Consider the following 142227-nt stretch of genomic DNA (forward strand, 5'->3'; position numbering starts at 1 on the left):
CTCTCTCTCTCTCTCTCTCTCTCTCTCTCTCTCTCTCTCTCTCTCTCTCTCTCTCTCTCTCTCTCTCTCTCTCTCTCTCTCTCTCTCTCTCTCTCTCTCTCTCTCTCTCTCTCTCTCTCTCTCTCTCTCTCTCTCTCTCTCTCTCTCTCTCTCTCTCTCTCTCTCTCTCTCTCTCTCTCTCTCTCTCTCTCTCTCTCTCTCTCTCTCTCTCTCTCTCTCTCTCTCTCTCTCTCTCTCTCTCTCTCTCTCTCTCTCTCTCTCTCTCTCTCTCTCTCTCTCTCTCTCTCTCTCTCTCTCTCTCTCTCTCTCTCTCTCTCTCTCTCTCTCTCTCTCTCTCTCTCTCTCTCTCTCTCTCTCTTAACAGTTTAAAGTGCGAAGCTACGATACAACGTAGGCATTGCATTTATTACGTACCTTTATGATGCATCTTTCTTTCTTTATGTCGTATTAGATTTTTGTTTGCGCTGAATATTATGCACGAAACTAGGAGATGCGTACATTTTACCAGAGTTTAGTGTAATCAGAAATACGTAATGTATAGTCGACTACAGAATGATGCTCCACTTTTCACAGGCAATTATTTGCCTCATAGGCGGCGGAACGGGGAGGGCACCGGGGCACCGTGCCCCCTTTGATTTCGGCATTTTAACATTAGCCCTATGGGCGTTGCATGGAAAGAATGGGATCAAAAGTCGGCAGTGCCCCCCCCCCCCCCACCTAATTGAAGGTGTTCCGCCGCTATCGATTTGCCTGGAGTGGTAGGCTGTGCCGCATCACACGGGCTGAGTTCACAAATTATAGCTTTGTCCCAATGCTCACAATCGACACGCTTAATTGCGTGATAAACGGCACAACTTAGCGCTCCGGTCAACTGATAGCTTCTGAGGAGTGGAACATCATTCTGTAGTCGACTATACCTAAACGGGCGAAGTAAAGGCATGGGTAATGCAGTAATCCTTAGCTTGACTGAATGAAGATAAATATTCCTAAAGCCGCAATAAAATAGCAAAATGAATTAGTGCGCACCTAGAGAAATTAGTACCTATGCCCTGCAATTATCCAATGCAGTGCAATATTCCACCAAAACTGATCCTTCACATATGTCGTTTACATATGACCAGTAGCGGCGGAACACCTTCAATTAAGGGGGGCACTGCCGACTTTTGGTCCCATTCTTTCCATGCAACGCCCATAGGGCTAATGTTAAAATGCCAAAATCAAAGGGAGGCACGGTGCCCCGGTGCCCTCCCCGTTCCGCCGCCTATGCATATCACAACCGTTTAACTGGGTTACATGGGCAAGTAAATACGGAGATCAGGAATGGATTTTCCTGTTCGCTCACCATTGTGCTCCGTTTGTAAAGCGCGTTTACTCTGCTCATGTAATCCCATTCATTGTTACGGCCTCTCCATCGAGTCTCACTGTCTGTGGCGGGACACCACCCTCAGGAAGCAGCAGTCCGGCCGGGGCGAGACGATGGTAGTGTTCGTATCGAGCGGCAGCGGCGGTGGGGTCGTGCCTGGGCGCGGCTCCAGTCGCCAGTCACGCAGTACCGCCGCCAGCGCCGCCTTGGCCTCCAGCAGGGCGAACCGCCGCGCCAGGCAGCCGCGCGGGCCGGCCCCGAACGGCCGGTAGGCGGCCGGGTGGCGCCGCTGCCTCTCCTCCAGGAGGAAAACGGTCCGGATCGAACCGGAGCGGCTCCGGATAGACGCGGAGGTCTCTGTGCACGGGCAGCAGCGGCAGCTGGACGATGGTGCCGGCGGGGATGGTGACGTTCGTCCCCGACAGGGTGTACGGCCGGGTGCAGATACGCTCCATGTGGAACAACGACGGGTACATCCGCAGCGTCTCGTCCAGCACCCGGTCCAGGTAGCACAGCTCGGAGACAGCCTCGTAACTCAGTCGGCCGTCGTGGCGCTCCAGCGCGGCGTCGAGCTCCCGCTGAGCCCGCCCCTGGCAGTCGGGAACAGTGGCCAGCGCGCAGGCGGCGAACGTCAGCAGGTTGGCCGTCGTGTCGTACCCGGCCAGGAAGAACAGCAGGCTCTGGGTCACTATGTCATCGGTGGAGAAGCACCGGCGACCGCTCTTGTCCCTGGTCTCGAGCAGCAGCTGCAGAAAGTCGCGCCTGGTCGCCTCAGTGGCCTCACGGTTTCGAATCGTCGCCTCGGTGACTTGACTGAAGAAACGCTTCACCTCGGCATAGGGATCCGGAAGGAGACCAGATATCCACTTCGGCAGGAAAAGTATGCAGAGAGCTCTAAATTTGCCGTATACGCCAGGCTTCTTGAAAAACGCCGAGGCCTGTCTAGTGAGTTCAGTATTCTGATTCTCGAAGGAGTTGGAATCAATGCCGAATGAGCATGATGCGATGTTGTCCATGGTATAGCGACCGAAGGCGTCCTTCATGTTGACAACACCTGCTGAAGTGGTGGTCATCTCCTCGCCAAGAAATCGACTGAGGTTGTCGGCAGTCCTAAGGAAGAGCGGGAACATCGTCTTCAGTTTCCCTGAGGAGAAGGTGGGCGATATTTCGGCCCTCTTCTCTCGCCACTCCCTACCCTGTAAGAACGGAAGCATCCTGGCGAACACGGGACTGAACGTGCGGTTTCTCTTGTCAACGAAGTAGTCGAAGTCCTTCACGGTGATGTCCGAGATCATATCCAGATCGCCGACATATAGCACAGGCTTGTGTAGCTCCATGTAGCCGCAGAATTTAGCATCACCTAACTTCTCGTAGATCCAATTCTCGAAGTCGAAGTAAGTGGCTCCTCCAATCCCCGGCACACCGAATTCGTTACCCCACGGGAGAACAGCACGAGGTCCCGGCACTCCCCGCGATGGCCAGAAGTCAAAGTCCCTGGTCATGAACCACAGCACACATCCGAAGGTCACTGTCAGAGCGCTGATAGTCAGGGGACTGAGAATCCATCCCAGCACGGTACTCAGTACGACGCACAGAGAGCAGAACATCTTCACAGCGCAACGTCTCAACCGTCTGGCTCAGTCATCGCACTGAGCCGGCTTATCTGAACTGCGTCCCATGCAACCGGTCACTACGGACATCGGTAACCGACTCAAAATAAACGGGCACTGCAGAGTGCCGATAGATAAAGAATCATAGTTTGACTTTGGTCACCCGGCTGCGGCAACAATGTAGCGTCACAAGACTTCTGCTCAAGTATTGGCACTTGGCAGATATCCTTTCCTCTCGAAAGTGTATTGGCATTGAGTGCAATCTATTACCGTTGCCAAGATGTTGATAAATGTATCGAGCCCAGTAGCATTTCTAACCAAGACTTGTCCGAAAAAAAGAAAAATTAAGAAATAATACCGGATAATTCTTAACCTTCCAGGCGGTGGGGGAGGCATTTTTTTGCCCCCCCCCCCCTTAGTTTTTTCAATATAGGTATCTCGAGAACCGCTGCGCCGATCGTCACCAAACTTTCAGTACCCTCCTGGGAGCAGCTAGCGCATATGGTGACCAAAATTTTTTTCCAAAGGCTATGATAGGTTGGCCGCTAAATGACGTCAGAGTGACGTCATTTTTGCCATTTTCGACCCAAAAAAAGGTTTCGCGGGAAGAGCTGTCAGGCCTACAGCTTTAGAGATAGGGGAGAGCGGGGTGAGTTGTATCATGTCCAAGTTGTATCAGGGCGAATTGTGCCAAACTTATCCAATAGATAGCGCTCGTGACACGACCAGTCGACGAGGTTTTCCGGGCGCCATCTTTCCCTGTTCTGTCGTGTGGCTGGGTGGACGCGTCTCGAGGTGAGAGCCGATTTTATGTTTTTTTAATGTCATTCTAAAAAAATAAGTTGCAGGAAAATGTGTGTTTTGGGCATTTAGATGTGCACGAATTTGAAAGATCTCCGTAGCGGTGGTGAGGGTAGGTTCTAAGGCTGCGTGAGTGAAAATGGATTTCTCCAGCTGTCCGCTGTTTTTGAGCACGAGGATGTTTTTTCCAAGATGGCGGCGAGGTACATGTTGTATCAGAGCCGGGCGGGGTATGTTGTAACATGTATGTATGTATGTATGTATGGGTATGTTGCTTTTGATCGCGAAAGCTAAGCCCTGGCTCGCGTTTGTAGGTAGCTAGTCAATACTCGTTCCATTTCGGCACAATGTGTTGGCTGCTTTGCTCTTAACGGGTCACTTTTGCGTCTAGTCTGTTGAAGTTTCGTTCGTTTCGACGTTTCGTTCGGATTGACCTAAGTTTGGTCTAATAAAGTGAAGCCTTTGAGCATATACATTGTATTAACCCCATTTCATGTTGTTGTTATGTTCAAAACCAGTAGCAAACACACTCCCTGAAACGTGAAATAGTGATACAAATTATCCCACCATGTGATACAACTCACCCAAGCCATGGGGCAAGTTGTATCAAAAACATTGTTCTATTCGGCAGACCGTAGAAGAAAAACTAGTAGAGGTAGCGGAAAAGTTACTTTGCACAAAAAAGCAGAAGAATGAAGGAAGGAGATAGTATGGAAATAATGAGTTTATCACGGATAGTTACGAGGTTATGGGTCTCGGAGTAAAAACTGATACAACCCACCCCACTCTCCCCTACAGAAAAATGTTTCAGACATAAAAGGTGTGGAATCAAAAGACCTACAAAACTGCTATTTCAGTTTTTCGATTTTTTTTGGATTTTGACCCCCAAAAATAAAAAAAATATTTTTTGAATATAATAGCCAAAAAATCCAAAAAGTTTTTTGAATTAAAAAAAACGGAATATATGTGATAGTCCCTACCACCTTCTATCTACATACCAAATTTGAGATCGATACCTCTTTTTTGGCCAAGTTATAGCGAAAAAAACTGTTCAAAATTGATGACGTCAAATTTTCAAACTCAATTTTTTTTTTTGCAATTCTAGACCTCGTAGAGCAAAACAAAGACCACCATTAGACTCCCCGTGACGAACTGCATCGAATCGATACCCATTTTATGCAAAAATATCAACTTTGAAATTTGACCTTTTTTGACCTGACCTTGACCTGACCTCCACCAGAAAGTGACCTAAACCGTACCTGATGGTCTTATAACCAACACCATTGAGTTGGAAATGAAAAACTGGCACTAAAACATGCATCGCATAACCTTAGTAAAGTTGGGCTCATGTGGTGATCCTTGGTTACCTTTGGTGACCTGACCTGTGACCTGACCTGGTATGAACAGTGACCTCTAATAGCAGCATATGTACTAGACAACTGACGCCTTATCGCTGATTTTCGACAAAATGCGTTTTACTCGGTGTTATAGCGCTTTCCCTAGAAGCCCCGTGAACGGTGAAACATTTTATCTTTGACCTGACCTGTGACGTCATCGGTGACCCCGAGGTCAATGAAATTTGGCTTCCTTCGACAAATTTGACAGGGCTATCGAACGCCGTTTGAGTTTTCCGGATCCGTCCAGTAGTTTCGGAGATACGGGGGGGGGCAAAAAAATGTCCCCCCCCCCACCGCGCGGAAGGTGGCTGGTAGGCCCACCGCCTTCCGGGTTAATCTTTCAAGGTTCCAATCTAGAGTGGTTCCATCCTAAGTCCACTTATCTGCAGGTAGATAGGTATAGGTATAGTGGCAGGAATACCGCTAGACGACTCTCGAGTCTAGAATTTATGGCCGTTCTTGACGAGTCATATTTTTCGTGATGCCGCCAGTTTTACTCGACAGGCTGCGCTTTAACAAAATTTTCGGAAACTGCGCAAAACAGTCGCTTATTTTTGAACGAAAAATGTTAGTTTAGCCATTTGTTACTCTGTAATTAGCGCAATAAGATAAATTTCAAAATTTATTAATGGGTATTGGCGACTTCAATCTTCCTGGCATTGACTGGGCAACTGGTGCATCTCCTTCAGCCACACACTCCTTTGTGGAGACGATCCAGGACTGTTACCTGTTCCAACATGTTACCCAGCCCACACGTTACAGGCCTGGAGAGAGGCCAAGTACTCTGGACTTAGTCTTTACCAATGAGGAGGGTATGGTTCGCAACCTTGAGTATGGCCCTGCCCTGGGTAGAAGTGATCATGTGATCCTTACCTTCACATTGATGTGCTACGCACCTGCGCCATCCTCGCTGCCACGCATGTATTCTCGCACCAACTATCGTTCCCTGACTAATGCGCTTGAATCGTGCAACTGGGCGGTGATGAGGAACATGAGTACTCAAGAAGCTCACACCTTCTTTAGCTCGTCAATCCGTGCAGCCATTGAGTCATGCTCCAGCATCAGAAAGAAGACCTCTGACCATAACATATATATGAACCGCCAAGCCCTCCAACTAAGGAAAAGGAAAAGGCTATTGTGGAGCACTTACTGCCGAAGCCACGATGAACTTGATCACGCCAGGTACGTCAGGTGTCGAAACGACCTGAGGAACATGACCAGAGCCCTCCGGAGACAACATGAGCAAAAGCTGGTACTGTCAATCAAAGATAACCCGAAGTGCTTCTGGCGGTATGCAAATTCACGCCTCAAGACCAAAAACGGCATCGGCGACCTAGAAGACGAGAATGGAGAAACGGTGTCTTCTGATAAGGCAAAAGCTAACGCCATGAACAGATACTTCAGTAGCGTCTTCGTCGAAGAAGCGTCAGACACCATCCCTGTCCTGGAGCGCCCCCATCACGGGCCGCTTCTGGAGGACATCGAAATCTCCCCGCTACGGGTACACACTAAGCTGGCAGCGCTGCGGGCACACAGCTCACCAGGACCCGATGGCCTTCACCCTCGCGTACTAAAGGAGAATGCAGCCGTCCTCTCCCACCCACTGAGCTGGATCTTCAGGAAATCGCTGGACTCCGGGGATGTCCCCCCAGAGTGGAAGATCGGCAACGTGACTCCGATATTCAAGAAAGGAGATCGCCGCCTACCATCCAGCTACAGACCGGTGAGCCTGACATCCGTCTGTTGTAAGGTCCTCGAATCTGTCATCAGGGATGAGCTCCTGCACCATATGTCAGCAAACGGCCTGCTTCACAGAGCTCAGCATGGTTTCCTGGCGAAGCGTTCGTGTAGCTCCCAATTGCTTGAGGCACTGGAAGACTGGACCGCTGCCTTGGAAGACCGAACCCCGGTGGATGTGGTCTACCTAGATTTCGCCAAAGCATTTGACTCGGTGCCGCACAAACGTCTTCTCGAGAAGCTGAGGTCGTATGGTGTCGGAGGTAAACTTCTCACCTGGATACAGACCTTCCTAGTTGGCCGTCGTCAACGGGTGCTGATTCAGGGCTGCAACTCGGAGTGGGCACCTGTCTCCAGCGGTATCCCCCAAGGTTCAGTATTGGGGCCGACGCTGTTCACAATATACGTCAACGACATGCCACTAGAGGTCTCAAGCAATATGAAGATGTTCGCGGATTACACGAAGCTATACAAGCCACTGAAAAATCCATCCGATCGTGGTGCTGGCCTGCAGGGTGATCTGGACGCTCTGGCACGATGGTCCTCAAGGTGGCTGCTGCCGTTCAACGCAGGAAAGTGTAAGGTGATGCACATGGGCTCAAGAAACCCTGCACACGAATACAGGCTGAACGGGACGCCCATCGCTGTGGTAGACGAAGAAAGGGATCTGGGGATCATAATCGACTCTGAGCTGAAGTTTCACTCGCAAACGGCCGCGGCCGTTTCAAAAGCCTCGCAGCTGCTCGCGGTCATCAAGCGATCCTTCGCTCACATCGATGAGACGACCCTATCCTTGCTCTACAAGGCTCTCGTCCGCCCCTTTCTGGAGTTTGGGAACGCCGTCTGGGGACCGTTCAGCAAAGGAGACCAGAAACGCTTAGAAAAGGTCCAGAGACGCGCCACGCGTATGGTGAAATCCATCAAGCACCTTCCCTACCCCGAGCGTCTGGAGCGTCTCCGACTGCCGTCGTTGTTCTACCGCCGCCGCAGGGGAGACATGCTGACGGTCTACCAGCTGTTCCACGGTGGAATCGATGTGCCGCCAACGACCTTCTTCACCAAGAACGAGACCGAGCTGACGAGAGGACACGGGTGGAAGCTGCTCAAACCCCGAGCCGTGACTCTCGCCCGACGAAGCAGCTTCAGCGTCCGCATCATCAACGACTGCCCAGCTAACAATTTGCCGTTGTTACAACGTCGTTTAACCCTCGCCCGCACATGGGGGGGTGGTTGCCACCCCCCCAGGTAGTCTTTCTGCTCTGCACTCAACATTTTTAGAGCTAGAAGGCTGATTTTTCGTATAGCTGCTCCTCTATCCTTTCTTGATGTTCACTGAAAATTTCAAGTTTCTGTGATTTTTGGTTTCGGAGATATGACCTTGTTTTTCAGGTCATGTCATGACCCAAATGGCCAATTCTAAACATCTTGCGCTTGCCATGGGCCTTGTGAGCTTTTGACACCCTGATTTCGGCCGTTTTTGCCAGTCTTACCTCCCACCTATCATGGAACATGTTGTTCGACGATGTACAGGGGTCAAGGTCAGGGTCAAGGTCAACCTAGGTCACCTAAGATAATTGCGTTTTAGGCAAGCTGAATTTACTTTTTGTGAAGTTTTTTGACTGCATTTTTGGTAAAAGCTTCTCAGAGCATGATTTCATGTAATATGGACCCAAAAACAATCGGTGCACACATCAGTATACACACAGACACACACAGACATACAAACACATATAATTGACCTTGACCTAACTTGACCTGAAATGACCTCAGCAGCAAAATTCTGGTCGGGTAGTGTGACAAAGAGGTTCTAGCTGGCTTGGCACCAGAAAACAGCATCGTCATCGGTATTTGATAAGCAGCGCACTTGATATCCAACGGTGACCCAAAACAGCAACATTTTTTAGTTTGACCTGACCTGGAAGGTCAATGACTGACCTGAGAAGGTAAAACTGGGTATCATTGGATTCGTCTCTTCCCAAAGAATCTTTTTGGTCTTTACTGCTAAGCTCTATCTCCAACAGGAACGAAATGGCGCGGGGGGGGGGGGGGTGGCAACCACCCCCCCATGTGCGTTCTAGGATGGGAAAATGGCATGTGCGGGCGAGGGTTAAGCGTTGTCAAATGGTTACCACAACGTTCCGATTTATCGTTGTGACAACGTAATTTTGTAGACTCCAGACAACGGCGTGACAACGTCATCCGACCATGCATTTGAATGTCATCACAACGTTTCTGTAACGTGGCCGTGACGTCCCAAAACCGTTCTTATAACGTCCCGCCAACGTTATGAAATGTTTTCTGTAACGTGCCAACAGCGTTTCTGGAACGCTGTCACCACGTTTCCGCAACGTGACTACAAGGAGTATAGAACGCTTTGGCAACGTCTCTGCGACGTTTTTATCACGTGCGCACCACGTTGTCGCTACTTCGTATTGCCGTCCCTGCGACCCTGAGTAAACGTCCAAACATTTTCGCAACGTCCTCTCAACGTGTTCGCAACATACTCAGAATGTGTTTCCGACGCTCTCTTCCCGTTCTCTAGACTTGTAAAAAAGGCATGTAAGAAGTGTATATTTCAATACATCACACAGGTCAATTTAAAAAAAAAAACGCCGGCGGCGGCATCGGTGATGGGGCATGGGGCCCAGGCAGGGGCGCCCCCATGGGGGCGTGGGACGGAATTGGGTTCTACCGGCTCTGGCGCTAGCCGCTAGCACGCCAGAACTGGTGGAAGTTCACTTCTTCACTAACCCTCGCTGGGAGGATCACTCGGCGGACCGTTAGGCACCGGCTCATTTGCGGCCTCGATGTCCCTAGGCAGCTGGCAGTGCCTGACCAGACGGTCTGCGCATTCCCCGTTCCGGTCGCAGCTTCCGGACAGCCACTTCGCTACCGCATTGCCGACAGTAGGCCTGCCACAAGGCGCGCTGACGAGTTGCAGGACGTCTGCGGGAAGACATGAGGGAAAATCAGACATATTCAATTCATGAAAAAATCACAAAAATACCTGCACTACTTCCCGTAACAGTGCGACAGGCTAGATCAAACATGTCAACACCTTAGAGGCTAGAGCTACAATGAACTATAGCCTAGACCGCACGATATTACAAGGCACAATCTTGCAAATGCTAATCGTAAATGGTACTTTGACTTACCAGTCAAAGCAACAATCGCATCAAACGCAGACAACTGGCGCTATCTTTCATCTTCCAGCTATCTCAATCTCAGCCGCGCCCGCCGCCGGCCCTCACTGCTCGCTCGCGCTGCGTAGACTGCGGCTCGGCCGGCTGGCTCTGAACGCCGGCCGGTGACACTGACGTCACGGCCCCTCAGGCGAGGTCAGGGCGCGGTCCACCGTTCGCCAGAGTAGCGGCCCGCGTGGCTTGCTGGCAGCCGCGGATAACAGCCGCGTTTACATAGGGATAGTTGCAAGCCTCTAGCTCCGCCTGTGATGTTGCAAAACATGCCAATGACGCTTTGCAATTTACACATGTTATATATATATATATATATATATATATATATATATATATATATATATATATATATATATTAGAGAGAGATAGAGAGAAAGCCCATCTTAGCGGTATGGGGCGGGGGAGGTCCCAACTCGACTGCGCCCTTGCAAATGTCAATCAGTAGTATCAACCTACTACCCCGGCCAAACATCAAGTAGCGCCTTTCTAAATAGAGAGAGGTTAACACGTGACTATTTTTGCTAGGCCAAGACCGATTGAAGGACCCTGGTTCGAAGGAAGACCCTTGGTTTGGAGAGGTCATGACCCCCGTCCCCCGCCGGTTTCTACGCCGACGCCTGTAGCAATATGTCAGTGATTGCGAAGAGACGGAAGAGACAAGACAAGAGACGGTCCCACCGACCATCCGATCGGTATCGGGTCAAATCTGGAGTTACCGCTGCACTGAACGTAAAATGGTTGGAGGGAACCTCAAATTGAAAATTATCTAAGCGCCAGCAACGTTGATTGATGACTAGAGTCTGATCAACGATGATTATAGAATCTGAGTAGCGAATTGATTGAAAATGGGCTCAAAAATAAATTTGAAAGGGGGAAATTCCCCCTTCCCTCCCTAGCCGTTCACGCACAATTTGAAAGGGGGAGCGGAATTTTCGAAGGGGGGAAATTCCCCTTTCCCCCTTTAAAAGTTACCCTGAGTACCTTTAATGTCAAGGTTGTGAAAAACCGTTTTAACAACGTGTTGGCGACCACCAGCTGACAACGGGAACAGTCCAAGTGTTAAAACATGTCAACTTTAAAGGGACCCTCCCACCTTCAAAAAAGTTAATGAATTGGCACGAAAGTGATGTCGCTCGGTTCAGAAAGAGCGAAAACGAATATCTACCAAATTTCATCGAAAAATATTCACCGGTTTTCAAGATATTAGACTTTTACTTTTGTTTACTTTTTGGGATCTCCGCTGTTCCTAGCGACTTTATTTGAAAGTGCGGCATTTGTTGCGCGCAAAGCAGCATATACCACCGCGTGCTACCAAACGTTTTAGTAAAAGATTAAAAAATCGTTAGATCTCCGCTGACGTCACAAATTCTAAGGGGGCATACCAATGCACTAGCCCCTTAGAATCCGAAAACTGCAAGTTTGAAATTCCATATCTCCGAATTAAAGCATTTGTCGATTGTGTGAGTGCCCAAACCGGTATTTTCAGGCCATGGCCACCAATTTGGCTATCTCAACTCAAAACTAATGTTAAGGTGGGAGTGTCCCTTTAATGATGAAAACTGAAAATGCGCATTGAAAGTCAAAGGAAATGCATTATATGGTCATATATGTCACCATGCATTATCAAAATATAATATTGCAAGTGCGCGGTTGCTGCAACGTACCAATAAAACGTTGTCACAACGTTTTACCACAACTTTCGGACCAAACCATGGCTTCACAACGTTCAGAACGTTGCTACAACGTAATTAAAACGTAATTTCGCAACTTACCGAAACACGACGTTGTGACAACGTTGTAGTAACGTTTCCTGTTAGCTGGGTGGAACGGTCTACCTGCTGAGGTCGTATCGGCCGAAACACTCTCGACATTCAAGGCACGACTTGACCATCACTGGACCCACCTAATGTATGTCATGCCACAACCTTACGAGTCCTGAATGTCTCTGCAAGTAACTCGGTGAGAACGGGACCTATAGGCCAAGTGGCCTTTTCTATCCCGATGACCTTCAAGGTAAGGTAAGGTAAGGTATAAGAAATTTTGCAGTAGTTTAGAGCATCTTACAGAACCTGCCACGGATCCACAAAATGTAAACAATCAAGATGGCTAGCAATGTGGCGCGGTCGACTGATGCCGAAGCCGCGAATTTAGACTTATTGCAGAATTGGGATGATACTGAGAATCCTCTGGCCCCCTTAGAAGAGAGCCAAAGAGATGCAGTCATCGATCTGTCAGTATATGCACATGACCGACCACTTCCAGAAGAGGTATGTCGCTTTTGATGTTGCGCCATGTTCGCCTACACCGAGAAGGCTTGTGTTATTTTGCACTGCATTTACCGATAAAATGTTATCAAATATTCATAAAAATAATTTATTGCAGGGTATAGGGTAAATATTCAATAGTTTTTGGTTGAAGTTATATAAGTGTGCTAAACATAAATATTTAGTTAGTAGTTATTGAAGTATCCCAGCAGTGTGTGTGACAAGGTTAAAAATGTGTTTAGGCTAAATATGGGCAGTGAAGCTGAATGGTGATTTAATAGCATAATATGACAGATTTTATTAGTCGGTCTTATGACCTTCAGCCAATTATTAACCTATTTAGCCTAAGTATGTAAAAGGTAGTGTTTTGTCGAGGTTATTCAGTTGTGTAGGTAGTGCCAGAAAAAAATTATGAAATTTGCAATGTGCATTTATAGCAGTTCTAGCATCTTGATATGCTCAGAAATCATTAACTAACCATAATAACTCATCACAAACACTAAACTTGCAGAGAATTAATCTAAAACTACAATTTCAAGCTGTGTCATTGTATAGTCAACCACCTTAGCATCTATCAATCTCCATTTACCTAAATGTTTAAGTTAAATTTATATGAGAATGTGTTTTTCAGAAATGCTTATAAGTTATAATTTTGTTTTTGTTTTGCCTTGTTGACACTCAATATTTTCTCTATCAGGCTGCACTGGCTGCAGGCATCAATTAGCTTAACCCTATTAGTGGCAGGGGGGGTTGTTTTCATCCACCCCTCAGGTTTTTCGGGAATATCTCCGAAACCGCTGAAACTACGATGCTGAAATTTTCTGACTTTTCCTAAAACTAAATTGGGCACATTCCCTGAAAATTTCAAGTTCATAACTTTACCAGGGGCGGCTCCAGAACACTGGGAATTGGGGGGTCCTATTCGTGAAGCGAGTCATTTGGGCGAAGATCACGATGCTGCACCAGTTTTACGAACAGTGAATGAAAGGTATCATGTGATAACATATACAGTTATTGTGCATCCTCTTTTGACACGTTTTTGCTATAATAGGCGGATCCGGGCGTTCAAAAAAGGGGGTTATGTTTTACCTCCCAACATAGGTGCCCTGACACCGCCTATGCATGACCAATACAATTGTAGTCGTTCTCTCATAAGAAAATTGTAACATAACAAGACCATTACCACCCTTTTTAGAAACAGTACCAACAAAAACCTTATTTACTATACTTTTTGTGTACCCCCAATCTCAATGATCTGTATCCGCCTATGATTTTTGAAAATGCATATTTTTAGGATCCATGTGAATTCCTGGTTCATTCTCTATCGATCGGCAAAAGTTGCGTTAAGATTGGTTCAGAAACCTGGCCGTGATAAACAGTCTAAAATGTATCTGCAATTTGCCCGTTTTTACCCCCCTCTACCCCCCTATTGACATTTTTTAATTTTTATTTTTTAGAAATGTAGATCACGTTGAGCGAAATCGAATGCCGTTTGAATTTTGAAAATCAGCCCGTTAGATCTTGAGATATCAAGGGGGGGGGGTCGTAAACAGCCCCCCCTGCCACTAATAGGGGTAGCCAGGAGCCTGCCACTAATAGGGTTAAGTACATCAAGCTTGTAGGTTCAGGTATCTCAAAAGGCTTTCAATGGGCATGTTCTCAAATCCTCTTGACAAATGACACTAGCATTCTGAAACTTCAAAACTCAGCTGAGCTGTATTAAAGTGTGTAGTAGGTATTCTCTAAGATTTCAATTTGTGAAGGTAGGGAGCAGATTCTCTTTGATACATTGTTCATTGAATAATACAGCGTACGAGTGATTGTGGTACTGGCGAAACATTACAAAATATAGGCACCATATTTAATATGTCCCAAAATTTGTAGATGTGGGTGGGAAACGACATCCAAATGAAAATCATTTTCCACTCTCACCTCCAGTTTTCAAGCCCAATTTTCCACTCCCAATTCCACCGAGAAGGAGCAATTGCGTGAATGGTTGTTTTGCATCTGTCACAATTGTAGATAGATTAATGTTTTTGATCATTTTCCCACTCTTTTTGGGCCTTACCTGACCGACAATTTTTCACTTTTATCCTTTTTTTGGTCAGCAATTTTCCCCTCTGACACCCTAGCAAAAATATGATTTTGGGACACTGCCATATTAAGCTGTTTTTCAAATGAAGACAAGAAGCTAGTGCGCCGTATTGTTTTCAATTTGGTAAACACACAATACATTTACTCTTTCCATCTACTTTTCAGCTGTCGGTGCCTGAACTGGACGATCCAAGGAGTCCCACCACTTCAGTATCTGAGCCTGATGTGGTCACATCATACCAAGCACCCATTGACTCAACACAACAGGTGGGCACAAAGAGTTCTGATGTCTGCTCAGTGCTCAATGTATGTTACACATGGATGTTTGCAGAGACATGGTAGGAATAATGGTCATTACCAGGATGTTTCAAATGAAAACAAAATATGTGAAACTGCTTAGCATTCTCACCTGGTATTTTTACCTGATAGGGTTCACCAATGAAATGTTTGAATGTAAAGTTCACCAGTATGTGATGTTGGAAATAATTTTCAAATAAGTCTAATGAATTAGTCCAATGTTGTTTCCATGAATATTTTGATGTGTGGTTTATAGTTGATACCCCCAAGTCCAAACTAAAGAAGTAAATGTTATATGTTCAAAAGGTCCTCAACCCAGTCCATCCATTGGTACAGAAGGTCCAACTTGAGTGGCCTATCCAGTAAAGAGCATTTGCTGCATCTTTCCCTTCTCTTGTTGAGTAATGTCTATGTTTAGTATGTAGCTTATGCAAATGAATGTATGTTCAAAAGATATTTACTACTTGATTCTGTCTGGGGTAAATGTGTTTTGTTTGTCTAACATATTTCATGGCTGTGTTGTGACTTGGCACCTATGACTTTTTCTGGCAGTTTTTCCACTGGTTTTCGGAGTTGGAGCATGACATGATCTCTGAGGAGGATTTCATCTACCAGTCGTACACCAAGCAGCTGCAGACATATCAGAAGCAGTGCTCCGACCTTCTCTCCCAGGTGTGTGTGCTGCGCCTTGATAGAATTAACCACTTTGTCTACCAACCAGGGACTGGACAACCAGGCCTGGGATTTTGTGGATCTATTTTTACGTTGTGGGAGGCTTCTTACTATGTGTGTGGCAGTAGATCGTCAGCCGAATGTGACAAATCCCAGAAGCTGTGGAAGTTGCAGATCTTCGCGACTTTCTGAGGATAGTGTCTCTTTTCGACCGACGGTCGTTAAGACGGACTCATTCATTATTCGGGAGGCGTTCCTTGTGACGGCCCCTTTCTCCTCCTAAACACCGTGACCTGGCTATGACCCTGGCGGCTCTGTGTCTCAGGTGGAGACCTCGCTGGAGCAGATGCGTCAGCTCAGTGGTGACTACACCACAGTCAGCACCAAGACCAACTCGCTACACGACGCGTGCGAGGCCCTGCTGGCTGATCAGGTAAGTCATGTATTAATTATTGGTGGACTACACTGAACTGGGAACTCTGCTGGCTGATCTGGAGTCTCTAAATCAGCCTGCAGTCTCTAAAAGTCATTACAGAACAGGCAACTTAAAATTTGCTAGAGCTGATGCATGGTGAAAATCGAATGCAATGGAAAGCTGTCTGTTTTGTGCCATGCTTTTTTTGCTTACGTTTTTTTATCGAATTTATGTTTTTTGTGCCTTTTTTTACTGAAATGCATCAGTTTTCATCTGACGTTCACTGCCTGTCCCAGCCTGATCTGTCGCAGTGTCCCTGACATTTTCCACCACGTCCTGTCCACAGACGAAGCTGAGCCAGCAGGCCGAGCTGATCGACACCAAGCTGTCCTACTTCCTGCAGCTGGACAAGATCACCAAGCGGCTCGACTCGCCGACCTTCTCGGTGACCAGCGAGGCCTTCATCCCGCTGCTGGCCAGGCTGGACGAGTGCATCCAGTACATGGTCACCAATGTAAGTGACGTGACTGGGTGACCACAGGCTGGGCTACTTTTACCGTGGGTAAAGCGGCAATGTAGAGCATCATAGAGTTTATGGCAGGGCTGCGGAGTCGATAGATTTTAGGATGACTCCGACCCCGACTTCAACTTCAAAAATCGACTTCGACTCCGACTCCGACTCCGAACGGTTCTAATAAGATCCATACCATGATGTTGAAGTTCATGATAATGGAGATATTTCAATCTTGCCTGAAACGATCCCTTGTGCGTTCCACTCCAAGGCTTCGCGTTGCAAATATGCATTGAAAATAACATGCAGAATTAAAAAGCAGGTTCTTGGGCATTCACCTTCTTCTGCTTCTTTCGCTGAAAACGTTCGTCCAAAACAGCAAAATGACCTTTTTTCGACAAAATCTTATTTCGAGCGCAGTACCGTCAGTCAAACAGGTGCAGTGCATGACGTTGAGCCGTGCAGCGTTAACTCCGACTCCGACTCCGGGCAGAACTGTCAACTCCGACCAACTCCAACTCCGACTCCGACTCCGCAGCCCTCGTCTATGGTATACGATTGGTTGACGGACGGTGACGTCGATGATGTATGCGCAAATAATTGCGAGTTTGTCTCGAATTAGAGATCTGGCGATAATGAGATATGTTTCTTCTCCTGCTTGGTGGTGGGTATTTCTATGCTTGGCACAGAGCCGGAAAACCTCCTTTAAGTATTTAAAGGAATGTGCGCAGTTCTTCGCTCTCTCATTTGCGTCTTCTTTCCCTTTCCAGCTCCAGTCATCAGCTGACTCCCCTCCCTCCCTCTCCCCGCAGCCGACGTACAAGGACGCGGCGGCGTACCTGGCGCGTCTGCGACACTGCCAGTGGCGCGCGCTGGGCATGATTCGCTCCTACGTGACGGCGAGCCTGGAGCAGGCGGCGGCGGCGGCGGCCGGCCACGGCGCAGCGGCCGCCGCCGCGCCGCCCACCGCCGAGCCGGGCATGGCGCTGGTGTACGGCAAGTTCCGCACGAACGCGGCGCGCGTCAAAACACTGATGGAGGAACTGGAAGACCGCGTGGACGCTCAGCCCGAGTGAGTCGGGGGAGCGATGTGCTGACGCGGCGGGCTGCTGTGACAGCGGCAAGGTCGTATCAAGAAGCCTTTATTCTCGTTTCTTCATTGAGTGAGAAGTGAAGCCATGCTACTAGCTAAACAACAGATAGCTAGCCGCCTCACGAGGATGCAGCTTTACACAATTATTTTTTAAGTTTTTTTTTGTTAATTGTTTGCTTACTGTTCTTGTTCGTATAACTTCTAATTTCAGCAGCTGCTGTCAGCCTATAACCCTGTGCTCTGATTGGTTCTGTGCCCCGTGTGTGACGTCAGGTACCAGCAGCTGTTGGCCGACTGCCACGCCTGCTACTTCCGCCCTGTTTTCTGATTGGTTCTGTTCTGTCTGTGACGTCAGGTACCAGCAGCTGTTGGCCGACTGCCACGCCTGCTATTTCCGCCACCGACACCAGCTGGTATCTCCGGCGGTACAGGCGGGGATCCGACAGCTGGCCGAGCGGCACAAACGCGACCACTGCGCGCTGGTGAGTGGGAATACTGCGCTCTGGTGAGTAGGGGAGCACCGAGCAGACTGCTTTGCTGGGTAGGAGAGGTAGCACTGTGTTCTGGTGGGTTGGAGATGGAGCATTGTGCCTGGTGAGTGAGAGTGAGAACATGTCTGTGCTCTGATGGCAAGTAACTATGTAAGAATGCTGAGCTCTGGTGAGTTAGAGGAGAGCACTTTGCTCTGGTAGGTTCAAGCATAAAACACAGAACTGTTCATAGTTTGGGAGCTCAGTTGAATCGGTCTCTACATCTTCAGTCACTCGTCATTCTTCATCTCATAACAGTTCGTGGGTGACAGCTGTACCGCGCTGCGGACCAGTCTGACCGTGGTGATGACGCTGCTGTTCCTGTTGTTTCCAGTTCCGGAGCGGCTGTGCCTTCCTGGTCCACCTATGCGAGGACGAGTATCAGCTCTTCTTCCAGTTCTTCACAAAGCCCAGCCCGCAAATCAAGTCAGTGCTTAGGGACGTGAGGGGATCACTAATGTCAGAAATAGTTTTCCAGCTGTGCGGCTATTCTCACCTCTGATTATTTTCACTTCCCATCTCCGCGTCAAATTTTAATACTTTCGGTATTCTGATTTCAAGAAACCTTTTCAAAAGCATCTCTCAATTTTTCCTGTGTTCCGAACAGAGATTCGCTTCTTGTGATCATAAGCGTATATAAGCAGAAACCCAGCCAGCCTCTACCTCTGTGTTTGACTGACACAGGCCTCTTATACTGGCACTGTGTCCCTCCCATGTCACTGACACTGCCTCTCCGCCTTCCACGACAGTGAGTCGCTGGAGGGCCTGTGCGCCAACCTGTACGACCTACTGCGACCGCTCATCATCCACATCAACCACCTGGAGACGCTGGCCGAGCTGTGCAGCATCCTCAGCGTCGAGATGCTCGAGGAGCACGTCAGCAACAACCGTACGTCGCCGACGCCTCAGCTGGGCAGAGTGTGATGGTCGATTTTGGGGGCTCAGGACTGACTTTTGTGTTGACTTTCGCTCCATGTTTTTCTTTTTTAAACGCTTTTCCTTTTAAACTTTTAATTTTACGTTGATGCTCATGGTAATGTGAGAACACGTTCAAGGATTATTCACCTTTATCAAAGCTCTCATAATTGTATAAACTTGCATGTTACTTGCATGTTGCATGCAAACTTGCGTGCATGACAGCGTGTCATTTCCCACTGGCACCTACTGGCACCTACTGGCCTACTGCACTACCTACCTACCACCTACTGGCACAGCAGTGGCCTGTGTTTTGGCATATGAAGTAAGCGTCACCCTCTCGTATGCCTCCCCCATACGCACGCTCAGTACATCGTATTCGTCGCTGTTGGCATTCACAAAATTTCGCCCTTTGCCGACCTCCTGGCGCGCGGTGAGGGTCATTTATGTCTCTAAACAATGTCCGGTTGTTATTATGCTAACTTTTGTCCTCCGCTCGTCCCAGCAGTGCCCACATGACTATATATCCGACGCGCCCTCTCCACTCGTTCCAGCAGTGTACCCTCTGTCTGACCCGCCCTCCCCACTCGTTTCAGCCGTGCAGCTGGAGGCGTTCGGCACCACGGTGCGCCAGCTGCTGCAGGACGTGCAGGAGCGGCTGGTGTACCGCAGCCACATCTACATCCGCTCCGACATCCTCAACTTCCGACCGAGCCCCGGCGACCTGGCCTACCCGGAGAAGCTGGTCATGATGCAGAGCATTGCCGAGTCGCTGCAGCGCCAGGACAGTCGCGGATCGATGTCGTCACAGCTGAGCCACACCTCGGCCGGCAGTGAGGCCAACGGACTGCCGCGGTCCCGCACTGGCAGTAAGTGGGCGGATTTTTACAGAGACTGGTGGTGGGTGGTGTCTGTTTTGCTATTGTTTTTTCTGTATTTTCGGTCTGACCGTAAATTGTACGCTACACAATTGGCTCTCTAGTCGTGTTAGGAACTAGGATGCTCACGAGGCTCAGGCACTGATCTCTGCTCTAATGCGACGTCATTTCTGTCAGGCACTGTCCAGAGGATTCACCGTCCGCCTCCAGACGGCTGTTTGTCGCGGCACCTTTCCTGGCCTGTCGACGAACCGTTTACAGTATCGCTCTCTGAATCGGTGTCGTAATAGGTCTTATTAGGATATCTGATTACCCCTCTATCTCCCTTCCTTCCAGACTCTCCGGCCGACCTGCACGGCATGTGGTACCCGACGGTTCGCCGCACGCTGGTCTGTCTCAGCAAGCTATTCCGGTGTACAGAGCGCAGCGTGTTCCAGGGCCTGTCGCAGGAGGCGCTGGCTATGTGTGTACAGAGTCTTCAGAACGCCGCGCACAGCATCGCAGAGAGAAAGGTACAGACACGGGCAGTGGCTAAGATATGGGGGTTAGGAGGTGTGAGCAAGAAAATGTTCAGCTAGAAGTGACATTTTCATTTCTACGAGTAAGTGGTTTTTAGTTGACGTAGATAAACGAAGAGCAAAACCAAGTCACTGTCTCTAATCTCTATTATCGCCGTAACGTCATTCTCTCCCCCCCCCCCCCCCCCGCCTCTGCAGTCCCTGCGAGACGCTCAGCTGTTCGAGATCAAACACCTGCTGATTCTGCGAGAGCAGATCGCCCCGTTCCACGTGGACTTTTCCGTGCGGGAGATCAGCCTCGACCTGAGCAAGATAAAGACGGCAGGTGAGAGATACTTGGGACTGCGGTGGAACTGGGAGGACAGAAAAGGAGGGGTGCGGTGGAGTCAGGGAATGACTTAACGGGCTCACCGAAATTAATTAATACAAGAAGTTATCGGTAAAATGCGGCAATGTCTTTGAATGGTACATAATGCAGTCGTGGTTTAGTGACTAGCCACTGGAGCTAGCCCTTTTTGGCAAGCAAGTTGTGCGACTGATGTTTCCATCTTGTTCACCCCTTTAACGAAGACTGATCGACCCCCGTGCGTCTACCTCCAGCGATGGGTCTGGTGCAGAAGCGCTCTCAGCTGTTTGCGCTGAACTCGAGTAACGCGCTGCTGGAGTTTCTGCTGGAGGGCACGCCGGCCGTGCAGGAGCACACGCGCGACTCCAAGCGCGAGGTGGACCTGCAGCTGAAGCGGGTCTGCGAGGCCTTCATCCGGAGCACCCAGAGTCTGCTGCAGCAGCCTGTGGACAGCCTCATACTCAGGGTTAGTAGACCGGCAGACACTGATACTGAGTCGGCCATCAGTAGACTGGATGTAGTGATATGAAGCTTAGAAGCCGGGTAAGAGAGCGATACCTATGATCGGGGCCGGGGGCAGTGGTGCTGAGGGTTTAATGTAGCCGGCCACTCGCAATGGTAGATGTGGTGGACGTTATTTGAGTGACGACATGGGATACGACGCGATCATGGGGCACAGGAAACCGTCTTTTACCTACTAACAGGCGTTAGTGACAGCCGCTGTGTGTTTACGATAGCTGACTGTTCATTTGTAGTTATGTGCTGTATTTGACTTTGTCATCCTATCCGTGTGTAAGCAGGTGTCTCTGCCTCTGTGTCCCCAGATTCAGGCGGTGCTGGAGTCGGCACCCGATCAGCCGCTGCCCCCGGCCGAGACGGTGGCAGCCGCCGTCACTGAGAGCCAGAGACTCATCAAAACACACCTGCCCGAGATCCACTCCAGTCTGCAGCTCTACCTGGCCAACCCAGAGACTGAGTTCATTCTCTTTAAACCGGTGAAGGTACGTAAATTAGGTGGTAGGTTCGACTATTGGAACTGCACACTACAGTTATTGGAATTCAGCTAACGAAAACAGCTGTTGAAACTGTGCAGTATGCCAGTCTTACCGTTACGTGTGGCGCGACTTGGTGGGGGCTCTATCCCAAATTAAGTGTTTGTGACTGTTGGGACTTTGTTAGACCATGAGGCCGGACGGTGTCGTGCAGTGACGTAGTCCGACGTTCTCCGTTTAGGGTGGGCCTAGTGTCAGTTCCCGCCTCTGCCGCCAGGTGGGACTGCTGCAGCGCTTCCAGCGTCTGCAGGACATCCTGCTGGAGCGCTACAGCGACGACGACCGCATGATCGTCATGTGTCCGTCCCAGGAGCAGCTGTCCGTGCTGTTGGCCTCGTGTCTCAAACAGCCGGCTCCGGCGGCGGCTGCTACCCCCGTCCCGGCGCCCGGCGCAGCGTCCAGCCCGTCCCCTGCCGCTGCCCCTGCCCCAGCGACTCCCGCCTCCGTCCCCGCTCCAACAGTACCCACCCCCGTCCCCGCCCCAGCTGCCACAGCGCCTGCAGCCCCCGCCCCCGTCCCAGTCTCCACAACCCCCGTCTCCGCCCCCTCTCCTGCCCTCCCGTCAGCGGCGGCGCCAGAGCTGCCGGCGGTGGCCCATACCGCCGCGTCGTGACGTCATCGTCTGACCGAGTGACGTCACCGGACGGCGGACGGGCCGGTGTGCCTTACCGTGCCTGGGTGGGAGACGGTGGGCGGCTGTGGACTGTGAGTGGAAACAGGCTGCTGACCTGACTTGACACACGCTCAGGGGAGACCGGTCGGGGTCACCTTGTTGTCCCGGCCCGTAACCGAGTACTGCCCCGAGGTTTGTTAATCGCTGCGGCACTGTTGATTGGGATGATGTTTATTCGGTTTTGTTTTTCTGTTCGAATTTGTTCTGTTCTGTTTGGTTAAATGAGGCGCATTTCGGGGTGATTGATTTCCGTATCCGGTTACTGTGAAGGGCTAAAAACTTCCGTAGGAGGCATCTGCCAGCATTCCCGAGTTTTTGTTTGAGCTGGTTTCGCGGTCCGTTTAGTTGCTTCAATCGTCGCCATTTTACCGGAGGACGGCTCTTTCTCCGCCGTAAGAAGTGCGCCGCATTGTTCCAGCGACATTCTGTTGATGCGTCCATGCGCTGGGTGATCTGCCCGTCCACGCAGGATCGTCGGCTCGTTTTTACAGTCGTTTTCGCTCGTCCCCACGCAGAAAGAGAGCGTCAATATTCCGGCGCAAAACGATCGCCATTGGTTGATAGTATCTGTGAAAACCAGCCTTTGAAATGTGCCGGTGGAAGTGAAGTTGATTAAGGCGGATGTGATAAGCCGCTATGTGCATTTGTTATTCTGTTTAGTAGGCTGTATTTATTTTCGCCGGTAGGTTTCGTTGGGCCTGGGCGTTGGGCGCTTGGAGAGCCCCGTGCGTTTGCCTGAATTTGACGGTACGGTAGACATCCAGTCGGTGAACTCTCTTCAGGGAAGAGTGGGATGTTGGCGGGCGCCAGGCGTCGTGTGATTATGCACCGTTTGTTGAGAAAGTGATGATGTATCTGCGCAATACATAACTAGCTTATAACAATTTGATTTCATACGTGGTTCAGGAGGAGCGGCTGAGAACGCCAGTAATGGTTATCGTAAAGGTCATTGCTTAGGACAATGCATAAGCAAGCATTCACGTTTTCAATAATTTAGGTGGTTGAGATCATAGGCCTCTTGCACCAAACTACCTAGCTAGGTAAAATCGAAAAACCGGTTTCAGAATAAGCTAATCAAACGGTGGTAAATTTGTTTGCAATAGCCCAATAGGGGAGAGGCGGGAGAATTGGGACTTATTTCTCAGGCCATGTTCATTGAGGTATTATTTGGCAAGTATTGTAGCCAAGCTGCTTTGCGCAGCGCCAATAAAAGGTCCACCATTTCTCTGCATTATGCCATCATAAAATAGCGAGCCTGTGCAATGATGTAGCTATATGTGGATAAAAACAAAAACACTCATTTTCAGGAGAATAGGGACACATGCAAGGAGACAAGGGACAGACACGAAGCTGAATTGGGACATATAAAAATCGGGTATTTGGATGACTCTATCTCGAATTATTTGTCGTGTCTGTGTTTATAGGCAATCATTTGATACATTGGAACTTATCTTCACACTATCTGTTTCGTTAAATGCCGGGATTGTCTTTCACGATTACGATGTTCCCATAAAATGCACATTTTCCTACCAGAGTAAGACTTTCTGGTCTTCGCTTTGATGTATTTGTGGTTAAGGGTGCAGCTGCAACCCCTTCCAAAACACGAAGGTAAAAACACATATTTTTGCACCACTTTACCGTTTTTACCATTTGGTGTCCCTATTCTCCCACAACACCGCCATAACAAATCACGCATTTTTTTGTCATTTATCAGTTACAGAGCGTGTTCATACAAACTAGCAATCGCATAAGGACGGTGTTAATCTAACATCGTAACATGTTGAAAGAAAGATAGTTTGTCATATGCAATGCACAGACAACTCAGAATAGCACTCGAAAAAACAAGTTTTTGGTGCCCAGCCAGCACAGCCCAAACGACGCCCACAAAAGGGTTGCTGAGGCTTTCCATCGTTGCATGACACATAGAATCAAAAGGTGAAGGCAATAATCGTGCAAGGATGCTGTCCATTGTTTAGCTATTGGCGTGTCCCTATTCTCCTGCGTCCCAATTCTCCCGCCTCTCCCCTACATAATCCTACAGGTGCTTGGTAAATTCTACACGCAAATTGTCACATATGAGTCTTGGATTGGGTATACGATGCAAAATAATCCAAGCATTGGTGCAAGAGGATTTTGGTGCAAGAGGCCTCATATTGCTAATGATTTTGAAAACAGAAGCAATCAGAAATTAGAAGCGTTTGGACATTAAAGGGTCAGATTGAAGAATGAGGTCTTCAAAGGCCATAAAAGGTCCAGCGTAATGATTTCTGTTGTTGGTTAGAAGGCACGCAGGTGGATCGTCGAAGTGCGTTTTTTACTTATCTTCAGTTCGGTTAGCAGGCCGCTAACCGTTGTCGGCGTTGTCACGTGGTTTGTGACTCGAGTTAAACAGCCAGTAATGCTTTATTTCATGCGCCATCAGATCGTTCATAGCAGCAAGAACATGTAATATGTATAAAATGCTTGTCCATTATTCGCTGAAGACTGGTGCCCGATTGTTGTGTAACCATAAATCGATCGAGCAGACTTTTCCGATAGGGTTCGTTACTTAGAAACCCCATGATAACTCGCGGATCAGATAATAAAGACAACAAACTGAGCACCAAATTGCTTTTTGGCCTTGCACACTGCACTGCCCTGCTTTTTGGCCTTGCACACTGCCCAACGGCCTCGAAATTGGAGAAACCGTATGCTGTATGTGACGTTTCGGTGTATCATGTATAGGTATATGGGTAAGATAAGCTGAGAATAACACTCAGTTTTTATACCCTGAAATTTAGTTTAAGCCTAAGTGACACTGGAGACATAAAACCTCTGAACACGGTGTGGTAAGACGAATGCACCGTGATGCGTAACTGTAATGGGCTGACCAGTGGCCGCTCCACACCACACCGCTGCGCCCATGCACCGTTGATTGACGCCCCCGGACATACCCGCGGTCTTCCCCTCCCCCGCTCCGGGTCAGCGGTCTCGGACCGGTAGCGGCCGGCGCGGGGCGTGTTTTTCGCCACCAGTCCGCTCCTTCCGGTCCACCCGTCTCGTCACGTACCTACCCATCGCAATGGGGCCGCCGAGCGGTCGGCGGGCGAAAAACTGCCCCGGCGCGCCGGCCACCGGCGGCCGACGCCCCCTCACCACCAGCTCGGCACACTGAGGCGAGTCCGAGGGTCCGGGTCCGTTCTACCCTAATTATATTACTGATTGATGCTTGAACGGCCAATGTCTCTCATGTTTCCATTCCGTTTTTTTTTTGCGTCCTTATTAACATAGTTCTTGCCTGTCAATAAATCGTCGGCGCCTCACTTTTACTATTCACATGTTTTTTTTTTGTTTTTTTTTTGTCTTAGGTCTGAGCTGAAAGCAAATTTGAATTCGAATCGCATTCAAGTTTTCCGTCTTCGATGCACGGATCAATTCCCTGTTTGACGCAGTCGACCTGACCGACCTAATGACACCATTTTTGTCGCGAGTGACTGCGTTCCCGGCGGTCGGAGCGGGTCGTCCTCGTCTGAAAACCGGCCCCCTGTCCGTCCGTTCACCGAAAGGTGGGCCTGGTCCCAGTCAGTGCCACAGGGAGCAGCTTTCTCGCCGAAAAAGTGGTCAGTTGACCGGCGATACGGCGCAGTTGAGTCGTAACTCTAAATTATCTACTTATATTTTATATAGGTCAGCTGTAACCAGCATGTGATGATTTTAACCGGTTCGTCGGAGGGTGAAATATCAATATCCAAGGTGTTGGAAATCATGATTTGCAGCCTTTTGCTGATTTCATTCTCAAACCACAAATAAAAAGGGCCTTCGGGCTTCGAATGGTGCAGCCAGTCAGTATCCAAGGAGGCGCGAAAATGATGATAAACGATATAATCATTAATCACACGCTGTTCATCAGTCAGCCTAAGTGAACTTAAATCCCATTCCGTCCTAGTCCGTTCGGTTTCGGCTGGTGACTGACGGGATTCATGCGGCAGTCTCGCTGGGCCCGTGTTTCGCTGTTTTCAATTCCTGCCGCTAGATGTCACCGATAGTGCGCGCCTGAAGGTATGCTGTGCCGCACGGCATGAATCCGACATTCCCGCGTGCGATCGACGAAGGAAGCTCACATGTAGGTATTCATTAGAAGTGAACAACGCTTATTTTGATAGGAGCTATAGGTGTTACTGTTTATAGCCTCTCTTTTACTGTCGAGTATCAGTGGAAATTAGGGCAGCCAGCCAAAGCATCAAACGGTGCCAACAGCAGGGTGCTGGTACTTGACGGCCAGTTTTTGTGAGGCCGGTGAAATGCATTGTCTAACAGGATAGGAATGCGCACCCAGTTCAATAGGTGATGAATTCGTGATAGATTGCTCACTACTATCAATTTGAAGGATACAACAAAGCACAATTAAACATGAGGCTCTGGACAGTACTAGCATTTTGCGATTGCATTGCATTTGCAATTATGCAAAGCCATAGGCACTTTATTTTTAGCTTTCAAACGGTTTTAATTTGCTACCTGAAATTGCTTTTTTGCTACCATTTGCTACCACAGTTTCATAAATTTCCTTACCTGTTGATTCAAGGCTTCTGGTCATATTCATTTCCAGCATATTCAACACACTTTTAGACGTTATTTCCCAAATATATCTCTTGTGCCTTGCTGGGACATGGCTATTAAAGTTCACCTACGAAGTTCTGAGAAGTTCATTAACCCGGCAGGCAGTGGGCCTACCGGCCACCTTCCGCGCGGTGGGGGGGCATTTTTTGCCCCCCCCCCCGTATCTCCGAAACTACTGAACGGATCCGTAAAATTAAAACGGCGTTCGATAGCCCTGTCAAATTTGCCACGAGAAACCAAACTACATTGACCTCCGAGTCACCGATGACGTCACAAGTCAGGTCAAAGAAAAAATGTTTCACCCTTCACGGGTCTTCTAGGGAATGCGCTATAACATCGAGTAAAACGCATTTTGTCGAAAATCATCGATAGGGCGTCAGTTGGCTAGTACATATGTTGCTATTAGAGGTCACTGATCATACCTACCAGGTCAGGTCACCAAGGGTCGGCACATGAACCCAACTTTACCTACTAAGGTTGTGCGATGCATGTTTTATGGCCAGTTTTTCATTTCCAACTCAATGGTGTTGGTTTTAAGACCATTAGGTACGGTTTAGGTCACTTCCTGGTCGAGGTCAGGTCAAGGTCATGTCAAAAAAGGTCAAATTTCAAGGTTGATAGTTTTGCATAAATTTTGTGTATTGAATCGATGCAGTTCGTCACGGGGGCAGTAGCGGCGGAACACCTTCAATTAAGGGGGGCACCGCCGACTTTTGGTCCCATTCTTTCCATGCAACGCCCATAGGGCTAATGTTAAAATGCCAAAATCAAAGGGGGGCACGGTGCCCCGGTGCCCTCCCCGTTCCGCCGCCTATGCACGGGGAGTCTAATGGTGATCTTTGTTTTGCGCTACATGGTCTAGAGTTGCTAAAAAATTGAGTTTGAAAATTTGACGTCATTAATTTTGAACAGTTTTTTCGCTGTAACTTGGCCAAAAAAGAGGGATCGATCTCAAATTTGGTATGTGGATAGAAGGCGATAGGGACTATCACATATTTTCCGTTTTTCGAAATTAAGAAAACCTTTTGGATATTTTGGCTAATATAATCTATTATTTTCGGGGTCAAAATCCAAAAAACTTCAAAAATCCGAGATTGCAGTTTTGTAGCCCTGTTAATTCTACAACTCTTATGTATTAAACATTTTTCTGTATCTCTAAAGCTGTAGGCCTGACAGCTCTTCCCGCGAAACCTTGTTTGGGTCGAAAATGGCGGTAATGACCTATCATAGCTTTTGAGGAAAACAATCGGTCACAATGTGTAAAAGCCATACACGGAAGGATACTGAAAGTTTGGTGACGATCGGCGCAGCGGTTCTGGAGATATATCGAAGAAACCAAGGGGGGGGGGGCAAAAAATGCCCCCCCTCCCAACTGGAAGGTTAAACGGTGAAGTTGTGCAAAGCAGTTTCCGGTGGCGCGAGACCATCGAAATCTTTTTTCAAGCTCGCTTTGAATGCTACCGTTTATCACTTATGTTACGTTTAGTTTCAGTCTACACTGAGGTAAAATATTATTAGCCCGTAACCGAGCTTCAGTGTAGCCCGAGGCCGAAACTAAAACATAATTATTTGCTGGAGGAAGACTTAAAAATGGCACTTCAACATCTAAAAAAATACTTAAAGCTTTTCTGAACACAAAACCTGAGCACACTCATCACAAAAATATAATCCAGAATCTTACTCTAACACGACTGCATTTTGGCCGATTACCTAGCCCCGCCTGCACCTCCCCCTCCCCGCCCCAGTCCGGTCCGGTCGGGTCGGGTGGTCCAGCCGAGGTCATAAAAAGCTGGCCGCGGCCCGACAGCGCAGCAGTGTGACGAGCTCGCCGGGACCGTCGCCATGTCGCCGCCGCTGCAGCTCACGCTGCTACTGGTGCTGCTGAACATCCACAGCTCCCTCGGTCAGGTGTTCTTCAAGGGAGAGTGCCCGGACCCGCCCACAGTGGTCGATTTCAAACTGTGGCTGGTGAGTGCGATCGGGGCCCGAGTTTCGGTGCTGTTGCAGTCAGTGTTCTTTGCTTATGTTCCTGACGCCCATGGTGCGCTATGGGTTCGTGTGGCTACGGTTTGGAAATGCCGGGGCTAGTGACGTTTGAATCTAATCTTTTCTGGAAGTCTTGCTCTTGCCTACCGCCAGCATTTAACTTCGAGCAAGATGTCGAAATGAATAGAAGACGCATGCACTAGTCAACTTTTATCCGTTTAATTCAGACAAAATTGTACTGTATTGCCTAAAATTATTTTTGTTGATACTGTGAAACGGTAGCAATACTTTTCAACAGACGGGAATGGCTGGCTTACTCACCGAGTATGTGCTTTCGGCAGTTCGAAGGGACGTGGTACGAGACACAGCGATGGTACTCGATCAAGGACAAGGGCCACTGTATGAGACACACGTTCACCGATCTCGGTTACGGCACGCTGGACGTGCTCACCGAAATGAACCGCGGAAAGTGAGTATAATCTCGAAATATTATGATACACTTTGCATACTGTTAGTTTGCTGAATTACGGGAGAAAGTATGTGCCAGTTGTGTTTAAACGACCGTGCTGCTTACGTCTTCATTTGTGCTTTTCAACGATATCCAGATCTTTTGTCATGGATGAATGATTTAAAATTTATAAGCCGTTTACTACATTATGCAGCAAATCGTAGTCGAAAAGGATAGGTATGTTGTTCGATATGTCTGTGCAATGGGGAAGTATGTGGCGCATGAATAAGGCATGCGTGCTCCCAATTTGTCAATTATACACAAATGTATTACCGTTTGCGCCGATAGATCGTACGAGTACCGGCGAGGGCTGGCCCGGCTCTCGGTCTCCAAGTCGTCCAAGGGTTACGGATACGAGAAACACTCGTACGGTCAGACCAAATACACACTACGCTACGACGACAGTAAGTACCGACGGCGTTACGACGATGGAACAAGTTACACGTCCTATAAACGAGTGATGTGTCGAACGTAGTTCTAATAAATTATTTAATCTGATTTGTTTACGTACTCAAAAGAGAAGAATTATAGCCAGTTTATGATCATGAGACAAATCAATGACACCTGTGTTGCTGTTTCCAGAGCAGGGTGAAAAGGGAGATGCAGAAACGTTCTTCGTACTGGATACGGACTACTGGACTTACGCCATCATTTGGTCATGTAGCAGCAAGAAATTCTTCAACATGCGTGAGTACTGAGTAACCCATGTTAAAAACGTCAACGTTGATTTGATATTCATGTTGACGCGCTGTCTCTTACTTGTCTAGCTGAGACAAGTGAGCACTATTGCGATACTGCCGCTGTGACAATACTCGCTTTACCTGTGAGACCTCACAGAGTTACTGGCGCTGTTCCACAGAGTACCTGCGGATCCTGACGAGGTCACCGTACCCGCACTCTCACACACTGCTGAAGGTCTACAGGGAACTCGAGTACCTGGGACTGGACCAGCAGCACCTTACCCTGGTCGACGACAAACAAAAGTGTCACTATCAGGTCAGTTTAGGTCACTATAAGGTCAGTTTAGGTCACTTCCAAGTCTGTAAGGTCACTACCAGGTCAGTTTAGGTGACGAACAGGTCAGTTAGGTTACTAACAGGTCAGTTTGGTTACTGCCAGGTCAGTTAGGTTACTACCGGGTCAGTTAGGTCGCTAACAGGTCAGTTTATGTCAATCACAGGTCAGCTAGGCCAATGCCAGGTCAAATAGGTCACTTTAGAGTCAGTTAGGCCAGGTCAATTAGGTCACTACCAGGGCTGCTCGGGCCGAAAGGTCACACAATGCGGGCCTTTTCCCATCAGTCGAAAGAGGAGCGGTTTACGGAAAATTTTCCGTGTGGGTGTTACTTTTAAATTGCCGTGCAATTATCAAGCGTCGGTATTCTTAGATATTCTCAGGTGTTCTAAGGCATTCTCCGGTATCTCACCAAGGTATATGTATTGTACAGTTCGCTCGGTTTAGTATGTGGTGAAGGCGGAAGCTTCTATTACATGTTTATCGGCAACAATGTTTTTAGGTAGGGGAGAGTGGGGCAAAGCGGCCACCCGGGGCAAAGCGGCCACCCATCGTTTTAGCCCTTCATAGCTGGCGTCAGTTCCAATTTATGGTTTCCAATTATACTTCTCTTCACGGTCGTTCGAATGAGCCAGACCGGGGTTTCAGGCCCATCACCACTGTTCTGTGAAACACGGAAAAGCATTTCTTGCCAGGTTACCAACTATGTTTACAATTTTTAAATGTTATGTTATTCCATAACCGTTTGGAATTTTTATAAGCGTTCTTGTCCATGCATTGCATGGTTATCGTACATGTATTCTACCATTTTTAATGTTTTTTACCCCACTAATAGCTAAGCTGGAATATTTTTGTCTCGGACGTTATGCGCGGGGCAAAGTGGCCGGGGCAAAGTGGCCACCCCCCAATTGGCCATAAGTTGCTTCCATCTGGATAAAAAACATTATTTATATTCAAATGTGTCGTCATGCATTCACCTTGGCCACTTTTCAGTTGCATGAGTTACCAAATAATGCAATTAAATGTTTATTTTTATGAAAATCCTTTCTTTGCTTACCTACAGGTGGAAGATGATAAAGTAAACATCCATCCTCGCTTAACCTTGTCACCATCAAATACCCTAGTCGTACACGAGGCAACTATTTTGTTTCTCATATCGGGACTTGAGAAGACGCCGGTGGCCGCTTTGCCCCAGGGTATGGGGCAAAGTGGCCAATATGCATAGGTTTAAAGTTTTGTCAATGTCTTTCATATGTGAACGCCTTTGGAAATAAAACGCAGTTGAAATAAAAGGCAACTTAATAGGGATCACATTGGTATAGAAAGAATCTTTCCAAGTTTAAAAATCAAGCGTTGGCATCGTGAGAAGCGTTAGGGTGGCCGCTTTGCCCCACTCTCCCCTACAATACCCGTTTATAGGATGAAACGGGTATTGCTTTTTGAACTGTTCTTCCTGAAAGAACTTTTGAAACGAATGACAATCAAAATTATTTAGAGACTTTTAGAAGCCACTCATGACATTGCCTGACCTCACTCATTATCGACAGGTGGCCCAGACACACTACAAGAAGGGCTACGGCCACGGCCACGGTAAGGGTAAGGGCGGCGGCGGCGGTCACTCTCTGCCCCGCCCAGCCTACCCCGTCTCCTACACATCTCTGCTGAGCGAGGTCAAACCGGGCGGCAGCCACGGCGGCGGCCTGGAGCACGGCTACTCCTACGAGCCGGTGGCTACGTACGAGCCTACCGGCTACAGCGGAGGAGGAGGCGGAGGAACGTACGACGTGGGAGGAGGCGGAGGAGGAGGATATGACGTGGGAGAAGGCGGTCACTCCGGCGGCGGAGGGTACTCGGGAGGCGGTGCGGACGTAATCGGCCCCGGTATCAGCCAGGAGAGCTACTCGGGAGGCGGAGGCGGATACAGCGGAGGAGGCGGAGGAGGATATAGTGGAGGAGGCGGAGGCGGTTACAGCGGAGGTGGCGGAGGATATGGCGGAGACGCTGGAGGATATGGCGGAGGAGCTGGCGGTGAATATGGAGGCGGCTATGGCGGAGGCGAGGTTGGCTATGGCGGAGGCGAGGTTAGTTATGGCGGGGAAGGCAGGTATTCCGGAGGCGGAGGCGGAGGCGGGTATTCTGGAGGCGGAGGCGGAGGCGGGTATTCTGGAGGCGGAGGCGACGGATATTCCGGAGGCGGAGGTACCGGGTACTCCGGAGGAGGCGATACCGGCTACTCTGGCAGTTACGGAGGCGGCGGGGAGGGCTATTCGGAGGACGTCTCGCTAGGTTACGGCGGGGGTGGCGGCGGAGGGGGCGGCGAGGGCTACAGTGAGGGCGGCTACACGGCCCCCTCCAGCGGCTATGGCGCGCCCGGAGCGGCGGAAAGCTACAGCGGCGGCGGCGGAGGCAGCAGCTACACCAGCTATAGCCAGTCGAGTGGCGGAAAGTACTGAGCTGGCAGCCATGGTGGCAGTAGCTCATAGCTCACCGAGCATTGTGGCAGCATTGGTATGACTCACATACCTTTTCGCGAGCTACATGCTTGGTGACAAACTCTGTGGCATGAGCTCTTTAGACACCTTCGAGCCGTCTCTCAAGGCATGAAGATCTGTGAGCTGTATAAATGATATGACCTACAACTCTGTGGCTCACAAGTGCAGTATGGTCTACCGAGGGGCAAGTTATGATCCCAGTGTGGCATGCTGAGCTCTGAGACATGAGTGGGGCCATATCCCGGCTCCCAGACCATGAGATACGGCGGTACACACCGCGAGCGGAATTTGCATACGAAGTAGTAATTAGGTGCTCATCTCGTATTTATTTCAGAAGCCTTTGCGACTCAATTTATCTTAGCTCATTGAATGTTGGCAATTTTGCTGTTGCTCAAGGGAATTTTACTGTTGTTACGGTGAAATAAGTTTCGTGCAAAGGGACTAAGAACGTACCGTCTTTTCGCAATGTTGTCCCCGCATGTATCCAGAATCAAGCCGGTTATTGTTGTTTTTGCTACTGTTGTTGTTGTTGACGTTTGTTACATCGATTCGTGCTCTTTTGTCTACGGACAGATATTCGTGTAATCACTTTGTACGTGATCTTTTGTAAATATATCAACACTACCTATTTATTGCAGTGTGTGAGATTCGTTAGATGCCAATCAGTTCAATACATAATAAAACAATGCATACCGATCCGCTTTTAAATGCCAAGCAGCGTCCCAAACCATGACAAAATGGTCTACATCGTATTCTTGTTAGCTCCGCCTAATCTACGCGCACGTCAGAAGCGCCGAACGCGGTTAAGGAAGCAACAGAAAGTGAATCATCACAGCGACTTATTGGTATGTTTCAACCTCCACTCCCATAAAAGATACATAATGACCTAGGCCTGGGATCACAAAATAGCAGGTAGGTATGTTAAGTACCTGCTGAGTTATGGATTGGCTGCCATTGACAACAGCGTTATATGTTGACTTCTGGAGGTTACCGAAGTCACCTGAATTCACCATATTCAAACCTGCTTTTACGAGTATATTAACCCGCGCCCCACTGGGGTCTGCGTATAACACGCCCTACTGGGGGGGGGGGGCTATTCATAGCCCCCCTCCTAACTCCGAAACTACTGGGCCGATCGTCAAAATTCAAACGGCGTCTGATAGCCCCGGAAAAACTGTCGAGCGAAACCTAATTTCATTGACCTCGAGGTCACCGATGACGTCACAGGTCAGGTCAAAGTAAAAATTATTAGCATTTTGGCTTGTTCACGTTTTGGGCTCTGGCCGCCGTCTTACAAGTCAGATCAGGCTCATTTTTGGTTCACACACTCGTGAACAGATGCTCTAGATACCCTGAGGGTACCAAACTTGTACTTTGATTTTCAGGTCAAGGTCAGGTCATCACAGGTCACGAAAATATTATATCATGCGTCGGTCACGTGACACATGTCCAACGTCCATTTAGGCCAAAGATTTCGAATTTGATGTCGTCTGTGTCATTCGAGGTCATTTTGAGTCGAATTTAGCTTAGGTCAGGTCACTTTCAGGTCAAAAAAGGTCAAATTTTGAAGTTATAATTTTTCAACAGAAAAGGTGTCTATTGGATGCAGTTTGAGCTCCGGAACACGATGGTGCTATTTATATTGGCGTACGATGCCAAATACGTGCTGAAAAATTGATTTGAAAAATTAATAATTGTGAATTTTTTGCAATAATGCGTATAACTTGGCCATTTTTGAAGATATTTAGGTAATACTTGCTAGAGTTAGTCATAATAACGCGTTCTATCACATATATTCCGGTTTTTTCGAAAAGTCAAAAACTTTTTTGAAAAAATGTAAAAATGTAAATTTTGAATTTTATTAAATGAAATTTTCGAAATTTTCTAAATTTCGAAAATCCGAGATAGCAGTTTGATAGCGCAGTCTATTCTGAGTCCTCTCATGCAAAGAAATTGGATCTAGCTTAAAAACTGAGCCCTTGGGAGCGATTGCCGTGGTTCGATGTTTTGCGTCGAAATCGGCCGAACATGACGTCACTCTGACGTCATTTCCGGCCGACCTATGGTAGCTACGAAGTTCAAATTTTGACACAAGGTGTCAAATTGATGCAGCCGAAGGTACTGAAAGTTTGGCGTCGATACGTCAAGCGGTTTGGAAGTTATTGCAGAAAAACGGGAGGGGGGCTATGAAGCCCCCCCTCCCAAGTGGGGCGCGGGTTAACCTTCTGCGATATGAATGGTGCCATTTTTGTCTCGATCATCTCGATGCATTGGCTTCGAGTCACCTTGTCACCTTATGGGTCAATTGGGGTCGCCGCACTATTCACATTGACTCATGGCAACGCTTTACTCATACCGGCAAACCATCGGTGAAAGCGAGTGCAATAAAATCACGAGTTTATTAATATACTGACGATAGGATAACATGATATAATACAAACAGACTGACGCCGTGTGGCGGCCCACACGGGACGCCGGGACCCGAGGAGCGCGTCCGGTAACAGCGGCGCGCTCACGTGGGACTGTGCTGCTCGCGGCGGCAAACAGAAGGGGCAGAGTGCAGCAGGCGAGTGGCCCGTCCGGCCGGCGCGGCGGGCGAACGGGGCAGTCTCGGGAGCGATAGAGGCGGCTCCTCTCACGCCCTCGTGCCGTCTCGTCGGCAGCGAGACGGTCGAGGCGGCGCGGCAGGACGGTGAGTATGTAGGGGAGACCGACAGGCGGAGGCGCTGGACAGGCGGCAGCGCGGCTGAGTGGCGCCCACAGTCGGGCGGCAGATATTCGTTGAAGTAATACATGAGCATCGATACACAGCTGGCGTGACGCGGCGGAGGCGGGGAGCTGGAAGGGGCGGCGGCGGTCACACGGACTGGCGCCACGAGCTCCCGAACCCAGTACCGCCGCACGGGGTCGGCAGCGGCCACACTCTATTCACCGTCCGACCGCAACACACCGCTCAGCGCGGCCGCCGCGCAGTCACGTTGAAAGATTGCACATTCTCCGTCAGGGCCCGGTCGCGGCGTCCGTACTAGTCCTGGGCCGCCGGCAACTCGTTGCAACAAACACTAGCGCTGTAGAGTTCCCACCGCTCTCACGTCCGTTCAACATAACAACACAGACCCGGGCGGCGTCCGGACAGAGAGCGCCACCAGTCCGGGCCGCAGCGCGTCAGGACACTCCCGTAACGGATCCCTCTGACACGGCAACAAAGCGGAGCTCACCACCCGCCGTAGAAAACACGATTCACCCGAGGTTGGACACACCAAAACGACCCCGCAGCACCGGCGGCGCACAGGAAAACGAGCACAAAAATCGGCGGCAGCGGCCGCGCGCGGCGACTCCCAAACTAAATATCACATACACCCGGGACGAGCGGTGGCACCCGACGGCACCGGCACGGCGGCGACCGGACAGCCATCAAAGGAATGGGTTGTGCGGGTTGGCGGGCGAGCCGGCCAGGCCGCCGTTGGACTGTGGGCAGACAGAGGGGCGGGCGGAGGGCAGTCAGCGCCGGCGGCCGGCGGACAGAGACCACCGGGGCGCGGTAAGAGCCGCCGCCCGAGTCCGGGGGAACCACACCGCAGATCAGCGTATGTCGGACAACACACAGGGCACCCGGCTGGGCCGGGGGAGAGTGAATGGCTGACATCTCATAATAAATACAGCCTCAGGCCTGCACCCCTGAAGGTTTTTAGCAGTCTGTGGTGTTTTGTCCGTCACTGATTCTGCGGTGTGGTTCCTCTTCATGATCGGACCCCGGGCAGCGTGCGCTACCGCACAATCGTGCAAAATCAGAACAAAGTATTCAATATAAAAGCAAAGTGGAAACTTTAAAACTCAAAACGAAGTGAAGTTAAGCAAGCAGCTAACAGATATAAGATATATCATGATAGAATTGCTCCGAAACAATGTAACTTATATGCAAAGAAGCAAACATAGTAACAGCGAACATTTCAATCACCCAACAAATAAATAAATAAATCATATAAAAACACCAAACAATTACAATTCCGCATTCCCACAACATAGAAACTTACCGACGATGCTTGCATCCCTCGTTTCAAAATGTGAACTACCAAAGACACATGCAAACAGCTGCACTAAAAATAAAATCCCCAAAGCAGACCATTCTTTTGATTCATGCCGGTAGTCACACAATGCAGATTTTCTCTCCCAGGACATAGGATACAAACGCGTCCTTTGTCAGCTCCCAGATCCAGATGGGATTCAGCAAGGATGGGATGCCACAGTATGGTGCCGGGACTGCGAGCCTTTGACGAACATTCGCGTATCACCAACCACGAATTGGGCCTCGGCCCTGGCTGTAAAGTCGCCAAGTTTCCACAAACGCGTTCGCAACCGCGCCCGGCAGTGAATTTCGTCAATTTGAAGGAAAGGGGCATTGGAAAATTGACATATCATCAGCCCTCCCCGATCAGAACGACGTGGCAGAACTCTCGAAGTGAGGATGGTTGACCGGTGTGGCTGACGATAGTGGGAAGTCGACTGTCGGCCCTGCAGTACCCATCATGAGGGGTCACGGCACCGCGGAGGCGTTTACTACAACAGGGCAGCCACAGCAGCCCGTGGCTGCACTGGCTTCTAGTTGGCACGCGCCGGGCAGAAGTCCCCAGCGGCCACACGACAGACCCGACCGCCCACACGGCAGTCTCTGGGGCGCACACAGCGGGCCCCGAACGCCACAAGGCAGAGTCAGTCCCGGGGCACACAGCGGGGCCCCGCCCGCACACACCACCACCCACACCGGGCCGCCTACCGCAGCACCGTCCCACCTCACACACACTACAAACGAGTCTGTCTATCCGCGGCGCCCCCTGCCCGGCTAGTACCAGCGCCTCACCATGAAGGGGTTGTGTGGCGGAGCGCCCCAGCCGGAGGCCGGCTGTCCGGGCACTGGCCAGCCGCCGGCGGTCGACAGGAACCCGGCGGAGCTGGTGGGCACTCCGCCGTACCCCGAGAGGCCGCCCATATCTGCCGACAGCGGGCGAGTCGAGTCAGGCGCACGGCGAACGGGACAGGCGGGTGTTATGGGGCGTATAGGCAGGAGTGGAAGAAAATACGGAGGGACGTCAGCACTGATGTCCTTGCTTGCTCTTCCGTCAGAAGTTTAACTTAATTCAAAAAATTAGTTAAGAGAGTAATAGGGAGTTCGATGCCACAATGACCTTTAATTGTGAAATGGTAAAACAGCCACTTCCTGAAGTGGCTGTTTAAACAGGCACCTTTCGGATTTTCTGATCATAAAAGTTATGCATACATCAGGCAAATTAATGTAGAAACAATAAATATGACATACGTAGTCATCACCAGCAGGCTCAAAAATTTGTAGATCAACAAATTTTGGAGCAGAGCAGCTTTCGTAAGCTTCACACATCTACTTTCTAGACGTGCTGACCTTAAATTGATCATCGCATGCAAACCAACTAACAAACATTGAGAAAATCAACGGGAAAAATGCAGGCCCGATCACAACACACGGACATTAACAAGATAAAGAGGAAAACGAACAATGGTCATCCCAATAAAATAAAAATACTACTCTCAATCGTCTGAAGTAAAACGCATGCAGTTCGTAATGGTTATGGTGCACTTTGTTCAAATTGATAAGACAAATGGACAAACAGGAGGTTGGTATGTAGTAATAAAACAGCAATTTGGGCGACATAACATGCGTGGAATCAATGCAGATTAAAACGACAAACCAAGCAGCGAATAATAGACGCTTGGTAACAGTACGGCAACGAAACAAACTCAGCTCTGAAAAGCAGACTCCGTGACCAAGTCAGCCGCAGAGCTAGGGTCACACATCACACAACCAAGAAGTAATGGGTGGATGGATGCAGGCAGCGGACACCACAAACAGAGCTTCCATACAGCGCCGGCAGGACAGCACCGCCTGCCCCTCGGACGGCGGTGTGCGGTCCGGCCGGCCGGCTGACCTGGACTGGCGGTCGGAGCGGGCACGTGGCCCGCCGGCACCGGGTACGGCCCCGGCGCCGGCACGCCGCCGTACTGCGGGCGGTAGCCGCCGTAGCCGCCCGACGGGACGGGCCCGGCCGCCGACGTGAACGGGCCGAACACCGTCTGCTGCTGCTGCTGGTGGTGGTGCTGGGGCTGCTGCTGCTGCTGATGGTGGTGGTGGTAATGCTGCGGCTGCTGATGATGGTAATGCTGCTGCGGCTGCTGCGGCTGCTGCTGCCAGGATGCGCCTAGCGAGCACCGTGGCGCCACCGCACAGGGTCAACGGCACGGTCGGACACTCGAGGGAGCCACAGTCACACAGTCAGCCACCAGGGAACGGCTCACAGACACGGTCAGTCACACAGCCATCCACCAGGGCAGGAGTGTCACAGGGGCGCCAGGCCAACATGGGAGGAGTCAAATAGCCAGCCACCAGGGTAGGAGTGTCACAACTCACAGGGCAGTCACCGTAGGGAGTCGCAGTCACAGTCAGCCACCAGGGCACGGCTCACAAGGCAGCCACGTCACTATTTGAGGTTCAGCGGCAGCCATTAGAGCGTCCACTGTTATGAGAGCTCTTAGACGACGGATAACAAAGATCAAAGGCAGACTGAGCTGCAGAAGTCAGAGCAGCTCCAGCGGTCCCATTTGAAACTGGGGCGGCCCCGCTGCTGCTGCGGCCACCGTCAGGACATTAATAGAAACACATCTGTTCCTAAAATCGTGACCGGCACAAACAGGCCTGTTCAGAAACCATGCGCTGCTCGTCGAAATGAAATTCAGTTAGGTACTTCTGTTCGCCAATGAGCTGTTTGTTCCAGATGCACACATTCCTCTGATAATGGACATGAGGATGGTTGCTAGGCAACGAAGCTGTAAACATCTTGCGGCGTATTCTCAGTATCAATATATTTATGCTAGAATATTTAAAAGATATTGGTGACAGTGATTAGAACACAGAAGCTCTGAGTTTATGATTGTTATTATTTTTCTACTGATTGACTTGCAAACTACTTATAAGAGTCAGTATGGAATATTAACAAGCCGAGGCAATCGTGGCGCATTTGCAGTAACTTTACATTTGGAGAGAAATTACAAAAAGAAGATAAGTTTGTAGTTACCTACTGTTATATCTTGAAGTTTCAATCAAAGCCAAGTCGTGCCTTAACGGTAAGTGGAAATCACAAGGGGTATGGCAGGTGCTCGGAGTAAACATCCAAACTTCAGCACCTCGGATCCCACTCCATTAACGGATAGTGATGACTATGAGGGGCTCAGGGAAGGAAAATGGGTGAACAGTCAAAACAAAAGCAAAAGTAGGAAACACATGAAGAAGTCAGTGTGTGGCAGTGGACAATGTGAAAAGAGATCTAGTGATGTGGAAGATGACATGATAATGTGTGATGTTTGTGAAAAATGGCATCATCCTTCGTGCCAAGGGATCTCAGCCCAAGCATTTCAGGCTATAGGGAAGTTTGATCTCTTTTGGCCATGCTTATCATGCAAAGAAAACATAAAGGAAATGAAGCAGATGGAGAAAAGGTTGGAAGAAAAAATCAAAGAAACAGAAAGAAACATTCTGCAAGCCATTGAAGCTCAGTCAACAGCAAAAAAGCTGGAGAGCCGTATAGAAGAGAAAATCATGACAATGGAGAAAGAAGTGATGAAGAAGATGTCCCAGCAGTATGCAACGGTAGAGACAGTGTTAGGACAACAAGAAGAGGTAGTCAAGGAAGCAAAGAAAACATACTCTGAGATAGCAAAAAGTGGCATAGGTCTACAGAAAAATGAAGATAACATCCTAGTCAAAGTGGGAGGGAAGATCAGTGAGGTGATGACAGAAAGGGAAGAAGTGGAGAAAAGAAAGCTCAATATAATAATTCATGGACTATCAGAGCCAGAAGATGAATCACAAGCCAAAGACAAAGAAGCATTTGAAACACTATGCACAAAAAAACTCCAACTGAAAGGTATCAGGTATCAGACCACAACAAGATTGGGACAAAGAACTCAGGCAAGGGAGACACTGACAGGGAGACCATGGATACGACCAATGAAGGTGGAACTAAGCGACATGATCTCCAAGACCAAGATATTGAAGGCATTATACAAACTGAAAATAGAACAAAGTACAGTGTACATAACCACTGACAAAACCCCAAAGCAAAGAGAAGAAGAAAAAGAACTGAAAGAAAAAATTGCGAAGTACAATGCTGAGCACCCTGCTGACCCTAAAGAGGCATTCATTCGGAGAGGACAAATGGCTTTCCGGGACAGGGTCACGAGGAAGTGACAGCAGGAACCGAAGAAGGTAAAGGTTTGTGAGGAAAAGAAAACACATCAGTTGAGCAAAAGTCATCATGAAAAAGAAGTTTTTGGGTCGATAAAAATAATGCTCTTAAACATACAAGGGCTTACAAAGCCAAAAATGCTTGAAATAGAGAACATCATGGCTAACATCAAGGAGCCTGTCATCATGTGCCTGACAGAGACCCAGCAAAAGCAAGATAAAATACAGATAGCTAGAGGACTGAAAAAGTTTCAAAAATGAGGGACAAACAAGATAAAAGAGGAGGAGGCCTCATGGTAATCTATAGAGACAATGATGACATTGAAGTGACGATGACAAATACCAAAGAATATGACATAATGGAAGTGCAAATAGAAATAGGTAAAATGGGCTTTTCTATTATACTAGTGTACTTCTCTGTTGAAAAAGTTGAGGAAGATAAGAAAAGAAACATGAGATTCAGACAGGAAATTGAAAGCATTATTACCACCAATTGCAATGACAACAAATCTCAGATTATTATGGGAGATTTTAATGGACACATAGGATTCTTAGGACCTCAACAGAAAAACAATAATGGAGAGAGAGTCCTTGAGTTGATGGAGACACACATGCTTCAAATGTTAAATGGAGATATGAAATGTGAAGGAGAAGTTACATGGAGTAGGGGTGAACAAAGAAGTGTCATTGATTATGTTTTGGTGAACGAAACAATGTACAGAGTTTTCCAGAATATGAAGATTGATGAAAATAAGGAAGTATTTGATCTTTCAGACCACAACCTCATAGAGGCAAGCTTCAAGATAGAAACGGGAAAAGGGAAAAGATATTCCGCGAAATGTGGAGAAGTGACTTACTATTCCTGCAAAGATGATAACTTGCAAGTGTTTATAGAAGAATTAGAAAAGGCTTTAGAAGAAAAAGATGTGACAACCATGCAAGATTATAACAAAACGATGTTAGAGGTTAGGGATCGAACGCTCAAAATGGTGTATAGAAGAAGAATGAAAAAAGAAGAAGGGGAATGTTCAATGGAACCCCCATGGATAACAACAGAGATAAAGGAGGAAGTAAAGAAAAGGAAATCATTAAACAGGCAGAAGAGAAATGCAGAATCTGAAACCATGAGAAGCTACTTTGAAAATGAATATAAGAAGCAAAAGAAAAGGGTACAGGCTCTAGTCAAGGAGGCAGTTCATTTGTATGAATGTAAAATAGTAGCAGACATCAAGAAGGATAAACATAACAGCAAGGCAATATGGAAGCATATTGATAAACTTAGGTACAGGGAGACGAAAAGAGTGGGGGCTGACATATTTGATGACAATGGTTTTAAACTCAACGATGAAGATGCAAAAGAGCAGCTATCTAAATACTGGAAAAGTATTTACCAACAGCACGAAAATAACATAGAAGAGAGGTGGAATGAAGAAATAAAAAGACAATATAAAGAATATCTGGAAGAAAACAGCCATTGGGAAGAGGACAATGTACAGGAACAGCTGAGAGAACATTTGGATATGGTCTCACAGCCACCCCAACATGAAATAAGAGCAATGGAATGTAACCTTTTTGAAATTGCAGAATTAAAACAGACTCTTGGTAGATTGAAGACAGGAACAGCAGCTGGTCCAGATGAACTTAAGCCAGAAATGTATAAAGTGATCCTCAAAAGTGAGCGAAGTCTGATAATTCTGAACAAATGCATGAATATTAGCTTAGAAAGCAGAAACATCCCACAAGAATGGAAAACATCAAGGACGAGAATGTTACCTAAGAAAAAGAAGCCATTGGCTAAAGATCTCAGACCCATAGCTCTGACAAATATATCATACAAAATATTTATGAGCATGATTAAGGACAAGATAGAAAAACATTTGAGAGTAAATGATGAGATGAAGGAGACACAAGCCGGTTTCACTGCAGGAGGAAGAGTGGAGGACAACTTATTGATTGTGCAGTACTGTGTGGAGGAAAGTTTCAAAGGAAAGAAACCACTTTTTTGATATCAATTGACTATAAGAAAGCTTATGATTCGATTAGAAGAGATGTTTTAGTAGAAAATATGAAGAAGTACAAGATAGATCCATTAGTGATTGATGCCATTACAGAGATCTTCAATGGGGACAGTACAAAGGTGGAGCTGAATGAGTCAGTCACGCAGACTATCAATGTTACCAGTGGCATAAGACAAGGATGTACCGGATCAACTACACTTTTTAAGTTGGTGACATACATCATAACGACACAATTGGAGAAAAGAGGAAAAGGTTTTTCAAATGATTTATTCAACATACAAGTACTTTTCTATGCAGATTATGGATTAGTAATGGCACAAACTTTACATGATGCTGAAAATAACCTAAACGTGGTAATTGAAGTGAGCAGAAGTTGTGGACTGGAGATAAATAAAGAAAAAAGCTCTGTCATTATATGGAATATGAAGGAAAAACCTGACAGTATATTGGGAATAAAGGTGCAAGATCGTATAAAATACTTAGGAATTGAGATTGAAGACAAGAGAAACATGTTTAAAGAACAGAAGAGAAAAAAATATTGAAAAGGCTAACAAGATGGCCAATATGACTTTGCCAATCATGTACCAAAGCTGTCAAAGATTATTGATTGGAAAGACATTTTGGAAAAGTGTAGCGATCCCTGCTATATTGTATGGATCAAGCATAATCAGTTTCACAGATTCTGAGATTAAGCAACTTCAAAGAATAGAAAATAAAGTCTACAGAAGCATACTAGGTGCGCCTATGTATGCACCAAATTGCTCCTTGAGAGGAGAAATAGGGGCATCAGAAATGAAGACAAGGATAATGAAAGGAAGACTTCTGTACCTGAAGAATATTCAAATGAGGGAAAATATGCTTTTAAAAAATGTTGTAGAAGAAATGAAAAGACATGGACAGAGTAAATGGACAAAAACCAGCTTGAAGTATAAAGAGGAATATGGCATTGATCCAGAGATACCGGCTGTAACAAAAATGGATATTGAAAGAAGGGCAAAGAAATGGGACAGCAAAAAGTGGGAGGATGAAGTTAAGGAAAGAACAAGTCTTGGAATGTACAAGGAATGGAAAACAGAAATAAAAGAAGATTTGGTGTATGACAACAAACCAGCATCCATGGTTTTATTAAGAGCAAGAACAGCTACACTTCCTTTGAATGACAGAAAAAGACATACAGGACAAAGCACAGAGTGTGTCATTTGTGGATGTGAAAAAGAAGATCTAAAACATTTTTTGCTGGATTGTCCAGATGAAGGAATATCACAAGAAAGGTGCAAAACAATTTTGTTACAAAAGCCAATGCGTGAAAACCAAGAAACAATTATGGGGACTTTCCTGTTTGAGTCAGAAAACATTGAAGAAAAAAAGGACATTCTTTACAACATGTGGAAATCGAGGAGAAGAACACTGAAGGTTAAGCAAGGCAATGCAGGCTGAAGAAATGGTGTTCATCATTTTTTTTTGCTCGCATTTTATTTTATTTTTTGCCTAAAAACCGCTAAATGCACATCCCTGGCACGCACGCATTTGTTTCTGCTTAGTGCTTAGTTACCACGTGCTTAGTCGTAGTAAAAGCTTTGTGAGTGAATTTTATGCAAACAACAGGGGTGCCGATGCAAAGGCAGCACCCCACATCTACATCTACATCTACATTGACACTGCAAGCTAAATTAATACACGATCGACCCCTGTGGTTTAACGAAAACACATCACGCCATGAAGGTGAGCGTGCTTCATATTCATGTGCTTTGGTCAACATCCTCCTACACCGCGGTAGCCACGCCATGTGATCAGGCGAGGGACGATCGCCGGCAATCTGGTAAGCAGCACCTTGCCACTGGTCAGTGGTCAACAAAAGGCCGGATGTCGTCCATCGGCACGGATACTCGGTGACAAAGCAAGGTACATTGTACATAGACCTCTACAAAGTAAAGAGGTCTATGCAAGGTAATATCGTAAAATTATAGCCCTCCTCTTATTATAGTGACGTAACTTTGATCATCTGAACGAGAGCAGCGGCCGACCTTCGTGCCCCAGTCAGGGTCGACGTTAGCTTTCCGGGGGAAACGACACGGTTACGCTCGGTTGTTGCAGTCCAGGTGCACCAGTAACGATGCTAACGGACTAGTATCGTGGTACTGGTGCCACGTATCACGAACATCATATCTGAGCTCCAGTATCCCCTGAGTGACACCATCGTCTCACGAACAAACCAGATTCCACAGCATTACGGCAACACAAGGGACTCATAAACTTCATTACCGTACATCACACAGTTCGACCGGACGCCAGCGGCCCCTCTTCCCTCTCTCCCCGCCGCTCTCACCGGGGCTGAAGCCGTTGGCCGCGTGGTGGGTGAACTGGCCGGCCGGGAAGCTGTGCTGCTGCGGACTCTGGCCGTACGGACTGGCTCCGTTGGAGGCCGGTGCCGGCTGGTGGGGGCTGCCGAACGCCGCCCAGCCACCGCCGCTCGCCGGCTCGTGACCTGGCGGGGAGTGGACCAGTGTCAGCGCAGCTCCAGTTCGGTCAGACCAGACCGCACCGGTCGGCGCCGGACTCCGACCCGTCCCCCGGGACAGGGAGGGGCGGGGCGGGGCGGGGCGCCGGCCGAGCTTGTTAGCGCTCGGCCCGCCCGCTCAGCTGTTGATGGCAGGTGTTTGGCGCGCCCGCCGCCGCCCGCTCCGGTTACATGGCGCGAAATGTGAGACCGGGGCGGGGGAGGGGGGGGGGGCAGGGAACCCGTGATCGGCACGGCTGTGGAGAGGAAGGTCCTTGGAAAGGAAGACGGCTGCTGGACCGTCGCACGGCGAGGAGACAGTACGGTGTGGACCGCAGACAGACTCACACACTGCGGAAACGGAACGCGTGGACGGAACTCGTCAGGAGGAAACGGAGCATCCAGAGCCGTGGATTTGTCAATGAATGGTGAGGTCTGCGAGTATCCCTGATACTGACGCAGCAGAAATGGTAAATGAATGAACGTTTGTTATGCGTAAGGGTCGAGCATGACGAATGGAAAACATCACGCGGGTCATGGGCGTATTGGTATAATGTTTGTTGAACAGACAAACGTTTGTTGTTGGACTCAGGAACACAGGAAATAATGTTATGAAAATGCAAAATAATGACACACCAACGTCACATAGGTACTGCAAGAAGTACCCGGCTGCCGGTCACAGCACACCTAACGTTTTATGACTCTCAGCACCCTCCCCTCCTCACCCCCGGACCCCGTGCTCACTCACCCCTGGCGGCGCCGGCCGTCCAGTCGATCTTGGGTTCCACCTCGGACTTGAGCACCTCGTCGAGCTCCTTGAGCGCCGCGTACCGGTCGGCGGCCGACGAGGAGGTTGGAGCCGCGGCCGGGGCGGCGCTGGACGTGGCCAGAGGTACCGCCGACAGCGCCGCCGCCGGCGAGCCGAAGTTGGCAAACGAGCCGGGCGCCGTGCTGGTGGCTGGCCGCGCACCTGGGGGTGGGGGTGTTAGAAGAGAGTGAGTGACTCACGGCGGAAAGCTGCGTTAAAGGTCAGCTGGTAACTAGTAGTTAGTGAGCACTGAGCAAAGAGGGACATGGACTAGTAATTATTCAACAGCACATTCGGGATTATAGCCGGGACTTTGCTGTTGCGAAATAGGAATCCATCCGGCACAGCTGAACAATAAGGAAAACAATGGTCAATACAAAACACCTCATGCGATCGCATGACACATCGCGTCCAACTAGTCACAACACGGATCGCATTGAAAGGCTATGACTGTCAGTGTTGCTCATCCGTGCTGTCCGTTTTCACGGCGGTCCGCACGCCACCGACTGGTGAGCGGTGATTCGCCGGTCTGCGCCGGAGCGCAACAAACCGGTCTCAGTAGGGGGAACCCCGTGACGTTCCCCGGCGTCCGACCGCCCGCCGCGCAGACCGCACGTGCCCGGCGGGGGGGTCTGCCGCAGCGTGCCGGCCCACCATCGCACACCGGACAGACACCGGCCGCGGCAGGACAGCCGCGGCGGGACAGGGGACAGAGGACAAGACAGGAGAAAGGGACGTGACTGCAGAGTGCAGAGTACAGGGTGGTTGATCCATGCAACGCAAATAAACTTCTGAAATCATAAACGGGCGCAAAACTCAAATGTGAACGTATTTTCGCAAACGTGTCTGGAATGCGGCGAGAAGTTCACTATTTTATATAACTCTGGTTATTGAACGGAAAGTTATTGACCTGTTTATCCGGTGTTCTCGTCACAGCGGACGCAGACGGATCACGCATTAGAGACGGCGGCGCATTACCGCAGAGGCGGAGGTCTGGGGTTAATCCCCCCCCCCACACACACACACCGACACTGTCTGACGGATGTACCCGGCGGGGCAGAAACCTCTGCCTCTGTCTGCCCGTCTGCTACCCACAGCCGTGCGGCGTGATCCATAGACTCACCGCAGCGCCCTAACCGGGTAGGATAACCAACAGACCGAAACACACCCACGCGTCTCCTGCACGACGGAGCGCGACGCACGTATCACAACACGGCGCAAACCTAGGCAATCATCGCCGCACGTAGCGCCGGGCTGATCGATTTGCTGCGGCCCGAAATGGAACTGTAACCAGAGTCCGTTTGGACACAAACAGGCGTCTGCTTATATGGGACAGCCAAACGTCCGTGCTTTAATTGACAGCCGTTGATGACAGTCTGTCGCCTGGTAATTTGTATGGGCCAAACATTTGTGTATAAGCAGCCCGGATTATTGGTGATTAAAGGTTGACCAGTGTACGAACACATCACCACCTTACACAGTCGTACTCAGTAGTGGCACCACATTCAACGAGGAAGTCGCATAATCACTGACAACAGCGGTCATGTCTGTCTAATTGCATAGAAATCCCAAATCTATGTGACGACACACGTCATATGATATTGATACAGAACACGTGGGGATGGTGGTGGATACCACGTGGTTTCCGCACAGTACCAGTCAGTGCCAGTCAGCTGCGGGAGCCGGCGGGAATGACTCGACAGGACCGCGCCCGGCCGGGAGACAGAGGAAATCCGGCGGAGCGCCACACGCCCAGACAGGACGCGGCCCGGTGTATCGGCTCACGGCATCTGCACAGAGCGGCACCGCCGGCCGGCCAGTAACGGGCGCGGAGGTCACGTCTCCGGCGCGGCGACACCCAGCCGGCACACCGGGGTCACCGTAACCAGTCACCGAGAAACACGGAACCGGCGGAGCCAGCGGAACGGAATGCACGCGCCGCCCGGCAGGAAATGGTACAGCCCTCTGCAAACTGCGTGGTAGGTATTCTTTTTTCGACTAAAATGAGAATAATGCGCATACTATGCTATCGGTCATTCGCAAATCGTAACAGGAAGACTCGCGAGACTCCGCACCTTAGATTGGCATCATCACCGTATTCATTTTCCTTCTAGTTCGACAACAAAATCCAAAAGTTTATATTTGCCCCTAAAACAAACTTTTGCATTTTGTTGCCACACAAGGCGTATACTTCGTTTAGTGATACACCTAATCGAAGGAGTGGAGCATGGCGCATCTATTTGCAGTGAGTTCTGACTGACTGATAGCATAGCCTCTGAGTTATTACCGGTTTTGTCGAAAAAAGAATACCTACCACGCAGTCTGCTGAGGGCTGTACAACAGTGTAGGATGTCAAACATGATAATCGAGAACCGCATGAATTGTTTCCCGATGTAAAACATCCCGCAGGGCTCTAACATCTCCGTCGTAAGTTAGATGGTATCTAACGTCGTACGTTAGATGGTTTTTGCATTAGATGATATCTAACGTACGACCAGCAGGTGCCTGAGGTAAGCAGTTCTAATAGCCGGCATATCGCTCCAATCTGACCTCCGCACCCTGACCGCCCCCCCCGCACCTACCTGGCTGCGGAGCCGCCGCATTCAGCGCGTCAAAGTTGGCAAAGTTGGCGAAGTTGGCCGTCTGCGCTGTGGCGGCGGAGGCGGCGGCGCGCCCGGTAGGGGAGAAGGGGTCGCCCTGCGCGGCAGACGCGGCCGGGCTCAGGTCGGCCAGCAGGTCAATGTTTTTCCGCTCGGCCGGCCGACTGGTGGTGGTGATCGTCCCACTGCTCGTCGACTGCGGGCGATAGATTGATAGGTTAGATGTCGGACAAAGACGAACAGAGTCAGTCAGTCCCTACACCACTGTGTGCGTGACTTGTATATGTAGGGGGGGGGGGGGGGGGGGGGTAAGCCGGCCCGACATGGAAGTGACGTACGTGCTCACAGGGAAAACACGGACCGGCTGAGGTCAGCCGGGAGCAATGAGGAATGCGTTATGTAACCAACCGAGTCTTCAAACCACTGCGCTTGGACCGGACCGCCTCACACACAGAAGTTGGCGTATTATTTCCTAGGCTGGTAAAGGCTACGAAGAAGTGAGTATCCGAAAGCTACCAGTACTTTTTTGCATTTCACACCTTCCTGCTTCCACTATCACTACAAATAAATGACACCAATATTGTTACAGACCGCCAGCCCCAAGCCCCGTCAGTCCCTTACGTTCTGTCCGAGCACGATCGGTTTGACGTGTGCCCCCGCCAGTTTGGAGAGCGGTTTGATGGCGGGCGGTGGCTCGACGGCGGCCGGTGGCGACGGCTGGCTGCTGCCGCCCCCGCCGCCGCCCGACGGCTTGTCCTTAAACGCCACGCTCGGCTCCACGTAGTACCTGCGGCACGCGGCGGACGTACAGTGTGAGAGAGCCGTCCCTCCGTGATGACGTCACATTCGGTGACGTCACCGTGTTGCGGCCTCTGACGGCGCAGATGGCGGTGAAGTGGACCCACTGCGTAATAGGGTACACACTCAGCGAGATAACATTCCCGGAGGAATGTTGTTTATTTACGGTGCGACAGAGTTCTTGCTAACGAGAAAGAGTCGCAGAAAAAGTACTACGCCGGCCTTTCACTTACCGCTTCTTCTCGTATTTGAGTTCCATGAAGTCCTTTATTTGCGAGTCGTCTTTCATGTCGATTGTCGGATGTCGACTTGAATCGAACGAGCCTAGCCATACCGCTTTACACCACTGGAAACGTTCAGAGACGCGGACACGGCCAACGTTAGAACGGTGACGGTGACTCACTGTTCTCGGAAAGGGAGCATGTGAGATGACATAAAAACGCACAGTATACAATATAGAAAGCTAGTGACGTAGGTAAGGATACAGTTACACATCAGGTAATAATATACAATTGGGCAAAAGAAACAGCGCAGCAAGCATGTACATATTGTTCTATTTAATTTGACCTCCCTCCTAAATTGTTTACCGCTCCGCCTAACCCATCACCCAAAACAATGAGGTCAAGTGTACCCCTCCCTCCCCCCAAGACGGCCCACAGACGCCACCACAGCAGCTGTTACCCCCCCCCCCCCCCCGCCACACGTGTGGGCGTTACACCTCCCCTCCCAGGACGGTCCACCGTCCGTCTGTGGCGGCACGGGCACGGCTCAGCGGCCGACCTTGCCATCAGTTCTGCTCAATCTGCCGGCGGCGGCGGCGGGCGGTTCGACCTTCGGCCGGGCGGGGGCGGGGGCGGCGGCGGGGGCGGCGGAGGCTCACCTCGTTGCCTCGCTGTTTGATGAACTCGATCTCCTCGGCTGAGAAACTGGCCATCGAGATGGATTTGACGCGATGTGGCGGGGTCAGACCGCGGCTGTCGGCACGGCCCAACACCGATCGGTCAGGACCGTGGCACGGGAGACGGTACGAGCAAACATGTCATAACATGAGCATCAGTTATCATCCTCCCCATAAAAACGAACACATACAGAAATCTGAATGTTGTCACCATGTGGACCACATGGGCGAACGTGGACGACAAAAACGTAGACAACAAAGCGGAGTTCCACCTGCTGCCGCAGATGAAGACGAGACAGATATGAAGACAGAGACAGACAGCCACGTCACACGGCACAGCAGACAGAGACAGCCGCGTCACACGGCACAGGAGACAGAGACAGCCGCGTCACACGGCAGAGCAGACAGAGACAGCCGCGTCACACGGCACAGGAGACAGAGACAGCCGCGTCACACGGCAGAGCAGACAGAGACAGCCGCGTCACACGGCACAGCAGACAGAGACAGAGACAGCCGCGTCACACGGCACAGCAGACAGAGACAGCCGCGTTACACGTTACACCAGAGCGGCGCGCCGGTGCCGGCCTCCCCGGAGTCGCGGTGTCCCGAGCAATGTTTACCGTGCCACCAGGATCGGACACCAATCAGTGACGGCGACCGATCGGTCGGCGGCCGGTCCCGAGCACACGTACTCACTCAGTGTGGTTCTATGGTAGTGGGACCCCCGTCCCCAACCAGGGGGATATACCCTAGGGGGATATAAGATGATGCAGCTTGCAAGGGAAGAAGTGAATCTTATAAACTCGACAATTTAACCTTCCAGGCGGTGGGGGGGGGGGGCATTTTTTTGTCCCCCTTTAGTTTTTTCGATATATCTCGGGAACCGCTGCGCCGATCGTCACCAAACTTTCAGTACCCTCCCGGGAGTAGCTAGCGCACATGGTGACTAAAAATTTTTCCAAAGGCTATAATAGGTCGGCCGCTAATGACGTCAGAGTGACGTCATTTTTGCCATTTTCGACCCAAAAAAGGTTTCGCGGGAAGAGCTCTCAGGCCTACAGCTTTAGAGATACAGAAAAAATGTTCAAGACATAGAAGGTGTGAAATCAAGAAGGCTACAAAACTGCTATTTCGGTTTTTCGAATTTTTTGGATTTTGACCCCCAAAAATCAAAAAATATATTTTTTGAATATAATAGCCGAAAATCCAAGAAGTTTTTTGAATTTCGAAAAAAAAACGGAATATATGTGATAGTCCCTACCGCCTTCTATCTACATACCAAATTTGAGATCAATACCTCTTTTTTTGGCCAAGTTATAGCGAAAAAACTGTTCAAAATTGATGACGTCAAATTTTCAAACTCAATTTTTAGCAATTCTAGACCTCGTAGCGCAAAACAAAGACCACCATTAGACTCCCCGTGACGAGCTGCATCGAATCGATACCCATTTTATGCAAAAATATCAACTTTGAAATTTGACCTTTTTTGACCTGACCTTGACCTGACCTCCACCAGAAAGTGACCTAAACTGTACCTGATGGTCTTATAACCAATACCATTGAGTTGGAAATGAAAAACTGGCCATAAAACATGCATCGCACAACCTTAGTAAAGTTGGGTTCATGTGGTGACCCTTGGTGACCTTTGGTGACCTGACCTGTGACCTGACCTGGTATGACCAGTGACCTCTAATAGCAACATATGTACTAGACAACTGACGCCTTATCGCTGATTTTCGACAAAATGCGTTTTACTCGGTGTTATAGCGATTTCCCTAGAAGCCCCGTGAACGGTGAAACATTTTATCTTTGACCTGACCTGTGACGTCATCGGTGACCCCGAGGTCAATGAAATTTGGTTTCCTTCAACAAATTTGACAGGGCTATCGAACGCCGTTTGAATTTTCCGGATCCGTCCAGTAGTTTCGGAGATACGAGGGGGGGGGGGCAAAAAAATGCCCCCCCCCCACCGCGCGGAAGGTGGCTGGGAGGCCCACCGCCTGCCGGGTTAATTAATCTTCTCGGTAGGATGCACCGCACGTCCCCTAAGGTATGTTGGGGAGGAGAAAATATTTCGACCAATGCGATGTCGGAGTCGAATCAAACAGGTTGGAAGCCACTGTTACGCAGGAACTGGATCAATCAAGTGGCATGTAGCTGACAACCCACGATAACGCAGTGATTCACAGAACGGTACGCTGGCTATGCGACAGGTGACTAAGACTCGGAAATGCTCAGATCGTGGTCACATAATCAGGTACCGGTTCCGGTTGTAAAATGATGCTTTGTAAGCAATCTTTTTGCAAAAAAAAAACAGTAAGACACTAATAAAAACCGCTTATACCTAGCCCGTGCTGTATCCATAGCATAAACACCGTAACCCTCTCCCACCGCAGATCCCGTGCGTCACTCAGTTTTAACCTCAGCCTGCCGTAAAAGAAGGTACCCCTCCCCCTCCCGACACAGCCCCGTAGATCACTCACAGTCTGCCCGAGCACGATGTGCAGACGAACGAGCCGATGGTCATGTTGACGTAGGTGGGGCCGCGCTGTCCGCAGTCGAGGCACTGTTTGTTGGGCGCCAGCGCCGCCTGCTCGCGCAGCAGCTGCAGGTTCTTCTCCTCCTGCTTCCGTCGCGACGACATGGCTCACGGGAGGGGTGGGAGGGGAGTGGGGAGAGGGACGGAGCTGAGGGCAGGGAGGGGACCGCCGGGAGGGAGGAGGGGAGCGGCAGCTGGGGGTGGGGTGGGTGGGAGGAGATGTCTGTGAGGATGTGATGGTCCGTTCACTCAGTGGAGAGGCTGTGGGAGCGTCCAAGGGGCGTGGTTAGGACGGCCCGGGGGGCGGTGCGAGGGGTCAGAGGGTCCGCCGGAGCCTGGCACCGACTGGAGCCGTCGGCTGAGCACGTGGACTGCGGCTGCACCGAGCGGCGGCACGACACGCGGCCTGGAACGGACGGATGACGTCACGTCACACACGGCACCTACGTCACACACGGCCTGGAACTGACAGATGACGTCACATCAGAAGCTACGTCACACACGGCCTGGAACCGACAGATGACGTCACGCACGGCGCTACATCACACACGCCCGCGCCTGGAACGAACAGACACCACACACGGCGCGGAAAATCGCATCGTCTCGCGGTGCGTTTATATCGGAAGTACAAGATTGAAGATACTAGAGATACCAGAAGAGTGTTAACCCTCGCCGGCACAGGCCATTTTGAGTCCTTCGACGGCACAAGGGGGGGGGGTGGTACGACCCCCCCTCGCGTTTGGCCCCTGATCGAGCTAGAGCTTCGCGGAAAAAACGAGCGTGTTGCCCGTCACGAGACGAAGCCGATGATACCCAATTTTAAGGTCCTAGGTCATCGGGTGACCTTCCAGGTCAGGTCAATGACCCGAAAACCGGGAAAATCGGGACCTGTTAGAAAGTCTACAAGTGTGGCTGCTATGTGGTTTTCCGGGGTGCTGATCACGAATATCGTGTTAGTTTTGATCAGAGATGATGTCTTTAAGCATTTAGACCAGGTCGGGTCAGGTCAGGTCAGGTCAACCGGTAGGGGTTGTGACGGGTATTCGTAATACGTGTCAACCGCCTCGGACAGCTTCGTAACATGTTATGAAGGCACCAAAACTACTTCGTAAATGTTCAAATGGTTGCTAAATTCGAATTCAGCTCCAAAAACTAGCCTAGAAACATGTAAAACTCGAAAAAGTGAACCGAGGTCACCCGAGGTCACCAAAGGTCAATGACCTGACCTGACCTTCAGGTGACCTTGACACCCACCCTAATGCATGGGAGCAACATCAAATCACATGTTTGAACGTTTGAAACCACGAAAAGCTTACAAACGCGCGGCTAATGCGAGCCGACATGCGCCGAGCCGCGATTTCGGCCAAACATGGTCACAGAAAAGAGGTCACAGGTCAAAGGTCATTGGGGTCAGGGTCATGAAATTTTCAGGGTAGGTGTAAAATTGATCAATGCGAGGGTACTGAAAGTTTCGTCGCGATCGGCCGCTTTTTACGCGAGTTATTCGCGAAAAACCTTAGGGGGGGTTGCATCAACCCCCCCCCCTGTGCCGGCGAGGGTTAACCCTCGCCCATGTAGGGGGGGGGGGTTGGTGCAACCCCCCCCCTGAGGTTTTTCGGGAATAGTGCAAAAACGGCGGCGCGCAGCGCCGCCAAATTTTGGGTACCTTATGGGGCAAACCTTGCGCATCTTTTGATAAAAAAAATTTGACCGGGTCATGTCAGGTCACGGAGTTATGACGTCACAAAGGGAACAGCCTCCGGCCGGATTTTCACAAACTGAGTGCCAACGCCCGAGGTTTCCTGCCGGTGGTACGGACATCGGTTGATGGATCGTGATGAAACTTCCCATGCATGTTGGGGCAAGTATTGGCTATCATATGGTATAAGAAACTTGACCGGGTCAGGTCAGGTCACGGAGCTATGACGTCACAAGAGGAACAGCGTCCGGTACTATTTTTGAAAAGCGCCCGAACCACTATTTTGCTAATTCTTGTCACCTCAATGGGAATATGCAGCAATATTAGCTTCTATAGGGAGCAAATGGACCTTCCAAATCCAAAAATACAATCAGATTTCAAAAATTTAAATTTTGATTTTTCGAATTTCTGCCGCCGACTGTGACCTTGCCAACTTCCGGCGCTCCCAACGCGCCATTTTTAGAGCTAGGGAAACGAAATACATACCAAACGATAGAGAATTGATCAAGGAACACGATAGTGAAGGTTTCAAGTCGATATCTCCCACCGTTTTGCCGCAATCGCCGCGGAAAGTTGAAAAAAGTCTATTTTTCGGAAAATTTGACCTTTGACCGGTCAAAAGTAGGTCAAATGTTGACCTAGGACCAAAAAATATACCACCAATCGCGAGATCTCGGCGAGAGCAATCCGTTGGTCTTTTCCGCTAAGCTCTACGACGCTCCGTTTTCAAACGCCAAGGGGGGGGGGGGTCGCACCAACCCCCCCCCCTGCATGGGCGAAGGTGGCAGATCGCCGTTTACGGGCGAGGGTTAAGGTGTTCACGTCGTACTGCCCTACTCGGTATTTCCTACTGCTTCCCAAACCAAGAAAATTAGCACTCGCGTGATGCCAGCTCCTCAATGGTTGTCAGTGGGTAACTCCTGAGGGCCGTTCAGTACGTCACTGGTTCTCATTCTCCTCACTCCATCCCTCTCCTCACCTCTCCCACACCCTGAGCCCACAATGGACTGTGATTGGTCAGCCGTTTTAGCAGCAGCACTCATCAGCTGCGGCAGAACGTCATGAACATTGAACAGCCCTCGGTGCCATACGATGTTTGCGCTTCGGTCGGGCAAACCTAAGGAATCCGTCCGTCTAGCATATTTAGCTTATACATGACACAATTGTGCCAAGTAAATCACTAACACAGCGAAGCACGCCGCTCGGTGAAGCTGCATGCACGTTGACGGCAGCGCAGCCAGGGGACGCAGTAAACAATGCTACGGAAAAGCCGCCAGAGGTTCCCGGGAAGAGCCTGGGACGGGCGATTCCATGAATCCATCCAGGCGCACAAACCCCGAGGGGCGTGAACATAAACCCCTGATCCGAACAAAAAGTCACTTCGTATGCTCACAAAACATGCTAACTGTCCTTATCAGTCACCCAGCTAACACCGAACAGCGTGAGACGCTGTTGCTATGGCACAGTGACAAATGCCAAGAGATTATACAAAATACATGGTACACGAGCTTTGACTTTTTGAAACTTCCTGTGTCCAGCCTCGTGGGGAAATCATACCTCCTGACTGATATAGCGTGACAATCGTATTATGCCTTTTGTAATGTGTTCAAGCTATATGGTCTAACCACTCCATAGTTGAAGTAAGCACTTGCTAGGTCCAATCGACTCCAAAAGAGCCCAAAGACAGAAAAGGAGAGAAAGAGAGAGGTAAGAGAGAGAGAGAGAGAGAGAGAGAGAGAGAGAGAGAGAGAGAGAGAGAGAGAGAGAGAGAGAGAGAAATAGAAAGAAAGAGAGGGGGAGAGAGAGCGAAAGAGCGTGCGAGCGAAAGAGCGTGCGAGCGTGCGAGCGAGAGCTAGAGAAAGAGAAAGAGAAAGAGAAAGAGAAAGAGAAAGAGAAAGAGAAAGAGAAAGAGAGACAGACAGAGAGAGACAGAGAGAGACAGAGAGAGAGACAGAGAGGGACAGAGAGAGAGACAGAGAGAGAGAGAGAAAGAGAAAGAGAAAGAGAAAGAGAAAGAGAGAGAGAGAGAGAGAGAGAGAGAGAGAGAGAGAGAGAGAGAGAGAGAGAGAGAGAGAGAGAGAGAGAGAGAGAGAGAGACAGAGACAGAGACAGAGACAGAGACAGAGACAGAGACAGAGACAGAGACAGAGACAGAGACAGAGACAGAGACAGAGACAGAGACAGAGACAGAGACAGAGACAGAGACAGAGACAGAGACAGAGACAGAGACAGAGACAGAGACAGAGACAGAGACAGAGACAGAGACAGAGACAGAGACAGAGACAGAGACAGAGACAGAGACAGAGACAGAGACAGAGACAGAGACAGAGACAGAGACAGAGACAGAGACAGAGACAGAGACAGAGACAGAGACAGAGACAGAGACAGAGACAGAGACAGAGACAGAGAGAGAGAGAGAGAGAGAGAGAGAGAGAGAGAGAGAGAGAGAGAGAGAGAGAGAGAGAGAGAGAGAGAGAGAGAGAGAGAGAGAGAGAGAGAGAGAGAGAGAGAGAGAGAGAGAGAGAGAGAGAGAGAGAGAGAGAGAGAAGAGAGAGAGAAAGTTTGAAGTAAGAGGTAATGTTTGAAATATCTTAAAAGTGATTTAATTTTACTCCATGAACCATTAGCTGGCCTTAAATGAAGAACCTGTATAATGTAGAACAGCTAGAGACAAATCATAATTAAAATTGTACAACTATCCAGCATCTAAGTGTAAAACATGCATTGTTTAACAGCAAATCATATCATTACCATAGGATATACCTCTGGATATACATAATTCACCTTCCATAATATTTGTTCAAATAGCAGGTAAACCTGGGCAATGGGCATGATCAATTATCAAACACCAGTATCATCTAATGATATCCAGTGGGTGGCACCACAGGAACCAATCAGCTGTGTCAGTCAGCAATGTCTGACTCTGTGTCAACCTGCATCCAAATTCCTAGGTGAACCATTAATGAGGACAATGATGCTGTACAGAACCAGACTGGAGCACAAAGAAAAAGCAGTGGCTGTCAACCTTCAAGGGCGATTCCATTGTTGTTTATTCATTTTAAGGTACCATCACAGCACAAATGTTAAACAGGCCTTGAAGGTAGGTGGTAGTGACTGCCACCTACAGTGATGGAACGGTGAGTGCAGCCTCAAGCACCAGCTCAAACAACATTTGTACAAGGCCCTGTTTAAGTGTCTGCAGCCCCTGTGGCTCCCCTTGGTAAAAAGGTGGGCTTAGCTGGCACTTGGCAGCCAATCAGGCAAGGGCAGCTTTCTTGGTGCTTTCCTCCTTTTGAACCCTTTAAAAACTGAAGAAATTCACAAAGCAAGGACATGAATAGAAGGAACACATCCTTTTTAGGTTGAAAAGTGAAACCACACATTGATACATACTTTTACACAAAGCATTTATAAGTTAGGTACACCCAACCACATGCTGAGTCAGGTATGGCTATGTTGCGCTGGGTAAAGTTCAGTCAGGTTGGGTGAGGTTTTGATATTTCTGCTTGTCGTGTAGATACCTGATTTTTAAAAGCATTAAATGATTGTGAAAAAATTCTGGATTGATATAAGGTTTGTGACAACATGGTGTGGTTTTTATTCAATGATTTTGCGCCTAGGGTGCAAAAGGAGGACCATAATTAGACTCTGCCTCCTCCCACAGGAACCGAGATGGCCACAGAGCACTTGAACAGGGCCCAGTCAGAGGGCTGTTCACAAGCACCATAAACTGCTGAGTGCAGTCCATGCGGTGTGTGCAGCAGGCATGGGGGTAGGAAATGGGTAGACGGTATGACATCTCACGGCTGTGTGTTCATGCTGTGGCTGGTCCCTGGGCCTGGTCCCGACCATCCACAGAGGCTGCTGTGTGCGGTGACGGAAGGATGACATAGAGAGGCAGTGGGACAAGTTTAGAGCCTGCGTGCCGTCCTATCACACACGGGGCCCGTGAACATCAGTCATCAACAGCCCTCAGGCTTACCAGCATTGTCAGCGAAATGAAGTGATATACATTTGAGTCTGCAGTAAGAGCCATCAACCACCAAACCATCCACAGAGGCTGCTGTGTGCGGTGACGAAAGGATGACATAGAGAGGCAGTGGGACAAGTTTAGAGCCTGCGTGCCGTCCTATCACACACAGGGCCCGTGAACATCAGTCATCAACAGCCCTCAGGCTTACCAGCATTGTCAGCGAAATGAAGTGATATACATTTGAGTCTGCAGTAAGAGCCATCAACCACCAAACCATCCACAGAGGCTGCTGTGTGCGGTGACGAAAGGATGACATAGAGAGGCAGTGGGACAAGTTTAGAGCCTGCGTGCCGTCCTATCACACACGGGGCCCGTGAACATCAGTCATCAACAGCCCTCAGGCTTACCAGCATTGTCAGCGAAATGAAGTGATATACATTTGAGTCTGCAGTAAGAGCCATCAACCACCAAACCATCCACAGAGGCTGCTGTGTGCGGTGACGAAAGGATGACATAGAGAGGCAGTGGGACAAGTTTAGAGCCTGTGTGCCGTCCTATCACACACAGGGCCCGTGAACATCAGTCATCAACAGCCCTCAGGCTTACCAGCATTGTCAGCGAAATGAAGTGATATACATTTGAGTCTGCAGTAAGAGCCATCAACCACCAAACCATCCACAGAGGCTGCTGTGTGCGGTGACGAAAGGATGACATAGAGAGGCAGTGGGACAAGTTTAGAGCCTGCGTGCCGTCCTATCACACACAGGGCCCGTGAACATCAGTCATCAACAGCCCTCAGGCTTACCAGCATTGTCAGCGAAATGAAGTGATATACATTTGAGTCTGCAGTAAGAGCCATCAACCACCAAACCATCCACAGAGGCTGCTGTGTGCGGTGACGAAAGGATGACATAGAGAGGCAGTGGGACAAGTTTAGAGCCTGCGTGCCGTCCTATCACACACGGGGCCCGTGAACATCAGTCATCAACAGCCCTCAGGCTTACCAGCATTGTCAGCGAAATGAAGTGATATACATTTGAGTCTGCAGTAAGAGCCATCAACCACCAAACCATCCACAGAGGCTGCTGTGTGCGGTGACGAAAGGATGACATAGAGAGGCAGTGGGACAAGTTTAGAGCCTGCGTGCCGTCCTATCACACACGGGGCCCGTGAACATCAGTCATCAACAGCCCTCAGGCTTACCAGCATTGTCAGCGAAATGAAGTGATATACATTTGAGTCTGCAGTAAGAGCCATCAACCACCAAACCATCCACAGAGGCTGCTGTGTGCGGTGACGAAAGGATGACATAGAGAGGCAGTGGGACAAGTTTAGAGCCTGCGTGCCGTCCTATCACACACAGGGCCCGTGAACATCAGTCATCAACAGCCCTCAGGCTTACCAGCATTGTCAGCGAAATGAAGTGATATACATTTGAGTCTGCAGTAAGAGCCATCAACCACCAAACCATCCACAGAGGCTGCTGTGTGCGGTGACGAAAGGATGACATAGAGAGGCAGTGGGACAAGTTTAGAGCCTGCGTGCCGTCCTATCACACACAGGGCCCGTGAACATCAGTCATCAACAGCCCTCAGGCTTACCAGCATTGTCAGCGAAATGAAGTGATATACATTTGAGTCTGCAGTAAGAGCCATCATGATCAACCACCAAAACTCACAGCAATGCTAAAAAAGGACAATAATTAATCCATACCTTGACCTTGTTTTTGCGCTTGCCGTCTTCTCACTTGACAGGCTTGACAGCGGTGAAGGCTGAAAAATGCCAGTGGAAAATGACTGGAAAATGGAACTACAGGAACACCACAGAAAATTTTCCCTTTCAAGGGAAACAGCAAAGCTCAATAAAATCTACCCAGAATTTCCAAAAATGCGAACGTCAAACCGACGAAACCCAACCCTCCTCCGCGCATCCGTCGTTTGGTTTTTCTCCCCGTCTCGAAACTCCATCATTTCATGACGATGCAATGATGTAAATTAAAAGTTTCTGATATCTATCGTCGTTCTCGTGACGTAGTATACCATTTGTTTACAGAGGTTCCGGTTGAAAGACACCTTTGAGTCTTTATGTGTATTCCTTTGAGGAGCATGCAAATCAAGTGCTACTTTGAAATATTGAAAGGTGAGATTTAATGATAATTGATCAATAACTAACATACTTTTCCCCAAAGATGAAATTGAATGCTTTGATAATTTTGTTTTATGACGTCATTAAAACCATATTTTTTATTGAAAACACTATCTTCCCTCTGAGACGATACTGGCACAACTGCTTCTAACAATGCGCAGCACAAAGTTGGTTAGAAATTTTAATGAAGTATTACTAGAAATGCCCGAAGAAATTTGAATTTTGGTAGAGCAAAGTCAAAATCACAGTAATGCAGCTTTTTGACCGACATTAAACATTTTTAGCATAAGCAAGGACAAAACTTTTAAGACTTGAGTCTGGAGTTGTACTTTTGTAAGAAAAATTATTCTGTTATCTGCAATAATCCTTTATAGACCTTTTATCTTTTAATACAATTAAAATAAATTTGTGTGTTTTGCATTTTATATTTTTGTCTAAAATGTGCTGGTAGAAATTTGCTAAAATCATTCTAACTCAATGAAGATTCATAGCATATATTTATTTTTAGTCTAACACCTGTTTTGTGTACATCACTGAATTTGCCGTAGCAGCACAGCAACTACGACTACGAGACGTTCACAGGCTCTCTCTATCGTCTGGAGGTTTCGAAAGATGCTCTCCAGAGATGGCGCTAGTAAGTTTGGCTGACATGACGTCATGCTTAAAAGTGATGGGTTTTGTGAGAGCAAATGTAATAATAGTTGAAAATTTTGTAGTTTTGCTTAATTGAGAAAAAATAAATATACAATTGTTCAAAACAGCGTTTTCCTCATTCATCTTTCATTGTTTTAAGAGGAATATAGACAGTTTAAATCTTTTTTCTTGACCGCAATTCGCACACGCACTAAATTAAAAGCTGGAGTTTTGTGCGTTCGTAAATTGTGATTTGAGAAAATAAATTGACAATAATCTTTTGCATTTTTGCTTTACAATCATTTTTCAATGCAGATAAATGCATAAATTATTCGAAAATAGGCATATCTTTGAAATATTATGATTTTCCACAAGCCAATTTTTCCAAAAACTTGAACTACCTACAACTGGCGAGCGCATCCAATAATCTGGATGTCTTAGGATGAGTTCGTCATTTTTTCCCAAGGAAATACGATACAGTTTAAGCTACATTACCGAGTTATTAGTGTACTTTTGCCAATGAATTAATAAATAAATGACAACAATTAATCTAATTATCAACCATACTCGGAAGAATTTTCTTCGCATAAGCGCGAACACATCCGCGCTTTCATGAAAAGTAACGCCTGTAGATGTCAGGACCGCTGCTTTATGTTTCGCAAGGTGGCGCAGCGCGCAGGGTACCGACTACCGAGGCTGAGGTCTCCAGACTCTCCACCACGATTTAGCTTGGAAATGGCCAATGGGGAAGGTCTAACCCAAAAAACGGACGCCCTTTTACACGGCTGCATAACGAGAATGAATTATTGGCATAGCTGACCATACGTCCCCTCCCCCTCAGCTCAATTGGAAATATCGCCTATTTTCCTTAGCCAGTTATATTCTGACTAATTTCTCACTCTTCCCAGTAAACCTTAACATGCATGATGCAGATGTCCACTGCGTAAGTCGTGTGCTTGCAAGTGTGCCAACTATATAGTGCTGCCTACACTCTACAGTGCCACTGCTTCCACCATTGTTGTTATAATTGGTGATTCTCAGGTCAAAAGTTACACAGTGGTCTCAGAGAACAATCGTTTCAACAAATTAACGATTCAAACCGTTGCATTCTACTTATATTCCGGTCAGTTCTGCTACTAAACGATTCCGGCAAAACACTCTTTAGGTTATGTATTAGCGAACCACCACACAAAATTCGCCCAATCAATGGTCAGTTATTACTGCTGGGCTGAACCGTCATACGCTATATAGCCTATTGCAGTCAATATTTTCAGAACGATACCGACTGACGAAACACAACGTATTCGCGGATTCGCACAAACGTTGGCACCCAGGTGGCCTGTCAGCAGCCGCACAAATTGAGATGGTACACCGTGAAGCATGCCTTTCCACAAAGGCACAAGCACAGGGACACAAATTCTCAAAAGCTAAACTTATTCCAATACTGGTCAAATACTAATAGGCATAAAGTTTTGAGGATTTCTCATGTTCATTCTTCTTTCAACACACGCGGCAGACTGCAGCAGAACATCTCACAGAGCTGCGCTGGATGCAGTCATGAGCTGGGACACGGTTTGTGACCAATGACCGATCGGGGGTGCCAGCCTCCTCCCGGCACGCGATGCACTGGCCGCCGCGCAGTCGATGTCGGGGCACCGCCGGCATTCGCCGACAGGGTTTCATCCGATTCGGTGTATTGGTGGCAGCCCGAACAGTGACCCACGCGAAGCTGGTGGACGTCGATGGCCGATGAGCGATGCCCTTCCGCGACCGGCGGTGGCAGTCGGTCCCACATCAAGAACAGATACCAGTCATGCGGTCAGTCGGCGACGGCGCGGTCGCGAGCCGATCTGATGGTCGCGCGGTGGGCGTTGCCGACGTCCACCGGGACCGTCGACTGGGGGAGCGCGGCCGCCTCTTGGCCGCCGCCTCTGGTCGGCGCGCTCGTTGCGCTGTGGGACGGCATCCACTGCAAGTCGTTCACTGTGAAGCGGTCGTTTGACCGGACCTGGCAGGCGGGGAAAGGGGGCCTCAGATGAAGTAAAACCATCCCTCAGGCCAGCTTGAGCTGGCTCTCCACCTCACCATGTTAGATAAGCGGACACCCTCGTGATCATCGCAGCGATGATTGCCAATTGGTGTGTCATTATGGGAGGGGATGCCAGCCTCCTTTGCAAGATAGTCTGCCTTCAATATAGTGCAGCCCGACCCATTGCCTGTGGCAGCAGACTGGGCTTGATAATGCAGTGCACCAAATGTAAGCGGCCATCTGTACCCCCTGTGCAGTAGGGCTGACTCAAGAGCCCAGAGTTGCCCTCCCCCCACCATTCTGTGCACGTGATCAGGGCGCCTCTCACACTGCAGCACACTCAACGACTGAGGCACCATCTCATCACTTCAAGGTGGTTCTTGCCAGGAGCAATGCCAGCCACGCACATCAGGTGATAACAGCAGTGTACAACTGCAATCTACAAGCATCCATGTTCTTTCTGGTTTTCTCCTGTTGAGATCCACTGCCAGGGCTGCGGAGTCGATGGATTTTCGGCGACTCCGACTCCGGCTTTCAAAAACCAGCTCCAACTCCGACTCTGACTCCGGGCAGAATTGTCGACTCCCACCGACTCCAACTCCCGACTCCGACTCCGCAGACATAGCAGGGCTGCGGAGTCGACAGATTTTCAGTGACTCCGACTCCGACTCCGGCTCGGGTTTCTAAAATCGACTCCGACTCCGACTCCGGTCACAACTGTCGACTCCGACCGACTCCGACTCCGCAGCCCTGTCCACTGCCATGCATGAACTTGATGGGCTTTTGTTGCGCTCCTCCCATGTGCAGACAGGTTTCTGCTGAAACAAAGCAAAGCAAATGTGATTAATAATGGCCCTGTTTCACTGGTGAAATGTCTGGATGACCATTCTCTGGATGGTCATCCGGACACTGTGTGCACTGGTAGCTACGGCATACCATAGCATCACTCAAATGACGTTGCATGTGATCTCTTAGTTTATGATGAATAGCGTTTGGAACAGAGTGAGAGGTTCTGAAAAACCGTACCAAGAACAGAGGTTTGAGTTCAAATACTGCTAGCATGCTGCTGGTGCTGGTACCACAGCGTGCTAGCGTTCTGGGATGCTGTCATAGCTTAGCGTCACAGTGAAGTTTATTGACACTGCCATGGAAACCCAATGCTGACACACGCGGCGCACTGCAGTGCTCTGCCGTGCAACACCACCCATGAACGTTGGTTGCATGACCAGGATCGGAGCAGTGTGGCAGACAGTGATGTTAATTTTAATTGCACTTCCTAGAGATTAAGAAGTTGTTGGTGAAATTGCTCTTCATTATTCCTATTACCATTGTCTAAATTTCACATTTCAAGACAGCATCAGCATTGACATGTTATTTAAAATAAGGTTTAGACTTCAGGTGGTCCCGGGTTCAGCTATTAAGAAGAACAAGGGCAAAAAATTGTCAAAAAAAATATTTTAAAAATATACCTGCCTTCATCAACACCTCATCTAATCACATATCTCAATACAATCAAACAAAGATGGGTTAAACAACAAGGCCCTAAAAGCAAAAACCGTTTGAATAACAATGTAATATTTTGCAACCGCTGCACCATTACTGTCACGTACGCTATCCCTAGATTGGTTGCTGGTAAGTAGTGGTTGTCGTCATCAACTCGTCATGCAGCAGCTGATTGGGATGGGCGGGGCCTATTTTTATCCAGACGATAGAGAGAGCCCGTTCACAGAGAAGGGGGGATGGCCTGTGGTGTAGGATCCGATGATCGCATTTTGTTGGTGATATCAATTTGTTGAATTTCAAGTCAATTACTGGCATTATGTCTGGAATTTTCGCTTAATTTCTCTTGTAAAATTTCATAATTTGTTAAACTTTTCAGGGAAAAGGCTGCTAATCCTAGAGCGCCGGAATGGTCTGATTTTTGTGTTTACACTTTTTGATTAGAAGTTTTTGGATCCATTCAAGTTTGAGGAAAACATGACCATGGGGGATGATTCACCTGTATCTTCCCTGGTGCTGCCAGTTTTGATAAGACCAGTTCTTTCTCAGGTAAGAAATGTCGGCATTAGTAGAGCAGACGTCACACAAAGGTTTTCCGGTAAAAGTATACATGAAGTCCGAGTGACTGTTTAAAGATAAAGTTTTCATATTCTTACATTATTTGACATCCTGAATCCAAAAATGATACTTATATGTCCTGGAAATAAAAGAAAAAACATAATCAAACCTTACCTTACCTTACCTTACCTACACTTATCGGGATTTAGAAAGGCACAACGCCTGAAGGTCCCGATCTCGTCGAGTAGGTTCTGGATACACTAGGTTAAATCTTGGGTTGGCACTGAGTAATGGATGGTCTGCCAGTGCTGGTCGAGTCGGGATTTGAACTGGGTTAGGGTCTCAGCGAGGACCACATGACGAGGAAGGGCGTTCCAGTCATTGATGGCTCGTACGCAGAGTGCGTTCCTCCGCACACGAGACGCTGCTTGAGGTTTCGCCAGCTTCCAGCCGTGCCCTCGAGTTGTAGTCATTGAGCTCCTCGCCAAAAAGTCATCAGGGTCCAGGTCGACTCCCGCGTGTAGCAGCTGGTAGATCGTTAGCATGTCTCCGCGCCGTCTTCTGTAGTAGAGCGAAGGTAACTTGAGTTTCTGGAGACGCTGAGGATATGGCAGGTTCCTGATACCTGACACCAGCTTGGTTGCTCGTCTCTGGATGCGTTCTAACAGCCTCTGATCGTGTCTGTTGAACGGTCCCCATAAAACGTTGCCATACTCGAGGAGTGGACGTACAAGAGACTTGTAGAGCAGCGTCAGTGTCTGTTCATCAAGGTGAGCGAACGACCTCCGAATCACGGCCAGGACCTGGGTGGCCTTGGAAGCTGCAGATGCTGCCTGTTTTCTAAACTTGAGGGATGAGTCGATAAAGACACCCAGATCTTTCTCTTCACTGGCAGATTCGAGACGGTTACCTCTGATTGTGTAGTGGTGCTCCTGGTTATTTGGGCCGATGTGCAAACCTGACCTAACCTTATGTGCAAACCTGACCTAACCTTACCTATTTACCTACAACCTACTTACCTACAACCTACAAACCTACAAACCTACAACCTAACCTAACCTAAAACCTACAAACCTACAACCTAACCTAACCTAAAACCTACATTTTTTGCTGTTACATATTTGTATCAACAGCGTCACAATTGTCCACTCGGACCTAATATATACTAATACCGGTTTTCCAACCGAGGAGGGGCGCTGTAGGTTGTAGGGTAGGTTTGTAGGTTGTAGGTTGTAGGTTTTTAGTTTGTAGATTTGTAGGTTGTAGGTTAGGTCAGGTTAAGGTAAGGTTAGGTTTGTTAAGGTTTTCCTAGAAAGGAGCACCCACATTTTTTTTTGTGTTGTCATTTGAGGTGTCTTACTGGGTTTATATATGAAGGGGAACTGGGCCCAGAGCGCCGTTCAGTGTCATTTTTATCAGCATGCTTGTTGGTTTTCCCACGTGTAGAAGCTCTTTCTGGCATTTCTTGGTCTCTCATTGGTGAACCGCACACACCAACTGAATTCGACCAATGAGAAGTAAAAAGCCAGCAAATCGACACCCTGCTGCTAAACAAACGGCGACTGAACAGCTCCCACTGATTCCTAGAGTACACAGCTTTTGACGTTTCTTGCAAAATTGCATGTGCCTTTCACCTGATAGTTCAAAGGATCGTCGTGAGATCTTGCTTTGAGTTACACAACAATCGATAATGTACAGAGTGTGCTATAGCTAACATACTAGCATTATAACATAGCATAGCCAGGATTTAGTTCAATCACGTCCAGGAAAGTCACGAATGAATGTGTCAGAACTGACTCATGTGACCTGGAAGTGTTAAAACAAGGTGACCCTGACCACTGTTTTCCCTGCGAGTTGCGTCGCGCCCGGTGACATTGCACGTTTATCACCGTCCGCCGGCAGCTGGACAAGGAGGATGTGGCGGCCAGCCAGACGCTGCGCGCCGCCCTCACCAAGGTGGAGGCTGCCAACCCGGGCTTCACGTACGACCTCGTCATGGGTCTGGTGCGCAAGGCAGACGTCAGTGTCAACATGCACGAGAGTCTGCTCCGCCTGCAGGGATCGGCCGGCGACAACGACGGTACGTGACGGTCGGAGGGGAGGGGGGGAGGTGGCTTTGTGATAGCTTCCGCGACGTCTTTGAGGGAATGGGCGGCTGTTTTATTTTTAATGTTGAAATTAATATGTTGCAATTGCTGTCATATTTTACGATATTTTGATATCACTGCTGCTGCGCAGTGTCTATAAGGGTAGTTCTCATTCTATAGCTAAGATGCATTGAACAAGCTAACTATTCCAATTTCGTGATTCAGTGCCGTGACGAGATGTTTGCGAGATGTTTACGAGATGTTACGAATACGAGATGTTTGCGAATCATGCCGTTCATGCGTCTTTAGGCTGCTACTGTTGATTCTGTTTGTGATGTGCGTTTGGACATGGGTGTTCGGCTGCTGACTTATTTCTCTGTTGTTACAGCCGAGTACCGGCTCAGTCGCACGGAGGAGCCCTTCCAGGAGCTCAACAAAAAGTCTGCCAGTCTGAAACGCATCCTCAGTCGGATCCCGGACGAAATCACCGACCGCAAAACATTCCTCGAGACCATCAAGTGAGTCAACATTCGCCGTATGACAGAAATGAGCGGACTCGGAACCTTCTTTGTTTTGAATATACAAAAAGCTTGTCATTGCATTGATTTGTAGTCACTAATCTTATTATGATTCAAACACTTAAGAGCAAATTTCGAGCCTGATCTTACAATGTTAGCTTAGTAATGACGCATGGCAACAATAATAGCAGAAGGCATAACTTTTCATCGATTTAACGGGAGCTGCATTTCCGGAGTGAGAAGTACATGAGACAAAACGACTGTCGCTGACTGGTGGAGTACCATCTGCCGTCTGTTGGTTTCGCCCTCCCTTCACCGTGACTGGACTAATGAGTGATGATTGTCGCACAGGAGAACATTGTCACCTCCGGCTGCTCGGGGGGGGGGGGAGGGAGGGGGGTCGCCGTATGGGGTGTTGCACTGTCATTTTTGGAAACGTGCTTCTTATGGTCTCAGCAAAGTTTCGTACAAGTATCGATATCAACCAGGATAATAAGCCCAGAATATCGTTCGTCGAGCTACCGTGATGTGTGCACGAGCCATGAACGATGATCCCTTATTGTGAGTCACTGATAACGAACGTTTCAGAGGTTCCCTGTCCTGTCCCGTTTACTCCGAATTGACGGACTGCTGGGAGCGGGCCAGGTCGAGAGAGTCCGGCTGACCCTAACAGCACGGGTTGCGCTGCGCGATCGGCCGGTGTCCGCTCACACACTCGGCTGGGCCGCGGTGCTACTCAGTTGTACCGTCCGGGACTACTTCACACTCAGTCAGGCGCATTGCGGCCCAGTACCGTTCCCTGGCCCGGCGGCACACCTAGAACGGTCCGGCGTGGTGGACGCTGCTTGGCTGATCACCTATGACACATTCTCACCGCCGGGAATCTGTGCCGCATTGCGTTATCCTGCAGTGAACGGTGGTTGCAGTAGTGTGAGTCGGTCAATTATGAATATTATTTGTGTGGAGTGTGAGGCCTAGCGCTCTGACGTTGTTCAGCCGAGGACGGAGCAGTACCGCCGTGCGCAGAATCCCAGACGCGTCATCAGGTCACGGCGCTATCTAATCCCGCCTCCGTCGCTGTCACCGTTATCATCTGCCCGGCGCGGCGGCGCGGCCAACCGGCACTGATGGCCCTGTGCGCGTCCGCCGGTCGGCCAGGGTCGCGACGAGCGGCCAGCGGCCCTCTCAGCTGAGCTCTCAGCCGGCCACGGCATCGAGCCGCTGATACAGACTCCGGGGTTATCGCGGGACTGTTCCCACGATAGGGTCATATCTGCGCCTGTTTGGGCTACTGCTGAGTAGTTGGGCCACTGGGTTGATGAGTAAGGAGGACGATTTGGAGGTGTGAATGGTCGAAGGCAGGATTCACCGTATGGGATGCAGCGGTTTCCTCCATCCCACATGGCCACCGGCGCGGGCACCGGCACCGGACCGGTAGCTCGGCGCTCGGCAATCCGTGTGCAATGTCACGGCGCGGTTTCACCGGACAGCCGGCGTTTCACAGGCCGGCGGCCGACTGCCGGTCCGGCCTGCTCGCCGCTGCCGTCGGAAAGTGAGAGTGGCACTGTGTGCCGCCGAACCGCGCCCAAAGCGCCGCCCGGCGCCGGTGGGTAGGCCGACCGGCCGCTCCCAGACGCGTTCACACGGACGTCAGCCGTGACGGGCCGCCGCCGCCGTCCGGTCACCGCCGCGGGGCGAGTGCAGGGGTGAGCCAGATAGGCGAGAACGCTGGGATTACTCAGAGCGGCAGTGGGTGAAGTGCAAGGACGCTGGTTTGATGACCTCCGTGATCTCGGCGATAATATTGGCTCTGCGAGCCAATGATAACCATTGTCTTTGATATATCTTGGGTAGGTGCTCGGCGAAAGTGGATTCAGTACCTGAATGGGACAATCTGTGATGTGTAGATAGCATGCTAAAAAATAAAGGATCTGAATTTTTAGCCGGAAATTTATTGGGCTAGACAGTAGAAACAGCGGCTAAAATAAGTGGAGGGATTCTATGCAATGTAGATACAATGATGGTCGGTATGTAATCCGAGTTACGGCTATATTCACGATAGTGGACTGAATGAAGGTAAACACTGGGCTTTGCAATGCCCTAAAATATAGGGCTTTTTATGTCGACTGGCCATTCAGACCGGGAACGTGCACTTATACACTGGCGGGTGATTGAGTGGGTTACTGGGCTCCTACAGTAAGCGGCGCCTGAGTGGAGCGAATAGATTCGTGAGTCGTGATGTAGGCGGGATCCACTCCGTGGCGAGGGTAGCCAATGGCCATGGCGCACGCTGTATTCTGCTGGACGATCGAAATAACCCGACGGGGTCGGTATCTTACAACGATGAAGGATACATTAGTTAGGTAACCCACTGACATGATCGCTGACCTCTAGCGAGGGTCATGTTAAATGACGTCATTTCATCTGCTTCTAAACGAAGTCTTCAAATGAGCGATGGTTGTAGTGGCGTGAGACGTCGCAGTTACATACATCACGTTTATCTTCCGATGACTCGCGTGTCTCCCCGTCTCTCTTATGTCGGTGTCAGTGTCAGTGTCGGCTCCACCCCTGTGACACCCGCCCCGTCCGCCGCCCTCAGGGAGATCGCCAGTGCCATCAAGAAGCTGCTGGATGCCGTGCAGGGTGTGTCGGCCTACATCCCCGGCTCGCACGGAAAACAGGCGCTCGACCACCGGCGCCGAGACTTCGTCAAGTACTCCAAAAAGTTCAGCAACACGCTCAAGGAGTACTTCAAGGAGGGACAGTGAGTGTGACACGGAGGGAAATGGGCGTATGGTGTGTTTGATGTGTTATTCCCGCCGATCTCTTGTGGGGTCATAGACTCATAGCGCATGTCTCAACGCTTGATGCGATTGGTGTAAGGTGACTCAGTAGGGGCATTGCTTGTTCATTCCGCACTTGTTTTTCCTTCTCTTTTTTTGGTTTTTTTTTTTGCATCAGCGTAACGCTGAGATGTCTTGCCTTAGATGTTACTTGACTCATCACTTCTTTTTATTGGATGCCAATGATTTTCGGACGCAGTTGATTCTATTTCATTGCGGTCCATTTAAAGTTTCTTCGCACTACCAGACATTTAGTCTAACGCACCGTCCCCTTTCTCTCAGGGCCAGCGCGGTGTTCGTCTCGGCCACGTACCTGATCTACTACACCAACATGATCATGAGCACCGTGAAGAGCAAGTGCGAGTAACTCCGTCGGTGGGCCGCCAGGGGCGCGCCAGTCGCCCGCGCGTCTTCCCGGGCCGCCTGGCCCCGTTGTTGATCCGTTGCGCCCGGGCCGGCCGCGATAGGGTGGCCGTTGTTTCTGTGTCCGTGTTTGTGTCCGTGTGTCTGTGTTGTTCCGCCGTCCATCTAATGCCGGCGGATCCGCCGCCCGCCAGTCGCGATATCGCCAACTGCGCGCGCCGCCCGCCCGCGGCCGACGCCCCACATATGAGATACTTAAATCATTTATTTTTACCACGCGCCGGTGTGGCCAACGTAAAGTCACGAGTAGCCTAGGGATCAAGTGTATTAGCTGTAAGACCAATGTATATACATAAAACGGCTAGCGCGTAATACACGCGCATCTGCCCGCCCGCCAGCGTTTGGTTCGGTCGCCGGCACAGCGATATCACGTCACAGGAACCCAGCTCTCACAGATCAAAGGGTAGCCTCCCGCCCACGTCCCGTCCCGCCCCTCCCCGCCCGGCGCGGCCGGCGCTACTGGGCGGCAGCCGGCGGCGTCACCAGCGCCTCGTGCAGTGCCTCGCGCTGCTGGTCGCTCAGTTGGCTCAGACACGCCGTGAAGAGCTCCGTGTTACCCTGTGCGGGGAGGGGAGGGGAGGGTGTCAGACCGGCAGGGAGGGGCGCGGGGGAGCGGCCGCGGCCGGACCGTCAGATATTGGCTTCTCGGGAGGTCGGCACAGGCGGGAGCGGCGCTCGACCGGCCCTCGGATTTGGCTAACTTCATCACTGATCGAGGAAATGAAAACCCACAAAACGTAAACGAAACAGAACACGAAACTACATAATCAGTAATCACATATTGCTTGCAGAAACTATCATGACTTTCGACTTTATAGCATTTATCACTAGCAGGCACAGTTCCTATCCGCTGCACAATCATAGCACGAGTCACAGTGAACCTGTCTTAGACACTGGAGCACGATGAGATCACAAACCTCCACGCCCGATCGCCTGTGCTCGCCGCGTCGGCAGCAATTACTCACCTGGATCTGTTTGACGAGGTTGAGCAGCCGCACGCCGGTCGGGTCGCCGGCCTCTACGGCGTTGCGCGCGAACGCCTCGGCAATGACGGCGATGATGCGCGGCAGGTTCATGTTGTTGGGTCCGAGCACGGCCGGCTGATTGGCCTCGACCAGGTCGCACAGGTAGTTGTAGACGTAGGGCACCTCGTCCGAGTCCTGCCACACGGGCAGCCTGGGGGGCGACAGGGACGGCGGGGTCAGCGGGCGGGAGAGACGGGGATTGAAGGGGAGTGAGGAAGGAGCGCAAGACGCTGTGCATAAAATTAGCGTTATAAAATTAGCGTTTCCTTGATTTCACGAAGAGTAATTGCGAGAGTACCAAACATTATTACTATCGTTTACGGCATAACGCCGATACCTTTCCGCAATGGACAGGAAGTATTTTATAGAAAAACGTGTAAGGAAGAGCACAAACCAAGTGAACAGAAAGTGACGATGCAGAATTCCCCGGTCATCCTTCCCCGACGCAGCCCCAGAACTGTAGAGTGTAGACTCCCACCCGCTGCACTCACCAGCTAAACCACACGGGTATCACGTCGGCCACGTTGATGTCGGCCGCGTTGTATTTGAGGATCTTGGTGACGGCCGAGATGGCGTTCTCGGTGGGGCTGATCCACTCTGGCGAGCGGCTGTCTGGCCGCTGGATGGCCTCCACGAGCCGCGGGATGGCCTCGGCGCACACCTTGCTGTACTCGGGCCCGCCGCACTGGCCCAGCACGCCGCAGCCGTACGCCGCCGCCTGGCACACCTCCGGCTGACTGCAGAGCGGGGGGGGGGGGTCAGGTCAGGTCACACACCTTCGACTGACTACAGAAACGGGACCGGGAGGGCAGGTCAGGTCAAGTAATAGCCCAGCACGCCGCGCCCGTCCTTTCAGGGGCTATGCTGGATCACTGACGTTGAGGTTTGGGGAAAATAAGTGAGGAAAGGCATAAGAGAGCAGCAGCACGACTTATCCATACGAGGACAAAATTACAATGAATATCTTTCAATAAAAGCTCATCTATCAAAACATTGCACGCATGAAAAAAAAAACTCGCACCACCCCACTAGCGGATGCCGTCCTATAGGTACGGGTACTATGAGCGCAGCAACTTCAATCTTACAATTCCCACTCCAAAATACATGCGCACGAGGCGCGCTACTCACGGATCAGTGATGTACTGGACCATGGGCTGCAGGAAGTACTGCGAGTACTTGATCGAGGCGGGACTGCAGAACTCTATGACGTCATCCCAGATGCACAGCGACCACTGGCGCTCCGTCCACGCCCGCTCCGGGCCCTGGAATACGGGTCACAATGACGTCATACACAGCGACCACTGGCGCTCCGTCCACGCCCGCTCCGGGCCCTGGAATACGGGTCACAATGACGTCATACACAGCGACCACTGGCGCTCCGTCCATGCCCGCTCCGGGCCCTGAAATACGGGTAACAATGACGTCATACACAGCGACCACTGGCGCTCCGTCCACGCCCGCTCCGGACCCTGAAAAGGGTACCATTGACCAAAATGACGTCATTTCACCGAGTTGATGGACCACAGCCTAATAGAGAACGATTCAGTGCGTCTGAAAGAAGACAATCGGAAAAATATCAGTTCAGAAATATCTATCCAAGTCACTGGCCTCGTATCTTTGTACTCTGAGAAGGAACATTTTCTAAAAAGCTCCTGCCATGAGTTGAGCAACGATCGTATCATGGCACGGCAGCGAAAAATGTTAGAGCGCTGAGCGCGTATGACGTTTAGTCGTTTGCTAATTCAAGGTCAACCAGAGGTCAACCAACTAGATGCGGAGTACTCTGCCCACCATACAATGAGTTACACTACTGACCATGAGTTTGACGATATGAGTCCGATTACTGACCATGAGTTTGACGAGGTGCGGCACGATGCTGTCGAAGAGCGGGAACAGCTGGTCGCGGTAGACGGAGAACAGCGAGTGCAGGACGTCGGCGATCCTGGAAATGATGAACGTGTACTCATCGTCCTCGTCAATCAGCTCCTCCTCTACCTCCTGAGGGAGAGCGGCGGGGGACGGGCGGGTCAGACACGAGCGGCTTCGTCAGGGACGGGCTGACATTGAGGCCCGTCACTCAAATATCAAGTATCTCTTAAGTCAAATGTTGAGCATTGGCGACCAGCACTGAGTGTCGGTCGCAAATAGTTGGCCACCGCGTTGGCCAATGAAACACGAGTATCAAGCCTTCCTTAAAACGTACCTACACAGCAAAGCACGTATCCATACCGGGCCGAATGACTTAGCTGGGCCCTAGAAACTATAGCAAGACATATGCGCTTGTCAGTGTCACTGAGCGTAACAGGCCCTCTGTTTCCTTGCTGACCAGCTTTGAGGGTGCGTCAACAGGTAGAACCTTTTCGACCCATCGGGCAACACCTACACACAGACCGGACACGACTAAACTTAAGCGATACAAATCAATAACAGATGGATTGGAAACTGCAGCCATCCCGGCTGCCGGTCGACCTGTCATCGCCAGTCAGTCGCCTGAACCCACCTCGTCGTAATCCTCGTCTCTCCTCTTTTCGTCCCGCTCAGACGACTTCTCAAAGTGTTTCTCAAACTGTTCGTTGAAGATGGTGAATAGTTCGCGCATCTGTTCGTCCGTGAGACAGGGACAGTTGAGCGTCTCTATACACTGCCGATGGGAGACGAAGAACAGTCTCAAACAGGGAAACAGCCAACTGCATACCATACAGCAAATGAACAAGAAAACACCGAACCATCCGATACGCGACATTACCATACCCTCAACATTACAAAACACTTGGCCCAGCAGCGGCCATCGGTCCCCTAGTATAGCTCTGGCGCCAGCGGCCAGCAGGCGCTCTCTCACCCCAGGCTCTCACAGTCCGGCCTCTCACATTTCTGGCACTCACAGCTCAGGCTCCCACAGCCCGGCCTCTCTCAGCTCAGGCTCTCACAGTCCGGCCTCTCACAGCCCTGGCTTTGACAGTCCAAACGCTCACAGCCCAGCCTCTCGCCTCTCCTCTCACCGCTCACCTTAGCCAGCGACTGCATGTGCTCGGGGATGACGGAGACGTTCGGCTCCAGTTTGAGTGCCTGCAGCAGCTCGGGAACGATGAACGACCACATCTGCTGCACGTACTCGGTGCCTGTGGATCGGGACGGATAGGCGGGCGGGTGATGCACGGGTACTTTAAACAACTGGTGGGCGACTGATCCAGACTTGGTAGATGCTCTGCACAGGCACTGCTGGGGTCTATGTTCTGATGGTGTTCATAGGGAGCACGCCGAGAATGTGCGTATTGCAATATGAATAGAAAGAGATAAGACCGCACATCTCAGCATTCTCTACGCAGACCCTTTCCTGAATCCTCCTCAGACAAAACCTTTAAACGGCTAACCATTCAGTACCTCCTAATAATTCATATCCAAACCCTCCGCAGTCCGCACCCTCCCTCGCACCCCACCAGCCCCCGGCCTCCCCCCCCCCGCACGCACCTTTGGCGGCGCCGCTCTGCAGCAGGAAGGGCATGATCTCGGCGGCCGACACCCGCACGCCCTCGTGGAAGTAGAACTTGAGCAGCCTGGTCATCAGCTCGGCCACCTGCTGGGTGTACTCGGCAAACTCCTCGTCCAGCTCGCGGGCGTAGCACACCAGCATGGCGCACGCCGTGCTCTTGTCCTCCAGAACTGCGGCGGGGAGCGAGGGTCACAGAGCGTACCGCGGGATGGGTGCCTGAAGAGCTGCAGAGGAGAGCGAGGGTCAGAGCGTGCGGGGTGTCAGAGGGTACTGGGGGCGTTGTTCAACAGAGCTGCGGCCAGGAGGGAGGGTCATAGTGTGGCAAGGGAGATTAGAAGCGCCTACAAAACTTCGAGGGGAGGGAGCCCGGAGGACGGCGGAAGACAGAATGACCGCATGTCAAAAGAAGGATTGGAGGATATAGTAAGTGGAAGAGGGAAGAGACTGGCACTGCACTCATCTGGAATACAACTCACAGGGTGCTTTCAAGAGTTCCCTCCCTCTCCCCTCAAACACAGCCACTGAGCTCCCCCCGCCGGCTCACCGGACGTTCGGACGGCGAAGTTCTGGTTCTCGCCAAAGTTGTGCAGTTCCCACTCCTGGTCTCCGTTGAGAACCTCGCGGTCCTCGTCCGAGAGCAGCGCCCACTCGGGTTTGGCAGAGGCCATCTGCATCACCGGTCCCATCACCAGAGGCAGGTACACGGCAAACTGTTTGCCTACGGACGGACACACAGACACACCACGCGGTCAAAACCCGGCCGGCGGCTAATAGCATAGGAGAGTGGCAGTCAATGCGGTAACGATAGGACTATTCAGATAATTAACCCGGCAGTTGCTGGGGTATTTCGCCACCCACCGTTTGCTGGGGGGGGGGGGGGGGGCGTCAAACGCCCCCAGCCGATAACTCGAGAACCAATAGGCGCAGCGAAACGCACGAGGCGGCAAACGAAAGAACGCGACGAGACGATTCAGATGAGTACTTTAAAATTGAATTTTGAGGTCACAGGTCGGGTCAAGGTCAGGTCAAACACCTGAAATTGGGCTTTCAGTAGCATGGACTTCAGGACCTCGCAATGGGCGCCTCTCGTCACAAACTCTGTCAAAACGGTGCACAATCCATCATATAAGGCCTAAAGAGTGTCAGCTCCATGTAGGGGTCAGTCAAGCATAGGTCAGGGTCAAGGGCAGGTCAACCGGGTAGGCACATATCCCCGAAAATCAAAACTGATATTTGCAGCCTGTGACACATGTTTTATGGGTAATTTGGGGCGCAGAACACGATGGTTACATTCATTTTATCATATGTGTACTTGTTTGGCTCAAAAAGTTCAATTTAAGAAATGCATGTATCATGGTCGTGAGGTAGTCACGAGAAATTGCCAAGATTTAGTTCAAGATTTTGGAAAATGCGGAACGATAATCAATAATCGAAGAAAGCCATTTGAATGTTCATGGTATTGGCAGTCTAATGGCGTTTACGGCATGTCTGTATGTCTATTCTGTGATTTTATATGATTTTTTGAACATATGCCGTTTTTGGTCGAAAACTCAGAAATCATGACGTCACTAAAACCTCGATATCTCAAAAAATTTCGGACCGATTTTTTTGAAACTTTGTCACAATAAACTTCAATCAATTCCCTACAGGTACCCAAAAATTGGCGCGCCGCAGTTTTTATGCTATGGCCCGGCGAAAAAAGTGGGGGCGTTAAACGCCCCCCGCCCAGCAACTCGCGGGTTAATGGAGCCCCGCTGGTGCTTTTATATACACACCACACTCGTATACATCCACCTCGACCCAGTTATCACCACCCGGCCTTAGCTGCTCCCTATAACACCCCTCCCAACTGAGCTAGTTTCGACTAGATACCGGGCTCAATCATCAGTCATATGACAACTCGCGCAGTGCCGACGGCTTACGCTTCCCCCCCGAGCCGATCGGCTACCCCTCTGGAACCAGAAGGAACAAACATCTGCTCCCCTGCCCCCTCTCCAGACCGGTGCGTCGCGCCGCCACTCACCCATGATGGTGCACATACGAGCCCAGGCGGAGACCAGGTAGGGCACCTGGGGGTCGTCGGTGGCGAACTCCTCTCCACTGGTCTGCGCCTTGAGCAGCAGGTCCATCACACTGGCCGCGTCCGGAAGGAACTGGCGGCAACGCAGAGCAAACGTCAGCGTACTGGTCACAGAACGATACAAAACACACACACATCATCGGCTACAAACTGCCGGCTGCATACGGCGGGCAGATCCAGCCACAAACCATTTACATCCCACTAAAAATGATATTGTTAGTTCAGCTGCCGGTCACTCAGTGGTCCGCATAACTATAACGCCCGAACAAACCGACAGTTCCTCCGCACTCGACTCCGTGCTCACACGCAGCCCCTAGCGCCCCCATCGTTCCGTACCTTTTCTTTTCCGACGGCCAGGCCGATGAGACTGACGCACTCGATAGCCTTCCCCCGCAGCAGGCGCAGCTCCTGAGTGGTGGCGTTCTCAATGATGTACTTCAGACAGGGCATAAACCTGACGGGCGGGAGCACGGCGGTTAGTGAGTGGGAGTGACGGCGGGGCGTTAGAGGAGAGGTAAATCAACAGCCAGCCTTACAGATAAGTAGAATAAGTAAAGTGAACAGCGATCAGCGATCGGAAGGACGTAGCTGCTGGTAGAATAATAAAAAAACGAGGGATATTAGACCGTTCTTAAATTCTGAACGTGATCGACGTTCTCGACAAATTAATGCACCTATCATATAGCACACACAAATTACTCATGAGGCCGACCACGGGAGCCCGTTACCCGAAATGCACCCTCTGACCCGCCGGCCCCACCCCTGACCGGTCGTCCCATGACCCACCTGTTGTAGTAGACGAGGAACTTTTCCTCGGCGGTGCCGGCCACCGAGGCGATGGTAGTGATGACGTTCTCCAGCACCATCTTGGTGCCCTTCTCCACCAGCTGGGGGACGAGGGGGGGGGGGAGTCAGCACCACAACAGGACAACGCCGGCAACAACGTGGCGTTAATTCCCATAAATGTAACTTAACACCTAAGTAACTGGCTGATTTAGCAATTACACCATGTACGTAATGTTCAATATCGATATCCTATTGTTACATTCTTAGAAAGTACTTCCTCACTTTATGCTGGCGAACACTGCATGCTGAGAAACGGCAAAAAAAAGACGATTCCTTCAGAATTCAGGAAGCAATAGGGGAGAGTGGGGTAAGATGCCCAGGGTGGGAAAGACGCCCCACCCCCTCTAGCGGCGAAACAAAGAATCGAACCTGGAAATTAAGGTTCTTAGCGTAAAGGGGAAGCCTGCCTTGTTAACTGCACAAAAATTTGCGAAGCTCAGTTGGGCAACGGCTGGCTGATGATTGCATGTTTTTTATTTGCTACTTTCAAAAAATATGTTGGTGTCAAAACATTGTAAATATCAAAGAAGGTAGATCATTTTTGAGTCCCTTGCTATAGTCGTGATACATTAACATGCGTGTACTGTGTCCCGAACAGTTTGTTTCAGGGTGTAGTTTTATGGCCAACAAATTGTACTGATTTAATGTTGCTTCGGTACCTTGGGGTAAGATGCCCCCTGTCCTGATGGGGAAAGACGCCCCCCTAAATCCGTAGGCTGTCCTTCAAGCAGCCCGTCAAATCATTTATTACATACTTGTGATGAGAGACAAAAGCCGATCTGGGACTATTGAGAGCCCAGTACGGTCGGGTGCTCCCCATGCCGGTCTCTCGGCACACACAGCGACCTTTTGGGCGGCATCTGACTCTGAGAGCCCTCACGACGGCCTCTGTGGGCCCCATTATTGGCTCCAGGGCCCCTCACAACATCCTTTGAGGGCTCTCACGTTGGCTCCATGGGCCGCGCTGGCATCTGAGGTCCCCACGATGGGCTCGAGGGCCCTCAAGCATCATGAAGACCTATAAGGACCCCACAGTGGTCTCCGAACGCCACCACGGAGGCTTGTTTGGCCGCGCTGGACTATGATGGTCTTAACGATGACCTCTGAAGCCCCTTACAACTACTTTTGAGGGCCCTTACGATGACGTTTGGTGTCTACTGCAGTCTCGAAGGGACTACTGATTCGTTCAGGCGATTCACGTGCCCATTTATGCCACTTATAGTGCAGGGGGCATCTTCCCCAACGCCAGGGGGCGTCTTTCCCACCCTGTGGGGTAAGATGCCCCCTTTCACTTCTTCAGGAAAATGCTTAATAGCAAAAAAAGTTATCATATTTCAGGCACGAAAGTGTCATATTTTTAGAGAAAAATGATGTCGGCTTCCGTTGAAACTCCAACTTTTTGCTTTCCGATCGTTATTTTCGAATAATATAAGACATAGTAAAACCCTGGGCGTCTTTCCCCACTCTCCCCTACATGGCACATAGCTCACAAAGGAAAAACACAAAGCCTCACCTCCTTCAGTTTCGCTTGCATAATTCGTTCAAGAATGGGGAAAATAGCATCTAAGTAGGTAATGAGGATGGCCTTTGGACACTTGCCACTGAAGTTGATGAGCGCCAGTGCTGCAACAGACAAAAAAAAATCATGAAAAGCTACACTTAACAGTTGAACGATGACTTAAGTGTGAAAGAACTCCGTAGAGCCATGCCACACTCTGTAATTACCATAACAATAATTACCATAATAGTAGCTACCTCATAGACCCATTACACACTGGCGGCGATGATATTGTGCATTGTGGGGACTCGGGGACCCGACAGGAGCCAGCTGCCGCTCTCCTCCCAGCCAGGTGGACGCACGTGTCGTGTCACCGTCTGTCCTGGCGCTGTCCCCACTGCACGACCGGGCGGTGTTTATATAAACACGCCGCCGCATTCGCCATAAATTACGGCAGAAGATTGACGGCGACCTCACGCAGCTTTTCAGGGAACCGGCACTGGGTGCACTGGACCGAACTAACTATAGAACAAGAAGTCTGACGCATCTCGGCTTACCGAATTAATAACAAAAGTTTTGGGTAATCTGTACTAAACGGACTCTAAAATGCTACCGACAGCGTCCCAGTTCTTCTCCATTCCAGCTTTATATCTCAGCATCAGACTCAATATCCACACACTTGACTCTGCGGTTCTGGGACACCAGGCGACTCACCGGCCTGGGCCTGGACGCGCGGGTTACTCGAGTCCTCGAGGGCGCAGAGCAGTCCCGGCACCACCTGGGCGTGGAATTTGCGCTGGAACGCCGGGCCGAAGTCTTCTGACATCTGGCCTAGGCAGGTGCAGGCCGCGTGCCGTACGCGGGGGTGCTGAAACAGGCGGAGCAGAGGGAGTCAGGGGTAAGAGAGAGTGCGAGGGTGCTGACACCGACAGACGGGAAGTCGGAGAATGGGTGGGGGTGAAGAGAACGAGCTGGTAGGTGGAGTGTCCAGCATCGGCCGAGTAAATCTCTGTCGTCAATCGTGTCAGTCTGTTTATGCTTTGTTTGACCTTTCAATTTTCCATTTATGTTTCCGGGATTGCTTGTATGTGCCTAGATCGGACTATTTGAAACTATGTAATGCATGACATGTATAACAGCTATTTAAGGGTGTTTTGACAAATAAACCCGACATCCAACCGTGCCACAATATTCAATGACCTTCGCTCACCGACTACTCAAAGGATATGAAACCCACTGTTCTATCAGTGGTCTCTGCACGCCGTCGACAGCACAGCGGGCAGCTACTAGCGATCGCGCTGCCCAGACTGCCGGCTCTGTTCTCCCCCTTTCAGCCCCTCTACTGACCACGTCCTTGAGGAAGTTGACCACGCCAGAAATGATGGGAGGCAGCAGAGGCTCCATCTGCTTCCGACAGCCCTCGCCGATGGTGGAGACGGCCGACAGCGCCGCGTGCCTGGCGACACGGCGGGGAGGCGAGTTACCAGAGGGAAACAGTGCACGACAGAGCCGCGTGTCTGACGAGACATGGGGGGGGGGGGAGGACGCAAGTTAACACAGAGGGGAGCAGTGACCACACGGCAGACAGAGCCGCGTGCCTGACGAACAGCGGGAGACGCGTCCTCTGAGAGACGTCAACGAGAGTGGGCACTGGGCAGTATGCCCCAACAGCATAATAAGGAAAAGGGGAAACGACGCTCACGACGTAACCAACAGAAAAAGTGCAGATTTCGCATAAAGAGGAGCGGCAACACTGGCGTAAATCGAGAGGCAGCAGATCCGAATCCAGCTTTTAAGTTGGTCCACCTTCACTTGTCGACAGTCAGCCAATACAAAAACACTGATAGACCGTTTAGTGCAGGGTATCACGCTCATTATCTGAGCATCCCCCCCCCCCCCACACACACCGGTTCATTCCCATTTCTGCTCGTTCACCCAGACACATACGTGCACGGGCAGCGGTCCACCCACCTGTGTTTCCAGTCGGCAGAGACGAGTAGCTGCTGGACGTTGCTCAGGATCAGGTTTGTCATCACCTTGCCGCCCAGGCCGAACGCCAGCCGGTCCAGATCCGACTCGGCCACGATATAGTTACTGAAACAAAGTCAGAGATGGGATGTCATGATTCGCTCACGGTGCACGGGTATGTTCGACGGTTGGCATATTGCTGGCGAACGATGTATATTGTATAATGTATATGGCTTACCTCAAATCGTTTATTGAAGGCACGAAATGGCATTAGACAACGAGAATGGGAGACGTTTCGCCTCACTGAAAATTCCACTGACGCATACAAGGCCCTATATACCGGGAGTTTGCGGGGCGCATATACGTCCCGCAAACTCACACAGCTCCTCTAAATCTCGTGCGCTCTACGGAAACCGTAGCAGCGTTCCGGAATGCTGCTAGTGGATAATACGCCAATGACTTATGACTCCTGGGTACACATATCTAGTTACACTAACAGATTGCATAACGGCATCATTGGTTGAAAACCAGACTCGATATATATATATAAGAGACCCATTAAGACATCACTCCATTTGCTGAGTTGTCTCTGTCGTTTTTATATTGTTGTCCTGTTGTTTCTATGGTTCGACTTTTTATTGGGGTATTGACTAATCGCAGATAAGACTCCTATTTTCAGATTAGTATCTCACACAAATAATTGAGTAAATAAGCCTTGAAAAGATGATCGGCAGAGCAGCCCCAGTCTCACGCCCGTATTGTGTGGCGCCATCCATGAGAAGTCATGGGCAGCGTTGATCCTGGCAGCCGTCCCAGCACAACTCGCTGGGAATGTTATCACTCAGCTATCACAGGCGGGGCGGCCACCTGTGCCCAGCCGGGGCGGGGGCGGGGGCGGGGGCGGGGGCGGGGGCGGCGGACCGTATCGCCGACCCCGTCCCCCGCTATCGCCGCTATCGTCACCCGGTATCAGGTCCCGGGCGCGGCGGGGGCGATTCTACAGGGACATAAGTGGTCGGCAGGCGCACATTTTCTAACATTTCCGGTTGAGATAGGCATCATACGCAGCCAACAAACGTCAGGGATGATTACTCCGCCATTGGTGACAGGTCAGCCATCCAGTTCCAGTAAGCACATCCACTCCGCTCCTATCCCCACCACCCAGTACCATACCAGCCGGCCGCCAGTCCCCGCAGCACCAGCCACGCTCTCGCCTCTCAGTTGCCCGGCAATATCAGTCACCCCCGCAGATTTGTCCCGCCATGTGTATCTCCCACCCTCCCACTGCCACGATTAGTGATCTATCTCCAACCCGGAGCGGTGATCAGTTCCGGAGATTTCCGCCACTCCCCGAACCCTTCTGGCGATCAGTGACATCAAGGTGACGTAGCCGTGACGTCACATGGATGCCCCGGGCACCGCGAAAAGCTCGCAGTGCCAATGATTCTCGGCGACACCGACTGTCCCGGGTGTAATAGATCACCGACAGAGTGACAGAGTCCACTTCTCGGTAGCGGGCGGGTCAGAAACCACTCAATATGCACCCCCGTCGCAATCACCGCTGTCGTGCCTATGATGTCATCCGATCCAGACGCCCCTGATGTCGAGTGGCACCCTGAGAATGCAACACTCCGCGGGTCACATACAGCCAGCGGCGGCGCCAGGGTTAGGCCACGGTGTACAGATGACGAGTTTGTTTGTCTTGCGAGTCCATAATTACGCATCCGTCCAACGTTCCCAGTCGTCACGGCGCCGTATCGAAGAGAACACGTCACCGCCCTGCTCGCCCCGGTCCGGCCCATGTAGCCGGCCCAGCAGAGCATGCAGAGCAGGCCCAACATGGTCACCGATCAGCCATGAATAAGCCATGCGTCTAGGGAGCGCAGCGGCACGGACGGTTTGCGAACTGAAGGGCAACGGGAGAGAATGACAGCGTGCGGGTTACCGACACAGTACGACAGCCACCAGAAAATGACACATGACAGAGGGCAAGTAAACGGCACAGACAGCCATCGGTGGCTTTGTCAAATGGACGAACTGAGCGCACACTCACAGGGTGGAGTATTGAGCGAAATATCAACATTAGGCGGAGCCAGGTGAGGGTCGCAGAAGCGCCGTCAGACCAGGGAATGTGTAGAGAGATGATCGTGGCAGGAAAACACGCCATTACCCGCCGATACGACACAAATCGGCGAAATGGTACCTTCGTCAAACACGGTCGTTCGTAGTTCATACGAGAGGACTTGAATAAGTTTTGGACAGTAGCTCATCGAACTATGGTATTGGTGACTTATCTACTTCAGCATTCTGATAAGGAACATGAACAATGGACAATGAGCCACTGGCTGTTGAGTGTTGAGCCCAATTAGCGGTGGTAATCATCACCACCGCTTGAGCTCAACATGTGGTGTGTGGTGATTTGGTGTGTTTGCAGAGGTCTGCTGATTCGATATGATGCGCCGGGAGTCTATCACTGAATACGCGTCCGAGATTAATAATTGCACCCATACAGCAGCAGTCCTTACTGTTTACCATGGGGGTCTGATCGGTCGGCTGTTTGGGCATGGGTTATCTTGGCTGCTCCAGCTGATCATCAAAAGATCGTGCTTACTTGGAAAAAACGCACGATGTTGAAAATAACGCAATAACTTGCGTTGAGATCCCCTCGATTCGTGAAACCTTCCGCCGGTCAATCTGTTTTAGATTCACCGCCACGGTACCGGTCTTGACCTGCTGCTTTTCGAGCGGGACAAACCTGTCCTGTCGCCGTCACTTCCGTCTCCCTCCTGACCCGTCACCGTCTCTCGTCTATCACGTGACTATCCGTCTCCCCTCCCGTCACTGTTTCTCCTGTCACGTGACTCTCCCGTCACCGTCTCTCGTCTATCACGTGACTATCCGTCAGCTCCCCTCCCGTCACTGTTTCTCCTGTCACGCGACTCTCCCGCCACCGTCTATCGCCTGTCACGCGACTCTCCCGTCACTGTCTCTCTCCTATCACGTGACTCACCTGTCGCTGTATATCTCCTGTCACGCGACTCTCCCGCCACCGTCTATCGCCTGTCACGCGACTCTCCCGCCACCGTCTATCGCCTGTCACGTGACTCACCTGTCACCGTCTCTCTCCTATCACGTGACTCACCTGTCACCGCCTCCCTCCTGTCACGTGACTCTCCCGTCACTGTCTATCGCCTACCACGTGACTGACCTATCTCTCGCTCGCCTATCACGTGACTCACCTGTCACCGTCTCTCTCCTGCCACGTGACTCACCTGTCACCGTCTCTCTCCTGCCACGTGACTCTCCCGTCACTATCCCTCCCCTATCACGTGACTCACCTGTCACCGTCTATCGCCTACCACGTGACTCACCTGTCACCGTCTCTCTCCTATCACGTGACTCACCTGTCGCTGTCATCGTCGGCGCTGTCGTCGTTGGTGGCCCAATCGTCGTCTTCCTCGATCTCTGACATCATCTTCAGCATCTCGGGCACCAACAGCTGCGGCGGAATGAAGGACCTTCAAGACGCGACTCACGGCCCACAGTCAACCACCCCTGACACTAGTGGATTAATAAAGGGACTACATAGCATCTGACGACGACGTTACACAGCTGGATACCAATGCCAAAGTCCTGGTCTGTCCGTGCCGGGTAGTCCGTTGAGCCAGGTCTACGTGTTAGCCCGTCCACACGTATGTACCTATGCCAGGCAGGCAAGATGGGGCAGTACGCAGCACATTGTATCGAGTGACATTCTACACATATTGACTGCAATGGCCTGAGATCGTGAAAACAAACGTGAAACGAGCTCTCACGTGGGGTTCAGGGTTTCCGCCCGCTGCTATATAAAGCGCAGACGCAGGTACGTTATAGGGGAGGGAAGTGATTTGGTCCACCAATAGTGTACACGGATCTGTAGCGCAGCAAATATACATACATACTCAAGAAGGCGATACTAGGATGATACAGCTAAACAAACACTACATGACATTTTTGTCTAGCGGCTCGCTGGTCGCTGATGTTGCAAGGTTGATTTGCAAATCATTAATAAACAAAAACGACGAAGAACGGGACATGAGTGATGCACCATTCTGCACACAATATGCTTATCAGCGACACGTCAAGCCGACAGAAAAACGAAACCAAACAAATGACGCTTATAATAGCTACCAAAGGCAGCTATTAATGCGACAAGGAACGACAAAGCTCGCGTAACATTAGAATTGCAGACACAAATACAACTACTCTAAACTGATATTTCACCACTGCGTATCATTCACATCTCGTTACGTATCAGGTGTCTTGTCTAAGAACGGGAGGTTTCAGTCACAGGGAAAGTCACGGCAGTCTCTCCCACCGGGAGCTCACGGTCACAGCAGACAGCAGTCTCCGACAGGGAGGTCACAGTCACGGGAGTCACAGGAGACTCTCTCACCGGGAGGTCACAGGGGACGGCAAGGCAGTCTCTCTGACCGGGAGGTTTCAGTCACAGGGAGAGTCACGACAGCCTCTCTCACCGGGAGGTATCCGGCGCAGTGTTTGCGGAACATGGCGGACGCCTCCTCGGCCAGTGTGACGATGATCTCCATTCCGAGCTGGCGCCAGTCATCCTCCTGGTTCGGGTCGCTCATCAGCTGTCGGCAGGACACCGAGAGGTCAGAGCAACAGAACAGCAGGTCAGGCAGCCCATACGGGCACGTCAGACCTTGATACGGAAAGTATTCTCCGTAAAAAAAAAAACTAGGGGAAGGAGTTGGTTCGCGGTTTATCTGCACTGCGGGTGGATAGCTGACGATAACAAACGGAACGATTGGCGCATTTAGCAGGTTTCTGTTGCAGTTCGAACAACGACTCCTAGCGTATCGATGCACAATTTGCCATTATCCCGTATTCATGAGAACGAGGAGAGGTCTCCAGGAATCACAATCAGTGTAGCTTTGATTATTTCACCAAACACAGCCATCTCGTGTTTGAACGCCACATCACCGTGTCATCCACGATAAAAAGACTGATAGCACGCCAACGGGGGTGGAGCGCAGCCCCTTCAAACAGTGCCGCGGCGACCGACGGGAAAACACCGGGGAGACACGGGTCGGCGGACGGCCAGCCGGTGTGACACACCGCATTCTGACCCGTCACCAGTCTCAATCGGCGCGCTGGGAACCCCGGGGACGCCAGTCGGATCGTCTGACATCTCCAAACACCCATGGGACAGCAAGCTCAGGAGTCATGACACACGGGCCCTATCACGGACTCCCGCAGTGGCAGCGAGGGCTATGAACGACGCAGACACATCAGGTAACTTTACAACGCAGCGAAAAAGTCGCGGTACCCATAAGACATGTGAAAAAATTAGGCTACCTGCAACGATATATTAAGTATGGATCAAGCACTTTTTTACAGCAACCAGTGTATATACAAGTGTATAACAACAACCAGTGTATATACAAGCACCCTGGGTAGTAGACTGCTATAACTGTAGGACACAAATGATACGAGAAGCATCTACTGGCCACACCGTCTATCCAGTGTCCATACAGCCGAAAACAGCGAATACTTTATCGCAAGTGAAATAGCAGGTCCTTACAAGGCGTTCAGATGAGATAGGTCCGGAAAGTTGAACTTCCAGCATGATGCAAAATAGGCGCCCGAGTGGATGTCACGTAAACATTTCCTCATTAGGAATGCATCAACAACGTCCGCTGACCGCTTACCAATACTGCTTACATTACCAGAAGCGGGACGCGGCACATACATCCGCGCGAAGTACGAGCTGGAGACGGCCGGCCATGACCGACCAAAGCCGATCACCCACTGGTCCTACTCGTATTTGGGTCATCGTTAAGATCGAGTCCGTTCCTACTTACAATGATGATGATAATGCACCACTATGTCGAATTCGCAGAACAAATGGCGTTACTAATGGAAAACAATGAAAAATATATATTCCGAGCTAAGCCAACCTGTTCCAACCCCACTCAACCTGTACTGCTAGTGGTAGCATAGGTCGTTGAAGAAAGCGGTGAACTACCACCTTCTCCACTAATACCTAGCCACCCCACCCACCCCGCACCCTATCCTGTCCCACCAGTCACCGAGATACCGCCCGGCAGTGAGACAGGAACTGCTATCCCCGGTCCCGGCCGCGAACTGACCTTCATACACAGCTGCATGATGGCGTCCAGCTGCGGCCGAAGCAGCTTGGGCGCCATCTCGGCGAGTGTGATGGTGGTCTGTAGCAGCACATTGTCCTCACCCTTGGCGATACTCTCCTGAAGAACCTGTGCACGGGCAGCGGCCGCGGTCACTGGTCAGTCACGTGGCTGGGCAACGGTCAGTCTATCAGTCAGTCAGTCACAATCGGTGGTGAAAGTTAAATCATATGGGTGATCAACGGGTAGTCACGTGGATGGGCAAACGGTCAGTCACAATCGGGAACAGTCACAGTCAGACACCAGTCACTGATATGGTGGTTGCTTGGCCAGTCACTTGATAGGTGGGTCAATCGTGAGTCATAGAGCATTATCAGGTCATATTCACGGTCAAAGCAAAACTAATGCGGCTCATCACGCCGTAATATGTTAGTCGCTGAACGGCGTGGAGATATTGATGGCAGTTAAGATAAGTTGGCGAGCCAACAAGCAGAAACAGAAACACAGAAATGCAGACAGACAGACAGACAAAGATCCGCAGTAAGACACACATGCCCGGTAACTCGCCCCGAGTCGGCCGGTGCTTTGCGGGCAGCCATTCCGGTGTCAGTAGCGTTCGACGTGTTACGACTGACCCATCATCGGCAGTTAGCACGTCGGCTCCCGCAGACTGTTTGCCGTAAGGGCGCCGGCCCCGTTCCCATGGGCGGTGACCGAGACTTTCACACGGGAATCAGACGGGTCTGGTGCGGTCACAGATGAACCACGCGCCGTCCGAACGATCCAAGCGATCCGGCGGCTGTTGTGTGCGCACTGGTACTAGTTATGTAGTTCCGTACACGATAAGGCACAAACCCCTAGAGTTTCCTTTTACCACAGACACCGATCCCTCTCTCCCTATCCAAAAGACAAGACCTCTCTCCACTCTGCCGACATCTCTCTCCCCCTCCCCCCTCTCTCTCTCTCGCTCTCTATTTCCTCCCTCACGGACACCAACCCCCTCTGCCCGTGACACAGACCCCCTCTGCCCGTGACACAGACCTGGACCATGGGCGGCAGCAGCTCCGAGAAGGTGCGCTGGATGTCTTTGTAGTTCTCCTTCACATCTGGCTTATCGGTCGACAGCTCAGCATTATCCACGATGAACTGGGCGGTGGCCTTGTACGCCAAGAAGCGGCACTGGAGTCGGTGCGAGACGGGGGCAGCGGTCAGCGGTAGGAGGTCAGGGGGTGTGAGAAAACTACCAACGTGCCATCGGTTCACTGAGAGGGCTCGCTATCTCAGACTTGTTAGGACGATCAACGCAAGTAACAAATGTTTGTGATGTATAGTCTCTCTTGAAAGTATCGCGACTCTGAGGGAAGGCGCCACCTGTCCCAGCCGCGGTTGAGCGGAAAGGTTTGAGAGCCGCTGGTAGCACTGACCGAAGTCTGACACGCGGAGGCAGCCGGCGTGGCGGGGCGAGGGGAGTGGTTGCGGATTGCGGAGGGATAGGGGGAGGTGGCAGTCGCCATCCGGTAACTTGTGATGGCAGCTAAGCATGTGGTCAACGGAAGCCACCCTGCTCGCAGAGTATTTGTTGAGATTTGTTTCATTGCAAAGTTAGCAATTTGGCTCGTCATCGGCACGACTGTCACATTTTTTTTTTGGGGGGGGGGGGAAATCCGGAAACTCGTGCCCATATACCCAAAAAATCATCAGTTGCACCCGCTAACAGAATGCATCCGTGCTTGCACATGCACTCGTAAGCGGATTCAAAAACAAGAATTATCTTTCTAGCCAGTTCGCCAATTCGCTGTCTAGCCATATAGTCCTGCATTTGAAGTTCTCTCTTTTTAATGAGCCGGTTAGTGAACGGCGACAAAAAAGAAAAGAAACGCTGTTCAGCCATGTTCTTTTTTAAAAACTCATTTGATGCCAGGCTCCCCCCCCCCCCGCATGACCTGTTTACGTCATTCAGAAGGCCTCATCACAGCAAGGGTTATGACGGAACTTCGCTTCGTTGTGATTTTACGCGTCACGCACACTGAGTGATTGGCGCCCAGTAAGGCACACCCTTGGGCACACCAATGATTTGTTGTTTGTTAATTGGGGCTTTAGGGCGCGCCGACTACTTAGGTCATTTTGCGCCCATAACGTCGTTTTAATAAAACAAGTGTGTCAAAAGAGAGAACCTTCTAGATACGAAGACTAAAAAGTAAAAGACTCGATATAAAACAGCAAGGTAAGATAAAGCAGCGCAAGAGTGTCGTCCTAGACAACTGACTAGATGTAAGGACTAGAGAGGACTAGTTGGATTTAATGTCAGGTCGAGTAAATCACTTGGAAGTTGATCGAACGGATAAAGGAGAAAATGTTGCCGGATAAAACCCAGGGTGAGCCGTCACCCAGAAGGTGGCGGAAAGTGGTATCCGGAGCGATGCGCCCGAGATAGCGTGTCCGGTTCGGTTCAGCGAGAGGACAAGATAAAAGCACGTGAGAGACAGTGAGAGGCACGGCACACCGACTGCATGTGGGTTGTTCCTCTCCACGGAGGAGATAGCCATGAGTCGCGTACGTATGACCAATACGTAATCTGCAGAGGGCCACTTCCTGGTGCCTGTTGCTTTGGAAGCAAGACTGCCAGGGCTCCAAGGTAGGCTTTACGCTCCGCAGCTTCCCAGATCCTTGGAGATGCCACTCTGCCTGCCAGCTTGACATCGTGAAGGTTTGGATGGCTGGGTAAAAATCACGAGCCGGCAGGGGCAAACGCCGAAGGCATGGAGCCGCGGCCGCGCGTCTCGCGGCCGCGTCGGCGAGCTCATTGCCAGTTATACCCACATGGCTTGGAATCCAGCAAAACTTAATAGTTTTGCCTGACTGCTCCACCGACGTGAGCCGAGATAAAATGTCTTGGACTATCGGATTGTCTGGGTTAAACCTCCGTATAGCCAGCAGGCTGCTGAGAGAATCCGATAAAATGAGGTAAGACAAGTTGTCAGACACCTCGATAAAACACAACGCCTTCTCGATTGCAACGAGCTCGGATGAGAAAACGGAGGCAGAGGAAGGCAATGAAAAAGTGCGCGTGTCGCGACCAGCCACGAAAGCGCAGCCGACGCCGTCCTCCGTTTTCGAGCCGTCTGTAAACACCGAGATAAAACCGTCGTATGACGCAATGTGTTCCAATGTCCGTGCTCGTTGCACACATGGCGGCAGGTCGTCCTTCTTGACCTCAGAGAGCGTGAGGTCTACTTGCGCTGGAGCGTATTTCCATGGCGGAGAGGGCGTACCCCACGTACGTCGCACTTCACGGAACTCTATGTTGACTGTAGAAAAGAGCTCTTTTATGCGCAATCCGAAGGAGACCGATTGTCGCACTCTGTCAAGACGATTAAAATCAGGAGAAAAGACGTACGGATACGTCGGATGTCCTGGGAACTGGCGGAGTTTCAGTGCATACCTCATCCCCAGCATCTGACGGCGGAGAGATAGTGGCGGTTCGTGTGCCTCGGCGAGGAGGCTGCTCTTGGGCGACGTGCGGAATGCACCTGTGGCAACACGTAGCGCCGCGTGGTGCACGGAGTCAAGAGCCTTTTTACTGGATTCGCTGGCAGAGTCGTAAACAAAGCATGCGTAATCCAGTTTCGATCGGACGATCGACCGATATAAAAGAAGGAGCGTCCTGCGGTCCGCGCCATAAGATGTGCGGGCGACACATTTTAAAACGTTCAGGGATTTAAAACATCGTTCCCGAAGCGTTCTAAAATGTTCTCTATACGTCAAACGACTGTCAAAAAATATCCCAAGAAACTTCGCCACCGGCCGAGTAGGAATCACCTGTCCACGGAGCTTGATTCCCAAGGCTAAGTCGTCGCAGCGGCGGCGGCAAAAGTGCATAGCGACGGTCTTCGTTGTTGAAAAACGAAGGCCGTTGTCGTCGCTCCACCTCTCTAGACGGGTTACAGCGAGCTGCAACTGTCTGGCAACGTGACGGGCGGTCGTGGCAGAAAACCAGATCGCGAAATCATCGACAAATAGCGATCTGCCGATGGATGGTGCAAGTTTGTCGCCAATATCATTGATCGCCACAGCGAACAGCGCCACACTGAGAACTCCGCCTTGGGGAACTCCGTTCTCTTGCGTAAAACTGCTCGAAAGACAACTGCCAACTCGGACTTTGAACCGACGACCCGATAAAAAGTTCTTGATAAAGAGGCCCATCCGGCCGCGTATGCCGTACTTGTGTACTTTGGAAAGTATTCTGTGTCGTAACACTGTATCATAGGCCGCCTCAATATCAAAGAACAATGCTCCAAGGTGCTTCTTTGCAGTAAAACAGGTGCGTATCTCGGTGTCGAGGGCTAAAATGTGGTCAACAGGGCTGCGGTGCTTTCTAAAACCGCACTGGGCGTTTGTAAAAACACCGTGATGTTCCAGAAACCAGCTAAGACGCACATTGACCATCTTCTCCATCAGCTTTGAAAGCGATGATGTGAGAGAGATGGGCCGATAGTGGAGAGGGTCATGTCCCGACTTGCCAGCCTTCAAGATAGGAATGATAGTGGCTTCCCGCCAGGTCTCAGGGAAAGTGCCAGTCTCCCACAGCGAAGTGAAAGTTGCTAGCAGCGCCTCGAGGGCAACTGCCGGGAGATGACGGAGCATGTCGTTGTGGACAGCATCCGGACCTTCTGAGACGCTGCGCAACGAGCTGATGGCAGACGTGAGCTCAGCCATAGAGAAAGGCTCGTTGTACACCAAATTTTCAGCTGTGCTGAAGTCCACGGCGGCTGGTGCAGGTCGTGAGGACGGCTCTCCTCGGCAGCGCTGATAGAGTGCACGGCCTATCGTCTCTGCGACGTCTAAAGGATGGGATATGTCCGTGTTGTTCACTCTTAAAACCGAAAGCGGAACAGAGCTGAACCGGCCTTCAATGCGCTTCATGCGTGCCCATATCTGGGTCGTAGGAGTAAAACGGTTTAAGGAATTCACGTACGTGCGCCATGAAACAGCCTTTGCCTCTTTTAAAACGCGACGGGCAAAAGCCCGCGCTTTCTTAAAAGCGATGAGGTTCTCAGTAGTACTACTCCGGTCAAACTTTCTAAAAGCGCGCTTCCTGGCACGAATCGCATCTCCGCATTCCTTGGTCCAACACGGGACCGGAGGACGACGAGGCTGACTCGACGTCTTGGGTATGCATCCGTTTGCGGAGTCAATGAGTAAAGATGTAAAATCATCTGTAGACATCACAGAGGCGTCGGCTCTGGATAAAACCGTGGCCTCTACGGCGGCCTGGAATTCGCCCCAGTCGGCCTTCCGAACATTCCACCTAGGTGGACGGTTGCCTGACACTGGGGACTCCTGGAGCTCCAGCCACACTGGGAAGTGGTCGCTCCCGAGTGGGTCGTCATGGACGGACCAGGTAAAAAGCTGAGCTAGCCGCGGACTAGCTAAGCTCAGGTCCAGAGCCGATGTTTGACCGGAGGGCGTGGTAAAATGGGTGCGCTTTCCTGTATTTAAAATACAGAGCGCCTCATCGCGGATAAAAGATTCTAAAATTCGACCACGAGTGCCAGTCGTGTCGCATCCCCACACCAAGCTATGCGCGTTAAAATCGCCGACTACCAGGACCGGAGGTGGAAGCTCATCGACAAGTCGATGCAGCTCAACCACCGGGAGCGCTATACCTGGTGGAAGGTATAAAGAACAAACTGTCAGCTCCCGGTGGTTGAAATCAACTCTAGCGGCTACCGCCTGCAGAGGAGTCTGCAGCGGAACCTGACGTGCGGGCACACTGTGGTGCACTGCCAAAAGTACACCTCCATGGGCAATGGTCGGGGTGTCTAAGTCTCTTCTAAAAACAGAGTAACCCTTGATGGCAAGGGTAACGTTTGGCGCTAGCTTGGTCTCCTGGAGACCTAAAACAAGGGGTGGGCGCCAACGGATAAGAGACTGTAGGTCCTGGTAGTTGGCCCGGAGGCCTCTACAGTTCCACTGTAGAATAAAAGGCGTGGTTAAAAAGGCGCAAAAAGGGCGCGTATAACATGAGGCAAAGGCGCACACAGATACCTGACTGACCACAAAAAAGGTAAAAAGCACCGAGAGAAATGCACCTGGTAAAAAAGCGCAATAGCGCGAAAAAGATAAAAGGATAAAAGAGGAAATGACTAGACTGAAAGACTAGACTAGGTCCTCTAACTCCGAGGAGGCGCTCCCCCCGTACCGGATACGGGGGTGCCCTGAGCCCTCTCGGTGAAGCCTCCCTTCAGCAGAGGCAGATCGGGCATGGCTCGGGCCCGGCTGGGGCCTTTTCGACCGGGGGGCGTCGCCCTCCGAAGGTGACCAGCTCGGGGGCGTCTGCCGCTTGGCGAGGCGCCCTGGAGCCGCGGAGGGCTGTTGCCGCCCCGACGGGGATGTCGAGGCGGCGGCCTGTGTCCTCGACACAGGCGTCTCTGGCAGCGGCGGTGGTGGCCGCCGCTGCGGAGGTGGAGGAGGCGGCGGGGGACCCATGATGGGCCGAGTCCCCGCCTGAGGTGTCTCCGGGGTGTCAGCAGCAACAGCCGCATTGGCACTCCCGGAGGCGGAGTCGGCAGACGAGGCTTCCTTAGCCTCGAGGGCCTTCTGGACGAGGCGAGCCCTCCTCGCCTCTCGTGCCTTCCTCTCCTCCTCCCCCCGCCGCAGCGCCTCCTGCACCGCCGTAGACGGTCGGGGGCGGGGCGGGGTGGGTGGCGCCTTACCCTGCGCCGGGGGGCGCCGACCACCCTGTCGGCGCTGGACGACGGTCCACTCGTCTCCACTCGCGGCTGGAGCCGGACTGGGTGGACCCCACACTGACTCCTGAGCAGCCTGCTCCGTGTCGCTCGGCGGCGCACGAGGCGCCGGGGGGTCCGCTGAGCCATCAGTGGCTACGACAGTGAGGCCGAATCGCTTGAGGAGCTGCACGAGCTGTGCAACACTCATCTGGGAGGCATCGGTTGAGTTTGTCACTCTCACCTTTTGGGCATACGAGGTCTTCGGGTGAGTTTGGTTATACACCTCCCGGGCCTCTTTAAACGACAGATTTCTGGTAGCCTTGATGGTGTTTATCTCCTTCTCTTTGACGTATGTAGGGCAGGACCTGTCATACGCGGAGTGCGGTGTCTGCCCCTCTCCGCAGTTGACGCATCGAGGGGTCTCCGAGTTGCACGTATCGTCAGTGTGGTCCTGAGAAGCGCACTTGGAGCATGTGGGTCTACCCCGGCAGTTGTCCTTCGTGTGGCCGAACCTCTGGCACCGATAGCAGCGCATGGGCGCCGGGACGTATGGGCGCACGCGGACCTTGATGTACCCCACACGGACCTCGTTCGGCATGTCGGTGGTGTCAAATGTGAGAATGATGTTATTTGTCGGGACCGTGCCTCTTCGCGTGAGGATGCGGCGGGCGGCTGTCACGCCGTACTCTGAGAGCCCGTCCGCAATGTCGTCGTCACTTACGTTCCGCAGGTCAAAACAATTGATGACTCCTCGAGAGGAGTTCTTGGAGCGGTGTGGCTCCACCGTCAGCGACAAAGAGACGAGCTTCCGACCGGAGGCACGTCCTTCGGAGTACACAAATCGAGTAGCTGATAGGGCCTTCGTCGCCTCTTCGCTGTTCCGGAACTCTACTTCAAGCGCACCGTCCCGCATGCGGTCGCAGCGGACGATACTGCCGAACCGGTCACAGCCATCCTTACGCTGGAAGGGCGACAAGGAGCTCAGCTCCCTGTCTGCGCTCCGGAAGATGAGGATCTTTGGATTTTTCGGTCTTGGATCGTTCTGCGTTCGCCCGTCGGCCGAGGCCGGCGGGCGAGAATCGGCCGAAGCCGAGGGATTGGTGAGAGAGGGGGAGGAGGGGTTGGTCAAGGTATCCATGCGAGTCTGTTGGTCTCCGCCAGCTCGGCCGCCGACGCTCCGCAACGGCGCCGCTACAAGGCCTGGGACGGCCGAGCTGACTGTACGGGACTTGGCGGCACCTTCCGAGGGGGAGAGAGAGACTCACCACCCCCCACGGTCGGATACCGCCTCCTCCCTTGACGCCTAGCCGAGTCACCGCCAGGGGCAGCGACAGATCAGTCCCACCGACGGAGGACGAGCACAAGTGCCCGAACCCCGCCGGCGACACCTCTCCGACACCACCCCCGGCGGCATCACGACTGGGAATGGCTCCTCAAGTGCGGCGCCCCACTGAGTGTCCCGCCCTTACAGAACTCAGGGCCAAAGAGGCGTGTTGCCCAGCCACCGCGACTGGCTCCGCACGGTGGGGGGCTCAACCTCCAGGATCCCGTTGTCCTGGGGTACGGGTCGGCTCGCCTAGCCTAGTAAAACCGGCTGGTACCCGAGGGGACGCCACTCCCCTTACACTAGCCCAACTCGGCTGTGTTCCTGCGGGTGCAAAAAAACAACGAAAAAAAAAGGGGAAAGGAATCAGAAAGCTGTGATCGAACGAAACGCGGACATCCGGTGAGAAGCAAAGCAAAAGCAAACAAAGACCGCTCAAGAGAAACAAAACCACGGAAACCAAGAACAGTCGGGCCGTACCATCTGTCCATCCAGTGATCAAAAGCAAATCGTGAGCAAGCATGGGTCAAGCTGGGGCCGAGGGGGCGCTACTCCCCTTGCTGGCCGAGGCCAGGGCCGCCGCGGGGCGAGGGCCCAAGGAGCCCAGTCCAACAGCGACCCAGGCCACTGCCAACCCCCTGCGGGGCCAATCCTGCAGACAATCCATCCAGTAAGCAAGGCAAGTCCAGGTCAAACGCGCGTCAAGCTGGGGCCGAGGGGGCGCTACTCCCCTTACTGGCCGAAGTCACAGCCGCCGCACAGCCGGAGCCAGATGACCCCGGCTAAGCAGCAGCTCCGACCACGGTCAGCCCCCTGCGGGGGGGCACACCAATGAGCGCCCGGGTGGTGAGCCCCCAAGAGGCACCGGTATCCGCCTGGGGCGGGGGACGGGGTCAAGAGAGAGCGATACGAGCATGACCTTTGGCCGGCCTCCGACTGTTTTGACCCAGTTGTCAGCCGCTGGGGCCTGCGTCATATAGCAGGTTTCCTTCTACCGCTGGCGTGAAATCGTGTTACAGCGTACTTTTTAAGATACAGGCCATGGCCTCCCTACTGGGGTCCTCAAACTGAATGGGATAGTTCGCTGAGCCGCCGCAGCCCAGGACGCGATACTTTCAAGAGAGACTATACGCGCCATTGAAAAGGTGTTACTGAGCCAAACAGACGGCTCCAACACCTCCGAACTGTGCCCGAATAAAACAAATTGGAAATCCACTTTTTTCTAGAGCTGCTGTTTTTTTTTTTGCAGCGTTTCTATCCAGGCAAATGATCTCACAGGCACTGGCCGTAATAAAAACCATTGTAAATCATTTGATATAAATTAAAAGCGGAATAAAACAATTAGTTCCCTGATCCATCATAAGTCAACGGTACATCACTACATTTGGAGTGCAAAATCTAACCGGGATACATCGCGCCAACGACTGTATGATGCTACCAATCAATGTGAACCGAAGATGATAGCACACACAGATAATGTACATATCAATGTAATGCGTATAATACTATCTAATGCGGCCTGCATTCCAGCTGATAACCAAATTTCATAGAAGTAAAGATAGTGTACCTACGTCCGACAAAGGACATCGCTTCATGTGGCTGGCATTCCTGACGAAGACCAACACTTGTAGGGCGAGCGACTGAGCCTTGCAGCATGTTAGAACCAACCTTGTAGCTGCTGGCGTCGCTGAGACTCTGCTGCAGCATGTTTTTGATGACCTCCAGGTAGCGCTTCTGCTGGTTACCGAACACACCAGGAACGTAGCTGAAAATCGACCAGACCAGTTGGGCGGGCGCCACGTGTATAAGTCCAAAAAATGAAACTGATCGTGATGAACCATCATGAAAATGACCAGAGACGACCCATTACGTGCGGGATACAAGCAAACGTGTTTGAACTCGGGACCATCGGGATGTGCTATACAATGAACGACCTAACTACCTTAAACAGGAGAGCAACTCACATGTAAATCATGATTCGATCTGAACAGCTCCGGATGCATCAAATTGCATTCATCTGTTGTTTGCTATGCATTTGCACCACTCAGCGATAAGTGTCACCTTATGACGACGAGCCCGATAAATACAACCCACGGCGCGTTCTCCCAGAGCCGCGGGCGGCCACCCCACGCACCTGAAGAGCAGCAGAGCACACTCGCGCTGCTGGGCGTTCTGCGAGCTGGCGCACTCGAACAGGAAGCTCAGGAACTCGGGCCACAGGCTGTTGCCGTCGTCGTCGAACAGGTTTCGCGCCATCTCGGCAGCCACCTCGCACATCTTCTTGCGTATCGACTCGGACTGCTCCTGCAGGATGGCCGACAGCAGCTGCTCCTTCAGCTGGGTCTGCGCCTCCACCGGCAGCTGCGGGCAACAGGGCAGGGTCAGATCGTCCGACACTGCTACGGGCAACAGGGCAGGGGGTCAGCTCGTCCGGCAGCTGCCATGGAGAGCATGCGACCTTTGGCAAATAAAGGAACAATAAATGAACTGCTTAATTGGAACAGCTAAGTACACCTACGTTGGCTAGTATCATATCGTGCAAAATATGCCTTTGAACAGAATCTTCAAGCGAGGAATTCCAATATTGGCCGATACCAAATACCGGAAATCAGACACCTGCCGGCCAAATGTGACTCGCGGACGGCCGAATCCTGAGCTAGAAGTCACTTCTTTCCCTGCTCTAGTCCAGCAGGCATGCAATTACATATCCCAACTGTAAACATCCAGTTCACACCTACATAATACAGAGTAAATATAAATTAAAGCTCTGATGGCAGCTAAATTGACCAGGTCTCCAACACTAATTCCAACCCTTATCATTCCACCTTTACATCTACATCACTGAAGAGCCTTGTTCCATTCTACTGGCTCACGTTTGGGTAGAACTCCTCCCATTTGGCGAAGAGCAGCCGGCGCAGCAGCACGGCCGACATTTCGCGGTACTTCTCGCCGGCCGCGGCGTTCAGCAGACATCCCAGCAGCAGCGATATCTTCTGCGGCAGAGCTATCTGCTCATATGTGCTCTGGGGAAGAATACAAAGCAAGTGTCAGGGCCAAGATATTCTGAGCTTAGCCCGCGAGTTGCTGAGGGAGGGGGAGGGCGTTTAACACCCCCACTTTTTTCAACTTTTGGCTACCTGTGGCGAATCGATTAAAGTATATTAAGCCAAAGTTAAAAAACGAGTTGCCATGACTGCCAGGTTAATCAGCAAAACAGTTTAGATAAAAAGATGAAAAGCAGACAAATGTCACTGATAAAAGGGATGTTTTTAAAAGGAATATACCACTTCAATCAAATAAGTTTTTTGCTACAGTTCTAAGAATTTTATGCTTAAAATTATAAGAAAAGAGAATGATGAATATTTACAAAGAAATTTTTAAAATATTTTCATAGGTATAGGAACAACTATTTTCCATCTTTGGTAGAGGAATAGTGTTTGCAGCAGAAGCTGATTATGTGTGGACAAATCATATTGCCTTGTTCAAACCAAGCACATGCTGATTGGCTGATAATTGGCCTCTGCCACAGGTAGCTGCATTCTTGACATTCTTCCATTAGGGAAAAATGCCTGCATAAAGGAGCAATTTCAGAATGGGAAAGAAAATATCCTTGCCTAGGGCGACCAGGTGATCACTGGGCCATAAAAGCTCATGATTTGTGCTAGTCTCAGTTCAACTTACAAGACTGACATTTCAGTTCAAAACCCCATGTTTAAACTAGATATTTCCTTTAATATCCCTGCAAAGACAACCACATGACACAATTTTAGGAGCTTCCTGCATAAGTTTAACCCTCAATATCTTCTAACAGTCATTTCCTTCATTGACATTAGGTATGAGCTAGGCATCTGAGAAATGATTACCAACTCTGAAAACATCATTATCTTAAAGAGCTTTGGCTATTTTAGCATGTACCCCATGACATTTATATTTTGATTTATATATTTATATAAAGCTGTTATCATTTATTTTGATTTATTGTATTTCTATCAGCGTTTACCATTATTTAGCTTATATATAGAGGTCACTAAATTTGAGGTCAGCTAAGATTAATTAGAGAGGAAAAGACATTTTTCCGGCTTTTCATTCCAATTCAACATACAAACCAATTCAGTATGAATGTCAGTTGACCAGAGGCCTCTTGCACCAATGCTTGGATTATTTTGCATCGTATACCCAGTCCAAGTCTCAAATGTAACAATTTGCGTGCAAAATTTAGCAAGCACATGTAGGATTATGTATTGGGCTATTGCAAACAAATTTACCACCATCAGATTAGCCTATTTTGAAACCGGTTTTTCAATTTTACCTAGCTAGGTAGGTAGGAAGTTAGGTGCAAGAGGCCTCAGTTGATATAATCATGCTTTCTTGAAGTACAAAACAAAGAATGTCTGTGAGAAAAACTATATTAATGTATCAGAAACTGACTGATATGACAAAACTTAAGATCAGGGATGCGGAGCCGTGGAAATTTCAGACGGCTCCGGCTCCGGCTCCGGCTCCGGAGAAAAAAATCGGCTCCGGCTCCGGCTCCGGCTCCGGGTGAAATGTTATGGCGGCTCCGGCTCCGGCTCCGGCTCCGAGTAAAATGGTCCGGCTCCGGCGGCTCCGGCTCCGGCGGCTCCGGCTCCGACTCAGTAAATCCCCTACGCAATCAATTAAATACGGGTGGAAGAAAAATTGGATTGGTTATACGCTTTAATAGTCGCTTTATATACGGTTATACGGTTGGTTATACGCTTTATATACGGTTATACGGTTATAAAGAGATTGGCTCTTTGCCATGACCGGCTCACCGCGTCCCCGCGCAAACGCACCTCGGAGAGAACTGGCAGAACAAAGGGCTAGGAAGCGATGGCATTGGAAACGCAGTCGCCGCGAATCGGAGTTCAGTGAACCATCGTAAGCTGACACCCGTCTCGGCTGCATTGGGGGGGGGGGGGGGGGGAGGGGTGGGGGGTGTGTGGGATGAGACGGTGCTGGGAGTCGCAGTCCACTGCACTGGTTTGAAAACAATGGCCGTCACCTGATGACTGGTCCTCATGTTCTGGGGATGCAGTAGACGTGGGGGGGGGGGGAAGAGCAAACAGGAAGTTGTTTGCGTACTGTGGGATACTGGGGATATTCGGATTTTTTCATTCACTTGATGGCCCATGACGTAAGTACCATATGTTTTACTGCCTTGCACTGTCAAACCGAACTAGGTCAATTATTTTTTTTCCTCTTCAAAAAATAAAAAGGAGCCGGAGTCGCCCCCTTTTTTGGCGGCTCCGGCTCCGGCTCCGGCTCCGGGCTATATTGTTTCACGGCTCCGGCTCCGGCTCCGGCTCCGGGCAAAATATGCCGGCTCCGGCGGCTCCGGCTCCGACTCCGGCTCCGGCTCCGCATCCCTGCTTAAGATAATTAATTGTTGATGCTGCAACAAACGACTTCAATTTACGAGATCATATGAGCATCATAGTCAACATCTTTCTTTTGGTTATGAATTAGGATGGAATATTGAAAATAGCAAGTTATTTGATTTACAGGTGCAAATAATTAATTAACGATGGCTTGCAGCTAAAGCAAAAAAAAAAATTGAGCACGTGTTATGGCGCATTCCCAGGCAATATGGCTCGGCTCTTACCTCAGCCTGGGTTCGGATTTCATTTTCTTCACTGAGAAGTCCGCCGAGGATCTGTTGAAACTGGGCGTCGTCCGCCATTCCCATGGCCTAGGGAGACTCAAAACGATGTATCTCCCAACAAAATTAACACTGCAACGCCGACCGGCGCGACGCAACGTCGACACGCGCGCGAAAAGAGAGGGAGTCGCGCCACAGCAGTGAATGTGGCGCGGAATGGCGCGCTGTCGATATGGCAGCACCTGTGGAGCTGATGTGCCATATGTGACTAACTGGAAAGGGAGTTGAAGTTTTTTTGCAATGCCTTCATAGCTCAGTTCCCAACACGGTTCACACTTCAACGGCCTTCTGTCCAGTGCCCTGACTTCACTGCACCTACCGATGACTTCACCTACCTGCAGTAGCTGGGAATTTCACCACCCACCCACCCACCCACCCTCTACCCCCAGCTGGGGGGGGGGGGGTGTTAAACGCCTCCAGCCGATAACTCGGGAACCAATAGGCGCAGTGAAACGCGCCAGACGCAAACGATTAACGAAAAAACGCGTTACGCGACGAGACGTTCTGATGAATACTCGAAAGTTCTCCCTTGAGTTTTATTAACCCGCGCCGGGCCGGTGCTCCGCGACTTCCACGCCGGGCCGGGGTGTCTGAACACCCCCCGTCTAACTCGGCTCCTGGGCCACGTAGCGACACGCAGTTAGCAACATTCGAAAGAGCGTCAAAAATAATGACGGAAACACTTCGGTCATTTTTTGGGTCAGGTCAAAGGTCAGGTCGCCAGAGGTCATCAAATGTTAAATGCAAGCCATTTCAAAAATTTTGGAAACTGCCAACGGCTATCTCAGGAACCAATAGAGCTAGAGCGCCTCGGAAAAACGCATTCGATAGCCCTTTACAGACCTTTCTGAATATTTTCTCAGATTTGACCTCAGGTCAACGGTTTAGCCTCGAGAAGGCAAAAACTATAAAAATAACCGTTTTCGACAAAAACAGTTTTTCGGTAATACCTTTTGATTCAAGCAAGCCACGACATTACTTTTGCCAGCACCGTGTTCCTATCGTCGAGACACGTCGAATGAACTATTTGTTGACATTGAAAGTTCATTTTGAAAATTTGACCTCAGGTCAAGGTCATGACCTGACCGGAAAGGGTCATGTTGCATATCGGTTGATCCGTACCGTCGAGCTGAATACATCTAACGTGATTTCATCGCTCTAGCACGTCTTTATAAAAAGTTATAGCCAAAAACCTGCTGGTGACCGTTCATGACCTGAGATGACCTCAGGGGCACACAGAGGGGTCACAGGTGCACTAGGGTTGTTAAAAAAACGAATTTTGGAAAAGTATATGGGCTCATGGCTCATGTGGTGCGGTATTCTTTTCTGAGTCCAACGATACTCTTTTTTTCCGAAAAGTATTACTGCTAGGCGCTGCTCAAACGGCTTAAAGAGGACCATGTTACGCCCGCCGACCGGCCGGTGTCAATAAGGGCGAGAATTCGACGCCGCACGGCGGCGGCAGCGCCTTATCGGCACCGCGCGCCACGACATCTGCCGGGCGGCCGGCTGGGCGGTGGGAAGTTATAAGTGCGTGGTCTTATTGCACACGATCGGGGTGAGCTATCCCATGTTTTCGGGGCGGAAAGTTTCAGTGCAGCATCGGTGCGTCTGCCACGGCGTGGTCTGTGTCGATGGTATAGAAAATAACTCCAGCAGACCTCAGAAAATACTGAATGATTCCGGGTAGGTACTTGCCTCGAAACAATCCGTGTCAAGAATACAGCTGCCTTCTTAACGTACTGTATCACTTGTTAATTCTTCAAAAAGCAAGCTCTGAGCAATAACAGACTTCTTTGCATTGCTGTTTACAATTTAAGTTGCTTTTGGACGGTGGCTCGCAGCCCCAATATGCTGCCGCGTAACTCTATTCCAACGACGAAACGGCAACTTAGCGAGAATCGAAAATTTAACGAAGTAGGTACAACAGGAGCTGGCAAGGCTCCTGCATTGGTCTATCCGTCATGAGTGACACACCGGGGTAATGTGTCACGTCAGGGCAGAGCTGTGTTCTATGCCGTGTCTGGATTCGGGTCTAGATCGGCATCGGTGGGCACGGCCGCCCGCGCTGGCCGGACTGCCGGCGTCGCTTATGCTCGAAGGATTGGATAAACGGCGCTTGATTTATGAGTAGGTACTCTGGCTAATGTCTCTACTCATGTCTCACTTCGTCACACTGTCAGGGTGGCCACCCTGTCACTCCCAGACATGTTATGTTTTCTTTCGACCCGCTAATCTAAGTTAAACCTGGCGTCGATTCTGTTGCCCCAGCATCTGACATCAACGTATCTGAATAATGACATTGGTGACGCCTATGCTCGTCAAAGCCACCCCCAAACTTGGGCCGATGACTGTCGGGTATCCTCCATATTCTGTCTTTGTGCATACTGCATTGCCAGCCCCTGCTGTACGTATATCGTGAATTTTCGATTCTCGCGAAGTTGCCGTTTCGCCGTTGGAATAAAGTTGCGCGGCAGCATATTGGGGGTGCGAGCCACCGTCAAAAACTAACGTAAATTGTCAACAGCAATGCAAAGAGGTGTGTTATTGCTCAGAGTTTGCTTTTTGAAGAATTAACAAGTGATACGGTACGTTAAGAAGGCAGCTGTATTCTTAAAACGGATTGCTTCGAGGCAACTACCCGGAATCATTCAATCTTTTCTGAGCTCTGCTTGAGTTATTTTCTATACCATCGACACAGACCACCGTGGCAGACGCACCGATGCCATGCACTGAAACTTTCCGCCCCGAAAACATGGGATAGCTCACCCCGATCGTGTGCAATAAGACCACGCACTTATAACTTCCCACCGCCCAGCCGGCCGCCCGGCAGATGTCGTGGCGCGCGGTGCCGATAAGGCGCTGCCGCCGGCGCGCGGCGTCGAGTTCTCGCCCTTATTGACACAGGCCGGTCGGCGGGCGTAACATGGTCCTCTTTAAGCCGTTTGAGGAGCCCCTAACAGTTAATACTTTTCAGAAAAAAGGGCATCATTGGTCTCAGAAAAGAATACCGCACCACATGAGCCATGAGCCCATATACTTTTCCAAAATTCGTTTTTTTTTTAACAACCCTAAGGTGCACTTTCCGATTCAGTGTGTCATGTTTACCCATGAATTGATGTTTGAGAGGGTTTTGAACACCATTCGTCCACAAGAGGCGCATTTCAATTTTCTCCCATTGACTTACCTACTTATATATCATCCGCTTCCTCTCGTCACGGGCAACACCCTCGTTTTTTTCCGCGAAGCTCTAGCTCGATCAGGGGCCGAACGGCAGGGGGTCCGACCGACCCCCTCCCCCTCCCCCTACACATTAGAAGCTGGAAAACGCTGCACACATTCGAGGGCTAATATTGTCAATATTGACTACCGCAAAAAGTAAAAGCGGTCAACTTAGCCATTTTCGAAGATGTCGCCGTCGGGCTAAAATTTTTGACAGTGGGTCATCGGTTCGGTATGTGTTCAATCACATGCTCCATTTCCCTTTTTTCAGCACAAATGTAAGTTTTGAAGACCATCACTGATCACAGTAGCAAATGCTTCGAAAGATGGATAGTAGGCAACATATCCTGAATTTGCCGTGCTGCATGGGAAGTAGTGTTGATGAAAAAGGGGTTTTTGGTTCAGATTATTGTGGGTGCAGAATACATTGTCTGCACCCACTGGATAAATATTGTGGGTGCAGCTGCACCCTTGCACCCATGGTTCCTACGCTTATGCCTATGCATTAGCCCCTCTTAATCAAAATGCTGCAATTTTGAAATTCAATATTTCCGATTAAAGGCATTTCTCGATGTTGTGAGTGCCGAAACCGGTATTTGTGAGTCAGGGACCACATTTTGGCTATCTCAACTCAAATCTAATGTTAAGGTGGGAGGGTCCCTTTAAAAACTTAACCCTCGCCCATGTAGGGGGTGGTGCACCCCCCCCCCCCCTGAGGTTTTTCTTAGCTACACGCCGAACCGTTTCAGATAGCCTGCTCAAACTTTCAGTACCCTATGGGGGCATCCTTTGCGCAACTTTTGTTTTTTTTGTCAAGGTCATGTCAGGTCACGGAGTTATGACGTCATAAAGGGAACAACCTCCGGCCAGATTTACGCTAAATTGGAGATTGCTTCACATTGGTATAAATGCCGACTGACCTGACACACTGATGGATTGTTCATTGATTGTTCAATGAAGTGTTCATTGTGTGCTCATATTGCATTGTATATGACGAAGGTCGCAGAATAGCCCTGCACCAGTTGAGCGACCTTATTCGGTAAATACATACATACAAATACATTGATTTAGAATCATAACTGGCTGATTTGACATTGACACATTGTCCGTTGACCTTTTCAAGGTTACTAAAGGTCAAGGTCAGGTCAGTGACCTCGGTTGACCTGTAATGACTTCTTGCACTTGTATGCCTTTTCGGGGTATTTTGATGCCCTGAATTCGAATTTGCTATCCATTTCAGGCATCGTCGGTTGTTTCTTGTAGTTCATTTTGGGTCAGGGTCAGGTCAGTGACGTCACACGCCTGACGTGACCCAATGCACAAATGACCTTGCAGACTTCCGATGCTCCCAACGCATCATTTTAGAGTTATGACATCGAAATACACACCAAACGATAGAGAATTGATCAAGGATCACGATAGTGAAGGTTTCAAGTCGATATCTCTTACCGTTTTGCCGCAATCGGCGCGGAAATCTGAAAAAGTTAGATTTTTTCGAAAATTTGACCTTTGACCGGTCATAAGTAGGTCAAATGTTGACCTAGGACCAAAACATATACCACCAATCGCGAGATCTCGTTGAGAGCAATCCGTTGGTTTTTTCCGCTAAGCTCTACGACGCTCCGTTTTCAAACGCCAGGGGGGGGGTCGCACCAACCCCCCTCCCCTGCATGGGCGAAGGTGGCAAAACACCGTTTACGGGCGAGGGTTAAGACGACGAAGATATAGCCTGAAGTACACTAAATTTTATAGGTGCAAAACCTACCGCTAAAACCCGCAAGACCAGTACAGTATTTTTATATACCGGGTAGGTACTTTTAGCAGCAAGCAATATTTACATGTTCGTAGTGTAACATAATGACCCTTTCTTTAGCGGTGACCAAACTACACCTTTTGTCAGTTAAATTCGGTGCGTAATCGTCCATTTTAGAACTAACGGAATGTGTGTAGACATACCGCAAAATTATGTACAAGAATCACATAATATCTCGGCACAGGTCAGGCAGTCGGCGGTAAAGCATTCAATTTCGGCACAGCGGCAAAACGCTCCATTTTCGGCGATAGCGCGAGTAGAATCGGCTGCGCCAGAATAGGTTTAGAGGTAGCGCACGCTATTCAGCAGTAGTAAGAACCAAATTCGGCACTGTTCATTCAATTTCGGCGGGTAACCGGAGGCACCCAGATGATTCATATTTTCGGGAACGCTTCCTTAGCATCAAATGAATCCTCATACAGCTTTGTAGCTTTGAGATATTCTCAGGGGGAGAAAAGCAGGGCATTGCTTGTTAAGCGTCACAGTACCTACCTAAGATCGTTTCGCTGTTTCCCGTTTCGAATTCTGATGTGAAAATTGATAAGCTTTACTGAGTTAGTACTATTTATCCTAAATAAATAACATCTGCGGGCTGGTCTCTTTTTTATTACAGTACCCGCTCCTGTCCGCACATGGCGGACGACGATCGACAAGGCAAACGCCAATCGTTGTTGAACTCGAGGCAAACCCCGATTCTCATTCATTGAAGCACGTCTGTGCTGTTGTCACTGTGTGCCAAGTTTTTGTCCAACTCATGAGCCCATTTTACCAAAAGACCTGTTATTTTACTTCACCTTGAAAGCAACCCATCACCTCGTCAATCACACATAACACAATTATCTCCACCATGCTAGAATGAGTCCTACCAATCGGTTATCGTTGCACTTCCTGTTATCATCTCCTATTAATCAATTGCCAGCGTGAAACATCAAACATCCCTTACCTACTGTGTGCAAAAGGACACGAACATAAATTCAGCATTCCGTATCGTATCACCACGCGTCCCCTCACCCCGCCCTACCGCCATGAACACCACCAGAGGCTTAGCGCCAACATTCTAACCCGTCCCATGGCAACACTCGTAGTTGCGGCAGGTGTATCTCCCCCTCCCCCTTCCACACATCAAACAGCATCTGACCGTCCATCCGGCGCTCGGCGCATCCTTTCAACAACCGCGTGACGACACCGGGCGTCTCTGGCGCACGGGCGGGGTCAAAGTTCAGTAGTCACGTACCCTGGTTTTGTTCTCCGCCGCCTTCGTTTTAAGCAGGTGCCTATGCACTTATGTAAGTACTTCCTTGGTAGAAATTAATAGGTATGTACATTGTAATGTTTTTTTAACCCACATAAAGCACGAACATGAAACAATGCCCATCGCTGACGAATGCCAATGAAATATTCGGCCATAAAGGAGAGGGTGGAGGGCCGGAGGCATGCACATTGCACAAGTCCAGACAGTGGGACAGTGTCAACAGTAAACACCTTCAAAAACGTTTGACTTAATAACAATGCTCCAACAAGCTCATTTTGTAAGCGAGAAGTCTCTGCCTGCTTTCAAATAGCCGCCGAAATTGAATGAATATCGCCGAATTTGGTTGCTGCTGTTCTAAATGCCGTGCGGCCGTTTCCAATTACCACCGGCATCACCGAAATACAATGCGGATACGCCGAAACCGGGCGTCTTTTGCTGCTGCGCCGAAATTAAATGCTCTAATGCCGATCATCGCTATAAACGGCCGACATGCAATGCTATACTGATACATAGCTTTGCGGTTTGTCTACAAATAATCCGCTAGGTCTAAAATGGACGCGTACGTACCGAAATAAACTGACAAAAGGTGTAGTTGTTCTGATGAATATGTGCTTAAAATGTACTTCATCAGTCACTGACTCAGTCGACAATCAACATATGTCTACCTTGGTTGACCAAAAAACATCATTGAAGGTTACCCTCGCCGGCCGAGGGGTGGGGGCGGGTGCCCCCCCCCCCTATAGGTTTTTTTTCGCGATAGCTCCGAACACGCTGACGATAGAGAAATGAAACTTGGCATACCTGACCTGTTACACCACGGCGGTCCGTTCTGTACTGGTTTATTGAACCGCGGCCTCGGCTCAGGCCGTGCGCCGCGGGCCGAGTCAGGGGCGGCGCCAGGTACAGCGGCACATGAGCCACTGGCGCAGCCAGGGGTGGGGCAATCTACTACATCCCTCCACCTCAGGACAAAACATGACACTTTTGAACAGTCGCCACTAACACTTACACATATGACAGTCTCTCAGGCGGACGGAGCCGCGCACGGTCTCGCAACGCGTAACGTCCCCCGCCCCCCGGGCCGTCTCCCTCGGCCTCCGTCGCCGAGGGCGACGTCTCAGCGGCCCGTGAGGACGGCTCACGCACACATGGAGGATATCCAACACTGGGAATGCTGACATTGCGATGGGCAGCATTGCAAACATTTTGGCCAGACGTCCGCACACGGTCGAGGTGTCTATGGATCACACGCCCATCTCTGAGTCGCACTGACAGTTTCACACCCTCTCTCCCCACCAGGACACCGGGCAGCCACGTCCTCCCCCCGCCACCGCTGAGCTGGTCCACTGCAGACACAAAAACAGCATCGCCTACGGCCACCTGACGACCAACCGTGTGCCGATCGCGATACAATTTCTGTTTCGCTTGAGTCTGCCGCACTGTCGCACCTAAATCAGGCACTAGAGCGTTCAGCGGTGTTCGCATACGCCGCCCCAAAAACAACTCCGCCGGTGTAGCGCGAGTCGTGGTATGGGGAGTAGCTCGGTAATGAAACAAAAATCTCGAAACTTTTGTGTGCACAGATCCTGACTGCTGCTTCTTGAAACTGAGTTTAAAAGTTCCCACACACTTTTCAGCTAAGCCATTCGATTTAGGAGACCTCGCAGGCGTCGTTAAATGTACCACGCCGTTCCGCTTACAGAACGCTTTGAATTCCTCCGACAGGAAACACTGTGCGTTGTCCGTCACTATCGTGTGTGGCATCCCCCAACAAGCAAATGACTGGCGTAGGTGCTCCAATGTTGCGGATGTGCTAGTGCTGCGCGACGGGTACACGTCAACCCACTTTGAGTGCGCATCCACAATGACTAAAAACATCCAGCCCGACATCGGTCCACAGTAATCCAAGTGTATGCGCTCCCACGGACGAGACGGCCACGCCCAGGGATGAACAGGCGTGTTCGGCACATTGGCACGATACATCTGACATGTGTCACACTGGTTCGTCATCGCGACAATATGTTCATCCAAATTGGGCCACCATACGTACAGTGGATCTTATTAGGATCTCCAGACGTAACTAGATGGCGTTGAGCCTTAGTCGAGTCCATGTCAAATTCAAGGAGAGGTCACAACCGAGCTGGGCCCGATGGGGAGGTGGGCGGGGAGGGGAGGGGAGGGCGGGTGGCGTGGTCACGGTGCGGGTGACCTGTCAAACAGCCCCGGCGCGGTGGGGCACTGCCGATAGGCAAATGGCGCACTCCAGTGTTGTTCCATATCGCGGTGGTGGGCCGGGCGGCCGGTTAGCTTGGCAGCTTGAAAGGAAAGGATAATGAGGCGTGGTTTTGCTGTGGCCGGTTCACCTACTATTACTTATGATGCACCCAGAGTAATGCAAACGTGGCGTTGATAATGCAGCTGGCAATGGAATGCTAGCGAATGCTCCGAGCGCATAGCTATAAGGAATAAGATTATTTATGTCTCCTGAAATTTTCATTGAATATAATTCAAGCACTAGAAAGATCGTATTCGTTCGCCAGTTTTTTGACCGGCTGGCGTTTCTTGCGTAGAGCGCCCTTGGGCAAATATTTAGGTATAACGCAGGTGATTTTTTTTTTTTGCTGGTAAGACGCCTTTAGGGTCAAATCAAGCAGTGGCGGCGAACACCTTTAATGAAGTGGGGGCACTGCCGACTTTTGGTCCCATTCTTTCCATGCAACGCCCATAGGGCTAATGTTAAAATGCCAAAATCAAACGGGGGCACGGTGCCCCGATGCCCCCCCCCGTTCCGCCGCCACATGAAATCAAGTCGCTAAGAGACGATGAGGAAAAGTGGACGAACGCCACATTTCTGTGCATGAAGTCTCGAGTAAAAAAACAAAAAAAAAACTTAAAGTTATTATACGTGTAAGCTTAAAAACAAAAAGATCAGTTAATAAAAATATTTGACCCGAAATTAACTTCTGTTTTGTCTGACCATGATTGCATGTATGACCCCGGTCCAGCCTGGTTCAACTCGGCCCAACCTGGTTCGGCTCCCCTTTTTTATATAAATTTGGCCCGAACCTTTTGAATGGAAGGAATCACAAGGACAGAGTCCCCGCTAAGCTGAGCTTGTTAACCCGGCACCGCCTGGGCTATTTCCGTACCCACGACAGCCTGGTGGGAGGGGTGTCGGATCCGACCCCCGGATCCGATCGGATCCAACCCCCCCCCCCTGTTATCTCGAGAACCAATGGTCGTATCGAGCCCCGCGAGGCGGCGTTCGAAAGGTCTCTACGAGACATTCCCAAAGCACTCTTAAGATTTTAAGATTGAGGTCAACTTTCGGGTCAAGGTCAGGTCAAAGGTCAAATTCTGGGGTTTTGCATGATTAGGCTTACGGACAGCGGAATCGATAGCTGCTGCTCAAAACTCACCAAAAATGACCTCAAAGGCCTAGTGAAGGTACCATGTGCGTATAGGGGTCATACTAAGTACGGATCAAGGTCAGGTCAGGCCACGAAAGGTCATGGTTTTGACCTTCTGCTACATGCGCGTGCGACACATGTTTTATGACTTATTTTTCACGCCGAATCCGATGGTAATGGTTATATGTGACCCCAAGTCACTGTGCTAGTGAAAATGTGCATTGAAAGCATAAAAAATCGTTTATACCATACATAACTAAACGAGGGCTAAGAAAAAAGGTCAATTTTTCAACTTTTTGTTTTTGACATAAAAATGCACTTTTCTAGACGAGCTTTGTCCCAGGAATCTAGTGGTGCCATTTGTTTTCACATGCAATGTTCAGAAGTGCCTCTAATTCACGAAAATGCTTATGACGTCACCATGCCCTATGCATGTTGGAGCTATTTTTTTACAATTTGGGGGTCAAAAATCAAGATAGAAAGTTGAAATTTGGGACATCTAATGTTCTAATAAAGCTCTATAACATATATTCCGGTTTTTTGGAAATTCTCAAAATTTTGGATTTTATTAGCTGTTTTCCAAAAATATAGTTTTTTGAATTTTTAGGGGTAAAAAAAGCATTTTATGGAAAATCCGAGATAGCCATTTTAAAGAACTCGTTGAGCTGTGTCTATTCATGTCCTTAATTTGCAGTTTGCTTTAAACCTTGATTTTTGGTGATTTTTTAAACATTTACCACTTTTTGACTGAAAACGCCATGTAGTTACATCACTAAAATCGATATATCTAAAAAAAAAATTGGAAAAATTTTCTTGCAAATTACACAGGAGACGTCAAATTGATGGGGGAGAAGGTATGCCAAGTTTCAAGTTGATAGCGTAAGCGGTTCATGAGTTATTCAAGAAAAACGGAGGGGGGGTCGGATCCGACCCCCCCCCCCCCTCCCCCCAGGCGGTCGCGGGTTAACCCTCGCCCGTAAACGGCGATCTGCCACCTTCGCCCATGCAGGGGGGGGGTTGGTGCGACCCCCCCCCCTTGGCGTTTGAAAACGGAGCGTCGTAGAGCTTAGCGGAAAAAACCAACGGATTGCTCTCAACGAGATCTCGCGATTGGTGGTATATTTTTTGGTCCTAGGTCAAAATTTGACCTACTTTTGACCGGTCAAAGGTCAAATTTTCGGAAAAATAGACTTTTTTCAACTTTCCGCGGCGATTGCGGCAAAACGGTGGCAGATATCGACTTGAAACCTTCACTATCGTGTTCCTTGATCAATTCTCTATCGTTTGGTATGTATTTCGTTTCCCTAGCTCTAAAAATGGCGCGTTGGGAGCGCCGGAAGTCGGCAAGGTCACAGTCGGCGGCAGAAATTCGAAAAATCAAAATTTAAATTTTTGAAATCTGATTGTATTTTTGGATTTCGGAGGTCCATTTGCTCCCTATAGAAGCTAATATTGCTGCATATTCCCATGGAGGTGACAAGAATTAGCAAAATAGTGGTTCGGGCGCTTTTCAAAAATAGTACCGGACGCTGTTCCTCTTGTGACGTCATAGCTCCGTGACCTGACCTGACCCGGTCAAGTTTCTTATACCATATGATAGCCAATACTTGCCCCAACATGCATGGGAAGTTTCATCACGATCCATCAACCGATGACCGTACCACCGGCAGGAAACCTCGGGCGTTGGCACTCAGTTTGTGAAAATCCGGCCGGAGGCTGTTCCCTTTGTGACGTCATAACTCCGTGACCTGACATGACCCGGTCAAATTTTTTTTTATCACAAGATGCGCAAGGTTTGCCCCATAAGGTACACAAAATTTGGCGGCGCTGCGCGCCGCCGTTTTTCCACTATTTCCGAAAAACCTCAGGGGGGGGGGTTGCACCAACCCCCCCCTACATGGGCGAGGGTTAAGCGTTGACCCTGCCATCTACCCTCCGATCAAGCAATTCCTGGTCTATTGCAGACTATGGTTTTGAGGTTTAGTCTATAGCAAAATGGTCTATGGTTTAGAGTCCAAATTTTGACGTGCGCATTGCGCACATAGCCGCGCACGGCCGGTCCCCTCACTGACTTCGCCTGGCAGCGGCCTGCCACCAACCACAACCATACCCGTCAGGAGACTAAAAAACGTCAAGCACACGTCGCGTTTCGAACCCGGACTTTTGCAACCGGGACGTGCGCCTTCACCACATGGCACATGGAGTCCAACGCTCTACCGACCGAGCTACCGGGACGGACATTTACCTTGGGGTTTCGCCTCGTGACATTGACAGACGTCAGACACTTTGGCCGAACTTTAGCCGAAACACTGAGCAAGCTGCGCAGGGCGATAGGTGCTCGTAACGTTGAGGTTGGGTAACCTGTGAGCTGAACGCGATGTCGTGAGTTCGAGCCCCACTCCCGGGTCTGGTTTTATCTAGACACCACCAAAACCTTTCCTTCTACTGCAACACAGCTAAGCACGATGACATCTTTCCCCAATATCTTTCCCTAATATCCTCCCCAAAAGTCAAAATATCATCGCTTATAAACGTTTAGCTAAGTTTCATTTTTTTAGGAAAATATTTTTGGTCATTTGTCTGAAGCCATTTCAACTCTTTTTTCTTTTCTGATTCTTTTCGACCCGATAAAACCCACCAAAACTGAACGTGCCAAATTAAAAATATCTAACTCAAATAACAGTTTAGAAAAGCCTCATCATGCATCATGAAAAGCATCATGCAACTATCGACTGAAAAGTTGCATGCTATGAATACGTCCTAGATTTCAATCAGTAGCGGCAGAACACCTTCGATTAGGGGGGGGGGGGCACTGCCAACTTTTGGTCCCATTCTTTCCATGCAACGCCCATAGGGCTAATGTTAACCCTCGCCGGACCTATTGGTTTTCTACATACGCGCCGGCCGAGGGGGGCGGGGCGGGTACGACCCCCCCTCGCCGTTTCGCCCCTGGTGGAGCTAGCGCGTCGCGGAAAAAAAAACGAGCGTGTGCGCCGTTACGAGACGCAGAGATTGGTACCCGATTTTAAGGTCTTAGGTCAACCGGTGACCTCTGAGGTCAGGTCAAGTGCCCCAGGGTACGGTTCAGTTTTTGGTGAATAACTTCGCAAAAAAAAAACGGCCGCAGAGCCGCGATTTTGGCAGCATCGTGTTCTCCTCGCTCAGGCGCGTCGAATGATATACTTTTTGTTCGGGTCAGGTCAACTTGGGGTGTTGACCTCAGGTCAAGGTCAGGTCAGCACCCCCAGGTCACGAAGTTGGTCGAAAGAGGTCATGTCGCATATCATTCGATTTGGCAGGTCTTCCTGAGTCCATTGGTGGCTTTCTCGACTCGCTAGCTCAATTTGATCGGGAGTTATTGACGAAAAATTAAAATGACCTTGATGACATCATAAATGACGTCACGGAAGGTCAACATTGCAAAAGTGACGCATCTAACCTTGCAAGGAGTGCATCAAATCACGATTCTGTGTGCTTGAGATAGTTGGAGATCGTTCCCGGCGCCAGAATAGCAGTTTTCATTTTTTCCCCATAGACTTATAATGGTGAGGTCACAAAAATGACCTGACCTCATATGACCTTTAGGAAAAATCCGAGATATACAAGTTGTGAGACTCATAATGGATAGGTACTAGATCCTGCAAGTTTCATTTCCCTGTGACATCTCCTCTGGCAGTGAGGGCGTTGCGAAGTTGCGACATCTGAAGACCGTGCAGAGGTTCACTTATGACGTCATAGGTCAGTGACCTGACCTGACCCAAAAATGCGGTTGGTGTCAAAAGATGCGGCTTGGATCAAAGGTCAGGTATGCCAAGTTTCAGCTCTATCGCCAGCGTGTTCGGAGCTATCGCGAAAAAACCCTATGGGGGGGGGCGGCACCCTCCCCCCCCCCCCTCGGCCGGCGAGGGTTAAAATGCCAAAATCAAAGGGGGGCACGGTGCCCCGGTGCCCTCCCCGTTCCGCCGCCTATGATTTCAATTATCATTGTTCAACATTTTGGCTGGAACTGACGCTGCCTCTGGCTTGCCCGTTTGTTTGAGATAATGATTCCCTTCAGTCGCGTTCTTGCCGGTTCCACATGAACAGGATACCACCATACCGGAGTGAACGCAGCCGCAACCATCATCCCCTCCCCTCAGCCTCGGCGCAGTGGCGGGCGGCCCTGGGCGGCCCACTCCCGGCGCTACGCACGCCCCATGCGCCGTGATACCGCGTCACTCCCCCTCCCTCCTTCCCCCACAATGACCGGTGACCTCACTTCCCTCGGGATTTGGACTCGCCCTACCCCGACCGTAGCGCCACGTGGTGGCTCTGGAGATCTTAAATAGACCCACTGTACATGCGCGCAAAAGCTTTTGTGCGTGACTCACCGTGATGCCCCTCATGTAACATGGCTAGTACCCGTTTCCTCCCCTGAGTCGGAACGATGACTCGGGAGCCCCACAAGATGCACCCATCCTGCACACTGAGCTCTGCCGCCCGACTTTTGAACGGCTGGAACTCGGGGCCCAGCGGCGCCGACTGCTGTGGCCACCCATCTCTAACAAAGTGTAAAACCGCCGAGAGCACTGGGTCTCGCTCTGTCCAACTGCGGATCTGAGCCACAGAAACCGGCGAATCATCCAGAAATTCCAGCAAGTGAATGGTCTCCGCCGGCACGGGACTCACGGACGTCACGTCCCCCGGCACCGGCAAACGGCTCAGAGCGTCACAATGAACCTGTCTCGCGCCCGGTATATACTCCAGATGATAGTCATATGACCCTAACATAATCGCCCAACGGATCACTCTCGGCGAAGCCATAAGCGGGAGGGGTTTCATCTCGCCAATTAAACCCAGCAGGGGCTTATGATCCGTTTGGATAACGAACGTCTTTCCAGCTAAATAAAAGTGAAAATGTTTGACCCCTGCCACCACCGCTAAGCCCTCTCTGTCAGTTTGCGAGTAACGCCGCTCCGTCTCATTGAGCGTGCGCGAATAATACGCTACTGGGCGCTCGCCGGACGGCGTCTTTTGACTGAGGACACAACCGATCCCCACCGGACTGGCGTCACATGCCAGCGTGATCGGTAACTGAGGATCAAAGTGTGCCAGAACGGGAGGGTTCCGTAACAGGCGCTTGGCATCCTGAAATGCCTCCTTTTCCGCGTCCGCCCATCTCCAAACAGCATCCTTTCGCAAAAGAGCGTACAGTGGTGACAGCGTAGTGGCCAGACCACGCAGAAACTTCCCATAGAAGTTAACCAGTCCCAGCCAGCAGCGCAGCTGGGACACATTTTCCGGCTCCGGGGCCGCTGTGATCGCCTCCACTTTGTCATCTGTCGGCTCGACACCCTCACCACTGATCTGATGACCCAGGTACACCACCCTGTGAGCTCCGAAAACGCACTTGTCCTTGTTAAGCCGCAGTCCGGCCTCACGGATACGCGTCAACACCGCTCGCAGTGCGACATTATGCTCCTGCAGCGTCTTACCCGAGACTACGACATCATCCAGAAAGACGCATGTCCCTGGGATACCCGCTAAGAGCACCTCCATCGTTCTTTGGAAAAGTGCTGGTGCGGATGAATAACCAAACCCAAGTCTCGTGGGCTTCAGTAAGCCTTTTAGAGTGTTGACGGTAAGATATTCTCGCGATTTTTCGTCTAGAGGGAGCTGATTATAGGCCGATTTGAGATCAACCTTTGAGTACACCGTACTCCCCTGGAGCTTTGCTGAGAGCTCTTCAAAACGCGGTAAAGGATACTGCTCCACCGGAGCCGCTTTATTAATGGTCAGACGGTAGTCCCCACAAATCCTCACTGACCCGTCAGATTTCGGCACTAGCACTAGCGGTGCCGCCCACTTACTCGATTTCACGGGCTCCCACAAGCCCCGATCGATCTCGGCCTGCAACTGGTGCTCCACCTGCTCCCGGTACGCCAGGGGCACCGGGCGAGCCTTGAAAAAGCGCGGCTGAACTCCGGCATCCACCTCGATGCTCACCGGATCGCCCGCGTAGCGTCCTAGTTGTGGGCTGAAAACATCATCAAACTCAGCCACGAGACCCTCAATCGACGCTTCGGTAGACAGCCGACAAATAGCTGGCCAGTCTAGTCGGAGCTTGGCCAGCCAGTCCCTTCCCAACAAAAACGGACCTGAACCTTCCAGGATAATCAGAGACAAATCAGCAGCCTGACCCTCATATCTGACCTGTACCTGCACCTGTCCCACGCTCGGCAATATCTCGCCACTGTACGTTTTCAGCACTTTGGTACATGGCTGAATCACCGGTCCCCCTTTAGGCCAAATCTTTCGGTACCCCTGCTCTGAACAAACCGATAGCGCTGCCCCAGTGTCTACCTCCATTCGTACCGGTTTCCCATCCACAAACACATCAACACACAATGGTGGTTTCCGCTCGGTCCCACCAATCTCACGAGATTTGAACAGAAAATACACATCATCGTCCGGCCCCTGCCTTACTTCCCCAGGCTCACCACCAGACACGTCACCTGAGACCGTACCTTCCAAGTAAGCAGGACCCGATTCCTCTGCAGCTGCGCGGCACTCCCCGGCAGCGGCCGCTCCCGACGACTGGCGCGTGTCCATCACCCCGGAGCCGTGGTTCTCAGTCCACGGTCCGGGCCCGCCGCCGTCTCGGAATGCCTCCAGACCATCGTCGTCGAGATGATACACCCGCGGAGACCAGCCGGCACGACAGGCGGCTCGCACGTGCCCCACAGCGTGGCACCGATAGCAGCGCAGCCGCCGCGCCGGACAGTCCTCCGTCTCCGCGTGCTGCTGTCGCAGACAGTACGGGCACTGCGGCTGGCGGAGCGCGACACCCCGACGCCGTCCGCTGTCGCCACCGCCTCGTACCCGTCCTGGTGAAGATCCAGTGAAGATTGCAGCCTCGCCACCCGTCCTGGGACTGGGCTGCTGCAGATTCCGCTGCTGGCCGCTGCTGATCCAGCCACCGCGACCGCGGCCGCGGCCGCCGCCTCGACCTCCAGCGCCGCCCCTCCTGGCACCGTGCCAGCTGACCGCGTGGATGACGTCATCCGCCGCGACCGCTCCGCTCAACAGCGAAGCGTCTGCGTCCGCCGCCTCGCTGAGTTGGGCGATGTCAATAGCCGACGCCAGAGAGAGATGTTGCTCCTTCAGCAGCTTGGCTTGAATATGTGCATTTTGAAGGCCGCACACGAACCTGTCCCTCAGCATTTCCTCCAGTGTTTCACTCAGAAAATGACAGGGCTTGGCCAACCGACGCAAACGAGCCACAAATGCCGAGACAGACTCTCCGTCTTCTCTCACGGCGCGATTAAAGCTGAACCGTGCCACGATTGCTGAGGATGCCGGCTCAAAATGTCCCAGCAGGAGTTTGATGATCTCCTTGTAGCTAAGTGAGCTCACCGTGGCCGGCGCGATCAGGTCCTCGAGTAGGCTAAACACGTCACTGCCCACCACACTCAAGAAGATTGCTCGTCGACGCACTTCTTCCTCTTCCTTTACACCATTAGCGATGAAAAATTGTTCCATGCGCCGTGAATAGGTCCCGAAACTTTCGGCCTGTGGGTCGAACTCCGCCATTCTCCCCACACCAGCCATCCTTGGCTAGTTCCACGCGAACCGCGCGTCCTCGTCGCCAATGTTACACCACGGCGGTCCGTTCTGTACTGGTTTATTGAACCGCGGCCTCGGCTCAGGCCGTGCGCCGCGGGCCGAGTCAGGGGCGGCGCCAGGTACAGCGGCACATGAGCCACTGGCGCAGCCAGGGGTGGGGCAATCTACTACATGACCTTTGATTCAAGCTGGATCTTTTGAAACCAACGGAATTTTCGGGTCAGGTCAGGACCAGGTCACTGACCTATGAAGTCATAACTGAACCTCTGCACGGTCTTCAGATGTCGCAACTTCGCAACGCCCTCACTGCCAGAGGAGATGTCACAGGGAAATGAAACTTTCAGGATCTAGTATCCATTATGAGTCTCACAACTTGTATATCTCGGATTTTTCCTAAAGGTCATATGAGGTCAGGTCATTTTCGTGACCTCACCATATTACCTAAGTCAACGGGGAAAAATGAAAACTGCTATTCTGGCGCCGGGAACGATCTCCAACTATCTCAAGCACACAGAATCGTGATTTGATGCACTCCTTGCATGGCTGGATGAGTCACTTTTGCAATGTTGACCTTGTGTGACGTCATTTATGACGTCATCAAGGTCATATTATTAGTGTTTCGTCAATAACTCTTGATCAAATTGAGCTAGCGAGTCGGGAAAGCCACCAATGGACTCAGGAAGACCTGCCGAATCGAATGATATGCGATAGGACCTCTTTTGATCAACTTCGTGACCTGGGGTGCTGACCTGACCTTGACCTGAGGTCAACACCCTAAGTTGACTTGACCCGAACAAAAAGTATATCATTCGACGCGCCTGAGCGAGGCAAACACGATGCTGCCAAAATCGCGGCTCTGCGGCCGTATTTTGCAACGTTATTCACCAAAAACTGAACCGTACCTTGGGGCACTTGACCTGACCTCAGAGGTCACCGGTTGACCTAGGACCTTAAAATCGGGTACCAATCACTGCGTCTCGTAACGGCGCACACGCTCGTTTTTTCCGCGACGCGCTAGCTTCACCAGGGGCGAAACGGCGAGGGGGGTCGTACCCGCCCCCCCCCCCCCTCGGCCGGCGCGTATGTAGAAAACCAATAGGTCCGGCGAGGGATATTTTATAAAGAAGTATCATTATTGCTTTCAAGTCTGCTCATATAATGACCATACCTATATTAGGTATACGTTGAAAGAATGGTTTCCTCAAAACCATGCCAGTACCGAGAAACATCGGTGAGGCGTTTTACCTCGGCGGGGCGACTTGTCCCGGTCTACCTTATTTCAAATGATGAGTCACTTGGTGCAATTTGTGCAGACGGTAGTTATTTATACCTACTTCATCACCTCTTGCACAATCCCCATGATGGTCCAAGCCCGCCGCGTCTCGGGGCAGCGCCGGGGACGACGACACCGCACGCCGTCTCGCCACTCCGCGGGGCGTGTGTACATACGGGGCATCCCGCGGCCGACCGAACCGCCGACCCACGTGCCTGTCTGGTTTCGTGGGTGTCCCAGAGGAGCATCAGTGTTTATCCCTGGAAGGGGCGACAGGAATGAGGAAGGCACCGACGACCCCTTTCAGGTGTTCCCCTGCTCGTAGCAGGTACTTTCCTGAGACATTGGCCCGACTCGGAAACTACCGGGATGCCACTGATTTCATTGGCCCGGTGCCTGCCATGTAGACAGGTCCTAACTAGCATGCAGTACCGATAGCTATACGCTGCCAGCACATCGCAGCCTCTTATCCGATTCAAGTCCATCTCCATCCAGTGAAATAAGTTCTTATTAGGATATGACCCATAAATTATACTGTTGGTCATGGCCGACTTTTCGAAATTAGATAACGTATTTTGCCTCAGACTAGCGATGCGGTGTTTCACGCCGGCTTTCTCTACTGGAAATACCGTCCACTTCCCGCAGAGGTTGTGTGCTACCATTGGCAGTAAATAGCAGTCACAGTGTCCCGTGCCGGCCCGCTGCTGTCAGCCACCTTCCCGCCTCCCTGAGTCGCGGCCGACCGACCGACCTGGCGGCCGGTAAACAGTTTTGCGAGCGGGCGACTGTGGCGTTTATTTACGGGCCCGCCGAGCCGCGCTCTGGTTTCTCTCGCTGTGCGAATCTGCCTCTCGTTTCCACGCACAGCGGGCTAGGTAAACTGCAGACAGGCGCGGCGAGGGTGGGCGAGGGGCTCTGTCAGCCGCACCTGAGCCGCCAGTCGCCGGTACAAGGCCAACTGGCAGACGCCGTGTAAAATAGGCCCCTGCTGCTGACACCCACTTTGGAGCGGGCGGGGTAGGTTGACGCTTTGTCTTCTGTTTGGTGAGTGATCACTGATCAGTGCTCCGCACATAGATGGATGATGCAATGGCACGGGAGACAGATTTGAGACTGATCATGCGCCTGTCTTGTTTTGTACTCGTATGTAAACATTCGTTTCACGTGCATTTGATCTAATGAAATGTTGAACATTGAGGAAAGTGGATGTTGTCAGTTCTGGCAAAAATATGGGTGCTTTATGGGCTACAGGAGAAGCATTGATGTGGGAAGGCCTTTTATTTTAATTAACAACAGTAATCCGAGCCAATAAATGCTAATAAGCAAGCATTGATAGGGAATAGAGGTAACTTAATGACATCAAAAAAAATCGTGCTTTGCAATTTATGAAAGTGTGAGCATGACGACGGAAAAGTATATTTTGGCGAATACAATAAAGCATTATCTCATACTTAAATGATGAGTTGAGTACAATGCTACCTGCAATGGTACATACTGCATAATGTATGCCTATACCCCTTCGCAGCGCCTGCCAGTGGGATGCAGCTTCCCACCCTTCGCGGTCATTGACTGCAGTCGTGATTTATATTGACTATCCGTCTCTTGCTTTTAGCGTAAATCATTCCCGCCTATGAAGTGCTGAAGCACCAGCCCATCCGACTACCACCCCTCCCCCTCCCCCACCCACGCACGACCTCATCTGAAGACGGACAGTCCTTCCATCCCCGTCCTCCTCCATGGCTGCAGCGGCGTCCACGTCAGCTAGCATACCGCACTAAAGCTCATTGGAGGCGGCGCCAACAGTGCATTACGCTGCATTTGGGGCGACCTCGGCAGTTTCACTTAACGCGTAACTGAGGCGCTGACGGAGCCGCTCGCCACTTCCAGCAGAGGTCGGGACGAGACGCCGGAAGTGTCTGCTCCCGGCCCGCCACCCCGCGGTCCGTGCAGGGAGGCCGGCTCTGCAGTGCACGCGAAGCGCTCCCCGCGGCCTAAAACGTTCCGACACCGTGAGGAATCCGTCGAGCCTTTTCAGAGGAAACCTTCGCCTCAGGACGAGCGTCGTGCATATCCAACGACCTGGTCTGACCAATGGCATTCCCTTTGACCGAGGGGGAACTGGGCCCACATTATACGGGCTTAGCTTCAGTATTTATTACCGGATACTTTGTAGAGCTAAGAGAGCCTGGCGATATGTTGGACTGTGGCTCTGGCGATAAACTATCGGTCCAGGGACCATTTACAACCACGGGCTGATCTGGAGGCCGGACACGCTCACTGAAATCTCGTCGGACCCAATGGATTTTATAGTCGGGTGACGCTCATAGACTTCAGGACCAAGATCATGTTAGACATTCAGGATCACCTTTAGGTTATACATTTTACTGTAGCAGTGTGACTGTCATTATTATTGCTAACGAGCGAGCTAGCGCAGCGAGCGAGTTTATCTATGGTTTTACGGAAAATCACAGCATGAGCGGCTCGAAACGGCCAGAGCCGACGTCGTTTTGCTTGTGGCGCAGCCTTATGGACAAGGTCCTCGTTCTTGCCCACATCTTTCCTTATCTCCAGCACTGTTCGTCAATGTGGGGTGGCCGGTGGAGCCACCAACTCCCGTCTCGCCGGGCTGCAAAAAGTCCTCCATTTCGCAGCTCGGCTAGCACGGGTCTCCGCCGATGCGACCACATCAGCCCCGTTCTCGCCGCGCTCGGCTGGCCGGACCTTCGGGAGATGATCGCTCGTCGTGACGCGCTGAACGTTCGCTCGCGGACAGCGCACTCTCCACGTTGTTTCGGCGCCCCGACTCACTTTAACCCTATTAGTGGCAGGGGGGTTGTTTTCATCCACCCCTCAGGTTTTTCGGGAATATCTCCGAAACCTCTGAAGCTACGATGCTGACATTTTCTGACTTTTCCTTAAACTAAATTGGGCACATTCCCTGAAAATTTCAAAATCATAACTTTACCAAGGGCGGCTCTAGAGCACTGGGAATTGGGGGGTCCTATTCGTGAAGCGAGTCATTTGGGCGAAGATCACGATGCTGATGTATTATAACTGTATGCACCAGTTTTACGAACAGTGAATGAAAGGTATCATGTGATAACATATTCAAAGTTATTGTGCATCCTCTTTTGACACGTTTTTGCTATAATAGGCGGATCCAGGCGTCCAAAAAGGGGGTTATGTTTTACCTCCCAACATAGGTGCCCTGACACCGCCTATGCATGACCAATACAATTGTAGTCGTTCTCTCATAAGAAAATTGTAACATAACAAGACCATTACCACCCTTTTTAGAAACAGTACCAACAAAAACCTTATTTACTATACTTTTTGTGTACCCCCAATCTCAATGATATGTATCCGCCTATGATTTTTGAAAATGCATATTTTTAGGATCCATGTAAATTCCTGGTTCATTCTCTACCGATCGGCAAAAGTTGCGTTAAGATTGGTTCAGAAACCTGGCCGTGATAAACAGTCTAAAATGTATCTGCAATTTGCCCGTTTTTACCCCCCTCTACCCCCCTATTGACATTTTTTATTTTTATTTTTTAGAAATGTAGATCACGTTGAGCGAAATCGAATGCCGTTTGAATTTTGAAAATCGGCCCGTTAGATCTCGAGATATCAGGGGTGGGGTCGTAAACAGCCCCCTGCCACTAATAGGGGTAGCCAGGAGCCTGCCACTAATAGGGTTAAGTGTCTCATTGCATCTGTATTCTGTACTGACTGGGCTCTAAGAGCCTCTTGTGGAAAGGCCTTGAATAAACTCGAGTATTTACCTGAGTATCTGAGTACTTGGTTGTACTTTTCTTATGTGCTATGGTGAAAGAGGAAGCATCCGCCTCGCCCTCGCATTTGCTCCGCATGTACATAATCTTGTACATAATCTTGCTTATGGCTTTCACAGACATCAAATATCAAAATGGATGCTATTTGATGAACAGATGACTTAAATTCTCTAAATGAGGCCTAATTTGAAAGTGACCTTATCGCAAAACCGTATCAACTGCAAACTGTTCAGGGTTTTTAAACTGTTAGGGCTTGGTCGTCGCTTGGTGACCGTTTCCAACTGACAATAGCTCGGCGGAAAGGCTGCGTTTCCGTCTGGATATGAGAACTGATCCGTCCCAGCACAGCCAACATTTGTAAGTATTTTAGAACATAGCTTACCAGCGAGATACACAAGAATCAAGTGCCAAATCAATTGGAATATAATCCACAAAGTCGCTTTAGCTTTGTGAAGAACTGACTGTTTTTGGCGTATTTAGATGGACGGATGGGAATTCTGCGGGCGCATATCCCTCCAAAACGTTTCTCGTCCACTTATGCGTTCTTGTTCAACTTATTAGCAACTTTTTTCTGATAAGAATTCTTAACTGTTTTTATATGCCAGGAACATGGCGAACTAATTATAGGCTCTGCGGGAGCGACAAATGTCCCAAATGCCCGCCCCCTGGATCCGCCAGCCACTGAAGCAGCTCATGTATAAAAATACGATATACATACATGCCGCAGCCGTGCATAATTGAATATACGCAGACGCCCCCATACACATGACCACGAGCTATGTTCGTAATAGGTGTAGTGCTCGATGACAATGCTGATTGCGTCACAGTTCAGTATCGTCACTGCCGAGGCGGCGGCGGCTCGAACAGCCAGCAGACTGCAAGGCATGGAATGTGCTGAGTCGGGCAGCAATGAGACCTCCCCCCTCCCCGGCGCCCTTCCGCAGCCCCTCGCGCGGAGGCGGAGCCATCGCTACTGGACAGTTCCGCGCGGGAGGGGCGGGAGAGGGGTAGAGGGGAGGGCCAGAGTGACGTCGACTCTCCGAGCCAGCTGAACAGAACCCGGTGACACAGTCTGTTTATTCGACCCAGACGAGTGCATTCTTGTAAATGATTTAATCACTGCGAAGTGCGAAGTGCAAATTGGGCAATAAGTGGTGACTTCATAGTTACTTCACAGTTACATAGCTATAGGTACTTCACTTCGGTAATTGTTTTTACAATACAAAAGTCATGACATTGTTAGGTATAACTAATCCATAAATGATTTTTTGCGCTTAACATGCGTTATTTTTACCGTCCCTAAAACATTTTAGAATAAGATGTTAAAATATAACCATGCATTTTAAATCGTTATTTAGGAATAAAAAATGATGACATTAGGCTCCTAGCTCAGCAGCGGCTCCAGCTCGTCTGCCAAGGTGCAGCGGATTGACCACCTGTCTGTTTTGTCACCTATATCCGGTAAAAAGTCCTCTGAGCCCGCCCTGCCGAGCTAGGCGGCGGGGCGGGCCTGGAGGGCGTCTCTCTGCCGCCGACTGGGCGCGGTTTGTTATCGCGTCGCCCGCGACGGCTCATCAGTCGCTGGCCCGGGTGCGTTTATCACAGGTGCACCGCCACTCGCTCTGGAAGGGGTGGGAGGGGGGCGGGGGCTCACAGTGCGGCGGCCTCACGCGGTGCTAATGAGGGCCCGTCAGGCGACAGGCAGCAGCGACCGTGCAGTCTGCGGAGGAGGAGGGTCGGTGGGCTCCAGGAAACGGAGAGCTTTGGAAAGGTCAAAGGAGGGAAACGACAGGTAATCTACACGACGGGACTGTATATGATGGGATGTATGACGGGACTGGTTTTTGTTTTTGTTTTGTTTAATGAGAAATGAGTTGTATCTGTGGGACTGGAAAGGCATGGGTCTCTTTCAGATTTACTAGCTATTCGACCTTCTGTCGAGATAACATCACATAATTTACTGTTTACATGCATCTTTGCATGTGGGTGTGGTCGCTATGTTGCAGTCCGAGATAGGCCGACGGCGCTACTAAAATAATCTTCTCGTAACTTTTCCTTGTGCTTCTTGCCAAAGTTTCGTTTCCAGAGCATCAGGCAAACATCCCTACGTGCATTGATATTGGAATAACACATGGGTAAAAGGCACGATCTTTATATCCGGACCCGGATGAAGACGAAATTAGCCATCCCGCCTCGTAGCTATCACCTCAGCCATGCACCTATTGGAGCGTCCGGCAGCTGGGCTATGTGTATTTGATATCGAACAGGAAGATTGTCATTACTCAGTCGACATTGAGACCATGTGCGCCTCCGGTATGTCTGCCGATTCATCTGAGCATTCCCAGCACCCCATTCAGCTCCAAAGGTACGCCTTAGCAGCATAGACGATAAGGCGTATTTATTGAGGCACTGGACGCGGCGCAAGGCGAGAGGGGAGTGTAAGTGGAGTGGTGAGGATAGTAGTCCTCTCGAGATAACTCGGCAGAGGGGATCAGCAGTCACACTAGCCAGTGTGAACATGATATCCTTGCAGAGCGGGCCGACAATGTTATATTGTCCTTGTCCTTACAATGTTCTTACAATATCCTTGCCACGTGGACGGTCGTGTGAGCTCACAGTTTTGGTTCTGAGGTATCGAGTAGTGACACCGCGAGCCGGTGACGCGGCGCGACCACTGTGTGCCTGTATGTTCAGGGGAGAGGGAGGGGAGGGGGAGGGGGCTGTCCGACGCGGCGGGCGGCGCGGTGGCAGGCGGCGGCGGCGGCGGCGGGCGGGGACGTCCAGAGGAGTCCAAGGAGGAGTCAGTAGCGCTCCACACGTGCTGGGGAGAGGACACGGACCGGAGCGGAGCAAGTGCGACTGGGAGACTGACACGGCTCAGGTGAGTTGAGCAGTGAGCACTGAGGGGATCTATAAGTAGCATCCTCAAGCAGCTAATCGGGACAGACGGATGTGAGTGGGTAATAGCAAGTCTACATATCCCTATGAGGAGTTGTTGTTGCTGAATGCAATGCTTAACTCGAGATAAGTGTGAGATGCAAAGAAAGCGCACTACTTTTTACTACCATATTGATTTTAACTTTTAACTACACTGAAAACAATTTCACCCAAAACTGGCGAGTAAACCGGTGCCTCGCGGGTACCCCTATCCGCAACCATTTTTAACCACCCTCCCAGGAGTCAATTCATAGGACCTAACACTTTCGCAATTCACTCTGGAGAGTAGTAACCCTCCACGACTATTCGCGCACCAGTGGCTCGCGACCCCTCCATCGAAAGATATTCATCGACGCCTACCTGGCAGCAGCGCCCCACAAACCCATAGGAGATGGGGTTACCCTCCACGCCTACCCTTCGCCGACCAAGTCACGAGGGCCAAAAAAACTCCCACGCTTGACCATATTTGCGGGAAAGTATCTATATTATAGCAATCTCACACCTAGAAAACATCGGTGGGAAAGGTCAAATCGAATTCCCATAAAAATTTCGACATGACTCAGTCGCCGGCAGTCATGCAGACCGCCCGATATCAAGAACATGTATCGCCGCTGCTTTCGTGACCTATATAAAAATCAAAATGGTCTCACTTGGTAGTTTCGGAAGAAAAAGCGTTGCCAATCGTCCCGTGATGAATATTGCGGAGGTTTTAAAGATGCACCTTAACAATTGTACTTTCGCCCCCACTTGAAAACCGCCAAACAATGTGCCAACATATCATTGGTTCAAAAAAAAGTTAAAAAATTGTTGTAATTCAAAACTGTATGAGACAACGCCATCTAGTTGTTACAGTAGATCCAACTCCTTCAGGGCAGGTTATGTAAAGGTTCGCCATCCACGGATACGCGTTTACGATACCTCGAGTAGTTCCAACTCTTTCAGTGAGGGCTGTGCCAATGACTCGACACCCGCGGGGACAATATCCGGTGCTGGGTAGCTACCTTACTGCAGACTGTGGGTACAGTGCATATTTACGAGTAATAAGGCAGGCAAGTCTGCTTACCCTCTAGCTAGGATCTGGACATGGCGAGTTAATACACATATACCACCCGCAGAGCAACGCTTAATTCGCCAGCTTCGGGTGAAATTGTTTTCAGTGTAGATAGCTACTGGTGGCTATCTACTGGTTTCTGGAGCATACCTACTGGTGATATCTTGGTGGCCGATTCGGTTTCCTTCATGACCCGAGGACCACAAGGCCGATGGTTTTATAGAAGCAAACGCCTTGCGAATTGCCATTGCTCTAGCCATTAACTGCATTGTTCGTGTTTAAGTATTAAAAAAGTGGCAAATTTCGGGTTCGGAGGGTCAAGATATCCGAAAATGAATGAGCACCTTTACCACGCATGTACCTATGTTTCAAGCCTTGCCGGTTTCAAATAACATGGGCGGTTTCATAGCTGAAAATGAACTCCTTATTCTCTTTTCCAACATTTGCATATAAACATGTTTTCATCATGTAATAGGTAATCGCACAATAATTGTGTGAAAGTTATCATTTGGCGTGGGTTGTTAGGTTCCTACCCATGGGTAGATAATGTTTGAAAAAGTTACACCGGCCAGCGACCGATATTTAGAAAGGCGACATGCTCAAATATTTGTATTTTGTCAACGGTTATCAGCAAACCTGTATATGCATTCTGTCGATTAGAATAATGGATGTTTTGTTTTTTTCCGAAGATGAGCGTTGAAGGTAAGTAATACCAACCTATCCGGCGTCGTTATGGCTGAATAGGCGATGTTCTCTACGTGAGTCTTGTTAAGTTACTTCAACTTTTGCAATTTCACGTCATACCCAAACCACATCTTATGCCATTATCAGGCATATGTAGCCAGGATTTTGCTTAGAGAGGGGCCACGTCGCGGCCTAGTGTCGTAGGTACGGGGACCCGCAGTTGCTATTGTACACGAACCCCAACTCTAGCCGTCTGTCCTTTCCAGTAACAACCGATAACATTGATATCGACTGCCGGTCCCTGCACAAGAGCAGCTGAGGTTTTCTGTGCGTGCCCTCTGACAGCTTACCGTTGTTCCCTGTGAGGGTGCTGGGACAATTTACTCAGGGTCGCTGTACAGTAGCAACTGCGGGTCCCCGTACCCTCTCCAAAAAAGGAAAACTTCTCATATTTGGCCCACTACATATTTTTGGGACTGCTGTTATTTATTTTTATTTTTTATTAAATTTTATTTTATTTTTCGCCTTCAGGGGGGGGGGGCATGGCCCCCATGGCCCCCCTTGGCTACGTCCCTGGCCATTATGAGGACCAAAGTGCAATTAGCATTACACAACACGCACGCAAATTTGCAACCGATAACGAATGCGGAGTGCATTTGTTATGAGGGTTCGTACTAGTTCATTGCGGCTGCGGCATATTATCGCAGAGCCCCAAGACATGGCGCTCATTATTACCGACTACCGATGGTATCGCTCACACAGACCTTTACAGGCCGGTATTGTCCGTTTCGCAATCCGTGCACACCGCCTGTCGGTGACATCATGAGATTGACCATCCACCCCCTCGGCGGTCCTCCGCGGCGACCGGCCGTCGCCAGTTCGGGGCCAGCTGGGGAAATCCCGTCCACAGCGACATCACCGGGACCAGGGGTCACATTCCGTGACAAAAAACAGCTGCTGAGTGCACTCGGTCGGTGGCTGAGCGGCTGGGCTTGTTAACCAAACAAATATACCCTCCAAACAAAACTCACGAAGTGTTCCCGAACCCTTTCCATGGAGGTCTGTCACTGTGTAACGAATAGTATTTGCCCATTGGGAAAATGAGCCTCGGTGATTTAGATTGAGTTTAAGCAGTTGACCTCAGGCATGCAGGGCGTACTGCAGCGTATACCCGGGCACTATGTCCTAAGCGGCCATGTCTCAGCGACTCGTGAGTTCGCTCTACACTGGCAACATAAATTGGGTTATTGTGGATTTTAAGTCCCACGCCATTTGTCTGTCAGATGCCATCGGAACAGTTAGGTTGTTCTAAACGACGAGGAAGCCAAAGCGCCACGCCTATCGCCTCTTGCCCGAGAATCGATCCCGGGTTCTGGTCCGAGGGTGCGAATCTACCTCATTGATTTTACTTAGCCTGGTAACTGACCACTCGTTCGGCACGGTATGAAGGCAGTCGGTCTGCAGAGTCTCATGTCCGTGCAGGTGCCGTGGCGTCACGACTCCCGTGCAGTGACCGGCGGTTGCGGGGTTAGTGACGGATTGACAGGCGTGTGGTGACGCTGTGTCGGCCGACCGTCACACTCCCGTCAACGCCACGACAAACATTATCGTAAAATGATCTCAGAGTATGCATTCCTATTGATGACTATTGACTATCCCGCAATCAACACTGGTGGCTATGCATGGGCTAACTATACATATGAAAAGATACCATTGAATTACCTACCTATTTTAAGAAAAAAATGACGTGGAAGAAAAAAATATGAAAGCGATAACTAACATTGATTGCCTACTCCGTGGAGAACTGGGAAAATCACCTGAGACGTTCATTTTGTGCTAATGAGTCAGAATAGTTTAGTTGCACATCTGCTTGTGCTAGTGTACGTACCTACGTTACCTCACAGTTGAAATCCCATCAGCCCTGTGGCCGATTCCTGTCGCCATTAATCTCTATCAGCAAACACCACTTCAAGACAGCAGTTCATTCTCAAGCTCACTGCAGCATACTGCTGACTGGCAGGTATCTATTACTGCACCGTTTCGTGGAAATGGATGATTCCCATTCGCAGCGAACTGCAGAGTGTGCCAGTGTGGTGCTTCCCATCTGACCTGCCCCTAGCCGGGGTGCTGCGGTGGGGTGGGACGGGTGGCGGGTGAAGTCCATATTTCGGCACCAACGGGTCACATTCCAGCAACGGCGTCAATCGCAGTGTCCCTCTCCATAAAGAACCTGGCTCCACTTTGCGTGCCGTTGCTGTTGAGTGAAAATTGTTGACGCTTCATTCCCAAGAAACCGCTGTCGGTATACCTACGTAGCTTGCACGTTTCCAGAAAAGGGGGTGGCGTTCTGAGGCACGTCTGGCGCCGCAAATCGGTATCGTATCGACAGGAATGTTACCGCTGACCACAAACATGGCAAGCAGTGATAATAGGATGAGTGGCTACATAGGTACATGATTTGACATCGTCTCTCACTTACTGAAATCGCGCTATGAAACTTAGGCATCATAAATACGAAAATCGTGTATGTAAAATCACAACGTCAAAGTCTAATTAAGTTAACATTGAAGTCAATCAACAGGACATCGCGCAGTACTTATCCCAAGTAATCCATCAGTTTCATGAGGCGCATATTTTGATTGTCTATTTTGTAAGTCAATTTTCTTTGAATATATGCACACGCTCATCCTCGCTTCGATCAAAGCCGTGAATACGATTGTATACCTTACACACATTTTGATACGCATCTAGTCGGCCAATGGGCCGGAAGGCTCATTAATAATTTTTACAATTTAGATACAATTTTGGCGCCAGATTAACTTTGGCGTCTTGTCACATGCACATTGCATTGGTGTATATTCCAATGTTTTATGTTGCTGGGTGCTGCCCATTGTATGTATTATCACATCTTATTTAGTTTGCGCGCCGTATGCCGACCTCAACAGTGCAGTGCAGAAACTGTTAGCTCTGCAGTGGGCGTTGTTTACTGCGCTGAGACGGTACCTACAGGCTACATATGCTCAATGGCTAGTTTGGAGTCTCCTCACGCTTTTTATGCAGCCCTTATTCATGGTTCATGCCGCCAGCGGACTTTCTTGCTCCTGAGTTGAATGCTAAATGTATCTCTGTGTAATTAATTCGTGGGTTAAGTGTTGATTGAAAAGCTCAGTTGTGACCTTGTCATGAGACATATCCTGCACCACGATCGTGGATACATCGTTTCTGTGAATTAATGCTGCCTATTATGCGAGGTGCAACGTAAAACATCGAAAGCAACGATCGCTCGGTTCTTGTATACATGTGCAATGGGCTGTTTACACTTTGACTCCGATGTACACGATAACGAGGGTTGTGTATTAGTGGTCTCATGTTACTCGGTAATCGAAATGGACTTTATGGTCCATTTCCAAATGTTTGCACGTACTCTGCAGCTATATATCGCTCATCAGATTAAATTCTTCTCCAATTCCTTTCTTTCTATAGTGTAATGCCTCGTTTTGGGTTGATTTCTATCCCCCTCGTCGTCTGACCCCTTCATCGCCGGCCGATTGTCTCCGCTGCTCCGAGGTCAGGCGGCTGGTGTCAGTCGTCTGGCGTAGTCCCAGCGTGGTCCGATGTGACGGCGAGGTCGCCGCGCCGACCCGTCTCCGCCGCCGGCCGCCGCCATGTGTTGTTTGTTATCGCGGCCTCTCACGCGCGCCGCCCGGGACACGATTCAGTCCCGCCGCCCCCTCCGCCCCGCCGCGCTGTGAACCCTTCTCCCGTCACTGCAGCTCCGACGAATGCCACATGGGGTTTGCCGGGGCGCCGTTTTTGCGTGGTCGAGCGGCCGCCGGTTCTGACTAATCCCGTGACCGAGCCGACACCGGTCAAATTTCGCCACACAGCTCAGCCGAGAGTGGTGAGGAATGTCGCTGTCCGAAGCTGAAGCTCGAGTGGGTGGTGAGGGCGGCCGCGCATCGCACGCTTCCACACCGCTCGGACGTTTCACCGAGTGCTCTCGGTTATGGGATGAAGATGGAGAGATAGCCGCCAACGGCGCGGCGCTGGCGGCGGGGCGGAGATGAGTAGCTCAGGACACGCAGCGCGTGTTCCGCAATCAGGCCTGCGGGGTGGGAGTGGGGGACCGGACGGAGTGGCCTCCCGGTCAGCTCCATCCAGAACACAACACACACACCTCCGGCTCTCACCTCAGTCAGCTCTTCCATCCGTGACGACAGCGGGTGCACACGGTCCTATCAAGGACCACAGCGAGGGAGGTCCTATTCCGGTGAGGGCGAGTCGTGCCCTGGATAGTATCCTATAGAACAGTCCTCATCCTGGCGGCACTGAGGACTGTTTCCTGATCCGTGACTGCAGCGAGGGCGGTCCTACTCAGCAACTTGGCAAATTTGCGTTATGCTGGAAATAGCAAACAACTTTCGAACGCCCCAGCGACGTGCACTGGAAGAAGGACATCTAAATACAATAAAGCGGCTACGTTAGAAAATATGGATCTGCCCTTAGCCTGTTCCGCCTCTCGCTCCGCTGCTCCGAGGTTTGCTGTATACGGTAAGACAACACAGCGTGGTGCGTACAAAACAGCGTGGCACAATGCATAGTGCATAAGACATCACAGCCCAGACACAGCACGACATGGTCCGGCAGGGCATCGCTGCACTTCACCTGCACTACAGCGCCAGTGACCAGTGTTCACTGGTAGTCGGGCTTGAATACTAATGGCCAATTCTTCAGCGCGACCACCCGGACATTAAGATGTGCTTGTACTCGGCTCAAACCATTGGATTTGGTTATCACAGACGTGAGATTCCTGTCCTCGTGCCATAGGCGTTGCCCGCGAGCCGTGGCTGCTTGCGAGTGGTATCAAGTTTGTGAATAAGTTATACTTGTATTTTTACAGTTTGGTAGACTGTACCGGGTACCCGCTTGTAAAGAACGAACGGTGGTTCCAAACTAGTGCTGCAAATACCTATGCATCACAAATGATCAAATATTAGCATTATTGCTACACCTATCCGATTAGCCGTCGGGTTTTATTCCGTTAATTAATGTTCAGACAATGTTCCGGTCCCTCAGAGCCACTCTGGAACATGCATTACATACTGCGCGGTAATCTGTGCAGAGACCCGGAGCGAAGTGTTCTGCGGCGGTCAGCCATCGTCTGCAGAGATAGCGCTGAAGATAGCCGCGAACACCGTGCTGCCGTAACCGGTTATCGGCTGCCGTCTCGGCCCTGCCCCGGTCGTGCAGTCGTCAGCAGACGGCTGGACGCTCTGAACCGAATGGGGCGGGCTCTTCTGTGCAGTATATGAGGTGGGGATAGTCTGAAAGTACGCGTATTTAGTAGGGCTGGTCTGAGTGGAGAGGGGAAGCTGGCAGCCTGCATGGTGAGTGGTTGGATGGCCACGGACGGTCACCGGCATGTCTGTGCATGCTGTGCAAGTGCGCAGTGTGCACTGTGCAGTCCAACAGGCTTTCCATGGTGCCCTCGCGACCAGACTCGGTAATAACGGATGAGACTGGTCTTGATGCTTTGACAGACATACATCTCACCGCGTCTTTGTTACTATGTGACGAACTGACGAGCCGGGATAGCCGCTGCAAGCTTTCAAGCAGCGGTGCACAAACACACGCATGGGCACCGGCAGCCATATACATACATAGACAAAGGCCAGCTCAGCCGAACATCCGGGTCATATGAACTCGCTGACTCTTAGGTCCAATGTTGTTCTTTATGTGGGCCGTTGCACTGCAGGGTCAATGCTTATTCGTCCATGCCCAATAAGAGGCTAGCATTGAGTGACATCTTGTGATAGTCAGGGGCCCGGGAACGATTTTCAAGTTGGGGGGGGGGGGGGGGGCGAGCCTTAAATACCTGACATGATGCATATGAAACAGTGGCGTAGCTAGGGGTCTAAGGGGACACGTACCCACCCACCCACCCCCCATCGGGATAAAAGGGGCCATCGGGTCCCAGGGGCCCTGCGGCGCCATTTGACCGTTGAGGGTTAACGATGGCCATATTTCTACTCAGAAGGGCCCCATGGGGCTCGTCAGAGCACCTCATGGGCCCTAAATAGCCACACTAAGATCTCCATAAGGGTCCCACGCCGGCTTCTGAGGGCCTTTTGCGGCTTTTAAGGGCACCTCGGTGATCTCCAAAGGCCCGTTACTGGCCTCTGAGAGGTCTTACCGGCCTATGATGGGCCAGTTCTAGGGGCATTTCCCGCCTGTGATGGTCCCACACTTTCTGAGGGCCCCATAACGGCAACTGTGGGGCCCTCGTCGGCGCCTATGAGGGCCCACACCGGTGTCTCTGAGGGTTTCACACCCCCAACTCTGAGTGCCTACACCAGTGCCTATTAAAGCCCTATATCGGCGGCTCTGAGGACCCAACCAACACATGCGCATCTAAAGGCCACCCACTGGTGACTTTTGAGGGCCCCACACCGGTGACTTTGAGGGCCCCACCGGCATCTGACAGTACCATGCCGGTCTCTAAGGACCCCACAGGACGTCTTCTGCCGGCAAGGAAACAAGAAGGAAAGAAGTCCGGAAAAGGGAGGAAAGATCTTTTCTCGCTGCCTCAAAGTTGAGGGGGCGCCGCCCCCTCGGCTCCCAAGTTGGGGGGGGGGGGGGGCAAGCGCCCCCGCTGCCCCCCCTGTTCCCGGGTCTATGGTGATAGTGCCTATCGAGGTGTGATAGGCTGTTCGACATCTCGTTTAACTTAAGGTGTGATAGGCTGCTCGACATCTCATTTAACTGATTCTTAGTACGGTAATAGCCGTTGAATATTGATGGTCAGACATGATAGCACATTATACCTATTTCTTTGTGCTGACTCGCTTTGTCGTAAATCGCCAGCACATCGACTTCGGACTCTCAAATATTTTCTTGTATAGGGCTTGTAGGTAGGTATTTTGGAATCCAAGACAAACTATTTAACAATATTAACGCGATATCTTTGTTGTGATATATCACGCTGCTTTGTCTCCTTTCCAGGCGGATATTAAGGCGTTTGGTGGCCATGGCTTGCCGAATGGCGTGGACGTTACTGCTGATCAGTGTCGTCAATGTCCGGAGGGGTACCGCCATATCGGAAGGTAAGGTCAGCGTCCGGAAGGGGTACCGCCAGGTCAGAAGGTACGGTCAGCGTCCGCAGGGCTATTGCAGTTTCGCCATCAGCGACCGATTTCATAAAGCTTGGTAGGATTTTACACCAGGATGGATTTTACGCCCTAAGAAACTACACCCTCGAAGAGCAAGTGGTTTTACAGGGATCGGAGGGCATGTTTGCGCGAATTATATGTTTTCGTTTGTTTTAATTGTATAGACTTCTTAAAACGTTGTTAATGACATCATATGGTTTTATCTGCAATCACTTTTTGAAACCGTTTGGCCGTTAAATGCAGCCTGGGCCTCGTTTCATAAAGCGAGTCCGTAACTTACGCCGGTTTTCGGTCTTGTATTGCAAGTGCATGTGAAGCGATAAAGTTATTTCCTCCTCTCCCTTCTGTTCTTGCTTACAAGATAAATAGATTCAACGATTCAAATTTCAAACTATCGTCATCGCTTCACATGCACTTGCAATTCCAGACCAAAAACGGACGTAAGTTACGGACTCGCTTTATGAAACGAGGCCATATGAGTGGAAACTTGTGTCAGTTGCATTTTACGCCCTTTTAACCCGCGCACCGACGGGGGGGGCGGATATCCGCCCCCCCCTCCTGAGGTTTTTCGTGGATAGCGGGAAAACCGCGGCGCTACGCGCCGCGAAATTTGGTACGACTATTTTTTCATCAATTTTACACATGGTGTGCAAGTTTGAACCTCCTAACTTTTAAGGTCAGGTCACCAGGTCACTTTGAATGACCCAACCTCAAGTCACTTTTTTGCAACTTTGTCACCGTGCCAGAGCTACAGTAGATGTCGGAGGCCTTTGAAAGTCGCAGGATGTTATAAGGTCATTAGTAGCTACAATTTGTATATCTCAGAATTTTGATGTCGGTGACCTAAGGTCAGGTCAATTTCGCGACCTCCCCATTATAAGTCAATGGGGGAAAAATCAACTCCCTGTTTTTACCACTAAAACGGGTCGGAATGGCCCCATATACCATGCATGACTTCATATACGATCAACCTTCACTACCTTGATGTCTGTTTTGCTGTTGGGCAGCTGTAAGGTCATGTGACGTCATCAAAGGTCACCAACGGTTTTTTGCCAATAACTCCGTACAGGAACAAGATACAGCCGCGCGGATGGTCTCATTGTGTTCAGCTCATCAAGACGCATCGAATGATATACATGATGACCTCGAGGTCACGTGACCTGAGGTCAACCTTTGACCTTGACCTTTTGAGGTCAACATATATATCATTCGATGCGGATTGACGAGAGGATCACGATGATGCCCTTAGTTTGTTTCTATCTTGACTAATTCGAAAGTTATTCGAGAAAAACACTCTCCATATCTAGCGCCGCCATTTTGACTTTTTCGACCCCTGTGACGTCATCTTTGACCTGACCTGAAAATGACCTTAGTAAAAATTGTAGACCTTGTCCGTGCGTATCCGATGCCGTTTACCGCTTGTCGCTATCTTGCTTTGTTCTCGAGATCTCAGGGGGGGCGGTCATCCGCCCCCCCGTCGGTGCGAAGTTGGCGCAGACCCCCGTCGGTGCGCGGTCCCGCGAGTTGCTGGGGGGGGGGGCGTTAAACGCCCCCACTTCTTTCGCCGGGCCATAGTATAAAAACGGCGCGCCGCAGGCGCGCCAAATTTTTGGTACCTGTAGGGAATTGATTGCAGTTTATTGTGACAAAGTTTCAAAAAAAATCGGTCGGAAAAATTTTGAGATATCGAGGTTTTAGTGACGTCATGATTTCTGAGTTTTCGACCAAAAACGGCATATGTTCAAAAAATCATATAAAATCACAGAATAGACATACAGACATGCCGTAAACGCCATTAGACTGCCAATACCATGAACAATCAAATGACTATCTTCGATTATTGATTATCGTTCCGCATTTTCCAAAATCTTGAACTGAATCTCGGCAATTTCTCGTGACTACTTCACGACCATGATACATGCATTTCTTAAATTTAACTTTTTGAGCCAAACACGTACACATATGATAAAATGAATGTCACCATCGTGTTCTACGCCCCAAATTACCCGTCAAACATGTGTCACAGGCTGCGAATATCAGTTTTGATTTTCGGGGATATGTGCCTACCCGGTTGACCTGACCTTGACCCTGACCTATGCTTGACTGACCCCTACATGGAGCTGACACTCTTGTAGGCCTTATATGATGGATTGTGCACCGTTTTGACAGAGTTTATGACGAGAGGCGCCCATTGCGAAGTCCTGAAGTCCATGCTACTGAAAGCCCGATTTCAGGTGTTTGACCTGACCTTGACCCGACCTGTGACCTCAAAATTCAACTTTAAAGTACTCATCTGAAGCGTCTCGTCGCGTTCTTTCGTTTGCCGCCTCGTGCGTTTCGCTGCGCCTATTGGTTCTCGAGTTATCGGCTGGGGGCGTTTAACGCCCCCCCCCCCAGCAAACAGTGGGTGGCGAAATACCCCAGCAACTGCCGGGTTAATGAAATCGGCCGCAGGAGGGGTACCGCCGTGTCGGAAGGTGGGTCACGTGTACCTTCCGAACGCCGCCCAAAGACGACATGGTACGGAACACTGCTTCGTCCCACGCAAGGTCTGATCGACTGCATTACATGCATGGTCCTCTCATTCTGTAAGCACGTATTCCATGTACCCAGCGGAATCTCGCTGCATATCCAATCTTTCACCAGTCTGAGCAGTGAGTGAGCACCCGTATTGCAGTCACCAAATCTGCAGTGAGTGAGCTCCACGTTGAACGTTCGCACCAGTCACCAGGCATTTCACATCGGGGAAATTATCGCTCAGACCGCTGCACCATGTGCTGGCTGCAGGCCCCATCACATACGGTAACGCCAATATTATGCAAAGCCAGCCCTCGTCACGCCGCCATAGTTAGTGTGTACTGCGAGGGAGCTCCATGTCGCACGTGGCCGGGCGCCCTTCTCGGTATACCACCGTCACCAGAAGTGACGTTACTAGAATGTCATCGGCTCTCGGTAAACGGACACATGCCAGGCTCCCAGCCACGAGCCGCGTGTTTATTCTGTCGCGGTGATGGGGAAATCAGTCGTGTCTCATACGAGTTCATCCTTATGAGACGAACCAACAGTTCCTTGGGGGAGTGGGTGCACGCTGACGTGCCGTTATCGACTTAGCCATGACACTGGCATGTATGTTTTCTGCACGATATTAGTGACGTAAATTTAAAAGAATTGCTTAATCAAACCAAATACGAATGAAAATCATGGGAATTTACCGAAAACTGCACTCCCTTCCTATTAGGGAAAGTATTATCCTTCCTTCCTAATACCAACCCTATTAGGGTTGGGACCTATCTCCACACTCTGTATGTTTTGGTAAAATAAGAAAGCTGAGAATTTTTCATGATTTAATTTAAAATCATTTTGTTTAAAAAATGCCTAGTTAGCTCAGAAATTAATTATTTGTGACTGAAAACAACTTGCTTCTGATTGGTCGGGCTAATCATGACGTCACATGTAGGTATATAACTGTCTGTATATTTGGCGCAGTTGAGACATATATTTTCTATGTATTTACCTATGGTAAATCGGAGTGATTGGTCGTGTTTTCAGTGTTTCCTTATTTTGCGCTGGTATTGCGTGGCTAAGAAATTTTATCAAGAGTAACATATACTAAAATGTTCCTTTAATAGTGGAGCTTCAATATACGTGAGTTTTCTTGGCAAGCGAAAACTGATTTCGCTGTTATTTTATCTGTAAATTACTCATTTTTTAGGTCAATATTCAAAATAGTTTACGGGAACAAGTTGGCACTTCTCTTGATTTTTGCACTCAAATCGCGTGCGACTCAACTGTATTGGAACTTGCAAAGAAGCTTGGTGATTAATTAACTGTGTTGTTATGGCACTGTTTGCAAATCATGGATAATGAAACTGTGCCAACGGACTTAGCTACATAGCTAGCAATGCCTCAAGTAATACGCAGGAGGGACAGAATTCAGAGTCCGATCGAGAAGAATCGGTGCAAATGCTACGAGGACCAGGCAGCTCTGATACTGGCTAGTCGTCTCACTCCATTAGACCAGCTGATTCCTGACAGCACCGACTCTGATGCAAAGATGGAGCTCATCTTCCAAGCCAGAAACCAGATCTTTGATGGAAGATGTGGCCTCTGTCTCTGCTTTGTTGGCCACTTTGGACGGGGCCGAGCTCCGCTCCTTGCGTGAGCGGCTATTCGCCTGTCATCCAGAAATAGTTCCTTCGTTTGCTGGCCGTTCCCTGATCAGGTGCAATACAGGGAGCTGTAATCAGGGATGTAACTTTCCATATGAAAGGGGTGCAGGTGCACCCCCGTCCCCCATCCACTAGAAGTGCACCCCCATCAAGTCAAAGTGCACCCCCATAGGCTAAGCGGTGCCCCACACGCCGCCCCACACCGATTAGCTCTAGAGCAGATGGCGAGGGTGATTTCCCGGCTACATTCCATCTCGGCGTCGTGATGCTTGTGGGCTTGGAAAGCGTCCAGTCGTATGTAGGGTAGTATAGGGGTAGGGTTGAGTTCAATAAGGTCCTTACATTTGAAAGGTTTGAACAACCCGCAATCAGCACAACATATACCACAAGTTAAATAAAAAACTACCAAACTCCGCCCAACTAATATTAATAAACATTACAGCCAAACAAATGGCCTAAATAAAAATATATCTCAAATCCTAACAGTTATCGCGGGTGATGGCGCCATGAGTTGCTATTATCCAAAACAGATGCAAATAAACATGTTTGTATGTTATATGTATGTTTGTTTTAAAAACGTTGCAGCGGCGCTGGGAACTGCACTCTTAGATCTAGGTATGTTTGGCATCTGCAACTCTTCATCTACACATTAACCCTATTTCGGACGGGGGAGGCCTTTCATGATTTTCTTGTACAATTGTCAAACGCCGCGAGACATTCAGCTCATATTTGGTGACTTTTCCTAAATGCTCATTGCGCACATCTCAGAAAAAAATGCCGGGTCAGGTCAGGTCAGGTAACCAGAGCGGGTTTGTTGACCCCACCTCAGAAAAGTTTGGAATCACGTCAGAGCTTGAGTTTTTCACGAAGTTATTTCCTCTCATCAAGTCTTCAAAACAGTACCTGCAGTATGTGTCGTTTGTATATCTCAGAATATTTTATCTGTGACCTGAGGTTAGGTCAGAGCCGTGACCTTTACATTGCAAGCCTATGGAAAATATTGAAATGCGACCTGCCTCGAGTAAACGAGTCAAAACCACCCAATTCTTTAAGAATTATGACAAATTATCTTATCTGTAATGATCCAGGTGCCATTTACTGACAGGGACACCGGAGAGGGTTATCTGAGGGCGAGATCATGTGAGGTGATATCTACCATACATCAATGCTCACAATGCCTACAATATTGACAATGCTTACAATACTGTTACAATACTTACGATGAGACCAGCAAGCACTCTGCCGTTACAGTTCTAA

General features: G+C 50.4%; 7 protein-coding genes and 1 pseudogene across 13 annotated transcripts in view; 4 read left to right on the top strand and 4 right to left on the bottom strand.

Annotated features, from left to right (window-relative positions):
• Positions 1 to 1356: 1356 nt before the first annotated feature.
• LOC122386285 lies at positions 1357 to 3061 on the bottom strand (annotated as a pseudogene).
• Positions 3062 to 12160: 9099 nt separating this feature from the next.
• Positions 12161 to 23247, top strand: LOC122386286 (conserved oligomeric Golgi complex subunit 3-like). Its single transcript, XM_043375342.1, has 15 exons — positions 12161 to 12372; positions 14629 to 14730; positions 15313 to 15432; positions 15758 to 15865; positions 16194 to 16361; positions 17171 to 17430; positions 17807 to 17933; positions 18316 to 18407; positions 18731 to 18870; positions 19493 to 19765; positions 20111 to 20286; positions 20491 to 20617; positions 20893 to 21104; positions 21463 to 21639; positions 21908 to 23247. Exons 1-15 carry the CDS (start codon positions 12208 to 12210, stop codon positions 22301 to 22303), a joined length of 2643 nt encoding a protein of 880 aa, XP_043231277.1. The 5' UTR covers positions 12161 to 12207; the 3' UTR covers positions 22304 to 23247.
• Positions 23248 to 28784: 5537 nt separating this feature from the next.
• On the top strand, positions 28785 to 33651 carry LOC122386287 (loricrin-like). The gene is made up of 6 exons (XM_043375343.1): positions 28785 to 28927; positions 29287 to 29414; positions 29742 to 29857; positions 30036 to 30140; positions 30313 to 30449; positions 32015 to 33651. Exons 1-6 carry the CDS (start codon positions 28802 to 28804, stop codon positions 32918 to 32920), a joined length of 1518 nt encoding a protein of 505 aa, XP_043231278.1. The 5' UTR covers positions 28785 to 28801; the 3' UTR covers positions 32921 to 33651.
• Positions 33652 to 35344: 1693 nt separating this feature from the next.
• LOC122386288 (arf-GAP domain and FG repeat-containing protein 1-like) lies at positions 35345 to 61074 on the bottom strand. 2 transcript variants are annotated; one of them, XM_043375346.1, is made up of 11 exons: positions 60772 to 61074; positions 53331 to 53792; positions 50830 to 50923; positions 50183 to 50295; positions 49773 to 49938; positions 49134 to 49347; positions 46492 to 46713; positions 45573 to 45731; positions 38917 to 39186; positions 37818 to 37948; positions 35345 to 36427 (listed from the first exon to the last, which is right to left on the bottom strand). In XM_043375346.1, the coding sequence occupies exons 2-11, from the start codon at positions 53489 to 53491 to the stop codon at positions 36374 to 36376; spliced, it is 1584 nt and encodes a 527-aa protein (XP_043231281.1). In that variant the 5' UTR covers positions 53492 to 53792; positions 60772 to 61074; the 3' UTR covers positions 35345 to 36373. The 2 variants fall into 2 exon arrangements, with proteins under 2 accessions (XP_043231281.1, XP_043231282.1); XM_043375347.1 differs by lacking the exon at positions 38917 to 39186 and having other exon boundaries at positions 60772 to 61057.
• A 296-nt stretch (positions 61075 to 61370) lies between these two features.
• Positions 61371 to 72126, top strand: LOC122386290 (programmed cell death protein 10-like). Of its 6 annotated transcripts, none has more exons than XM_043375353.1 (6): positions 61371 to 61536; positions 65745 to 65914; positions 67826 to 68003; positions 68399 to 68528; positions 71128 to 71292; positions 71654 to 72126. In XM_043375353.1, exons 2-6 carry the CDS (start codon positions 65843 to 65845, stop codon positions 71736 to 71738), a joined length of 630 nt encoding a protein of 209 aa, XP_043231288.1. In that variant the 5' UTR covers positions 61371 to 61536; positions 65745 to 65842; the 3' UTR covers positions 71739 to 72126. The 6 variants fall into 6 exon arrangements, with proteins under 6 accessions (XP_043231288.1, XP_043231289.1, XP_043231284.1 ...); XM_043375354.1 differs by having other exon boundaries at positions 61374 to 61428; XM_043375350.1 differs by lacking the exon at positions 61371 to 61536 and adding an exon at positions 65564 to 65639.
• Positions 72042 to 102801, bottom strand: LOC122386289 (importin-5-like). Its single transcript, XM_043375348.1, has 24 exons — positions 102535 to 102801; positions 99782 to 99931; positions 99043 to 99269; positions 98577 to 98673; positions 89895 to 90032; positions 88857 to 88982; positions 87219 to 87335; positions 86106 to 86200; positions 82705 to 82827; positions 82081 to 82189; positions 81448 to 81601; positions 80749 to 80858; positions 79176 to 79276; positions 78726 to 78843; positions 78333 to 78462; positions 76854 to 77027; positions 76288 to 76479; positions 75826 to 75938; positions 75320 to 75460; positions 74668 to 74817; positions 73948 to 74081; positions 73311 to 73556; positions 72760 to 72970; positions 72042 to 72352 (listed from the first exon to the last, which is right to left on the bottom strand). Exons 1-24 carry the CDS (start codon positions 102616 to 102618, stop codon positions 72251 to 72253), a joined length of 3342 nt encoding a protein of 1113 aa, XP_043231283.1. The 5' UTR covers positions 102619 to 102801; the 3' UTR covers positions 72042 to 72250.
• Positions 102802 to 117835: 15034 nt separating this feature from the next.
• Positions 117836 to 120060, bottom strand: LOC122386292. Its single transcript, XM_043375355.1, has 2 exons — positions 118795 to 120060; positions 117836 to 118304 (listed from the first exon to the last, which is right to left on the bottom strand). Exons 1-2 carry the CDS (start codon positions 119876 to 119878, stop codon positions 118294 to 118296), a joined length of 1095 nt encoding a protein of 364 aa, XP_043231290.1. The 5' UTR covers positions 119879 to 120060; the 3' UTR covers positions 117836 to 118293.
• Positions 120061 to 136637: 16577 nt separating this feature from the next.
• The window catches only part of LOC122386261 (alkaline phosphatase, tissue-nonspecific isozyme-like), a gene marked incomplete at its 3' end in the record, with an annotated part of 11363 nt that continues 5773 nt past the window's right edge, over positions 136638 to 142227 (top strand). Inside the window, exon 1 of the mRNA XM_043375296.1 lies at positions 136638 to 136735. Within this exon, the coding sequence (XP_043231231.1) occupies positions 136660 to 136735 (76 nt within the window). The remainder of the gene's footprint in view (positions 136736 to 142227) is intronic.

This window comes from Amphibalanus amphitrite, unplaced genomic scaffold, assembly GCF_019059575.1.
Source record: "Amphibalanus amphitrite isolate SeventyFive unplaced genomic scaffold, NRLGWU_Aamphi_draft 000245F_arrow, whole genome shotgun sequence".
Lineage (NCBI taxonomy): Eukaryota > Metazoa > Arthropoda > Thecostraca > Balanomorpha > Balanidae > Amphibalanus > Amphibalanus amphitrite.

Excerpts from the sequence above, each read along its gene's own strand:
- LOC122386286 (XM_043375342.1), top strand. The coding sequence starts at position 12,208 with ATGGCTAGCAATGTGGCGCGGTCGACTGATGCCGAAGCCGCGAATTTA. Across the intron at positions 14,731-15,312 it reads CCATTGACTCAACACAACAG|TTTTTCCACTGGTTTTCGGA; the intron begins GTGGGCACAAAG and ends TTTTTCTGGCAG. Across the intron at positions 21,640-21,907 it reads TTCTCTTTAAACCGGTGAAG|GTGGGACTGCTGCAGCGCTT; the intron begins GTACGTAAATTA and ends CTCTGCCGCCAG.
- LOC122386287 (XM_043375343.1), top strand. The coding sequence starts at position 28,802 with ATGTCGCCGCCGCTGCAGCTCACGCTGCTACTGGTGCTGCTGAACATC. Across the intron at positions 28,928-29,286 it reads TCGATTTCAAACTGTGGCTG|TTCGAAGGGACGTGGTACGA; the intron begins GTGAGTGCGATC and ends TGCTTTCGGCAG. Across the intron at positions 30,450-32,014 it reads AACAAAAGTGTCACTATCAG|GTGGCCCAGACACACTACAA; the intron begins GTCAGTTTAGGT and ends CATTATCGACAG.
- LOC122386288 (XM_043375346.1), bottom strand. The coding sequence starts at position 53,491 with ATGTCGTCGCGACGGAAGCAGGAGGAGAAGAACCTGCAGCTGCTGCGC. Across the intron at positions 50,296-50,829 it reads TCAAACAGCGAGGCAACGAG|TGGTGTAAAGCGGTATGGCT; the intron begins GTGAGCCTCCGC and ends GAACGTTTCCAG. Across the intron at positions 39,187-45,572 it reads GGCCAACGGCTTCAGCCCCG|GCGCATCCTGGCAGCAGCAG; the intron begins GTGAGAGCGGCG and ends GGTGCTCGCTAG.
- LOC122386290 (XM_043375353.1), top strand. The coding sequence starts at position 65,843 with ATGACCATGGGGGATGATTCACCTGTATCTTCCCTGGTGCTGCCAGTT. Across the intron at positions 68,529-71,127 it reads ACATTCCTCGAGACCATCAA|GGAGATCGCCAGTGCCATCA; the intron begins GTGAGTCAACAT and ends CGCCGCCCTCAG. Across the intron at positions 71,293-71,653 it reads GAGTACTTCAAGGAGGGACA|GGCCAGCGCGGTGTTCGTCT; the intron begins GTGAGTGTGACA and ends CCTTTCTCTCAG.
- LOC122386289 (XM_043375348.1), bottom strand. The coding sequence starts at position 102,618 with ATGGGAATGGCGGACGACGCCCAGTTTCAACAGATCCTCGGCGGACTT. Across the intron at positions 99,270-99,781 it reads GGGAGGAGTTCTACCCAAAC|CTGCCGGTGGAGGCGCAGAC; the intron begins GTGAGCCAGTAG and ends TGTTGCCCGCAG. Across the intron at positions 73,557-73,947 it reads GTCCAGTACATCACTGATCC|TCAGCCGGAGGTGTGCCAGG; the intron begins GTGAGTAGCGCG and ends CCCGCTCTGCAG.
- LOC122386292 (XM_043375355.1), bottom strand. The coding sequence starts at position 119,878 with ATGGCTGGTGTGGGGAGAATGGCGGAGTTCGACCCACAGGCCGAAAGT.